At 40.2% G+C, this 119,186-nt stretch overlaps 1 protein-coding gene across 1 annotated transcript; it reads left to right on the top strand.

The window, feature by feature from the left end:
* Nucleotides 1-10,212: 10,212 nt before the first annotated feature.
* Nucleotides 10,213-107,728, top strand: LOC124261162 (octopamine receptor 1-like). Its single transcript, XM_046695492.1, has 2 exons — nucleotides 10,213-10,540; nucleotides 105,276-107,728. Exon 2 carries the CDS (start codon nucleotides 105,680-105,682, stop codon nucleotides 107,390-107,392), a length of 1,713 nt encoding a protein of 570 aa, XP_046551448.1. The 5' UTR covers nucleotides 10,213-10,540; nucleotides 105,276-105,679; the 3' UTR covers nucleotides 107,393-107,728.
* Nucleotides 107,729-119,186: the final 11,458 nt, after the last annotated feature.

The raw sequence follows: 119,186 nt of genomic DNA, 5'->3' as shown, positions 1-119,186 counted from the left end.
ATTATGTTAATTGTTGACAGAGGAGGATTTATAGGATCCGAGATAGCCCAAGTGAGCCCTCTCAATCCGATTGTGTTATCGGAATGTTTTAATTAACTGTTTAGTTTCACAGTCAGGCGAGTCTGGTCTCTGCTGGACTGAAATATAAACAGGAGGTTCACATAAATCACTGTCCGTTACCGATGACACTTGGTGTTCACGGGAGGTAAACTGGTCCTAGTCAGCTGGTCGTCATGATCATTGTCTGGTGGGAGTTAGCTTGACTTGGATCGAGCTCTATGTGAGACCACCGAATATATACTGGCTTCAAAACACCGACAAATCCTAAGGGTTTCTTAGACTATATTTTCGTGCATGTTATTTTCCATTCCACACTTTACACGAAACCTTGTATTGCCCCGATTGCCAGAGAGAACAAGAACAAGTTAACGTCATCTGATGAGACGAGGCAAGGGCATCTGAGTACAAACCTTTCACTCTTTTGCTAAACACTACAAAACCAGACAACAGGTAGGGTGGTTTTGGAAATATATCGGAAGACAATGAAATATTAGATACTTTGATAATGTAGCACATTCTCATATAATCAATGATTCAATGATTATTACGTGGTATTGTTGTTTAAATGACGTTAGGAATACCTTCAATGATCTGATTAGAACATTGTCCAAATGAAACTATCTCATATTGTTAATATGTATTAATATTAAAATGTAGGAGTATATGGACCGTTCTCATTTTATGCATTAAATGCATGTTTGAAGACACGAAGATTTTGTCAGGTGAAAGAGAAGGGAACACCTGCCATGCACGTGTGTTTCACTGACATGCAATCGTATGGAGGGGTGACTCGGAAACTTGTTAAAGCGTCATTGACCAATGAAATTAAAGCATTTCACATGAAGTTAACATAAGGTCCGTTCTCATTTCGGGAAAAGTGCATTAAATGCATATACGAAGACACGAAGATTTTGTCAGATGAAGGACAACGGAACACCTGACATGTACGTGTGTTTCACCTTCATGTAATCGTATATCGTGTGGTTATTTGGGTTGCTTGTCAATTAACGGAAATAAATAAATCTGAACCCAACACACCTTCCAAAACATTGTGACAATATTGATATAACAGTAGTTATTATTAATAAATTAGATAAGCACAATTCGACGCAGGGCTGTTTAAGTGGCTGTTGCCGAATCTGGAGATTCTGGAATTTTAATTTCTATTGCCTCGGTCTTTACCTCCGAGGTGTTGATTTAACCGACGTGTCATATAGACACAGCTGTGTTCGAATGATATCCCATGTGAGAATGTCAATAAACAGCTGTGTGCTCTATCCAGAAAATGTTCAACTCAATGAAAGCGTAATTTGAGAAACAGGGAACCAAATGAAAAGTGACCAGCTAGTGTAAGTTTCTTTTCAGTGCGCCCCCTGTCCGCTGTAATCACATAGACTCACATTAAGTCCCCGACATAGTATTATTTCATTTAAAATTATAAATCAATAAATGATATCCAGGAAAGAACACAGACCAATGTTTTACTTTCCGGAACTGAGGCAATTAGACTTGCCTGTCATTCTGGACTTTGGACTATCATTTGTTAATATATTTTCTGGGGTCTGTGAGACAGACAGGTACTCTCATGTCGCCATTGTGGTCGTTTTACAAAGGGGGATACCAAGAGTTGCTCACATATGACATCCATGTGTAGAGGCAAACCTCATAAGATAGCATGACGAGGATCCGTGAACAATTGGACATTAACAACCCGATGATTGCCGTAAGAGGCGACTAATGGCATCTGGTGGCAAGGCTTACTGATTTGGTTGATGCATGTCGTCGTATCCCTATTGTGTAGGTCGATGACATGACGCCACAGAACTCTGAACTTTGCTGAACAGACGCGGATGACCTCTTCAACCCGGGGGATCTGCAACGTCCGCGATGAAACTCGGAACAGCAGGGGCTGAAGGTTTGTTTGTGGGCCACTTTCATGATAAAGGCATTGACAAGTACACGTGGAGCGTGAAATCCACGTGCACTTCGTCACGCCTCAGCCCCTCGCGAGCTGAAGAGGGAAATGGATCCTACCGTCGGTGTCTGGTTTCCAAAAACAATGATGTCTTCAAGTCGATTTTATCTAAAGTTGGCTGATCGATAAGATCGAGATAATTGAAGCCGTGCATAACCAGAGGTAACTGTACTAACCAAGACGTTCCCCAGATCACACGTGGATTGCAGATAACACGTCTACCAATCCGTTAGGTAGTCAAAGTGGACTTAAAGGTCCGTTACTAACATCATTACGCTTCTGTATTGACCCAGGGGTGTAACCTGCCTCTCCTACAGACCCCAGAGTGTATAGTTTGAAACGTTTACCCCAGTTTCCCTCTCACCCCCTCCTTATCTCAAGCAGTTTACTCTCGTAATCCTCTTGTCCGTTCTTTGAGGATCGATAGATCTTTATATAAACATAGTACTTTCAGTTTAACCGTATTTGTCGTACATATCTTTAACACAGGTACTATATTTTGACATACCAAGCCAAATAAAATTTTGTATTCATCATATTTTGCCATGCTTTAGCTTGCTTGGTGTAAAGACCTTCAAAAGTCGGATTTTCATTAAGTCTCAAAAGTTAGAAATAGATTTCCCAACATATGTACGTGCGTCATGAAATTTACCCCTCACCCCCTCCTTAACTGAAGCAGCTCATTCTAATCCTCTTGTCCACTCTTGAGATTCGATGAAGCTTTATATAAATCCAGCACTTTCAGTTTAACCGTATATGTCATACATATCTTTTGCTCAGGTACTATATTTTGCTACACCTAGTTAAGTAACATTTTGTATTCATCATATTTTGTCATAATTGCTCGGTGTGAAGACGTTCAAACGTCGGATGTTACTTAAGGATAAAAGAATTTATCATGTCTCAAAAGTTAGAAATAGATTTCCCAACATATGCACGTGCGTCAAGAAATTTCGTCATTTTAAGGGTTTTTTAACATTTTTATAAGTTATGGAAAAACGATAGGTCATCTTGTTTGGTAAAATAGAAAGGTAAGAACTATCATTTCGGAACACAACTCTGCAAATATTGATTGAACCCCAAAACGAGTTCTAACCACTTTCAGCCACAGAACTACAATATGTTTTGGATCCGTCGAAAAGGGGCGTTGAAATGGGATCCTTAGATATCACAGAACTTGTATATTATGTAAATCGTCAGTTATTACAGAAGAATTCGATTGTTAAGTATTAAAAGAAGTCAGAAATGTCTGCATATCTATTAAGCACTTTTGTTGTCAAAGTATGCGTTCTTTTAAATGCCTGTTTGTGTATCCAATTTGAAAGAATTAAATCTTCAACTGAGGTCACAACCAATATATGCTAAAAAATAAGATCTACAAAATTATATCAATCCTGCCAAGCTGAGTATTGTCCCTTTCACGGTAAGCACCAGACGGGGAAACAACAAGAAGTCTCTATTGTTGTGTTTCGCTGACTGTACGACTTACCTTCCACTCTCAAGTCCAACTCTAGACCACCAGTGAATATTTCGGTGTTTAGAAAATCAGAGTTCGTCCATGCTAATGCTACTGAATTGATGGCGACTAAATTTCAATTGGAACCGAACGCGTAGCGTGAGGTTTCAATTGTAATATTTAGTCGCCATCAATCTCAGTAAAGCATGCTCTCTGATTTTCAAACACACTAGGGTTATCTCCATTCTACCATGACCCATTTAAAGCGAACTTCCTCAACTCTGGGGAAGACCTGCGTAATCCGGCATGGGACGAGAGGCGAATTGAACTCGTCTGTGAAGGGAGCGGTAGATGCCGTTCGTATTTTTTAACATTACCACATAACAATATTCTGTCCAAAGAAATCAAACTACTGTTTATTCAATGCAATTATGTAATACCTGGGATCTTGTGGGTTTTTCATCCCAACTCCACAAAACTAAAATCAGCCTATTGTTTTGTAATGTGAAACTTCGTACCCCCTGGCCTCACTATAATGGAATCGTCTGACCTACTTATTTTCTTCGAAGTGAGACAGTTACGCAACAGTTTGACATGGCGGACGAAGCCAGTGTTTACATTTTGCGAAAGGTTGAAATTTGAAGTGACAGTGGACAATACTTGACTGACTGTTGAATCTGAACCCTGCAGAATCGAACAAGAGATCCTTTCCCTGATCAACCTACGACCTGTAACTCATCAAAGACTGTTGATTTTATGACTGGCTGATAATGATTTCACTTACTGCTTCCACCCCGCCATGCGACAAAAGCGTGACAGTGCTGCTGCTTAGTATACATGCGACTAACTTGTGATTCCTTGGAACTTTGTTTTCATCGTTTGGGACTGGACTGTGTCCAAGCGTTTTTCAAAGTAGATGAACATGACAGTGACCACCTTTCGGGAAAGTTGGCAGACAACAGAATTATTTTGTGAACGATGCAACGGGATATGATGGAGTATGACTGTCGGAGTGGCATAAAGTGTGGTGTTTTGCCAGACCGTTAGATCTGTCTTGCAAATTTCCATTCTAATGGAATTAAATATACCATTTATTCATGGTAGAATTGGTCTTCAACAACTCATACTTGTCGAAAGAGGCTACAAATGAGATTGGGTTGTCAGGCTCGCTGACTTGGTTAACGCACGTCATCGTTACCCAATGCGTAGATCAATGCTAATACAGATGCTCACTGGATTGTCTGGTCCAGACACGATCATTAACAGACCGCCGCCATATACCTGGAATATTGCTGAGTGCAATGTTAAACAACAACAAACAAACAAACAATGCCTTTACTCGCCAACCTCACCCCTAACGCCTCACGGGTAGACTTGTTGTTGTTCCTCGCTGACTTATTTTTATACAGAGCAATTGATACATTTAAAAATGTTTTGTGTATTAACAAAACTGAAACCTGTTGAGAAAGTTTTCTCAAATTTCATTTTGTATACATTGATGTCAGGATTCTTCTTTTGTCCAAATGAAGGTTAATAAATGAGACAGTTTTCTTGAATATATAATTGTCTATAAGACATGAAGCAACTGTTTCCCAGGTGCTTCTTGCTGATCGATATGTTCAGGTGTCTGATAAATATTGTCTTAAAAACGTATGCGTAATATGAGTAAGTACATACTAATTGACTTCCCGTCAGCACGCCGATCGCAAGTTAAGTAGAACCATATGACCATAGAGAGGGTTTAGAAGCAGCATTCTTCCGTTGAAGATGCCGTGTTTCAGTGTGTGAAGTCTGGACAATATGTAATTAAATGAATGTTGAAGTGTCTATTATATCTGACAACTAACGCTCTTGTCTTTAAGATGACTTATCATCTCCTTCAAGGTGATCTCGTATTGCAACGCTCTTGCTCCTCCCATTTCTGGTGTCCCCCGCCGTGATGTTACTGGAATATTGCTAAAAGCGGCGTAAAACCAAACTTAGTCAGTCAGTCAGTCTTGCTCCTCCTGGAACATCGTACAGCTGCAATACTGCGGAAACAAATATATGCTCACGATATAGTCACAATTGTACAATCGACTCTGCTTTTAGCAGAGATTTCTTATGAATGTGGTAAGGGTTTTGTCGCTTTTAGAACAGTGCCAGACCATTGAGGTACCATGTTAACACAACTCTCTAAGCCTTTAAGCCGACCCGTCCTTGTTTAATTCCATTAATGCATGGCAGGGTTACAAGTTCACGTGTAATTTTCCAACGTACTTAATTTTGTTCTCATTTATTTTACTTTCTGTACTTATTATGAAACCTCGTATGTCTTCGAGCTAACCGCATTTGTTAATTCTCTTAATGACAGGCAGAGAAACAACAAGTAACATTTTGACATCGGGCAGTGAATTGAATACCGACTTTCTAAATTCCGCAAGGGTGCTTTCTCGCTGCAAAAAGAAAACGCTCATACACCACGGAGAAAATAAATCTATTTAATAATACGTTTATGAAATGTCTGAAGAACAACTTTATAAAGCTAAAGTTTCAATGTTTGTCAATTTAATATTAGTGTCATCAATATCGGCAGGCAATATCAATAATTGCAAATTTAGCATTTCAGTAAATTGGGCTACTTTCCTTCGGGAAATGAGAATTATTTTTGTGGATTTTGTTTTTTTAAATTGATTTATCGGTCAATGGATTCTATACACAATGGAATCTATAAAGTATCTCTCCCGAAGGCCCAATCCGACAGTACTGACGGACTGCACTTCACGTTTAACCATGCTTGACTATCACCCTAACTGTTAATATGAAAAAGAAATATATTGCAATGAAAAAATATCAGAGGCAAATAGTTAATGGCTTTGGAAGATGGTGCAATAACGGTAAAAATCTTCTGTTACCCTCGGGGGACTCCACAACACGATACAATCAACCTGTTGAGTGAACAATGAATCTCAATGCATTGCCGTTATTCTTCATCTGATGAATTACAAGACTTGGGGGCGTTTGGAATTCTTCAGGCCGAAATTAAGTCTTTTTTGTTTTCGATTTTAAAGGAATTAATGGGGGGTTTTTCCGCAGATATTTGGTAATGCAAATTTGTGTGAGGCACCGGTGAAAACGAGAGATGAAGCAAAGTAAATGGGGATACAACGAACAGGGTCGTGACGCTAACAGTGACAGATACAGCCGAAAATAGAAACAAGATGCTTGCACAAGGTGTTTTTAACAATGTAATAATCTGGTGTCGTTCATGTAAGCATGGTACCGTTTAACTGTCCGTTACATTATTCATGAGATTTCATTGAAGAAACCAAGTTCTCGCAACAGTACAATATCACGATGTCTTGTATAATTATGTATATATATCAAAGTCATGAAAACCTTACTTGAAGAAACGTTTTTGATTATAAAAACGTATTTTTTAATTATCATCAAATTGCTGACATAAAGTATTTACTGATTTTGAAAAAGAAGGGAACAAGGAGCGATACAGCAGAAGGACTGTAAATCTGAAATCGGACGGCATTGTTCTCAATCAGTTGTCACGTGTGAAAAGTGTCTGTATGATCGCGAGGTTTTACTTTATGTTGAATTATTCGCAGGGAACATACTCAGCTCACTCACTCACTCACCCACTCACTCACAAACATATCCACCCAACCTCCCACCCACCCACTCACTCACTCACTTGCTCACTCAAATGGTCATACACCATTGGAAAGACACTGTCCGACAATTAACAAAAGAACACCAATGAAAGAGAGTTAAAAATATAAGGCATTCCCAGAAGTCTGCTATAACATTTATATACATATGGACAAGTTTGAATTTCCCCAATAAACACATTCACCAAGACGTAATATCCCCAAAGTGTTTGACGTCACAATATACCTTTGAAATAATTATAAACAACCGCAGTTACATGAAGTAACCCACAAGTGCAGGCGCGCGTGCACCATGCACATTCATGGTGATTAATAGCCTTTTCATTTCATAACATCATGCCAAGGCTAACTCGCATCTCTACTCCCTCGGTTCATGAGGATTATGAAGTGCTTATCGCCAGCTGGTGTCTGCATTGAGCGTGGTGTTGGGAGTACCGTTATGGTCGGCACGTTTGATCTTGCTTTGATCTTCTCACCCAGTTGCCGACTTTACTTACCGATGCAGGTGTAAATGAATCTGCAGCTGTAGCAAATTACTGGGTTTACTTTAAAACGCAATATAATTTGTCTCCCGAGGCTCAAAGATTTTATTTTTTATCGTGCGCATGTGGTGTTAAAATATTCCTGGCATATCAAAATGGCTAGTAAATATGTTGTCTGGGCCAAGCCAGGCATACCAGTATTTCTAGATGCCATCTTTATCAACGTCCATCTATAAAAGTAGCAACTGTCTTTTGTGCCATGTTGATTCCCAGGCTACTCAAACTCAACTCAACTCAAATTGTCTAAACTAAAGTGTGTGCAAACAAACTGCAGTGCGCAGTTACCAACACAGCATAAATGGGCAAACGGTAATACCCAACTTGGGCATGAAGCCACTATTCACAAGCAGTACCTAAACGCAAATATAATATTCATTAATAATCTGTTGAAAAATGAAGGTACATTCTTTACATTCAGAGAAATTACAGAGGAATATACTTCTTTAGAATATGCAGGTGTATCAAATCTATAAATGAAACATATATGAAATTTAAATCTGATAGGAAATTGGAAGAATCATATATTCCATGTAATTTCAGAACTCTATATAGAGACTAATCTATGCCACTTTATAAACCGAATAGAAAATAAGGAATCAGTTAAATGGTAAATTATATTGATACAGAACTATCGGAATATATTGTAGGTCGTACAGCTCTTTGGCTTTTGGAAAACAAATAACGCAAAACTAAGACGGTTCCGATACCGTGGTATTCATAGAACTCAAAGACTTCACCAAATGTAAAATTGTTACTTCTTCACAATATTCTTTCTGCAATGCTGAAACTGAAAATATCCTCCATTTGTTATTTGATTAAATGTAGAATAAAAATGGTACTAAATTGAATGTAGATAAGAATCACAATCAAAAATGAAAAGCTAATGACGTCACGCATTTAAATTACAATGCAACAAAACGTTACGTGTATACAAAAAATGCTCAAACATCCTCCATAATACAACCGAACGAAAAACTACCCCCTAAATCTTTACCATACAGGAAATATAAATACGACAAATTACCCTCTGGGCCCTTATTCTCGAAACGTTCGTAGCCCTAAGAATTCTTGACTTTGATCGTAGCCAATATGTTAAGAATGGGCTTAAGAAGTTCGTAGGGCTACGAACGTTTCGAGAATAGCTAGCCTGGTCATTATGTCGCAGTCCTTCACATAATCATACTATGTTGTGCAGTGATGCATATCCCGCATGCATTTACTATGTATCACAATAGGTATACTTTAGATAATAGATACTGTCCGGCAAAATGTAATATATGATTGCAATAACATATCCAAACTATACCCAAGAAAAAGAGAAATTACATGATAAAAAACATTAACTAAGGTTACAAATTAGTACAAATCACTCCAAAGGTTTTACAGTGGCAGTGCATAATAGAGTGCTAGTACAAACACAAAGTTGGTATATTACAAAAACAGTGATTATAGCAATGTAGAAAGAGATGGTAATATATACCTCACTGGTCAAGTTTCTAAAATAGGCCGAGTATTCAGGATAGGAGTGATGACCTCGAAATGCTGACCTTCTTGTAACTTTAGATGTAATGTGAGATGTGAGGCGGGAGTTAGCTCCCCTTATCAACCTAAGATAAAGAAGATTCACCACCTCCCTGGGTCATAAAGGCCCATAGGGATCTAGTACTTCGTGAGGTGAGGTGAGGTGAGGTGAGGTGAAATTGGGTTTAACGTCGTGCTTGAGAATATGTCGCTCATATGACAACATGCATGCGTGTGTATGTGCGGCTGCTTGTACTAGCCCAGACTTAAGCTGGTTTTATAGTGCTAGCCCACTCAGATACCATGCAGCAGTTAAGCATGAATACCCCACTCAGACACATTATACTGACTCCGAGCCGACCAGTCGTTGTACCCATTAATGCCGAGCGCCAGGCAGGGACCAACAAGTACCATATTTTAACGTCTTTTGGTATGACGCGGTCTGGGATCGAACCCGCGACCCCAGCTCTCCGGGCGAACGCTCTAACCACTACACCACGGAGGCGGTCGAGTACTTTGTAGTACCTTCCAGAATTATGTTTATTTATAGCACAAGTCTAAAGATAGCACAAGACTGCCCTTACTGATTATCCACATATACATCGCACGATACACACGAATAACAACGCCACGTATCACTATACATAGCCCATTCTGTTTCAAATTACTTCCAGGTTTATGCAAATGCATCAGATGTTATGGTGAGATTTTCTGCATCAAGTAGGATCATTTAGTTGGATTGCGTGAGTGGGTTTATCGCCTTCTTGAACACTATGCAGTAAAATGATTGCACGTCAGCTTAATGTGGGAGGAATGCTAGAAGTGATGCGAGTCTCGGATGTTTACAAAGAAATCAAAACCAACTTGCAAGGGTATGACGCTCGCAGATGTTGAATCATGATTGGGTCAACCTTGATTCGAACAACGAATACGTATATGATACGAAAAGGAACGCAACTGTGCAAAGGTATTATGGCGCCACCATGCCCTCGGCCTCCCGAGTGTGTCTTGAGGTATGTAAGTGCTGCATTGTGAAGAACACTGTCCGTGCAATTGTGTTCATAATTTTTCGCCGATGGTAAACTGGAACCTCAAGACTGGAAGCTCAGACATCCTTGAAGTGTCTCCTTTGGCCTTTCGCTGAAGAGGAAGATACCTGATACATATTGATTGTATCAAGTCAGTACCATGAGAAATTCATTCCATCCTCTGTAACGGCAAAATGGTTAAGAAAACAACAACAAAAACCAAAACAGAAAAGATACAGAACTATCCTTCGAATTCAGGTCTCAGTGAATGACTAAGCGTCAGGAATCTCCGAATGGTAAGTCCAAAAAATCTTTTAATGTTGTATGGTCTTGGTATTTATGTGTCTTAAAAGGGAAACATAACGATCCGCTTGACCGCCTGTGCGCTGTTGGCAAGAACAGATGCCGCATTGAAGTTATGTGTTAGCTTTGCGATAAATTACTGGGAATGTTACACATCTGATTGACGATGTGATATTTGGGAAAAGAGAGGTCACACCGTCACAGCATATCAGAATGAACATCTGGGTTGATTTAAATAGCAACGTACCTTTGATGTGAATTATGATGATTATGGTAGTGGTAATAATGATGAGTATGTGAATGAGTATTGTTGTAGCACGGGACACCAGAAATGGACCCCCACGTTGTATCCGTGTCGGAAATCGAACCCAACCCTTCAGCGTGACGAGCGAACGCTTGGTCCAATTGGTTTTCCAACAGGTCAGATGAGATACTTTTGTGCATGAAGATCCATGCCGAAACATCTCATCATAATACAATAAAGAAGTTGCCATCCATAACAGTAAATTTGCATCTATCAGATTTATGATGAGTGAGTGAGTGAGTGAGTGAGTGAGTGAGTGAGTGAGTGTGGTTTTACGCCGCTTTTAGCAATATTCCAGCAATATCACGTCGGGGGACACCAGAAATGGGCTTCACACATTGTACCCATGCAGGGCATCGAACCCGGATCTTCGGCGTGACAAGCGAACGCTTTATCCACTAGGCTACCCCATCGCCCCCGGATGATGATGATGATGATGATGATGATGACGACGACGACGACGACGACGACGACGACGGTGCTGCTGCTGACGACGACGAAGATGATGATAACGACGACGAAGAGTGCATTAGTCGGTCTCGACCGTATTTAACTACACCACGGCGTCCACTATTTTGAGTGTAATGCAATCTCTGTTACAATCAGACTACTTTCCGTCGCTTTCCGTAGAGACGTAAGGGCATACCTGTCAGCTACACGATTTAATTACGCCTAAATAAGCCCTTTGGATTTAGAATCAGTCCTACGTGTATCACAAATACTTTAAGGAATGACTCATCACTTCACTAGTCGTTTTACTCGATGCATTATTTTCAGCGTCTGAAAGCCCTGAACTAGGCGATACTTGACCCGTCAAACGATTACATTGTAACCTTTATTACACATGAAAACATGATGATAAGCTTGTGAAAGCGTGAAAGTTAATCATCTCCGAGACATGTAACACATGTCCGCATTAGCAAGTGTCCTTAGTAATTACGGTTGTTATTTATAATGGAAGATGATTCTTGTTGCGTCTCAAATAAGTTGGTTCGGCGAGCTCGAGACGTAAGATTAGCGATGGGATTTAAATTGTAAGATATTTGCTGGTATCAAGTACGGTAGTTTAATGTAAGTCTATTCTGAGATTGGGATAACTGATAGTTTGCCGTTTTTGACATGTACCAGAAGCTGTAGGCGTTGAGAATCGCCTCCGCAGAGTGATGTAATACTTTAATGAGGATATTCGATTACATGTGTGAATAGTAGGCTGAAAATTAAAAATCATTTGTCAGACTGTCAAAAAAGATTTCAAATATATGATAAGAAGAACCTGAAATATTTCATTTCATTTGGTGACTCACACCCAAACACATATCTGTGTATCACAAGTGTGTCTGCCGTTTCGTAACGTCCCTCAAACATGCATTCACACACACACACACACACACACACACACACACACACACACACACACACACACACACACACACACACACACACACACACACACACACACACACACACATACATACATACATACATACATCCAACATACGTACGTACATACATACATACATACATACATACATATTGTTATACATACGTACGTGTACATTACATACATACATACATACATCCATTAATGACATACATACGTACATACATGGGTACGTACGTACATACATACATACATAACCTGTAAATATTACGAATATATACCAGACACTATCTTAAAACAGATTCTCGATGTATACAGTAGAAGTAAAATTGTGGTCTCTCGGCAGGCTTCAAATACTGTCTCGACTATGCCAACGATTTTCAGTCTTTGAAGATCGGTAGTGGCGAATAACGAACGGATGTGATTTATATTCTCATGTCGTAAATAGATCTGATTGTTATGCCTTTTTGACATTTGGTATACTTTAGTGTCCATTAATGACAAATGGCAAATGTTGCATGTTGACGAGTCGGAGATGCTTAACATGCGTCTGTCTCTGAATCCAAGATCACTCCTCATCCATCACCTACACAAAGGCAGATATGGGTTGGATATATCTTTGTATACTGGTAGCGCCTGTCTAAGTTTGCTCACTGAAGTCTCAAAACATATATGTTTATACACATTATTATATTCATATATATTTATGTATATGCGTGTGTGTGTCAGTTCCCCTTTCTTAATATATATTTCTTCTTGCCAAAACTCCTTTATCTGCACAAGATCTTTCGCCGTTCAACGGCCATTCAGTTGTACAAAGAAAACTAAGTGCCGTCATAGGCGACGCATAACGAGTGAGTGAGTGAGTTTAGTTTTACGCCGCACTCAGCAATATTCCAGCTATATGACGGCGGTCTGTAAATAATCGAGTCTGGACCAGATAATCCAGTGATCAACAGCATGAGCATCGATCTGCGCAATTGGGAACCGATGACATATGCCAACCAAGTCAGCGAGCCTGACCACCCGATCCCGTTAGTCGCCTCTTACGACAAGCATGGGTTACTGTAGGTTCATTCTAACCAGGACCTTCACGGGTGCGACGCATAACGGTATGACGGCATACGTATGACGTTACAGATAGGTATCAAGAATGGAAACCTGTACACCCACTCACTCATAGGAGCTGGCAATAGAATCTGGGTCTGTTTTTCGGGTCTGTTCGTGTCGGTCTTCCTTTTGCGTACCCAATGAGATACGGTATCCAACAAACTCATTTGAACATATTTTAACGAGTATATCCCCAAAGTGAACATGAGCATGACAAATGGACATCTGACACAAACATGTGTATTAATTCTGAGTTACATATGGACTTGAGGATGAAAATACCACTTAACTTCAAATTTTCAAGTTGGGGTCTCCTTCCGGAAGGGGTAGGGTGGAATGTCCTCTTGGATGGCTGCTCCTACGATCGCTGCTCATACTGTTAGCCTTTGGGACCGAGGGGTAGAAAACGGTTAATTAAGCGGTCACTGTTACGCTGAAGACCCGGGTTGGATTCCCTACATGGGTACAGTGTGATACCGATTTCTGGTGTCCCCGCTGTGATATTGCTGAAATATCGCTAAACTACACTCACTCGATTATTTACATATACTGACACGATAATAGTGCCCTTGATGTGAAAAAAACAAAAAGTGAAAATACAATAAATATCAAAACGTTAACTTCCTATTCGTAACAAACTGCATAAGACTCAATCCTCAAGCTTGATATACCTGTTTGCAACGCGACCTGGCCCACATACCAATTAAATTATAAACCAGCAAGAACTTGCAAGAGCCTGGTGCAGCCTGGTTGAGTCAGGCGCTGTAATTCATTTTGCAGAGCTTACTTCCCTTAAGCGCATCAGAGGGCCGTGGGGTAGCCTAGTGGTTAAAGCGTTCTCTCGTCTCGCCGAAGATGCGGGTTCGATTCCCCACATGGGTACTGGTACCATCGGTGAAGCCCACTTCTGATGTACCCCACCGTGATATTGCTGGAACAATGCTAAAAGCGTCGTAAAACTAACTCACGCACCTGAAATGTATGATTGAGGCTTCGAATCACGGTTCGCTGTGATTATGTTTCTCATCTAAGAGGCGACTAACGGGATCGGGTGGTCAGGCTCGCTGACTTGGTTGACACATGTCATCGGTTCCCATTTACACTCATAGATGCTCATGCTGTTGATCACTGGATTGTCTGGTCCAGACTCGATTATTTACAGACCGCCACCATATAGCAGGAATATTGCTGAGTGCGGCGTAAAACTAAACTCACTGACTCACTAATCTGCAAGCTCCATGCCTGTGGCATTTCGTTGTCAACGTCTGAGACGGCATCACTTGGGAATGGAAAAACTGTTCAAAACGGCGTTAAATTCAACTCACTAACTCGTAACCAGTTACACTTTTACTTGTCATGATCCAGATTAGAGCTGATCATCAGCAACCCATACTTGCAGTAAACGGTGACTAACGGGACATGGACTTGGTTTGACACGTGTGACGGCTCAAATCGATTCTCATCACTGGATTGTCTGGTGCCGACTCGATTTATTACGACTGATATGACTGAAAGAGTGCTGAGTGCGGCGTTAAACAACAACAGCAACAACAAACAAACAAACTTTTCATTCACCAGCAAGTTTTACACACCAACAAGTGTAAACTCAAAATATCTGCAACCGTTTGCAAACCCAATACATGTGTTCAATCGGAGTTGACAGGTCCTCAACTTTCTTATCCCTATATATTAGGTTGGGTTGCTGTTCCACCGTGTACAACTTCCGCGTTCACAACATGTCAGGGAAACATCGATTCCGCCATATGAGTGAGTGAATTTAGTTTTCCGCCGCTTTTAGCAATGTTCCAGCAATATCACGGCGGGGGGAGACCAGAAATAGGCTTCACACGGGAATCGAACCCGGGTCTTCGGCGTGACGAGCGAACGCCTTAACCACTAGGTTAACCCACCGCCCCGTCATATGAAATATTATACCTTTGAAAATATGTTAGTAAGCAAATCTGACGTGATTCATGTTTTATTAATGTGATATTTTCTGAATATAATCCGTTATCGGGATTCTCCATTGCGTTAATTCCTGCATATATGTTCCGTTGAGTGTTTTCACTGTACGGTGCCGGTCGATGGCTCTACTTACAGTGCTATGTTGATAGCATGGGATTATTTTCGTGTATGCTTCCAGATCCAGATGTCTCACTCCAGCTACACATAATACTCTATATTCGCCATAGTCTCAAACCCTTTTAATGCGGAAACCCCTATATTCCGGATTGCTGGATTCTGAAAGTATACCAAAATACATCACATTGCAAAATAGTTCGTTAATACTGAATAAGTATAATCTCCCTGTACCACAGATACAGCTTCAACAAATGATTTATGTCTTTAAATTGTTATTGAAAATTCATATGTTCCTGATCGATTTACCAGAGAAACGCTTACACGTGTTGCGCTCTTGGCTTGTATTGTGCACGAATATGCATGATGGAAGTTAAGTCTTCTTCTTCTTTTTCTGATAATGATGAAGAAGAAGAAAATGATGATGATGATCTTGACGGTTGGTGTTGTTGGTTATGACGAGATTTCATTGTACATTCTCAATTTATTAGCTCCATTTTCTAAAATCATAGAAAAACAGTAAAAAATCTTTATTTTATTAACAGATACTTGCAAATGACGTGTTTTTATGATTGCTCGAAAACAAAAATACATTGAGATACATTTCCGATTCTCAGCTGTTAACATAATTACTGTCCCCCACACACGCTCATTTAGCCTTGTGAAACCTTTTCATCACTGCCTAAACATGTTCTGATTTTTTCATTTACCTGCCGTTCGGTCTGTACCGTCTGATAGCATTAACAGTGATGGAACTGTGCGGTGTCGCCCCGAGATCGATAAAAGCTTGTATATCGCTTAACTACATACACACGCTGTGAAAAAAACTAGCGAAGTGGAGTTGATTTAGTTTTCCAATCATTGCCTTAATTGATGGCAGCGAGGATGTGCAGCGCCGTTTGTGTGCCGAATATGATCATTAATACACTATTATATATAGTGTATAACATATGGTCACAGGCCTATTGGCTGGGCATTCTTGGCTGAACATGTCGAAAACTCGTTATGTTTTTTATGGTGAATTTGAACAGAATGTGTCCCAGCGCCTCGTGATGCTGAAGCGCTGTATGTACATTATTGTGGATTTCATGCATACGGAATATCCAATGCCACACAAACAGACCCGTCAATACAAAGTTATTATAAAAATGATTTCTACAGAAACAACAGTGTTTCCAAAATAATGTTATTGAGTATTATGAACGCCCAAGCGATAAATATAAAACATCGCATTCAGCTTGATTTTCAATGGTAAATTCAAAATCAAACACACTACTGATGCTTCTATGAGTACCCAGACTGCTGGATATTAACAACAGACGCAACAAATTATACAAGGGCACCCAACCGAAAAGATAGCGATTGTCTACAATCATTTCCTCATCACCACTTAACCCCAACGGTGACAGAAAAACACTTTGAAAATGACCAACTCACTGTTTCAGCTATAAACCAAGCATATGGAGTTACAACCCAAGCAAGAAACCCTGGAAGTAATTAAACTTACAATCAGCCGAGCACCTGCTCCAAGTAAGCTTTGCCTCCGCGAGGTGTAGACCGACGGGCGAGGCACCTTTAACTCCTGGCGCACTGACCAGCGTCAGAGAGAGTTTCTGCTCTGCCTCGGTAGACGTTCAGCGATCTGGCTGCAGAAGACCATTGATCTGAATACGTGACACACGGACGTACATCTGAGTCCTGGCAAGTCTGGAGACGTTGAATTTCCTGCTTTTCATCATGGAAAGGATGTGATCGCTGTGTGAATTAGGTAGGTACATCTTCAATCCTTGTTGGTTCATACCGGTGCTGGGTTTTGAAGAGGCTTTGATCCTTGAGGAGTAAGTTTTAATGCTGTTACTTCTTGAATTGTATTTAGGTTAGTATGTGTGATGTATTTGGATCATGGAAGTCATTTAATGTGATTTGATTTTTTCATAAGTTATATTCCTTATGTAATTGATTCATTCGCGATGACAATGATTGATCCATGAAGGAATATATAATCGATATTTTGGGTTGTCATGTTTAAGATTTATGATGGGTCTTTGATTAAGGTCATACAGAATGTACTCTTTAAAATAATGATTGTGTTTACCATATTGCCAAGTGTATTACCAATGATATAGAACTATTTGAACATAATATATCGCTGTGTTTGTAACCTTAATCACGATGATATTTTAGACCACAACAAAAGCAAATGACTTTTATTTCGACTTTGGCTAACTCGAACACGTTTATATCGAATTCTCAAAGAAGTGAAACAAGTAATATACGTTAACCTTTTAGCAACCGACTATTTTTTTTCAAAGTAAAGAGTGCTTCGCTTTATAGTATGGGGTATATATTAGGTGGTATTGGATATAAATACTTGCAGGAACATGTTATGTAACACCGGGTGTCGTGATTGTAACGGTACACAGATTCGTGATTGTAGGTCGTTTTGTAGTGCAAACACGCACGCCTGCCCCCCCCCCTTCTGGATCCGCCTATGAGCCCCCTTCAGCATTCTAAAAATTGAGTGATTAGCTGGAACAAAGGTCAGACATGCTACTTTTACATTAATATATGGAAAGTATATACGTTTTTGTGACATACTGACATCTACCTGACGTACCAGGTGTTGACAAAATTCAATCTGAATCAATCTGTTACAAATTCCCATATTTGCAGAAGCGTGAAACTCATCCATCCTACTAACATATATAGAGAGTTTTGTCACGTCTGTTGTTTATTATTAATAGGTCTACATAAATCTGATATTTGAAATTATAACAATTAATCGGTAACGGTATTGACAGTATCGGTCTCGTCAGCATAGGCGCATGATCCAAATGAATGTTCTTGCTTTCAATCATAGGGAGAGGTTATGGATGTTGGGGCAATGCTAAAGTTTCGATTAATTGGTGGATGAGGTACGTGATTTATTGTTTTGTTTGTTGTTTAACGCCGTATTCACCAACGTCTAAGCTATGTGACTGTGGCCCGTGAAGATCCGGGTTGGAATTGATCTTCATCAACCCATGTTTGTCGTAAGAGGAGACTAACGGGATCAGGTCGTCAGACTCTCTGACTTGGTTGACACATGTCATCGTATCCCAATTGCGAAGGACGATGCTCATGATATTGATCACTGGATTGTCTGGACCAGGCTCGATTATTTACGGACCGATCCCGTTATTTACCACTTAAGACAAGCATGGGTTACTGAAGATCAATTCTAACACGGCCACAATATAGGGTAACACATTTAGAATATTCACTAAGTTCACCAACTGTATATGAAATTAAAACGAAGGCTAAATATGGTTTCATTGTTTTCAACAGGGTGTAATAACTGTATAGCAAATTGAAGTAAATAACCCTAAAGCAATCTGAAGAGGACATGTCTTTTCAACAATATTGCAAGTTCCTGTTTCCATTATTACGTTAGAAATATGCACTTTTGTATGGTAGCATGACATATTCTTGACGTACGATATTTTCTAGAAAGGTTTACTGTTTAACAATCCGTTAGATTTTCCATTATTTAAAGTACTGGGTATGTGTAAAAGTTTAACTTTAACATCTGCTGAATATATCAACAGACTGTGATGTGTGTTAATACATGTACATCAATCTATACTCATGCCAATAATGGTTGTCACCCCCTTCAATTATTTTAATTGGAGAGGGGTGTGGGGTGAGGTGTGAGGTGTGTGGGGTTGGGGTTGGGAGGGGGTGACAACCATTATTGGCATGAGTATATTATTGGACAATATAACAATTGGACAAGCGGCACATCTATTTTCAAAAAGAAGAGAAATAATGAAGTATTTAAATAAAAAAAATATGCCGTTGTTTGATAGTATCTATTTACCTTGGAGCATTGAATTTAATATGAAAAGGCATGTATTTGTATAAATGTACAACAAAGCGTCTGTCACTTGTACTTTGCATACCTAAACGATAAATAATGTATATTTAACGTGGTAATCTATTCTTCATGAGACGCTTTGGAATACATATATAGTTTAATAGATTTTGCTATGCAGTATGTTACTACCTATTGAAATGTGGAAATGCTGTTTGTTTGTTGTTTAACGCTGTACTGAGCAATATAGCAGCCTTGTTACGGAGGTTTGTAATGATTGAACCTTGAAGGGGACATCAGGTGATTGACAATGGTGCCGATGGTGGATACCTATTTCTGGAAACACAACATTGATATACATGTCGCATATACATGATAATGCTGTTTACTGGAACAGTCAACAGTCCTAGTGAGTGAGTGAGTGAGTGAGTGGATGAGTGAGTGATTGAGTGAGGTTCCACGCCCCTTTTAGCATTACTCCAGTAATAATACGTCGGTGGACACCAGAAATGGTCTTCACACATTGTACCCATGTGGGGAATCGAACTCTTTAACCACTAGGCTACCCCACCGCCCCGCAACAGTTCCAGAGAACAGCATCATTTTCAGATCGGAACCATGTGCTCTCTGGGCAGATTGCTCAGACATTGTCATTGTGCATCATGTTCAATAAACCGACAAATGGTCTCACATAACCCCAATCCTCCAGAGTCTGCCGATTGAAGCCAGAATTCAGTTTAAGATCCTCACTCTTGTTTTCCGCTGCAGACACGGCCTAGCTCCTCCATACCTCTCTGAGATGTTGTCAACATATATGCCTGCCCGTTCTCACCGCTCCCAGAATCATATTCTTCTCTCAGTTCCCCAAATTCATCTCAAACACTTTGGCGATAGATCATTCAGAGTTGCAGCACCAACCCTGTGGAACAATCTTCCTTCTCCCATCAAAAATGTTTCATCCTTAGAAGCATTCAAATCGGGACTCAAAACCTTCCTCTTCAAAACATTCTACAACCTATAACTGCCAAATATTCTGGTGGTCATTTTTGACGAACGGTCTTATTTTCCTCATAAATTCTAGTGACTCTTTTATATGTAGTGCTTTGAGCATGATCTGGATGGACTATGGCGCACAAGAAATATCCATTTATTATTATTATTAATCCGAAAATATCCTTCAGTAAAGGTGGCGTAGGGATGTGCTAGCGTTCACAATGTCTATGAATATTTTGTTTTCCTGTTTGTTTATTCAACAGAGAAAGAACTGCCGAATAAGAAAATTAAAATGGCATAATGCTCTTACTATACTTTGTATTGAATGGCAGTGAGGTAGCCTACTGGCTAAACCGTTCAGTCACGCAGAGGAGCCGGGTTCGATTCCTCAAAAGTGATCAGTTTGTGAAACTACCTTATGATGTCCCCAGCGGTCATATTGCTGGGATGTTGTTGAAAGCGATATACATCAGATTCATTTACCCACTATATTACCTTCAGGTTAATAAATAGTTCTGACATGTTTCAAAGTGATCTGTATTGTACAGTACCTGGAATCTTTATTCTTGTGTGAGCAAATACAACCATGCAATGAAAACTCTTGGTGTAGAAAATGTATAAGATTCGTTACAATAACACAGTAAATACACATTTATGTACCCGATTCTTTAAAATAACACTGTTTGTAGGCATCCATGTACCTCAGTGAGTTAATGAATTAAGTTTTACGCCGCACTCAGCAATATTCCAGCTATGTGACGGTGATCTGTAAGTATTCCAATCTGGATCAGACAATCCAGTGATCAACAGCATGAGCATCGATCTACGCAGTTGGGATACAATGTTATGTAGTAGCCTCTGATTTATCTCGGCTTTCTTGGCCAAAGGTTTTGGTGTGTCAAAATACTGTAGTTTCGAGACATTTGCTTTCTAAAGCTTGGTCATACATGAGTTATTACCAGGAATAATAGTTTCATGATTTCGACCTAAATGCCCAGGTAGGACATGTTCAAGACACGGCCTTGACATTGGCAATGGTCTTGCAGGGCAGGACATGTCAATGCGCTTTTGTGGTGATTCTTGTTGATTTTTCAGTATTCAGTTGGACATTTTATTTTTTAATAATTATTATTGTATTACTCATTATTTGCTGATGCATTGGAGCAAACACACAATACGAGTCTTTATTTTCTAATTTAGCAGTAATATATCCACTCTGCATTAACGTATGGTTTCAGAGCTAATGGACTGACGCTTCCATAATTCATACTACAATAATATAGCCCGTTAGTCAGAGTCTAGTTATCCTAGTCCAACCGCCGAAAAATAATTACAAGGCTGCAACAGTTGCTGAACTGCATCTGTCGCCTAATCAACACCTTTGCTGAAGCACAGAACGTCACGTTGTCATTGTGTTTATACAATATGTGGGTGACCTACTTACGTATTAACCCAGATTGATTCAGGATCTGACTATTCATACTGCGCGGTAACCCTAACATTATAACAGTAAATTACATTGCGGTGAAATTCTTTTCACTAATTCCCTCGGGCCCTTATTATTTTTGCTTTATCTTAATTGACCAGTCCGTCCCCAATGTTCCATAGTGTTCAGTGTTTGCGAAGAAGCACATAGCGCGGTGACGTCATATGGTGCATTGTCGCCATAATTGAAGATGACATCATTCATTGTTGTTGGCTGCACAAAGGACTGCTATGGAACACTGAACTGATCTGTCAAATTTAGATTAGAAAACATCACAATGCTAGGAGCTTTCAAATGAAAAAAATACGAATTGATAAAGATTGTTCTCTGAATACTCAACAACATTTGAAGGAATGATCCCTCATCTTTATACCATGGCCCTTATCTACAAAGCGTGTGTAGTTCTACGACAATCGTAGGTAAAGACAGATCTTAAAGATGCGACAGGTCGTAACACGGCAAACGCCCTGCGTCCCATTTCACACACCAGTTTTAGTGCTACAGATGTCTCAAGTCTAACAAATGGGCGTGAATATTATCTTAATGCTAAGATCATTTTGTAGAAATGGGATCTTGGTGCCGTTGTACAAAACAACCTTAGCGCTACGACAGTGGTAAGTCTATGGGAGTTACGATCACCTCAGCCCTAATTATAAGATCGTGTTGTGCCACTTTCCAAAACAATCGCTTCAACTGTCGTCAGTCTGTTTTAAGGAATGGGATCTAAGATCACCTTAATGCTAAGATCGCTTTGTGCAACTACACCCAGGACGCTATCAGGTCCTCCCGGAAAGGCCATACACCTCCCTTACCAGAATTTCAGTGACATTACAGCCGATTGTACACTAGTTAACAAATCGTAAATTTGGGAATCGAACTTGAGTCTTCAGAGTAATGAACGAACGCGTAACCGGTGAGCCTCTTGCAATATATTATAGAGAGACAAGGTTCAGGCAAATGGACCGTTCTAGCAAGTTTGATATCCTTCAGTCTGGAGTCTTGCCTCCTTTTATTCAAATTGTACGACGTATATCCATTATTAATTACATTAATGATATATAAGATAGACGATATTGATCACAACGTCCAGTTAATTATTGGAAATGGGCATTCTCGGGTTGATCACAGTTCTACTGGTCAGGTCATCAGATAAAAGTATTTTTAATTCTTATAAAGATACTTTAGATTTTCATCATACGAAAGTATTTTATATTCTCATCATATAAAGCATTATAAATTTTCATCATATAATGTATTTTAAATCACGTAAAAGTATTGTTATATGGGGTGTATTTTATGTCGGAACAAAAACACAAACGTGTCTGCTTGATTTATAGCTTTAAATGTACACAAATTCTTTCATCATCGTCGTCATCATCATCATTACATGTACTCAAGTGTTTTCTTCATCATCATCATCGTCGTCGTCATTAAATGTACACAAATCTTTTCATCATCATTGTCATTGTCATCATTGTAACACCAAAGAATGTTATTTAAAGCTACCCAGATGTTGAAATGGCATAACCTCACTTTCTCATAATGGTCACCTCCGCAATCAGCTGTGTAACATTCAGTGAGAACTACTCTGATTCTGAATATATTACCAACATATCAATAGTCTTATTATCATTGTCATTATCGTTATCATAACAACAATTATAATAGGTCGAGCTGAATGGCCATTTGGTTCCTACTGACTTAAGTCTACCAAACAGCTCTTGGTTCATTCCTATCGGACATCGCTCTGTCTGAATGGTTACATATATCCACATTACATTCTCAGGCACTGATCAAGCTGTTTCATAGAATATAGTTGTATAGAACGCCCGATGGTCTCTGAATTGACTTGATTGCTGGCCTGACAGCCTGAAAGGTGGTACTTGGTCTTGTCTGGCTGATTCCCTGTGGTAACCATAAGTTGAGACGGTCGACCCCATTATGACAGTCAGCATACATGTAAAACATATGTTTACTCATGATTATACGTGTTGACAACCGGCAATATGGCCATGAACAAACCGGTCTTTTAACCTTTCCTGGCGTTAACATTTGTCGTGTTAATACTTAGTATGATACATTACAGATCGTCACCGAAGCCTCTGCATATACTTAGCACAAGAAGTTAAGGAACACCCGATTGTTTTGTATTACTGTGGTAAATCTGTCAGGTCATGACAGAATGATTATTTTGTTTTGTTTATTTTTTGTGCTTAACACCACACTCAGCAATATCTCAGCTATGTGACGGCGGTATGTATATAATCGAGACTGAAACAGACAATCCAATGATTGACATCATAAGCATCGACCTGCGCATTTTGAAACAACATGCTTCAATTAAGTCAGCGAGCCGGATCACCCGATCCCGTTAGTCGAATCTTACGATGCTAAGGATGCTGACCAATTCTAACCGGGATATACTGAACACAGAAAGTAACTTATCATGGATATTTCCCCCCGAGATTCATCATAAACGTATATTATATTAAGGTATGCTGAGTCAAGTATATAAGAAATGTTTGGTCAAAGCGGTCGTAACCCTAAGATGACCGTAACTCCCATACTCTAACGAAGACTTACGACAGTCGTAGCCGATGATCGTAACTCCCATACTTTAATGAAGTGACTTTGTGGAATGAGGTCCCTGGAAGGAGGATTTCCGGTTTGTCGATCCCTTGGTGATCAGGTTTGCATACCATCAGTACTGTTGTGCGGTCTCATGCAAAACATTCTTTCATTTTCAAGATAAAAATTCATGGCGGGTGCAACCGATAAGACAAGACATGTTTACCTCTTTCGTAAAGCTGGTGACATCACATATTTTCAGTGATCCATCCTTAATTCACAGTTATTTTTTGCATTTACACCAAACGGTGTTTGTTTTTGGTGATATGTTCCCCGCCGTGATATTGCTGGAACATTGCTAAAATGACGTAAAACAGATTGGTAAGCTGTTTCCCTGACGTTCTACATTTAGATGTGTACGGCATTTAAACCTGTTTCATTATCCTCGGCTTCATTTTTAACGGACGAAAGAAGCGGTACTCCTTAACTTCTTTTAAGTATATTCCGAATATTCATTTCCCATCACAAAATATCATCATTGGCACTGATATCGATTTTTATCCCACCGATATATGATTCCTGTGTCCAAGAACACAGGTGGCTGAAAGGTCGGTCGAATTACATTGTCCAAAGAAGCGTACTAAACAACGCTAAAGCACATCAAAAAATATCTTTTTCGATGTAATTCAATATGAGTGTATCAATTTGTGAGCAAAACAAAGTATTTGTAATCAGACACTGATGTAGAATATTATTTGTTTTAATGAAAATACGTATTAAGAGGTTCTTAATGTAATGGGCTTTTTTATATTTGTAAAGATGTATATACTATAAATGGAGTGCTTTAACCTATATCTGATATTGGCCGTGTTTTAGCATGTGGTGTTCTCAATACGGGTGAGGCGGTTAGGTCGGGTTAGATGAGGTGGCGGGTTCATGGGTAATTTGATGTAAGGTGAGATTAGGTGAGGTGAGGTTTAAGATCGTGTTTATGATTATTGCGCTTATACATGGGACCGCCTCCGTGGTGTAGTCGTTAGAGCGTCCGCCCGGAGAGCGGAAGGTCGCGGGTTCGATCCCCGACCGCGTCATACCAAAAGCGTTAAAATATAGTACTTGTTGGTCCCTGCCTGGCGCTGGCATTAATGGGTTCAACAAGGAGTAAGTATAATGTGTCTGAGTGGGGTATTCATGCTTAACTGTGGCATGCTCATCTCGTGTGCTCAGCTTAAAACCAGCTTTAGTCTAGTACGAGCAGCCACACATACACACGCATGCACGTCGTCATTGGAGCGAAATATTCTCAAGTACGACGTTAAACCCCATTTCACCTCACTCACTATACGTAGGCATGGCAACAACAATTACCATCATTTAAGCGCCATTTGATATAATGCCGCTGAGGATCAAATCAAACCACCCACTATCTGAACAAGGTGTAGACGCTCTGTCAACTACATCCTCCTGTACGGGATTACCCCAAGAAGATTTCAGTCCCAGGATTATAGATCAAACCACAAAGCGATTCCAGACTTCGGTAAATCTATTTCAGGGTGGAGAAATATTTGTATTCCATTATTAATATTGAAGATCAATAAACAGGAACCTGAATTCCTTTTTGAACATCTCTCCGTAAACATATATCGAAGAAAATGTTCATTATTCATGGTGCTGGCTTCAGGCTATAACCGCATTTAGCAGGAACATGTTCCAAAATTGAATAAATAGGATTATTGAAGAAATATTTTGAACAATACCTTATCAGATCGCTTTCGAAAACGATTTCTTCTCTTAAAGAAGACATGAAGATGCGTAACTAGGGATGTTTCGGTACAGAAGTTACGATCGCTCGTGGGATGGGGCCAGTATGTTCCGGTAACGTGGGCAGTATACGGGAAATGATTGATTGGCGCCACATGGCTTCTCTGGTAATGGACTAAACACCCGCGACTCACCTGTTACCACTATACCTTGACAGGGATTGCAGAACTGGTTGATTAATATACACTTATTCCTGGGATTCCTTGTCAGAACATGCTTGTCACAAGAGATGACGAATATAAGTTAGTTTCTTGGAGGATATGTGAAAGACATTTCAAAATTTGACCATCAGTTGCAATGAGTGAGTGAGTGAGTTGAGTTTTACGCCGCACTCAGCAATATTCAAGCAATATGACGGCGGTCTGTGAATAATCGAGTCTGGACCAGACAATCCAGTGATCAACAGCATGAGCATCGATCTGCACAAGTGGGAACCGATGACTTGTGGCAACCAAGTCAGCGAGCCTGACCACCCGATCCCGTTAGTCGCCTCTTACGACAAGCTTGGGTTACTGAAGGCTCATTCTAACCAGGACCTTCACGGGTACCATCAGTTACAAAGGTGATGCATGATGCAATTCCCAATTTTAAGGTGTTACATGGTTTAATGTGTTCATGTCCCTTTTTTGGCCGAGTTATTGACTTGCCTGTGTATGTGTTTGTGACGGATTAAACCGGTTCGACAGGCGTCTCTGACTTTTCCCAAAATATTTAGTGTCATTAGAAACTGATAGTGATTCATAAACACATGATCAGGGTATTATACAATGGATATTCTACAGAAATGGTTTTGCTACCTGTATTTACCATTGATAATACTACCTTTTGAGGGAATGATAAACTGTTTTAGTAATCCTGCTGACCCAAACTACAATGTCTCAGGTGGCCATACACAGTTTTTACCGATTGTACACTAAACGCCAAAAGAAACGTTACCCTCCTGCCTTAATGACGGAGGTACCTATCTTCAGCTGGCGTTGTGATGCGTGGACGTCCACTTCTTGGTCTGTCTACGGTGATCCCAGTCTGTCTGAAGCCCTGAATAAGTCACCGTGATACGGTGGCATCCGGTGGCAACAGCATTGTATGTCGACCCCATCCACACCATCCCAATGGATCTTTCTCTCTCTTCAGCTGTTAATCGTGGCCTATTTCTCGTCCTTGTGTATCATATCATGTATTCTAGACTCTCTTCATACCCTATAGAATCATTCTACATGTAAAATGTATGCAAATACTGCTTGAATATTGCTGCGTTTTGGCGATTGATATTGCTATGTGTAAACATAAATTGGAAAAATGTTACGTTGCAAGTAAAATGTTAACAAAGATAATTTTACATGTTCCTAAACATTTTTTCACAATATCAAAGACACATTTTACTTGTTTTCACTAATGCAAATCAGCAGAAAATGTTTCAAAAGACTGAAATCATAGGAATGATTATTCTACAATTTTACACACTCTACAACAATTTTTCTTGTTTTAATAGTTGCAAAATGGTGACTTTTAATGGTTTATCTTTGTCCCAAAGCAGAATTTTATTTCAACATTTCTTTTGGACATCTAAATCACTGTTATTGTTTTATTTCGACATGGACGAAAATAGGACAATTTAACTCTTCTGAAAAAGATGCATTTCACCTAAATATGATTGCATTTGAAAAATATTTTTCGTGATTTGCATAAAGCTGTGTTGTAAAGCTTCCTTGTAAACTAATACCTTCTAACATTTTTTTGATAGTTTATAAGTAATTCATAAAAGTAGGAGGGTAAAGTTTTTTTTGGCGTTTAGTGTATATTTGATATACCGCCGATTTGAACAACATTTCAAGTGTATCTGTCTTGGTGCGGGATAAAGTCCCGTGACGGTCAAATTCTTAGAGGTGAGGTGAGGTGAAATTGGGTTTTACGTCGTGCTTGAGAATATTTCACTCATATGACGACGTGCATGCGTGTGTATGTGTAAGTGCGGCTGCTTGTACTAGCCCAGACTGAAACTGGTTTTATAGTGCTAGCCCACTGAGATACCATGCCGCAGTGAAGCATGAATACCCCACTCAGACACATTATACTGACTCCGAGCCGACCAGTCCTTGTTGTACCCATTAATGCTGAGCGCCAGGCAGGGACCAACAAGTACCATATTTTAACGTCTTTTGGTATGACGCGGTCTGGGATCGAACCCGCGACCTTCCGCTCTCCGGGTGGACGCTCTAACCACTACACCACGGAGGCGGTCTCTAATTCTTAGACCAGGAGCAAGGGTATGATGCCAATGAACATAGACACATCAAACTAATCTAGGATTCGAACCCACAATCACCTGTATAAGGTTTGCAAGTATAAGAGATGTATCTCAACACATTAAATTAGACGACATGGTCATCCGTGCCCCCAACCACGTGATTCCAAAGTGTGGCGTGGACAATAGTACGGCATTGGATCTTATATGGACTGGGGGCGGTGGGGTAGCCTAGTGGTCAAAGAGTTCGCTCGTCTCGCTGAAAACCCGGGTTCGAATCCCCATATGGGTACTATGTGTGAAGCCCATCTCTGGTGTCCCCGACGTGATATTGCTGAAATATTGCTAAATACGGCGTAAAACTAAACTCACTCACTCCTTCGCGGCCATGTCGGGTACGCATTTTATCCCTTGCAGTTTTGGTATCAAATCCCTACTTTCAGGTGATTTAATTTCTCCATTTCTTCGTATCTTTTTACAGCAACAAAACTATCTATGACCTCAGGGATTACATAAAACACAATGGCAGACACTTACATCCGTAGAGAAATGCTGTAATCTGACAATTTCGAAATACGTCTCACAAAAAGGCGTGAATTGATTTGAAAAAGGTCTTTGTTTTAATACCAACCCTAACCTCGTATTTTATTCCTTCTCGTTGAACTCGAAACGGAGGCAATAAGTGCAGCCACGAGACAGGCTTGTCTACGAGATCTATTATTGCATGTGCCGGTTCCGTACAAATTGGTCGAATAGTATCCGGTGGGAAATTGGTACGCTTGTCTCCGGTTATGTCCAGATTAAACGAGATAATTCCGAGCTCATACACAGGGAGGCTATATGTAAAAACATCCACACCGTTTTGTTATATATTGGCCTTTAATACAACTTAAAGTTATTCGGTGCTAAAAAAAACAAAACATATTTTCATGTAAATCAGTGATCGAAAGGACATATGTCCTAGCTTCCTACACAAGTTGAAAAAATATTTTTGTAGCTTTGAAATAAAGGTATTGACATCTTTTTTTGTTAAATTAACTCCTGCACATATGTCGCCTTTGATGTTTTCGCTTTTCATCTGAACGCCTTCCCTCCCACAGAGATAGCTAATGATCTTTTCACAAAGAATATTTAAAACAAATATGAATTATTCCTTACATAGCCTCACAGATAAACGTTTGTAGATGATTTACGTCTGTTTTACCCAGATGAACTCATAACGACCCTTTCCCTCTCCTCGTAAAATGAATACAGTCTCATTCTTGTATTAATCTTTAGTAGTATGACATAAAGACATTAATCGGTGAAGATCCAAGATACAGAATACAGATTACATGCTTTATAAGGTATCCCTGTAATGCTAAAAATAATTAACCACCGTCATATATGATTTTTTTACCAGCACAAACAAGTGAAAGGGTGAACAATGGGCAAACACAGATATAAAAGTTATTGTCAAACTTGATGAACACTTTCAGGTTCAATAACTACCTCAGTGTAATTGCCAAAATCATCACATTTGCTCTCATACGATACCGTTTATGTATTTCTGTCCAAAGAGACAATAATGCGTCTATTACGGGGTCATTAAATTTGAAATTTCTTTCTTAATGTCCTCTAATAACAATCTAAATGTCAGTTAAGAGTGGTATGTGCTATTAAGAATCGATTTTAGCACCAGAAGAACTATAATTAGTTGGGAATATTTCCGAAACGATCTGTCTTGAAAACTCGATCCTTCGCTTAACTGACTTGCATCTCCGAGAGCAATACAGACACTCCTAGAGGTACTTTATTGTATCAGGGGTAACATTAGATAAGTGTTATTGTGAAAGGTCTTACCCGTGTTTGTTGTAAATGTCAAGGATTAATTAATTGTGCTGTGTTGGTCTTTTACTCCCTCCCTGACACGCCGTGACTCACTGACCCAATACCCACTCACTCGCCCTACGGTCAGTCACTCACCAAGTATCCATTTATATACCCGCTAGGCACTCACCCAGTGCCCAATCGCACACTAACTCACCCAATGCTCACTCAGTCGCCCAATATTCACTGACATACTCGCCCAATTCGCATTCCCTTACTCGCCCAATAGTCACTGACATACTCGCCCAATACGCATTCTCTTACTCGCTAAATATCAATTACATACTAGCCCAACATTCACTGACATACTCGCCCATACGCATTCACTTACTGGCCCAACAATCACTGACATACTCGCCCAATATGCATTCACTTACTCGCCCAATATTCACTGACATACACGCCCAATAGGCATGCACTGACATACACGCCCAATATTCACTGACATACACGCCGTATATTCACTGACATACACGCCCAATACTCATTCACCCAATACTCACTCAATCAGTACTCTGTCATTCACTCTCCCCCTCACCACCACACAAACACACTACCTCAATACACCCGTCGAATACTCATTCACATCCACCATACTCACCCCCTCACTCATCCAATACAATTCATCCACACACACGCACATTCATCACTCCTTCGCCCACCCAATCGCCACGCACTCACTCAACAACTACTCACTCAGTCGCAAGATATTCACCTACTCGCCCAATACTCATTTACTCACCCACCCAGTCAGTACTCAATATTCACTCAATACTCTGTCACGCACTCCTCCTACCCCTCAGGCAATACTCACTCACCCAACCAAAACTCACTCAAATAAAAATTCTCTCTCCCAGCAAGTCATCACTCACTCATCCACCCAATCATCACGCACTAATCAAACAACATCCTCTTAACCAACCCTCACTCATACACTCCCCTCCCAGCACTCACTCACTCACCCAACAATTCAATAATCACTCCAGGATTCACACACATTTATATTAATTTCAACGCATTTTTGTATTACGATGATCAGAAAGGTGGGAATAAATTCCTCCACCCCCACGCGACTCAGTGTACACAGCAAACTATTCCATTCCTCATACACCTTAGCCCATTTTTAGCTGCCCTTTCATTAATGTCCTGTTAATCAGTCTCTGATTAGCTCCACGCGCCCAATTGACTGGCAGTACATATGTCGCAAATTGCTGGTCGGTGGAGCTTTACCTATCCAGTAGATCGCCACCACCTCAATTAAAGCTATCGAGTTTATTGAGTCAAGAAACGAAAACGTGTTAGCGTCAATGTTTGTTTACTACACTGACGCTTAGCACACCAGTTGATCAGCGCCACCTGTTCCAACACCGTAGACGAACACGCTGTCACTGGCAACCCGTCGGATCAAAAGCTATTTCTGCTGTTCCTGCAAGCATTACCTTGAAAAATGGTCCAATAACGCCATTCACCTCTAAGTCACCCCGACCATCAAAACCAACGTTATCTTTGACCGTAAGGGGATATCACAGCCAAATATATAATGGACGGAGAAGGTCCATGATGTCTGATAAGACATTCTCTGAGGATTATACTAAAAGCAAACCATCACATTCCTTAATAGCATCACTGTTGCTGTTGGCATTTCTGGGCTAAGGAAACATAATCTTTAAGTACATTATAACGTACATCATATCAGCTATTTAACACTTATCTAAAAATCCCGCATCCGTGTTAAATATTACCTTCATCAGATATTCGTGTTGACGATTTCTACGGCTTATGTTCATTCTGATACCTTACGCAAATCATTTTACCAAATCGTTTGAAGATAAAATTCCTCGTGGCATCGCAAGCGGATCAGGTTCGTCTTAGATTTTATCAAATATGTCTGATCCTTCATCCAAACAAACTCACCTGTCTCTTTCAACTCTGTTTTCTGTTGCTATAAGCAGTAAGGTAGACCTTACATAGATGTCTCCATCCAACGCGGCTACGAGTATGCAGAAAACTGCGCTATATCTTGTCAAGACTCTTTCATCTCATTGACACAAGACAGCAAACCACTTCTCTATTCAGTTTGAAAAGAAGGAACCTTGTATCGGCCAGCCTCCATGATAGATTTTCTGACTGGATTTCTTTTGTTGCTGCGCACGCTCAAACCTCAGGTCGTCAGGAGTTTGCTCTTTGTACCAGAGAAAAAAGTCTGCCAGACGTTTTGGCAGCGATAAGCCTTTACTTTTATGGGACCTCACAACTATTGACGGTAGCTATAGGTCGCCCTACTTCTCTACATTACAATCCATAAACGTAATCAGATAAAACCACAACTGGTTCAGTTTCGTCAGTGGCTCTTCTTCACATTGTGTATGTTAGTACTAACGGGATATTTTTTGTTCCAAAGCTGTTCTCCTTGTCCACTAAGCAATGAAGGCTTTGGATATCGACAGTAAACAAGGTTAATGCTTTTGTTTGTCTTTGATGTAACAAATGGTATATTTTTAACAAATCCCCGTGACATATAGGCTCAGAAACCGATCATCTGATATTCTTTGGCTGTGAAAGGGAGGTCAGTGGCCTGAGATTAAAAAACCCTATATGTTCCAGAAAGAATATTTAATTCTATATATTAAACACAAAAACATATGTTTCTCTTTGAAATGAATGATTCTCTGCCCTGTCAAAAATATGCCGTGGAAAAGAAAAGAAATGACAGTTTGCGTGTGTTTGAGAGCATTGACCGGACAAAAATGATTGACAGATGAATACAGATAACCAAATTTAACGGCTCTTCCATTTCCAATTACATTAAAAACGGACTCGGAACACTTTTTACCCTTCAGTTTATATGCCGTTCCGATTTTGTTGGATTCTATATATATATACTCATGGAAAAGAATAAGGGAACACATGAAAGTACAAGTGTTCCTTTATTCTTTTCCAGGTTTCTTCACAAGGTATGTATATTGCACAGTGGGTGAAATTCTGGAAATAAATAAAGGAACCTGTGTGCTTGTATGTGTTCCCTTATTCGTTTCCATCAGTATATATAAGAAATATCTCCGATGCATGGCGCTTTATTGTACCTGATTGTTCTTTTTTTGCAATACATCAGTGACAGAGCGTATTGTCCATGGGTATACGAAGTACTTTGTTTATTATTTTAGTACAATGCCGATAGTCGGACACAAGAAATGGATTTTACTGTAACTATGACGTGATTCGAACCTTGGGTACACACTTCAAGGGAGTGAGTGAGTGAGTATGGTTTTACACCGTGTTTAGCAATATTCCAGCAATATTACGGGAGGGGACACCTGAAATGGGCTTCACGCATGTTACCCCTGTGGGGACTCAAACCTGAGTCTCAGCGTGACGAACGAACGCTTTTACCACTAGGCTACACCACTGCCCCTATAGACTTAAAGAGCGGACGCTAAATCAACTGTGCTGCCTCGCTGCCTCTTCATATGCATGGTGAAATGTAAACATCAAGTCATGTCTATGAGGCTCGATACTACATGAAAACGTCTCTTGGTGCGCAGAGTTGCGTCCCATGGGGACGCCAGAAACCTATGATCATGGATTTGACTCATGGCTTGCTCAGGTTATGGACCCTTGATTTTGAGTGAGTGAGTTGAGTTTTACGCCGAACTCAGCAATATTCCAGCTATATGGCGGCGGTCTGTAAATAATCGAGTCTGGACCAGACAATCTAGTGATTAACATCATAAGCATCGATCTGCACAATTGGGAACCGATGACATATGTCAACCAAGTCAGCGAGCCTGACAACCCGATCCTGTTACTCGCCTCTTACGACAAGCATGGGTTACTGAAGATCAATATTCTAACCCGGACCTTCAAGGGTACCCTTAATTGTGGGTTTCACCAAAGTGGTAAATGTCTCAGACATCCATCGAACATTTAACCAAATGAAATAAATGGAATACTCTTCAAAGCGGCGATGAACCCAACTCACTCACTCATACGTAATGGGGTGCTTAAATCGTTCGCTCGTCACGCCGAAGACGCGGGTTCGATTTCCCACTTGGATACAAAGTTTAAAGCCAATTTCTGGTAGTCCACGCCATGATATTGCTAGAATATTGCTAAAAGTGGCGTAAAACTCACTCACTCACTCATCCGTGTCATTATCAGATATGAATACAACTGGCATGCAGATAATGATCCTTCGTCTCCATCACAACTATGCACAAGGAATTCGACACGTTCACATCCGACGTCACTTTGCACATTCATCCATCGTCTTATCTGAGGCCATAACCACAACACATTAAAACCGACTCACTGAACAATCTATGAAGGTCCGGGTTAGAATTGGTGTCAGTAACCCACGCTTGTCGTAAGAGGCGACTAATGGGATTGGGTGGCCAGGCTCGCTGACTTGGTGGACACATGCCATTGTATTCCAATTGCTTAGATTGATGCTCATGCTGTTGATCACTGGATTGTCTAGTCCAGACTCGATTATTTACAGGAAGGTCCGTGGTTCTACCTCGGCCACGTCATACACAAATGCGTTAAAAGATGTTACGTTAAACTTGTTGTTACCCTGGCTCTGTAGCAGAGTTTAAGAAACGACTGGTCGGTTTGGGGTCAGTATACATTCTCTGAGAGGGGAGGGGTGTCAGTGTTAATCTGCGGCAAGGTATCTCAATGCCAAAACATTTACTACGAGGGGAGCAAAATTAGGGGCTTTGGGAAGCTCGAATAATCGTGATTTTTTCGATTCTGAGCCAAAATCCCTGCTTTCCGATTGTATGGTAATTTCAACGTATGCACAAACGGCACTTATTTAAACCATGCTAAACTGATGGTACCTGTCAGCGCGCTAATTGCTTTTCTTTCGCAGCCACTTACACCTAACCCATAATGAGTTTCCGTACATTAAGTCATCTCAAACAGGCCTGTGTCGTGCCCGTTCGCCATTGACGACATTGACCTTGACATGCCCCGCACTGACAAGAGCCAGCAATCTGATTGGCTATAAATAAAATATGTCCCATCAAATCGCTGGCTCCAAATGACCACAAATCAGATGACCACTAATTTAGTTCGTCAAAACATTTCGACTTAAATACAGAGAAAGTGACCGGGACCAAAACAACAGTTCGTTATATCCGTCAGTTCGTTTAAAGCGTGTTAGTTTTACACGACAGACAGAAAGTTTATTTAGGCCATGGGCAAAAAACAACGGTTACAAACATTATACTGGCACGGTCGAGGGTGGATGTACATAGTTTGATATACTATAATTTAACAGAGAAATGAGGAATGGTAACCCAAGAGTAATTAATTATAATATACACGCGTACGTTGTTTTATGTAGAAGAAATCGAAGTGCAAAAAACAAATCTTTATAAAAAAGGAAAGTCAACAAAACAAATGGCTTCATCAAACGAAATGTAAACATACTAGATTTACTTCACAAACAGAGCAGATGCAATCTGATAATGTCTTCAATCTTAGTTATTCAAATCATGGATAATATCCCACATTTCAGCCAAACATAAGGAACCGGTGAACCAATTTGCCCTGGGAGTCCTCAATAAGAAAGCAAATCACTCATTACCTGGACGGCAATATCATATATGACACTGCATAGATCAAAGAAACTGTTCATTTCGCCGTCCGTTGAGCGATACCCTCACACACAAGACGTTAACACACAGGCCTATGATTCTGAAGTGTCGGCGCTTTGAGGAACCATTCTGTCAGAAACTGATGACAGGGTTAACGATTCCTACACCCAAAGGCGTTACAAATCCTCTTTCTTCTCTCTCCTCACACGTAGCTCATAAAAACCAAAGGAATTGATGGCAACCGTTTTGAGTTGAGAGCGAACGACTAATTCATATTGATCGTTATCCGTTGCATATGAAATCAATCAAGCATTCATGAACTATTCTTTAATAACACTCATTTCGTCATGCGCTGGGTTGTGATTAAAGTGATTTTGTTTCGTCTAAAAACGTAAGGTATTTGTGTTGCCAAAACCGTAATGCTTCCATTTTACTTTAATTGATTTACTGCATTTTGGATGTCCATGTGTTTGTGACGGGGGCTACCCGGTGAGTAGGATACGTTGACTTGCCTTTGCGTGTGTTTATGACTCAATTTCTCGAACACGTCGCATCGTCGCTATTTGTGGGTGTTACATAAACACATCTTTATATTGGAATCATACAATGGGTTGTGCTTTAAGCATTTCTTGTGAATACTGACATGGTTTTGTAGCTTCTCTTATCACGTTTTATATATGGAAATAAACATATGAAGGGAAGAGGGTTGGGTTGATGCTGACAGTCGCTGTGGTTAGGTTCATCATCAGCTCAGATAACCTCGTCCCCTCTACACAAAGCAGACAAAGGTAATGGGACTCTCAGTATACCCTGCATTGCCGAACCCACCAACAACTTTTTGGATGATGTGTAACACCCACACCCACACCCACACCCACACCCCTCCACAAACATTAGAGCCTCCTGCATTATCCAGAGTGTCAGAAGGGTTGTGCTTTTGTCGGCAAACCAAGACCCTCTCCAAATTGGGACGTACCAAACTGGAAGCACCGAGGAAAATGGAGAGTCGGCCATTTTGTACTTAGAATGCTCGCATGACAGAGAATTCAATTATACAAATTATTTTATTGGATTTATGAAATACGACTAGGTCAGGTTTCTAGACCTTGGTAGGTTTCCTGAATGGACCCCTGAGTCAAAATCATAATCACTTTTTATTATGTTTTACAGATTAAAGATAATATGCAGCAGAGAGGGTTCGGGTGATCCTGGCACAGTCAGGCTGGTAAGGCTCATCATCAGCTCAGGGCCCTTGCCCCCTCTACACGCAGCCCAGACAGCGAATGGGACTTCTCCCAGGAAACGCTGCCTAGTCGAACCCACCAAGAACTTTCCGGAGAATATGAAGGCTCCCAACACTGCAGCCTTCTGCATTACCCAGAGTGTCAGAAGAGCTGTACTCCCGGTGGAGAACCCGGGCACTCTCCTGATCTGTGCCAAAAGATCAGGAGGTACCAAACCAAGGGCACCGAGAACAATGGGGAGCCTGACGACAGTGTACTTGGGATGCAAGCGAGACATTTCAAAGGCGAGGTCCGCATATTTATCATGCTTTTCCTTGATCTTGTCAATCACATTCCTGTCAAAAGGGACAGAAAATTCAATGATATATATAAATTCATTGGCTTTATCAAAAAGGACAAGATCAGGTTTGTTGGCAGGAATTCTTCTGAGGCTGTATATGGGCCTATTCCACAGAAGTTTGAAAGCATCATTTTCCATGACGCCCTGGACATGTTCAGGGTCGTACCATGGATGGACCTCGGAGTCAAAGCCACAGGCATGTCGGAGACGGTAGTAAAAGCAGCGAGCCATGCCATCATGTCGTTTAAGATATGCTGTTTGTGCCAAGGAAGGGCATCCACTGACAAGGTGTTGGACAGTCTCTGTGAATTCATTGCAAAGTCGACATTTCATGTTAATATTCTCTTTAAGAATCACATTTAGGCGATTACGAGTGGGAAGTGACTGGTCCTGAGCAGCAAAAAGGAAGCCCTCAGTTTCACATTTAAGACCAGCCGACTTCATCCAGGCGAAGGAGTCGGAGGGATTGCTATTCTGTTCCACACACTGCATGTACACACGATGCAATGGCTTCTCAGAAAGCTTCTCCACAAAAGACCGACTCTGGGCAGACTTGGTGAAGGACTTCACCTGGTTTACTCCCATCGCTGTACCGTCCAGCAGTACATCGCCATCAGCAAAGTCAACCTCAAATTTCAGATTCTGTCCAACAACCTTGGCACGCTTAAAATAGCTGTGGAATTCCTTGCTTTCATCATGAGTCTTCACATGCATCACCAGAGGATCATCCGATAAATAAATATGTGCAAAAGTACACAATAAAATTCTGTCATGAAGAGCCTCCACATTAATCAAACCCCGACCTCCAGAATTGATTGGCATATATACACGGTTAAGAGAGGAACGAGGGTGGTGGGCTCTGTTATCAGACATGATCCTTCTGGTCAGGCGGTCAAGACTCTGGATGTCTTGTTTCGTCCAATCAACTACTCCAAAGGAATAGGAGAGGACTGGCACAGCAAAAGTATTGGTGGCTTTGACCTTGTTTCGAGCATTTAGCTCTGAGCTCCAGATTTTCTTTAAACGAGATTTGTACTCGGCCCGAAGTTTGTCTTGAATCTGGGCATTCTGGAGCTTATCTCGAACTTGCATTCCAAGATAGGTGTAGGCCTGATCTTCCACAAGATGCTCAATAACTCCTCCCCCTTGTAACTTGACCGATCCATCATTAGTTACCTTGCCACGTTTCAAATGAAGAGTATTACATTTGTCGAGTCCAAATGTCATGCCAATATCATTCGAAAAGGACTCGACAAGGAGAACCTGCTCTTTCAAATTGGTATCTCCTTTGGCAAGGAGCTCGATATCATCCATGTAAAGGAGATGAGTAAGAGGTGTTGGGGATCTGTGCTGAGGAGGTCGGGATGGTAACCCTCCTCTTTATTGAGCAGAAAGCTCAAAGGATTTAAAGACAGACAAAAAAGCAAAGGACTAAAGGAATCCCCCTGAAATATTCCCCTTCTGATTGGAATAGATTCCGAAGTCTGCACCTGCCCCAGCGAGTACATCTCAAGTTGAGTCGACCAGCAACTCATTAAAGACTTGAGTAAATCAAGTAGTCGCTGAGGGAGGTCAATGCAATGAAGAGACTTCAGAATCCATTCGTGAGGGACAGAGTCATATGCTTTTTTGTAGTCAATCCAGCACATGGAGAGGTTGCGGTGATATGTTTTAGCCTCTTCCAAAATCATTTTCTGTACAAGAAGTTGATCCTTGCACCCCCAACATCCCTTTCTTGCTCCCTTCTGCTCTCTGTAAATTATATCATTGGAAGAGCAGTAAGATGACACGAGGTTTGTCAAACACCCTGTGAATATTTTGTATTGTGTATTCAAACATGTGATAGGGCGGAAGTTTTTGGGATCAGTCAAGTCTCCTTTTTTGGGGAGAAGTATTGTGCGACCTTTGCAGAACCATGGAGGAACATCACCTGTGTCCACAAGAGAATTGAAACAGTGTAGTAATGGTGTTTGGACACAGGGGAACAGTTTCCAATACCGATTTCGAATGCCATCAGGCCCTGGAGCTGTATTTGATTTGGACTTTTTTATAACACTTTTCAGGCAATCTGGTGAGATGTAACAGACAAACGACCTAGTTACCTTCTCATGCATTGCATGGTCATAATCACGGACCCATGGTGCCTCAAGGTTACAGTTGCCGGGTACAGACCACAACTGTTTCCAGAACCTTTCATTGGCATCCATGGGAGGCCGTTTGTCATGTTCACCATCACCCTTTGCTTTCAGTTGCCTGTAGAAGTGCTTTTCATTGTTTCTAAACAGTTTATTTTGTTTGATGAATTTATTTTTCTTTTCCCATTTTTTCTTTCTTTCAGTCCAAACCTTTATTTTTGCCTTTAGGGAATCGACAATTTGGAGAAGTATCTTTTCTTTCGTTGTTTTATATTTCAGTTTTAATTTTCTCCAAATTGCCTTTTGTCTTTTGACATTGGACTGCCTGATGATCTTAACTTCAGGCACAGCTCTATCCAGGAAATGTATTTTCTAGTTTCCGTTAGTTTTACTTGAAACCGGTTTTTCTTTGGTGTAGTCTTCTTAGTATTGGATGTGTTTTCTTTGGAAACTGTGTGAAGTTCCTCCAAGGTTCGAGCGGCAGCATAGACACAACAATTAACTTCATGTAATGAACAGTCCGATGAAAGTTTCATAGAAATAATATCATTTAATAAATTAATTTCATTTTTGGGAAAAGATTCATTTGTTTGTTTAATAGGCCTCCGATTTTCTAAAGGTATGCCAGATATTTCATCATAAATAGAATGAAACAAAATATACACAGGATTTTCAGAAAGATCTGCAACTGAGGAAGAGGAAGAGTGAGGGTCTGAAATTTCGGGGCCAATTGGCTCTATGCCGGAAGAGTTTCCATCAGCAAGAGGAAAGAGGTTGACACGGACGTCCATTCGAAGTTTTGGGTCTGCTGCCACTTGAGCATTCTGTTCATGCAAAGGTTCCTGACGGGCACCAGTTGTGGGTTGAACTGGCTCACGGGGCAAGAGATTTTTAAGCCGCCGGAATTGATCTCGGAGATTTTGCTCCGTCAGGTAAGCATACATGGGCATGGCATTGTCCCAATGCAGCTTCAGCGACTTGCCATTGATACGTGGATTTTCAGGCCATCCTGTCGCTCTCGCACACTCAAGTAGTGTGGTTTTAAGGTGGTTTGACCAAGATATTCTTGGTCGGGTTCTGTGCCTTCCCCTGGGGCAAGTCCCATCTCCAGTATGGTTGGTTTCACTACCGGAGGAAGGCTGACTGGGCTGCGGAAGTGAATCTAAACTTTCCTTTTGGCTGTCTGTAACCCAGTGAAAAACCAGCTTCGGGGGGTCAGCCCTAACTGGGTGATGCACGTTTGGTTCAGGGAATATAATTCCCCTATCTAGGCCCACCACGGAGAGGCGTACATCATCAGGCCCCCATTATTATTATTATTATTATTATTATTATCCATATACTTTGTATAACGACAAGGTTTGCTCTGAGCCTAAACTGAAATTCAAATTTGCAAAGCTACACTTGTCGTTTCACTTGAGACATTTTCCTATTTATTTTTTATTTATTTATTTTTTGTTTTGTTTGTTTGTTGTTGTTGGTTTTGGGGGTTTTTTTCGTGTTTTTTTTCTTTGATTTGTTTTGTTTGTATGGGGTTTTGCGGGGATGGGGTCGGGGTGGCTTTGGGATGGCCTGATGATCTGATGTTTAACGCTAACGTTCATGACGCTGAAGATCCGGGTTCGATTCACCCGTGGGTCCAATGTGTAAAAATCAATTCTTGTGTCCACCGCCTTGATAATGCTGGAATATTGCTAAAAGCGGCGTAAAACCATACTCACTCGCTCATTCCTGTTCTTGGTGGTTTGTAGCGCTAATCAGCAACATATGATGTCAACTTTTAAATAATCGATTCTAGCCAATCCAGTGATCGATATTACGAGTGACGATCCACGCCACTGTGTTACGGTGACTTAGTATCAACCAAGTTGCTGAGACGTACCGACCAATCCATCTGGTGGCCTCTTTCGGCCAGCTTAGGATTCTGAGGACCAATTCCTCTGGGATTCCCTCTAAAATTACCATGAGTAGAATGAGTTGTCCACTTACTACGGCGATCAATTCTCATTTCGCCTATATTCCAAATTACGCCTTGAAGTTGTTCACCAGAACTCTTGTCATTTAAAACCGTCGATATTGTAACGAGTTTGAACCCAATACGATAACCGAGTATTATAACTGCCTGCTTAAATATGTTAATCTGATCTGTGTCGGCAATATGACTATGTAAAGATTAATTTGATTAGTAGCATTCTTTGACCTTTTTTCTTTGCTGTTGTACATCGGCAAACTGATATCTAAGAAACACGACTTCATCAATCTTATATAACTCGTTAGTAATAAGTCAGTGTCTGAATGCACCGTTATAGAACACAGAGATATTTCAGAATGCAGTTGCACCTGAAGGACATTATGATCTTCATCAATCTTATATAACTACATTATGATCTTCTCCATTAATATGTGGGGGAAATATGACCAAAATTAGGATTTATTTCCTTACTGAAGTTGGCACACCTACTGATGTTTGAGTGTGCAGAGCTTGGTGGTGATGTTGGATTTTTGTGTAATGTTGGAAAAGCGAGAAAATATCAGAGACTTATTGCTATAATATACATCTGAATGCGTTAATTTATATGGCATATGACAAGGGAGGTATTTATGTCTTTTGCCTCATCATTAATCTGGTCTTAGAGACACATATGTACTATCAAATATTATACAATTTGTTGATTTTCAGCCTGTCTAACAACTAAAACAAACAATTTAAAAGTTCCTATATTATTACGAATGGCATGCATGTATACTGTACCAGTGTGCGAAATAGCCACTGGCCCGCTAGCCCGTGGCTAGTAAAAATTTGGAATCTATTTCGCACACTGTACTCTACAAATATGGAGACACGTGTTAACAATATTTTCAAGTATAAATTTTGACGCAAGGGTATCTATGTGTGTATTGGCAACTAAAGGTGGACGTGTACAAAAAGTTGAGGGATTTGCATGATGCTTAGACGAAGTCCCTATTGACGTAAAGATTGTTTAAAAGGGGTTACTACGCATGACTTATTCGTTATTTATGTACAGTTGGAATATATGATATACATTTGAGACAGAAACAGCAACAGTATCCTAAATTCTTTAGTGTCATTGCTACTGGAGGAGAAGCAATGGTAATGTAAACCTAAGCTCAAATGTATCACATTATCATTTTTTATAGACGTCTTGAAGATACCATGCCATGGGTTCGAGATCTCGTATAATTCTCCTCTGAGAAGAACTGAGCATATTGTTTGTTTCGGCAGTGTTTACTTGCATTGCAACAAGGCGTTTTCTTCACAACGACATTGTAAATCCTCGGATGATGGCTTGTGTTTGAGATTAAGTCTTCTGTTATAAGTAAATGATATATTGCAGCTGTTTATTTGATTAGCGAGAAAACAACGAATATTCCCAAACCCTACGAAAACCTGTATGGTACTAAATTTACTCCCATCTTCGAGCTGCAGGTAGACAGCAAGCGAAGCATAGCTTCTTCTTGGCAGATCTCGGGGAAATCCATGAAAATTGAGACCAGCAGTATTCTTTGTATTAATGAAAGGAACGAGATCATAGTGCCACATTGTGTATTCAAAACATAGGGCTTCACGTCAATTTCGAGAAAGAAAAAAACAAGAAAGATAAGCACAAGAACTAGACTATCACAGCTAAAGGTGGACCGCTAAAAAGAAAACTAAGCATACGAGTGGGCGGGGCAAAGCCATTTTGACCTTAATCATAATTACTACGAATTAATAACATGAATCGATTAAGTCAGATTTGACACAAATTTATGTTTGAATGGAATTATGTAACAAATTTCATAGACGAATTAAAAAACCTTGTAATGACACATCTCGGATCGATACTGAATTCTTGAGAACTCAGAACATAACCGTATTGCCCTGGCCGTCAAGGTTAGCGAATTTCAATCCATTTGACCATCTGTGGGATGAGCTAGACAGACGTCTACGTGAACGATTATCAGGCCAATAGAATCCGCAGGAATTATCGCAGGCTCTTAAGGAAGAAGATTCCTGGTTCCACTGGTAGGAAACTGCGCAGACCACAAGCCAGTTGTGCACATACACGACATTTGGATGTACAGGAAGTGACGTCACGGGCACATGCAAAGACTCCTCCCTTATCGCCTAATGCACCCTGTTTCACTTGGTAATATCTAAACATACGCATATCTGCTTATTCTATTTACAGCCATGCATAACTGTTGAAGAAAATCCTTTGCGATGACGACATTGGCATGAAAGGTTACAAGACTGTTGATACTGAATGCATGAAGGGAATAGCACTGAGTGTTCTTTCCGAATGAAAACACTCAGTCGTTTCACACATTTTCTAGGCATATGGTATTCACAAAAAAATCTTTAGTTACAAACTAGATCTATCGTTATTTACATTCATGTTTCACAATAAATGTATTTTGCAGCTCGTAGATTCTCTGAAACTACCGAATTGTAAATAAACCCAAATTAATCTTCAGTAATGTATGAGCAGGGCATAAATCCAGACGTTTCATATTTCGTAAAGCTAAATTTTCCGCGTAAACCAAAATAATCATTTACCGTTTTGATGTCACCGCGAGAAAAAGAAGAACTTCCGCTTACCTAAAGCGGAAATTGATTGATTTATTGCTTCACATAAAGAGAGCTTAATGGTAAATGTGGTGTGTACAGACCGCTGCCCGATGTTTGGGTTTATTGCGGTAGATAACAGCAGCATGAGAGGAATACTATCATCTCTTGCATGCTGTTCGCGACAGGGGATATCCGGTGCCCCTCTCACTCGATTGACCCAACAAGTCATGAACGGCACTGGAGCTTTTGATCATAAGATAAACATAGTACTACCTCATATGCCATTTTACACTTGATCTGTTTTGGTATTTGCACGGTAAGGTTATTTAGTCTGTTCATAGTTGTCCTGAAGAGTCTTCATTCATTCATTCATTCATTCATTTGGTTGTTCGTTCATACATTCATTTGTTTCGTTTCGTTTTTTTCGTTTTTAATTCATTCATTCATTCTGCTCTTTCCATTCATTCATTCTTTCTTTCTCTCTATTTTTTACATTCATTCATTCTAATATTGAATGTCTTGAAGCAAAAAACATTGAAGCCAAACAGATTTCGTTTTCATTCATTCATTCATTCATTCATTCATTCATTCATTCATTTAATACTATATCCATTTTAAATCAATAATCACTTACTATTTGGGTAATCTCTCAAAGCGTTTTGCAGTTTTTCGTTCCTCAGTATTTTATGTTCACTTGTCCTGGGTTTTTAACGACCATTCCTATTGCTTTAAAGCAGCAGTAAACGTCTGTGACTTGTGTGATATATGTGAAATTATATACCACTCTTTAAATATATCTAAAGCTGTGCAGCTTTCTTCGCTGATTTTAAGTGATCCATCGTTCCTTTGCCTTTTAAGTGCAATGGAAATTGTTTCTCTGGGGTTACATTGCACATTGTACATCTAACTCTACTAGACATGTCCGCTGAGAAAAGCCTCTTTTAACATTTGGCCCGTCTGTGCCACTAATGATAGACAAGCAATTAGCCTTAGATACCAACAGAACACTGGTAGCAGCTCTCTCATGTATCAATCCATCACTGTAGGGATGTAGACAACACACACAGAAACAATGCATGTTCATAACTCTTCATTACCCAACGAATACCCTACATCAACACGAAGTCAAGTAATTACCTACAGAAATACATATCTTCTACGAGATCATATCTCGTTTGCATGGACAATCCTGGAAAACGTATAAACGATCAAAACTTCGTTAACAGACTCCTAAAAATCGCTTATGGGGAGTGACTATCCATTAGCTATAATCTCCGATAGCTTTAGGGCTCTAAGGTGAAGTGCACGTAGGCACGTGCTTATCTCTTCATTCGACGTTTGCGCAGCTCGGCGAGGTTCGTATGTTTACGTTTCGGCCTGTGACCTTTGTTTGCAAGGTGCGCGAGGCCGTTAACGCTTATCAGCTGTTTGGGGGCTTTATACTGGCGCATGCGTACTCCTGATCTAATAACCGTTCCACTATTTACGCAGTAAAAGTAAATCTTTCACGAAGCTCGTTATCACCTCCTTGGTTCATAATAATAGCTAGAAAAAGTATTCAAGTACTTTCGAATGAAATTTAGTGTTTCTTATACGACGTGGTTGACTTTAAGTACAATCTATACCGCACAGTTTGTGAAATAAAACTTATGATTTAATATGTAATATTTTTTGGAAGTGATAATTGGGATTATGACCGAAGGCGTACTTACTATGCTGATGACCGCCTCCGTTGTGTAGTGGTTAGAGCGTCCGCCCGGACGTTAAAGTATGGTACTTGTTGGTCCCTGCCTGACACTCGGCTTTAATGGGTACAACAAGGACTGGTCAGCTCGGAGTCAGTATAATGTGTCTGAGTGGGGTATTCATGCTTCACTGCGGAATGGTATCTCAGTGAGCTAGCACTATAAAATTAGCTTCAGTCTGGGCTAGTACAAGCAGCCGCACATACACATACACACGCATGCATGCCGTCATATGAGCGAAATATTCTCAAGCACGACGTTAAACCCAATTTCACCTCACCTCACTATGCTGATCCGGTCGAAAATGTTGATGGATATCACGTGAATGCACTCAAAGACTTGAATAAGAACCATATTTATCCGACCAAAGACGTCAATAGGTATTACAAGAATGTGAAACCTGCCGAAAACTTGACTGTTTTCGTAAACAATAGGTCAAATGTACCCGTTGAGCTTTTTTCGTACAGAGCGTGTGAATTTAGTTTTACGCCGTTTATAGCAATATTCCAACAATATCACCAAAATGGGCTTCACGCATTCTACCTTTGTGGGGATTCGAACCCGGGGCTTCGATACGAAGAGCGAACCTTATAAGCGCTGGACTACTCCACCGCCCATTCTTTGTACAGAAATCACGTAAATAACACTATGTGAAAAACAGTACACCTAATCTTTGGTACCATCACTTTTCTCTGCTTTTAACTTTTGTCAGGCGGTACCTTATTTCATGGCCATTTGTTCGGAAGCCTTTATAATTCAGAAAGTAGACAAGCTGTCTGTCTGCACCGGAGTAGGTAAAAGGCATGAAAGTCAAAGTAATTTGAAATGACTATACCGATCATATACTCCGATAACAAAGGAGAACTTTACACCATACTGACAGTTCCTTTAGCTTTCATACGTGATTGAAACATGAAACAATACCAATAACATGATAAAACATTATGTTTTACTGATATTTATCAAATAGTCAGTATCGTAACAAATGGTATGTGTTGTGGTGTTTTTATTTTTGTCATTCATTCATTCATTTATTCATTCTTGCTTTCTTGATTGCTTTCATTCATTCATTCATTCATTCAGGCAAGTCACTCTTTAAGTCTTCTTAATATTGAGTGTCTTGATGTGGGGAAACATTGAAACCACACTCCTTTATTCAGTCCAGGAAAAAACTAAATTGGATAGAATATTTTTGTACATTTATATCCATTGTAAATGCTGGTGTTCATGAATATCTTTAGACATATAGACTTCAGATCTCGTCTTCGTAGGTTCTTTAGTATTTTGTGGAATTGAAAGGTTTTCCATTAGGCTTCTGTCCAACATGAGAATCTTTTCTTGTTAATGAATGCTTACATAATGATTGATGATATCGCACTTAGATAACGGAGGTTTTCTGTTCAGCTCTCTATTCGCATGGCTAACCCAATAACCATTATGCATAGGGTCGTTGTTACCATTCTGTATACACATGAAATAGTAGCGTTGATCAACAAAAAGTCCTTTGATATATGGCAAAATGTCTGACTATAGAAAAACTTCGTTTCAAGAATATTCATAAACTATCACTTTATATACGTCATTATGTGTTTGGACTTCTGTTGTGCCATTTGTAATTAAACAACCATTCCTGTGTGAAACAATGCTGTGAATTTGGAACAACCATTTAGTGTGTGCGATTGTGTGTTTGTGTGTGTATATGTGAGTGTGTGTGTATGGTAGTGGGAAGGCTTGGCAAAAGGACTGTTCCGTCGTGTCCTGTATGAAATAGCTGAGCTTTACTTACACTATTGCTATTAAATCATAGAATTGTTCGATTGCCCATTTCAGAGACAAATAAAGAATGTTGCTATGCAGTGGACGCAAAATAACATGTTTCTTACAACACACGCACCCCACAACCCAGCATTATACAGTCGTCCGCTTGTTAGGTCTTGAGGGCTTATTTACACTGTTTATTTTGTGCACTGGTCATATTCAACGAATCCTTATAGAATAATACATAGAAACTGTCCTGTAAACGCTCAACACGGACAGTTGACGGAATGACCAGTCCAAGAAATAACTGTGTGTAGTAATGGCCACATCATCACATTGTTGTGTACTTTGCGTTTTAATTCGACGATTGCCGTCAGTAGGGGCTGTGGGGTAGCCCCGGGCTAAAAGCGTTTGCTCGTCACGTCAAATGCCCGGGTTCGACTCCCCACATGGGTAAAATGTGTGAAGCCATTTCCGTGATTTTGCTGAAATATTGCTAACAGCCGCGTAAAACTAAACTCGCTCACTCACCTAAGCAGAAGTTCCTATATCAATGACATAATCCATCTACATCGATGTTTAATCCTTCTTAAAGTAGGGGATATTTGTCACAAATCTAACATAAAGTACCCCGTGGGCTTGTCGCTCGGAACTATTTCCATGATGAACTTTTCCTTATGTTTAAAAGAAACTAAATTGAATTTCTCTAAAATGACTTTTTTTAATATTTCGCTTTTGAAACCATGCTCATCAATGTTTCATGTTTTCATAGAACCTTCTCCAACATTTCTGTAGCTGTTCGTATTGAAAAGAGAACATTAATATAAAGTTGTCCATAACAAATTATGTACAGAACTCATCTTTTATAATTATATATGTTATGGAATAACAATAGTTTCAATCGATTACTCCTGGACTCGTGTTTCTAATTCTCCATTCCTTTAACTCATATGGCTCCCTGAAACATATTCGGAAGATTCCACTCAATCTGATAAACATGGTTTCAGTCGGGAAAAGACAGATATCGTCTCTACAATTGATGACTGTACAGTTGTCAGAGACAAGATACATCCAGTACCGCGGACAACCAGAAGTCTTGCAGCCAATTGACAGATCGTACAAAGATGACAATCACGCTTGCAGATTGTTTCTGTGAATGAACCAAATGTCAAGGCTATGGACTAATACATATTGGCTCCAAAACCCCCTTGGTAATATATTTATGTTGAAAAATACATTTGTCAAACAGAAATCACCCACGATTACGTTGGTTCGGGCAGCGCCGTTCACTTTACCAATCTTGTGTGGATTCTCTTTGAATATTATCATACCGAGACCGTGTTTCCATCACGCAGAGCCTTGTCTTGTATAACCTAGACGGAATGTTTACCAGCTATTTCAATCATGAAAGGAAATGCACACTTTAATATTTGAATCAATATTTTCAAAACCGTGCTCAAATTATTTGATTGAGGATCTGTATGTTTAGCTGCATGACATGATATGATTACTCTTACTAGACATCGCTAACGTTTGTCATCGTGTTCTACACTAAAATTCCGAATAACCAGTGTGAAAACTGGGAAATATCCGCGGTAGACTAATATTAATCCAGAAATAAAGTCCTCTCATTTTAATATATATTTATATATAATAATGTACAAAACAAATCCAAATGGAACCGGGAACAATCCTTTATTTGTGGAGCTGAGGCAATCTAGACTTGCCAAATCATTCTGGAATTGTGTAGGATTCCAGTTTAATATATTCTCCAGGGTCTTGGAGGCAGACTAAATAAGAGAATAATATGGATTTCATAGGATCTATTAAGCCGTTAGCGCATGGCGCGCCATAGTAATACTCTCAAATTGAACCGGGCAAATATCTGAATATATGATGCTGATCTATAAAGTAATCGCAGGTAAAGCTTGAAATACAAACATCTGTTTGTAAATAGCCATGCCTTGGCAATTGGTTTTGGTTTGGTCACTCACTCACTATTCTTTCACCGAACAGTTGCGAGAATATATAGACTGAGCCATGAACAATTCTCATGTACCAGAAAGCTACACCTACGTGAATTTGGACGTGTAAGGATATCCCTCACAGTTGTGCAGCAGAAATATGTGAATACGTTTCATGGAACCTTTTCAACAGTTTTACAAATCATGTATTCTATCTATTTTAACATTTTCTATGCAGTGTTGGTATGGACCTCTGTCGCTTCAAAATAAGAACACAATTAAAGAGGATTGTTAAAGTTGCAGGAAAAATTGCTTGCTGTAATTTTGATAGTTTAGACACCCTGTACATGTCATCAGTTTTAAATCTTTCTGTCAGAATCTTACAAGACCCAACACATGTTTTAAACCCTTGTTATACGCTTTTACCATCTGGCCGTAGGTATCTTTATCAAATGTAAAGTCAAAGAGAAGTAAACACTCTTTTATACCAGTTAGCATCCTTTTTAAACAAGTCTTAAACATTATTCTCTTAGTATATTTATTGTTAGGTGTTTCTCTCATAAATACTGTTGTTTACTATGCATTCAATGTCATTGTTGCTGCTCCTGTCTTAAATGTTGTTTTCTTATGTTCTTAACTCTGATGTACACAAAACTGCCATTCGGGCAATAAAGCATTATCTTATCTTATCTTAAGCATGTTATACTCTGTTACTGCCTTATCATAATGACTGCAAGCGCGCGTCAGTTTTCGTTTTGTACGTACCCTTCTCTTAGCTGTATTTCTGCATGTGAGTTGATTGATGGGCAAAGGTCGATACAGTCCCCACGGCCACACATCATACTTCCTTTAATACTCGTATTTTCTGACATATTCTCGCAAAAGTATGATATTTTTACACGTACGTTTTAATATAATACTCACGCTCAGAAGCATGTATCATATAGTATTCACTTCTTTATGATATCCAATATCACCAAAACAGAGGAGCGATATTAATTTTTTCTGGTTCAACGCAAAAAAACAACATTAGTCAAACCCTTAGAATGATTTCAAATTACATATTCCCTATAATATATATCTACATGTGGGTTGGTTGATGAACAAGGGTCGATACAATCCCCACGGCAACACATTATATTTTCATTAAATACTCGTATTTTCTGACATATTCTCGCTAAAGCATGTACTTTGTAATGCTCCTCACACGCGGAAGCATGTCTTATATGTATCCCCTACTTCATGACATCCAATATCACAAAAAGATTATTTATTTCAAGTCCAACGCAAAAAAAGAGCATCAGTCAACCCTAAGAATAATATCAAATAATATTTCCTATAATATCTGAAAAAATACTTTTCCAAAACTAAATTTACTGAGTGTGTCAACAAAAGGCGAAGCGCTGGGGTAATTGAGTACACGGGAGACGGAATGGCAGCCTGTTCTGGCAGAGTGTGTAAATACATGGTGCAACACGTCAACTGTGTAGCCACGCAGTACGTAATTGACAGGACGGCGTGGTTACGTGCAGACAAACTGTTGCATCCTGCACGTCGAGGCCTCCATCACGCGTCGCGACTACGATGTTTAGGTTAAAGAGCTGGTGGCTCGGTACAGCGTTCGCAAGGATGGGCTTCATTTAGTGGTGGTGGTGGAATTGGGTTTAACGTCGTGCTTGAGAATATTTCGCTCATATGACGACGTGCATGCGTGTGTATGTGTATGTGCGGCTGCTTGTACTAGCCCAGACTGAAGCTGGTTTTATAGTGCTAGCCCACTGAGATACCATGCCGCAGTGAAGCATGAATACCACACTCAGACACATTATACTGACTCCGAGCCGACCAGTTCTTGTTGTAACCATTAATGACGAGCGCCAGACAGGGACCAACAAGTACCATATTTTAACGTGTTTTGGTATGACGCGGTCTGGGATCGAACCCGCGACCTCCCGCTCTCCGGGCGGACGCTCTAACCACTACACCACGGAAGCGGTCTCATTTTGTACAAGATGGGCTTCATTTGGTGTGATGTAGAAGAAAACGCAAGATAAAAGCATTACTTAAGTTGTTAGCAGCTGACCTATGTTGTTAGCAGCAATAACGTTTGTTATCACAATTCCTTAATTTTGTTAACAATTTGTTAACAATTTTGCTCTGACAGAACCCGGGTGGTTGGGGTAGCCTAGTGGGTAAGCGCTCGCTCCTCACGCCTAAGGCCTTGTTAAAGGTTGTAAGGTTAAACTATGCAGTATTTCTGGTGTCCTTAGCAGTGATATTGCTGAGGTATGTCTGAGAATGGTGTAAAAAACTCATTTGGATAGGATCCGTTGTTTAAGAAATACAGTTCGCTCTACCACCATGTACAGTGTAATAAAGCACACTTTCGCCCTGGACTATTATAGTTAACGCACGAGGGCGCTTTAACTATAATAGTTCAGGGCGAAAGTGTGCTTTATTACACTACACATGGTGGTAGAGAGAACTGTATTTCTTTTTAAGAATACTTTCTAAGGATAATTACGATTAATCTAAGGCAGAAAACAAACCACGGTGTCGGTGACCTAAATTAAGAATCCTCGCACAGGGCTAACTGGTGCTCTGTTCTGTTGATGTGTCTGCCCCCCACGTTAAGACGAACGTTACCAGAAAAAAACAATTGATAACATTTGATGACGGTTTACGTTCGGATTAAATATCTTCTCTGAATTATTTTAATTACATCTGTCATTAACGTAAACCATATGGGGCAATATGAACGTCGCATTTCTACTACCAACGTAAGTTTAGATCAGTACATCCAGATGAAGCTGAGTAGTCAAGTGACATTCCACGATTGCATTGTGGGAATGTAAACATTGCGAACGTTACCGTGTCGTTGAAAACTTGTGAGTCGAATTGACACATTTTAACCGTCGTAAAACAGAAACGTAATGTTTCCACCAGTGATGTTAGCTGCGTGAAGCCACTGCAAACCAAGAAACGGGATGCAACGGTGTAGTTTACTGTAGGAAGGACGGGAATTCATTTGTAACCGACGGTGTCAGCCGGAGGTTTCAAATGAAATATTCCCGTGCTTCAAATACTCAATAACACCCGGAAATTGGCCAACACATGATGTTTATCGACATTGTAAACACAAAAGTAAACCAAAAGGTCCACACACGTTTTTCTGTCTGCACTCATTGACATCGAGTACGGGTACAGTAGTGAAATGTCATCAGCCGGCCGTTTCGGCTGTCTCTCATGGTGGCATTTGGAACTGCTCATTTGTTACGTCATTTGGACTTTACGTCACAATATGATTATAATGACGTCATCACAGCTGACGACGTAACAATACAATAGTGTGAGCGATGTTTGTATGTATTAATACGCAGCGAATTTCCGGGAATAGAATACCATTTGATCACGTTTTTCAACCAATCAGATTAAAGAACACAGTGACTTTTGGTTTACAATGTCTGATAATTTATTTTTTTTCGATTGTTCTAACCGCTAGGCATCTAAGAATCTTGGGTTCGAATCCAATATACACTCCGCAGTCGAACTGTCAGTTCTATGCTGTCATTCCTGTTTCACTAACGTTGTAACCTATGATTTCTATTCGATTTCTGTCCGTCTTGTGTGGTGGAGAGCGGAGTCGGTATTCCAATCTGTCATACAAAGATTCAAACTATGTTTCTTGTTGTTGCCCTGCCTGGCGCCCACCATCAGTTTATATAAAAGAAAATCGCAGATCAAGCAGCATACTGTATTCGAGTATCAATGTTAACCTGTGGCATGGTGCAACAGAGAGAGTGAGTTTTCGTTTTACGCCGCTTTTAGCAATATTCAGCAATATCACGGCGGGGGACACCTGATATGGGCTTTACACATTGTACCCATGTGGGGAATCGAACCCGGGTCTTCGGCGTCACGAGCGAACGCTTTAACCATTATGCCACCCCACCGCCCCCTGTTGTGTAGAATGTTAGGACTAAAATCGGCACAGTCAGGATGCAATACTTTCAAAAGATCCGTTAAACTTTAAACTTAAATTTCAACCCTCAAGCGGTCTTTTGCTTTAACGATTAGGAATATATTTAACAGCCCTCAGTACGTGTAGTCGCCTCTAAAGTGATAGACACACGGGTTTCTTCAACTGATTATGTTTCAGCATGTTCCTTCAGAACAGGTTCCAAATTACAATCACGTTTAGTTCGAAAAAAGTGTTAATGTCAAGTCGCCCGTTCGTAATGTTCATAATCGCATTCAAGATATTTTCAATACGTTCTCTGCATTCAAATGTTACCTCTATAGATGTGACCCAGACAGCTGATGCGATGTCATTGCAATAAGTTCCATGACAGTACTGATACAAATTCAATTTGTCAAAAGCAAATCCTTGGAATAAAACCAGATTGACATGTCAAGTCGACCCAGGAAAGCAGCCGTTGTGTTTCGCTGTGAACGAGCGTTTAACGATGAACATATGTCGGCCGTTCTTAACATCAAGGCTCACCTCGTTTGATGAGATAGACACATTCATTTGTTGACCCCAGAAACAATGATCAACGGGATCTCTTCGTTAGAGTTATTTACTGCAAATATTTGGGACGTTTGATCAACGGTGAATATCAGAAATGAAACCATTTCATAATCATAATTGCAAATGTACCGTTGACTGACCAAATGTTACCAATTTCACCAAAACATCTGCACCTGGGAGGGCATTGGGATCAGGGAGTGAGTACAGCTTTTAGCAACTTTCCAGCCATAAGCACGGTTCTGGCTTCACATGTAAGGAATGGAACCTGATCTAGAGCGTGACGAGCCAACGCTTTAACCACTAGGCTATCCCACTACCTTTCTAAAGTAAACAGATCACCATTACATACAAACATACATACATACATACATACATAGAAACATACGTACATACATACACACCTACACACATACACACACACACACACACATACACACACACATACACACATACACACATACACAGAAGAGTGAGTGAATGAGTTTAGTTTTACGCCAACATCATATATTGCAAATCACAAAGAACAAGAGTGAGTATGGTTTTGTGGGTATCGAACCCGGGTCTTCGGCGTGACGTGCGAACGCTTTAACCACTAGGCTACCCCGCCGCCCCTGTACAGCTAGGAAACATAACGACATGCAACATGGAATCTTTATTTAGACCTGATTACCCTAGCTTCTGTTTCGTCAGCTCAGTATTCCCCATGGTTTCCACAGTTCGCGTTCCAACGTCAAACAGAGCATCGCTAGTGAATAACAATTGCAGGAAACCTCAAGACGCCAATCCCGTACATAATGGCTTGACATTTTCCATTTTTGGTTTTATTGAAGTCTGATCTAGACTAATATACCATACATACACTTATTGGTTCCCGGTGGAAAAAACAGAACATTCTGACCTTCGAAAACGTCATTGGTATATGGTTCTCATTATACTTACATGGAAACCAAATTCCTCATGTGTGTTTTGCATACTTTAAATATAGGTCTGCCCGCTTCATATTAAGTGGGTGGTGGTAGTGTGGGGTGGGGTGGACCTTGGACGTTTGTGGAAATAATCAGTTGTCCCACGAAATGACTTCTCTAGGTGGCATCACTTGCTTTATAACGGAATACCACATCTTTGGCAAAAAGGTGTTATCATCCACACAACCCGTTCCACTGTGCGACTAAATGTTTTGAAATTACATGCTTCAGATATTTAAAATAGAAAACTATCTACCACATAAAACACTGTTTCAGCATGATACTTTAAAGAATAATTTAACTGAAAATTTAAATTTAAATTACCTAAGCACAGTGGATATAAACCATGAAACATCAATCTTTATAAGGTTAACATGTGATAAAGTTACCTTAGAAAAGACCGATCAAATCAGTACCCTTTGAGAAGAACATAGTAGTCCCAACTGATCGATAACAATGTCAGCTTGTCAAATATAACAGATCTACACTGTGATTTTTTTTGTAAATTGTTACATTATTCAATATTCTGCGTGAGGTGTTCTTGTAGTCGAAAGAGTAATCTGATGCAGCCTTGGAAAGGGTGATATTTACTCGAGGCAACGCTTATGTAATAGAATAGCTGCATAGACAGCGCAAAGTGGATTTGAAACTTAAGGAAAGAAACGTGAACGCTCTCGACAATTTTCGCGTACATATATCACAATGTATGTTGTTACCGGGTTTAGTCTTGTTTTATGTTTGCATTTTTCATTTGTAACTCTCAAGCGATCGTCAATTTATCTGTGATAATGTTTAAAGGTCTACTGTCAATACAGTACTGTTCGAAACAAACATCCCCTTGTTAGCATTGTAACAGGTAATTGCTATCATCTTACAATCGCCCTAGGTTCCTGATCTGGTTAGAGTTCGTGGTGTCGCCTAGCGATTAGTGCGTCCGCTCGTCAAGCCGAAGACCCGGCTTCGATTCGTCGAATTGGCATAATGTGTGAAGCCCATTGCTGGTGTCCATCGCCATGATATAGCTGACATATTGCTAAAAGCGGCGTAAAAATATATTCACCCACTGTTCTAGTTAAGCGGAGCAAGCTACAACAGATCGTTCCAGATCATATGCTTCAGATAATTATTTAGATTTCTATTCTTGAATTTGAAGTATTAAAATCGTAATTATAAAATTAAATTGAGAAATGCTTTCCAACTGAAGCAGAATACGCACGCATTCCAACTGAATTTGAAGTATTAAAATCGTAATTATAAAATTAAATTGAGAAATGCTTTCCAACTGACGCACACACGCACGCATTCACATAAATATTTAATTAATTTGACTGCACCTCTTCATCTATTAAATTATTGTAAATGTTTATTTTTTTTTCTATTCATTCATCCTGGTTCAGCTCTATGTGTTCACATGCCTCGGGGTTTTGAATATTGGAACTTTTAACTCAAACTTGTGACAAAGGGCAACTTATTTGATCGAGTGGTCAGGTCCACTGAACTTGTCACCTGATTATCAGGTCCAGACTCAGGTATTTACAGACCATGATCATGCAGCTAACATGTTGGTGAGAGCGCCGTTAAACCACAAACAGAATGCGATGTGTTAACACTGAATGTTTAAACCTTCTTCGCCAAACACGGATCATCCTTCAACGGCTGTCAGTGATAACGATTAATAAATTTTTAACCTTTCTACTTTCATTTTCAATTGGAAAATGTTCACGAATGAATAAAAAACATGCGTAACGTGAATTGATTTAGGCGACCAAGCAAATAAACCTCAAAATTTGGAAACCAATCATGTTGTAACAGGTGTCTTATCGATTTGATCCGATCAAAAACGTCGTAATGAAATCTCTGCGTGAAAAATACGTTTTAATCGTGTTGCGCTGTAATGTCTCAGTTCTGATGAAGATAGTTCATAAACGACATAATGGGGGTTGGGGGTGAATTTATGGAAGTCAACTTCAAAATGAGGAACACAACGCTTCTCAGTATGGTCTTACTCCTTCATCAGTTGTTGGCTGGGATCACATTATGAGCATGTGTTTGTTTGTCAAATCCACACTCGGCCATTTTACAGCTATATGACGGCGGTCGGTAAATACTCAGGTCTGGGCCAGACAATCCAGTGAGTGACTTCATGACGCAATATGACAGAGCATGGTATGGTACAAATGAAAATAGGGAATTGCATCGGGAATCATAATTTGTCATTCACGCATCTGCCATAAAGCATTTTGAAAGCTTTACTGAGGTCTTGAATGTAACAACCTTGATAACAAATAACATTTCAGCAAGACTCGGATGACGCTCTTTGGAATCGTGGTAAAGTCAGTGGAAAGGAATTGGCTATTTGATTTTATTTATGAAAGACTTTCATAAATATCGTAAACGTCCTTTTCAAAGCATGTGCTGATTCTCGGGTTTGTTTCCTTTCGACGGAAGCAATCAAATTCACCTGTGACTGCTCGTGACGTGGAGATTATTTACAGACCACTGCTCCCCTGACGACCCATTCGAACTAAATTTCAGTTTACTTCCAAATGACAGAGTTTAAGGTTCAAAAGGTCGTCGTTAATTGCCCTGGCGTTAATTGTAATCTGGTCGTACGATATTCTCAAAGAGACCTTCAGATTCGAGGGAGCTTTTAGCAACACTATTAGATCCGATGATCCCTTGGCGTGTCTAAAAGCTGTTTCTCCTTAAAACAAATGCTTTCAGCATACACCTATCGGTAGTATCCAGTTTGTGCGTGTAAGAGATAATGTTACTTGTTCTTGTAACGCTTTCTTCATGCCTTGTTTAAGAGGGATGTCGTATGTTTCTATGCTTAGAATATGTTCGTGCTTCCTGGGTTGAGAATGTTTTTAAGGATGAAGGTAAGAAATGTGTTTTAAGCAAACATTCCAGAAATGTACTGATCCCTGTGGAATGGACGTTTCTGTGTGTAAATGGTCTTGTAATAGATTCTTCTTCCATGGAAAACACCTTTTCGGATTGTGAGAATGCAGTACTTTCCGATGAGAGATGCTTCAAAGCATTTCGTACGGGTCATCAATGGATGTATGATATGATGGTTATTGTATAAACAAAGGTGGAAGAACATTAATGAAATAATCATATTCGTTATAGTAAATATTTTTTCTATTTATGTAACTGTACGTACTAGTGAGGAGTTCGAAATGGTCTTGTTCATATCGCGCAGTTAATGTTTTCACCGATTTTATTAGATTTTTTAGATGTCGAAAATGACAATATCTTCGGAAAAAGAAACCGACGGTCAAGTGTGAGGGGGTATGCATTTAGCGTGAAAGGTGAGTGAGTTTAGTTTTACGCCGCACTCAGCAATATTCCAGCTATATGGCGGTGGTCTGTAAATAATCGAGTCTGGACCAGACAATCCAGTGATGAACAGCATGAGCATCGATCTGAGCAATTGGGATACGGTGACATGTGTCAACCAAGTCAGCGAGCCTGACCACCCGATCCCGTTAATCGCCTCTTACGGCAAGCATGGGTTAATGAAGATAAATTCTAACCCGGACCTTCACGGGTTAGCTTGAAAGGGTCACGAGAAAGAGAGGGCGTTAGCTCTTAAATAACTAGGAAATATATTTCCATAAACGTATCAAACGTGAAGCGAATGTTTGATTTGTAAAGGATTCCATACGTTTAAGAAATATGAGACTTATCTTTAGTTTTTTATGTAAACATATGAGATTTCCATCTCGCTCCTAAACTGAACTGAACAGTGACCACAACGACATTCCATATGTTTGCTTAATTTAGATTGCAAGAGTATATACACACTATCAAAAACCTAGAGGGTTTTGTCCGACCCCAGTCTATGGTACAGAGTTTAATTTCACAGTGCAAAGTAATATAAACAGTAATACATACAGTGCTTATTCAGGGACGATGGCATATAGGAATATTCATATTCATATTTAATATTTCCACTTTTCACTGATTCCGAACAGGTGCATACAAAACTAGGATTCCTAAACGCTGCTTTTATACTTGAACATTTAAAACGTTCGTTAAATGAATATGGAAATAGTTATATTTATGGAATTAGAAATGTGTACAAAAAGTGCATGAGACAAACCCTTAAAGATCTGTACTCCCAGAAATGCATATATGTCTGTCTGTCTGTCCTTACACAAATGAAAATCAGGATTAGAATTGATCTTCAGCAAACTATGCTTGTCGTAAGAGGCCGATAACAAGATGGGGTGGTCAGGCTCTCTGACTTGGTTCACACATGCTATTGTATTCCAGTTGCCTAGATCGATGCTCATGCTGTTGATCACTGGATTGTCTGGTCCAGACTTGATTATTTACAGAGCGCCGCCATATAGCTGGAATATTGCTGAGTGCTATGACACCAGGTTTGTTTGTAGCTGGAATATAGGTGGAATATTGCTGAGTGTGGTTTAAACAACAAACAAACCAACATTCAGATCGGATATTTTACTTTGATCAGGTTGCTTGTCAAGTGAACCCTGATCGATTTTTTTCTACCCAATTTGAGAGAAGGCCTCCTTGTCCCTAACACAGAACACAGAAAATGCCATCGTTGGTACTCCCGTTTTGGAGCACATATAATAGCGTTCAGGCACAAGTTTCCTGCCGTTTTAGTTTGTTTCCGAGTGACAGAAATAAGACATTCTTGTTTGAATGCTTTGCCCTTCTCGTACCGAGAATATATGAGCCTTGACGCTGATTGACTGATTACAAAGTTCGCCTTGCACGACCTGCCAAGAAAGTGTCTTCAGATCTAAAGAGGTCACATAGCTGAGAATAAAATCAGACTTAAATTGGATTGCAAGGTTTCGAAAACCTAATCCAATAACATCTCAAAACAATTTATAGTTGTGTCGAACGAGCAATTGCATGCAATACGTATACACGTACCAATAAATCCCTCGGAAGGTTTAAGGAAGCGTTTTACGTAAATTAAATGTATTTTTAGCAGCAACGACCTTCTTGCACTTGACGGATTCTCATGCCTGAATCCATCTCTTATCAATAACGAGGACGCCTGAATCCACCTCTTATCAATAACGAGGACGCAATATATCGCAATTCCATCTTCATATTTTTCCCTTTAGAGTAATAAATGAAATTAGTTTTGACGCAACGACTCGGTGGAATAACTTGAGTAATCTCTAACACTGATACAGCCATACAAAAATATGGCGGAAGAATTTAAAGAGCAATTTTTCAGAGCAAATCGAGGTTGAGGAGATTCTGATGGTGAAACAGGAGTAAATACATTTATCACACTCCTTTCCGCCACATACTCATGAGATACATCCGAGGCATCACGGAATCTCTCCTGATGGCAACTGTCATATTTCTTGGCCGGACTGATAAATCTGTTCTTGACGAAACGGCGCCAATGACTTGGAGACATTGCTGAGGACACTTCAAGACGGTTGCTCAAAATTCATTAAGACTTAAGAGATTTTTTTATGGATGTAATAATACGAAGCTTGATGTTGACCAAATATGGACTGTTTCACTCTTTCTGCGTCTTCTACCACGCAGTGTGGTGTGGTGTGCGGGCTTCAGTATAAGATCCCTGAGTGTGACGTAGATTAACATTTAAAAGATCATTGATTACTGGTCACATAAGAGAGTTACAGAACAAATCCATCTTACACATTACGTTGTTGCTTGAGTTTTACCCAGACTGGAGTATCATATTAATAATGCGAAGAATCTGTAGAAAGGTGTAAGAGATGTAACGTGTGAGTGTGTGTGTGCGTGAGAGAGAGAGAGAGAGAGAGAGAGAGAGAGAGAGAGAGAGAGAGAGAGAGAGAGAGAGAGAGAGAGAGAGAGAGAGAGAGAGAGAGAGAGAGAGAGAGAGAGAGAGAGAGAGAGAGAGAGAGAGAGTTGTAGTACCTTTCCGTTGTGAAAGGTTCCTTCTGGTGGATGTGTACAAAGTCCTTCCCTGCAGAAATGACATCATCACCATTTACATATTTCTCTGCCAGACAGTTCTTTGAAGTTTTGGGAAGTGCAAATATGAATGTCCATATGGAGTAAATACAGAGGATCTTGAATTAATCAAAGCTACAATCATGCGGTTTCGATGGTGACATTGAACAGGCGTTTTCTTCCAAGATGTTGGATCGTTCCACTGTTTTGACTCTCTAGTCTCTAGACACATCCATGGATATAAAAATCGCTTAACGAAATCACCTGGATCTACTTAAAAGATGATGTAAATTCCCGCGAGAGAGACGATGAACCTGTTGCGTTTCACGAATGCTAAGATCATAGCTGACGGATCGGGAAACCTTGGTTATGCCCAGTTCATTCCTCAAAATAATCTAAACCCTTTCGTGAGCGACACCTATTCTATTGGCTATGTGACGAGCGGTAAGTTGTCAATCTCTCTAATCGGGTGTGGTTCTTAAACCTTGTCCATAGCGTTGGTATTTGAAAGATTTCCTGAGCTTGGGCCGTCTTCTAGGCTATCCCTTCTGCTTTGGAACTTCCCCTTTGTCAAAAGTTACACAATAACCATAAATGGTAGACCAAACCCAAAACTGGCACCATGTCCATGTTGAATCCAGAAAACTGATGGCAACTCTGTAGTCAATTCAATCTGATTTTATACATCAAGAATGCCTTATGATTTCTCAGAAATATACTTCCTCGTTGTGCAGCTGGTTCAAATGCAGCCTGTTTTCAGGGTGAGTGGTGTTCGTAATACCTGGAAACTGTCAATGGCGCTGTAAACATCCTGCTTAGTTTGGTTCAGAACCTCCCAGGTCCCTTGCCGACAACAGCAACGTGTGTTTGTGATGAGAGGCGACTAAAAGGGTCGGGTCTTGATCAGATTTGATGGCTTGCTTAATGAACGTCTTCATATCCGGGTTAGATATGGCTTCAGCAACCAATGCCTGGGGATTGGGTGGGCAGGCTCGCTGACTTGGTTGACACATGTCATGGTATCCCAATTCTGTAGATCGATGCTCATGCTCTTGATCATTGGATTGTCTTGTCCAGACTTGATTATTTACAACCGTCATAAAGCTGAACTATTGTTGAGTGCGGTGTTAAACAGAAAATAAACAAACAAACAAGCAGTTGTGGACAATTCAGGCGATCGATCAGTCCCTTTAACGCAATCTAGTTCAGTACGCTCACGAACACGTGGTTTCATATAACGATGAAACAGTTTGAATATGACTTTATTTAATGCGTGTGATTCGAGCACACAAGATGAATATGATTTAATAGTTTCACCAGTACCCACGCCCTCTCAGTTGCCTGAGACCCACGAATATATCAAGATTAAGAATAAATCCTTGCCTTTAGGCTGACAAACAAACACTTTAACCACAAGGCTATCAACCCGTCAAACATTTTCCCAGCTTGCACGTATTAACTGAATTGGATTTGAACAATGGATAAATGATTTCTTTGTAATTCAATCAAACTAACCTTATATTAACAATACCTTTCATTTTAAAAAAAAACCCGACGCTCTTAGGTGTAAGACGTTGCCTCATGGGTAGAGCGATATCCTCAAATACCATGAATAGAGTTAACAAAGCGCTAATGAAGCTTATTTGCTTTATCGAAGCAGCATCTGGCACCGTCGACTGCAGTTATATCCCCCATACGGCCCCGGTTTATTTGTCTACTCATTTAGTGTCATCATTATGTTCATTCCGGGGTTTCTTGACTTTCACAAAAACATTCCATTTTGCTCAGGATCTAATTATGTTTGAAAACTACCAAAAGATCCATCGATGCTTTGTTGATTTTTACGTTGGATGAATTTGTCGGCTCTCAGTAGCAACGTTTCAATTTAGATTTATGATAGAGAGATGTCCTTTCTTTTCAAAACTCCCTTTAAATCTGCCCCATTTATCTCTCGATGTTAAATGTCTAAACCCTCAAAGTCTTCAAGCTTGACGCAGAATGGGCCGTGTTCTCTTTGATGTTGTCGACGAGAAAATAGAATGAAACTGACACACGGTTAAGAGGACTCACGAGATTAGTCCGTGACATCGACTGAGCTTCTTTCCTGTTTCCTAGTGACAGGCTCTCATTTGGGGTATCTTCTTAAAGATGTTCACAAAATCCATGAATGGTTAATATTAATTGGATATCCGACTAAGTGCTTTTATGTAAGTTTTTAATGTTAATGAGATTTGATAGAGATTCCCACCAATTGGTTCTGTTTACGTAAACAGGAATCTTGTATATTTAATATATAAATGTGCCTATGATGATGATTATGATGATGCTTATGCTGCTGATGATAATGAAGAGTTATGTTAGGTTTATTGTCTAACGCCTCATTCAGATACATTGCGGCCAAACACAAAAAAAACAGTCAACGACAGAGAATCTAGAGATTGATGTCGTGAGCAACGATGCACTCAATTGGTAAACGATGACATCATCACTATAATCGTCACCTCTCGTTATTGGACTTCAGCAACACACGCTTGTCGTAAGAGGCTACTGCGCTATCGGGGTGGGTCAGGTTCGCTGACTTGGCTGACATATGTCATCGCATCCCAGTTGTGTAGATCGATGCTCATGCTCTTGATCACTGGGTTGTCTGGTCCAAACTCGAGTATTTACAGACCTCTGACAAATAGCTGTAATATTTCTGCGTGCGGCGTAAAACAACAACCCAACAAATGTATGTCATCGTATCCCCATTGAGTAGATCGATGCTCAATCACTGGACTGCGACCTACAAATCCTCAACACAAACAAATCTGGTGTCATAGCAGTCAAGTTTTACGCCACACTCAGCAATATTCCAGGTATATGGCGGTGGTCTGTAAGTAATCGAGTCTGAGACACTCCAGTGATCAACACCATGAGCATCGATCTACGCAATTGGAATACGACGACATGTGTCAACCAAGTCAGCGACTCTGACCACCCGATCCCGTTAGTCGCCTCTTACGACGAGCATGAGTTACTGAAGATAAATTCTAACCCGGATCTTCACGGGTCCCTATGAATTAGCGATAAGAAAATTACAAACAGTCCTCAAATGAAACACGGGGAAGATTTTACTTGCAATGGCCAATCGCTCTTTAATAGTCTCCTGTATAAATTGAAACGTCAAATTAAGTCTTATAAATTTTATATTCATTGACAACGCTTATAACCACAATAAACATATCTCAATAATTGAGACACAGTATATACGATATGCCATACACAATATCCATGATGCGTTTTCACATTAGCGTACAGGAGTGACGGGGTAACAGATATTAATGCTTGAATCAGATGAATAACTCATTACCCCTATAAAATGTTTACATTGCTAAAAACAATTGGCCAGGATTGGTAACACGTATTAATTTTCCTCACAGGGGACTATGAAAAAACGCACCTGCCATGTATCGTTGCGCCTGGGACTTCTCCGATGTGATGTGTATTGTGATGTTATAAACTAGTAATGTAATTTGGTCAAGTTAGGCTGGAATGACTTATGACACTTTCATAGATTTTATTTCGTTTTGAAACGGATGGTATCTATCACCCATTATTAATGTCCTTTGGGCAAAATCTAACTTAATTCCGTTGATAACACTTCACATTCTGTGCAGTTTTAGTTTTAAAAAAATCGTGTTACGTTTTCGTCAAGAATAAACTTATATTTATACGTTCATGTTGAAGCTTACCTGTGCGCGACTTGGTACGTTCCGTCTGTTGCAAGCCCTTTTACTTACTTCCCGTTGGAGGAAGCATCCATTGTATTCCTAAAGGGTACACAGGAGTAGGGACGGGGATGGTCAAAGGAGTTTCCTCAAAATCAATACTTTGTTGGCAGTAGTGAAAAAAAACTAATAGTATGTTCATTTTTTTATAATTTAGTATAATTTAATAACTGTATTTTCTTAAATCACATAATAAAATCGCTTCGTGGTTTAGCTGCTGCTATATGGACCACTATAAATACAAGGTATTTCTTTATACCAAAAACTTCAAAACAATGTGTAAATAATGAAAGTGACAAGCTCGGTTTATGGTGTACCATAAAGAAAACGTTTGCTGGATATAGCTGCAAAACGCTAAAACGGCTGTCTGTCCATCTGTTTTACCAAACTAACTAAAGGTTTTTAAGACTTTGACTTGCTCAATAATATCTCGCTTCGCTGCATGTTTGATATCTTCTCAGAGATACGGGTTAGAATTTGTCTTCACCAGACCAATCTTGTGCGATGCGACTAACGGTATCGGGTGGTCAAACTCGCTGCGTGGATCGATGCTCACGATATCAGTCACTGGATTGTCTGGTCCAGATTCGATTATTGCTGGATCGTCGCCATATGTCAGATATATTGCTGTGTAGAGCATTCAACAAAAAGTAAAGATGTTCTCAGAAAGCTATGTGTTTAGGAGTCTGAAATATTGTGTCTATTAGACAAGCAACGATGTTTTAATTTGAAACATGTCCGCGGTCTACCATAATGAAAATGTCCTTTTGTGCACAGTATCATGCCGATAGCATATGTAGCAATGTAACATTATGTTTTTTTTGTTTTTCTTTTTTCTTTGTTTTTAATGTATAAAGTATGTGGTATGGCCATAAACATATGCTGTTTTGCCTTCTGATGTTTGCTACACTTCTAGCCCGATACCTTCATGGTTCATTGATGGTTCGGGGCGTCGGGGTAGCCAAGTGGTTAAGTCGTTTACTCGTCACCCTGAAAACCTGGGTTCGATTCCCCACATGGGTACAATGTGTGAAGCCCATTTCTGGTATCCCCCGCCGTGATATTGCTGGAATATTGCCAAATGCGGCGTAAAACTAAACTCACTCACTCATTGTTGGTCCTGACAGGGATAACCTACAGCACGTCTACGTCTCCTATCCTTGTTTCTCCTGATGAACATTTGGCCTCTTTGGCCGGAACCTCCGTTGTCCAGTGGATAGAGCATCTGCGGGGTTTTGATCACCTGGCTGGACCAAACCAAAGAATGCTCCTTGTAACCCTGGCGCTCGCGGGATAAAACAAGGACGGGCCATCTTGGATGCATACTGTGTCGGACTGGGATATCAATGTTGCACGTCTACTGCATGGTAGCACTGTGACATCATTAATCCGGGCTGGTAGAAGCACACAAACAGGCAGGCAGACGGACAGACAGACAGACAGACATGCGCATGCACCTTGAAGTATGAGTAATCTTGAAGACAGCGTTGCACCTCACTTCACCTCAACCGCTTGGCCTATTCTATTTTTTCCCCATCCCCATGTTTATTCCAGAAAAAAAGCTACGGAGCCTCGTGGCTCTATTTTTCTGATGATGCTCCAGCGTATTTTTAAAAGTGGCTTTTTCTGGAAAAATCAACTAAAAAGCTGCGGTCGATAAAATCCTCCCGATAATCGTACTCCTGAAGTCAGCATCCCTATTAAATCTGACCTTGGTGAAGGTCATAGAAGATGCAGGCCACGGCTGATCTGCACCATTTGTAAAATACTCCATGATATGGAAACGATTTGGATAATTAGTGGGAACTGCTCAATCGTTCATTCGCCTGCTGACTTGGTCGTTCTTTGATCTTAAATATAGGCACAAACCAATGGTCATCGATAAAGATGGGTTAGTTACCTGACCCGATCCCGTACAAATTTTATGGAATTCCTGTTTTGGAACTTTATCACGTTAGGATATCATATGTCATAACCCCTGATCACCCTTTGCTCACATGTTGTGGCGACGTCATGCTTCTGTTGTGATGGTGGGGGCTGTGGGGTAGCCTAGTGGTTAAAGCGTTCGCTGGTCCGGGTTCCTGGGGTTCGAGTCCATATATGGGTACAATGTGTGAAGCACATTTCTGGTGTACCACGTCGTGTTATTGCTGGAATATTGCTAAAAGCGGCGTAAAACTAAATTCAGCCACTGTTGGGACGGTATCTACTATCATGTTTACTCTGATTATGTTGACATTCAGTATCCTAAAAGAAAAAAATATTTGTACTTTCGTCTGATCACTGTTTTGTAGCAAAGCCATGGACAAAACACAGAACACACGCTCTGAAACAGAGGTGGAGTAAGAACTCTGTATAATTTCAGGATCACGTTTTAAATACCATCATTTGCGAAAGGCACAGCCGATGCAGCGGCTGCGTATAGGAAACGCTAGATGAATGAAATAATCTCGAGAATGTTGTTGTAAATGTCAACCAACGATCAGTCCGACTGAGCAAGTTTCTGCCGTAGGCGTCGTTCCGTCCAATCCCAGACATGTCCTATGACCGAGCGGTCTGCAGATACAGCTGACCATGTCATGAAGAATGATGACAATTTTTTATGGATAAACAACTTCTTTTATTCTGTGAAAGGCGACGTTTCGACATAGATTCTAATGTCGTTGTCACTTGCTTGACAACGACATTAGAATCTATGTATACCCATAAAGAAATGTCATCATTCTTCATCAACTCAACTCCTAAAATGCCCATCAAAGAAGTCACCATGTCATCAGTTCAACTGAGCAAGTTTCTGCCGTAGGCGTCGTTCCGTCCAATCCCAGACATGTTCTATGACGGAGCGGTCAGCAGATACAGCTGACCATGTCATGACAGCTACATGTCAAGCTGAATCAAAATGTTTGTCACAACACGTGCAACATGTGGGCGGGCAATATCCTGGTACAACATGATGTTACGTCCCTGCCTTTACCCAAAGGTGGAATATGCTCTCGAACGTGTGCACATACACGTGCTAATTATGAATCACGACCTTAAGCGTTGTCTTCACAAACAGGTATTGAAGGGTGAATTATTTCATTTAAGAAAACCCCCCACATATTTTTATTGAACTTCATATAAAACACAATTACCTTTTCCTTTAAGGTATGATTATACGTCAAAATATCATATCATACTCGTTGTGTGAAAGGTTCTTGCACTGAGCGCGTTGTACATTTGGTACAATATCCGTGAAGATCCGGGCTAGAATTGATCTTCAGCAACCCATGCTTGTCTCAAGAGGCGACTAACGGGATCGGTGGTCAGGCTCGCTGATTGGTTGAAACATGTCATCGTATCCCAATTGCATAGATCGATGTTCATGGTGTTGATCTCGTCATTGTCTGGTCCAGACTCGATTATTTACAGACTGCCGCCATATAGCTGGAATATTGCTGAGTGCGGCGTAAAACAACAACCAAACCAAACCATTTGGTACAAGTTACATGATATGTACAATCGAGCTAACAGTCAACCTCCACCGCATTTGTCGAACTGGAGATGTCTCGAACTCACCGTACACGTAAGTGTGGGAGCTGGAATACTTTTTACTACCGTATCAGATGTCAATTGTGTTCTCGAATTTCAATTTCGTAGCACTCAGCGAACGTAACCCTATAGATTTGGTGAACTCTAGTTACGACTGCACAGTCAATTGGTGAAAAAGATCATTTTTTCAGGGTACAACAATCCTGTAAATCCCTTGAAATTCGGAATAATGATTTTATGACTCAATTTGAATCAAGTGCAATTATTTAAAAGGAGTAAGGTTAGATTTCTGTGTTATGGACTCTTATCATACTCACATCAGTTTTCTGTCATATTAACCCTTGTCATACACATGCCATTTTCCCGTCATACTCAAACCGGTTTTACTTCATATGGACTCTTGTCACACTCAAATCAATTTTCGTCATATGGACTCGTGTCATACTAAAATCTGTTTTCCTCATGTTAACTATTGTCATCCTCAAATCAGTTTTCCGTCATATGGACTCTTGTCATATTCAAATCAGTTTTCCGTCATATAAACTCGTGTCATACTCAAATCAGTTTTCCGTCATATGGCCACTTGTCTCACTCAAACCCGTTTTCCGTCATATGAACTCGTCTCATACACAAATCAGTTTTCCGTCATATGGACTCAATTCATACTAAAATCAGTTTTCCGTCATATGGACTCTTGTCACACTCAAATCAATTTTCCGTCATGTTAACTCTTGTCATACTCAAATCAATTTTCCGTCATATTGACTCCTGTCATACTCATATCAGATTCCCATCATATGGACTCTTGTCGTATTCAAATCAGTTTCCCGTCATATGGACTCTCGTCATACTCAAATTTCTCTCATTCTCATATCTGAATTACGTCTAAGCCGCCTCCATGGTCTAGCAGATAGGGCGTGTGCCTGTATAGCAGAAAAGGTACCTAGTTCGAATCCCAGCTACCATTGCAAATATTATATAAGATTTAAAGGGTCTCGGTCACTCCAAATATAAGTTTTTCCAAGTTTAAATGATTTTTTAACATATTTCGATTAACATATATAATGTTATTATCAAACTGGCAAAGATTTAAGATTTTTTTAAGCATTCAGATTTATTTAGCTTGGAAGGGAACCCTTTCAAATATCTTTCTAAATTGACCCAAAAGAAACGTGGCGCTAAGACACTAATGCTTTTTTCATTCCACGGGCTTATAGCAACATGCTACATTTTAGCCGATATCACGCATCCTTTTAATACAACTGCTTTACGTTTTGACTTCCCCTACTTTTCAAACGAAGCCCAGTTTTTGGAATCCTTAGGAGATGTAGATGCTATTTCGAGTTGCTCGAATGGAATTCTATTAATACCTTTCATTTGTTCCGAGAATTTGATAGACGTTTTTTGGATTTTTTATGCCGCTTTTAGCAGTACGTTTAACAAATGGTTCCATAAAAACAAAACAGCTAGTTTTTGGTCGACTTTGTATAAATCAGCTAACACAGGCAGACCGGCTATTATGACGTTCAACAATTACATTTAATAGGGATATTGTAAATTTCGCTACGTGCACAGAATTACAATGTATCTAAGACACCATCGAGATAAGATTGACTGAGGCTCTGTAGGGGGGTCCCCGGTGTCTAATGTTTCATCTTTTACAAATCAATGCACATGTCACTTGAGGTAAAATAAAAATACTTTTAAAGAACTTTTAAAATGCCTTTTCAAGAATTAGGTTTGTATCTAATATCCGAATATGTTGAATTGAAGCAAGAAGAGTTTTTTTAATTTGAAAAATGGATGCCAGTGGTTAAGAGCCCTGTGAGAGTTTGTCGCCCTGACGCGCCTGTTTGAAAGAATCCTTCGTTTTGAGATACTTGGAGATCTGTCCGCTCATCGTACAAGTACTTCGTTAATTCGCTTTGCTAGCCAATGGGGTGCTGAAGGAGATGAAGAAAGAATGTTCCGACACCAATCGATGCATTTCGAGTCGCGGTTGAAATAGCTATCACCTCGAAAGAGGAGAACTGATTTTGGTGGATCGAACCGCATTGTAAAGAAGTGACAAAATTAGGGGAATTTTAATTACCACCTTGAGTAATGGCCCTCCTTTCGTGTCGCTGAACTGTTTACAAAAATATGTTTGCTCTGAAAAGGTCAGGATAGTTGCACGAGCATCGTGCTTGAAAGTCTACTGGTCATTAAGAGCATATTCTGTTATTGGACTCAGCGACCCGGATGGGCAGACCTAAGTCCTCAGAATCAGACATCTATCATTTTGACACGTAAGGATTTGCTGGTATTGAATTGCGCATGACAGGATGCAGCACTTCATCATACCGCCATTGCCACTGTGGACATGTTAGAATCGTCCGCCATTTTGAAATCAACAACAGGTTTCGAGAGTAATTACCGATGTCAATCATAAAATTGATTGCATGTTTGATGGTAATTGCGAGATGTAGGTCCATTTCCTTACTTTCAATCGTTGAGTACAATAAGTTCATGAGAAACACACTGTCTTGTACTACCTCTGTATATGGTGCCTTTAATCCTACATTTAACACAGTGGGATTAAACAGATTATCGATGATTATACAGTAAATTACCGTTATTAAAATGGAGGTCAACATAATATATTTCAAAGCGCCCTGTATCTAACATCCGTGATGGAATTAGACGCATCTGAACATAAGCTGTAACCTTCATCCTTCAAAAATAGTTTAAGCCTTACATCATCCCCAGGATTTCCATCACCACCAACATTTAGAACTGGAGGCTGCGTGTTAAGGTTTTGTACGTGTATTTTGGAATCAAACCCAAGGCATGAATAACCATCTGGGGTTAGTCGCCATGATATATGACCCACTTACAAAAAAACTTCCAGTGAATTAAATCCTCTCAGCGATCAGAATGATTTTGCCGAGAAGCGAAAAACCTCGAACACAATGTACTTTCGTGTCAGTGAAATAAGGGATATAACTGTAAGTGAAATTCTTTTGCAGCATTTAGAGAGTCGATTTGGCCAGGCCTTCCTCATCATCGTACTTTAGCCTATTCTTCTTTTGCCATATTTTACGTTTAGATCAATACAATGTTTCTATTTCGTTTTAAGTTTAAGTATGCATATCGGGCTTGACGAGAAAATGATTATGTTGCTGCAACCACGGTTTGAAAGACCTCCGCAGCTTTTAGGCATCACTGAGTGTGTGTGCATAATTGTTAATGCGTCTATTTCATCTTTAGGAAGATAAAAGTCAAAATGTCAAAACCTATACGTATGCATGAAGACTGATGACGATGTAGTTATATACATCAGCAAAGCTTCATCCAGATGGTCATCCATCACACACATATCAAAGATGGGCAATCACAGTATATGGTGAGACACATCAAGACGATTAACACAGATCGCATCAGGTTAAAACTGCGTGATTTGTTAGTTGATTGTTTCGCAAATATTCCAGCTATCTCACGGCGGCTGGTACAGTCTGGAAGAAATAATCTCGTGATGGACTGACTGACTGACTGAGTTTGGTTTTACGCCGCTTTTAGCAATATTTCAGCTACATCACGGCGGGGGAACACCAGAAATGGGCTTCACACATTGTACCCGTGTGGGGATTCGAACCCGGGTCTTCGGCGTGAAGAGCCAACGCTTTAACCACTAGGCTACCCGACCGTCCCCTCGTGGTGGACAGCATGAGCATCGATCTGTGGAACTTGGATTCAATGAATGATTCACCACACGATACCGTCAGTTGCTTCTGACGACAAGCAAGAGTAGCTGTTCAAAAAGCATGTTTTGCCCTAGGTTTATATGTTAACTGTCGGTAACCTAAGAGTTTAAAGCTTTCTCTCGTCAGACAGAAGGGTCCGATGCTTCTCAAGGGTAAAATGTAGTTTCTGTATGTTTTACCGAGATATACTATTGCTGAAGCTGGGTAAAACCGCACACTGACTGAATCACTCACTCATTCATTAATGTGTGACTTCATGAAATTGTAAACGAAAAAAGTTTTCACGTGTTGAGATTACTGCATGGCAACAGCTTAATCTCTAAGGACTACCCAAGCTCCCCATTGAACCACATAAAATCAAACTTTGAAACTCACTTTGAATTTCAGTTTCAAGTTAATTTCGCGAGGTGCACGCATATACGTGTGTGTGCGCCCGCGGTTCTGTGTGTTTGCGTGTGTGTGTCTGTGTGCGTGCGCGCGTGTTCGTACGTGGCCTCTTGTATTAATACAGGCGTATATCGGTTTGACAATGCTTACGCATTGAAAATAATATTGTAAGCTCAATAACATACCATCCCTTGTTGTATCCCCTTTAACGTCGAACTCCAGGAAGGACATGCGCCATCTCTTAAAGTCTTTGGGGCGGTGGGGTAGCCTAGTGGTTAAAGCGTTCGCTCGTCACGCTATGAACCCGGGTTCGATTCCCCACATGGGTACAATGGGTGAAGCCCATTTCTGGTGTCCCCCACCGTGGAATATTGCTAAAAGCGGCGTAAAACTAAACTCACTCACTCTTAACGTCTTTGAATTGGATTACAGGCCAGCACGGTCGAACCACCGACCTTCGATCTCCTCGAAGAACCTCTATCCAATACACCAGACTGTTGAGAAACAATGGGTGGGCTCCAGAATCGCCTGGATTGGCAGTAAGACCAAGCGGTAGTGCTGAGACATTAGCAGTCTGAAGTTGAGGTAGACCACCTGTGTTCCTCCCATTATCACTGACTGAAACGGTAACCACAACCTGACAGTGCAGTGTTATTGTTATACACACGTATGTAATCTCCCAGACAGAACGCTTCATTGTATCCTGACATGGCAAAGGTTGGCAAGGATTTCATGCGGCAAAGAAAGATTCAGATATTGGTTGGTATGTTGTTTAACGCCACACTCAGCAATATTCCAACTATATGGCGGCGGTCTGTAAATAATCGAGTCTGGACCAGGCAATCCAGTGATCAACAGCATGAGCATCGATCTAAACAATTGGGATACGATGCCATGTGTCAACCAAGTCAGCGAGCTTGACTACCCGATCCCGTTAACAGAATCTTACAACAAGCATGGGTTGCTGAAGACCAATTCTAACCCGGATCTTCACGGGTCAGAATATGTCGATGGTCTTACGAATGTATGTCGCTGAAAGTCCACCTACTCATATATGCAATTACAAATTTTGTTCCTTAATTCAAACGATAACATTGCAGTAACTTAAAACTTGAAACACCAGCCTTAAAATTGGAGCAAAAACTGGCACAGGTATTAGAAACCGAGTATATATGGACAGGATAAAACAAACTTGACACATGTCATCGTATCCCAATCGCGTAGATCGATTCATCATGATGTTGAACACTAGATTGTCTGGTCCAAACGTGATAATTTACAGACCACCGCCAAATTGATGATTGCGGCGTAAAAGTAAACTCACTGGCAGAGGTTGAAATGTGCTTATCGTGTTATTCTGAATTGCGCAGAGGTGTTGGAAACAATAATGTCGTTTACTGTTCCTGATATACACAGGAGGCGGTTGGGTAGCTTAGTGGTTAAAGGATTCGTTTGTCGTGCCGAAGACCCAGCTTCGATTCCCACCCCTCATGAGTACAATCTGTGAAGCCCATTTCTGGTGTTCCCCGCCATGGTATTGCTGGAATATTGCTAAAAGGGGCGTATAACCATACTCACACACTCACTCACCTGATATACGTTCAGCCTTCTGTCTTTCTAAATTCTACTCACCGTCCGACCCGTGAAGGTCCGGTTTAGAATGAACCTTCAGTAACCCATGCTTGTCGGAAGAGGCGACTAACGGGATCGGGTGGTCAGGCTCGCTGACTTGGTTGACACAATGTCATGTCATCGTATCCCAATTGAGCAGATCGATGCTCATGCTGTTGATCACTGGATTGTCTGGTCCAGACTCGATTATTTACAGACCGCCGCCATATAGCTGGAATATTGCTGAGTGCGGCGTAAAACTAAACTCACTCATTCACTACTCACCGTCCACAGACATGCTACAAAGGACCCAAATTGAGTTTTAAGTAACGCATATTTAACACTCTAATAACAAACTGGGGCTTTTGTATCCCGGGTACTTGTTTCACATTTTAGTCGAAATACGCATAAAGAACTATAAATATATAGTTATATCGATCTAACATTTGTGATCCCTTTGCGTTCGCTATAATCGTAGCTTACATTATTACGAAATTACACAAGACGTTTCTAAATAAGATTTAATGATCACACACTTAACGTAACAATAATGCGTATATTCTGGGAGAATTTTCTTGGAGACTGGATAGTGAGTGAGTATGGTTTTAAGCAATATTTCAGCAATAGCGTGGGCTTCACAGTAACAATGCACCCATGTGGGGAATCGATCTTCGTCGCGACGAGCGGACGCTTTAACCACCAGGCTACCCCACCGCCCCGGAGTTTTGACAATTACGAGATGCGTTTGGGGAACCTTGTGCTTAAATTGTTCGATGATTATTTCGAATTCCAGGCTTTGATTCATTATATGGGTACGATGCATGAAGTAAAATATTTCGGATATGCTCAGTATTCGTTCTCACCTTACACCACAACCTGACCACAGATTGGCCACGGAAGGTATTGACACTCGGCTCTGCATCCCAGGGCGTATGAGCGATATGCAGCACCGTTCGTCATATTAGTCGTTTATCAACGATCATGCACTGGATTTACACAACACGCACGTTTCCTACATCACGACCACTCCATCTTTATCACAAACTGCCTTTCCAGATATTCAAAAATGCAATTAAAAATTCCATTTCCCTTTTCGAGCCGTCTTGGGCTGAAAAACCCACCGATAATTACTTCTTGCTTCGTGAAGATACTGAATATAGCGCTCCACAAGCCTTGTGTGATGTAATCAAAATCTTCTTATCGAACCTTGATACCTTGGATGTAACAGAGAACATCTGCATTCGCCGGACTTAGCCGAGGATTTTCTGAATGGGAAATGTGTGGTGAGCCCTAATTGCTGCCGACTCGATATAAGGTTGTGAATTTCTGTCAATATATTGAATGGTTATCAACCATAAGGGATGACATAAAAATCTTTAATCCTGCTGTTTTGAGTCGATACTGGAAGATGGGGAAATGGTGCTGTTTAGGTAGTTATGGACGCCTCTTAAAATCTCAATTGTGATCGTATTATTACTTCCTGCATAACGCTCGAGAGATTGAAAGGAATTCACTTCGCTTCTCCATCGAAAACGTCCTTGAGCAGCATCTGGAGACACTCATGTGCCTCTGTGCTTTCGATGAAGATGCTTTACAAACAAAATAGTTACTAAAAACACCATACGAAAAGTAGTTTCATATTTCTCAGACGCGGAAGGTGCAATTTTGATAAAGTGATACCGAAATAAGTTAAAAATGGAGATTTGAAACTAATCAAATATTTCGGAGTGTGAATACTTTTATAACAAATACAAAATTTAAGTAGTTGAGAAAGTTTGGTTTTACGGCATACACGTACGGCTGTTTAAGTTCTTGTCTTTCATTGCGGTGGGGTAGCCCAGTTGTTAAAGCACCTGTTCGTCACGCCGAAGACCCGGGTTCGATTCGCTACATGGGCACAGTGTGTGAAATCCTTTTCTGGTTTCGGGTGTTGGGGTAGCCAAGTGGCTAAAGCGTTCTCTCGTCCCACTGAAGAACCGGATTCGATTCCCCACATGGGTACAATGTGTGAAACCCATTTCTGGTGTCTCCTCCATTGCTGGAATATTGCTTAAAAGCGGTGTTAAACCAAGCTCACCAAGTTAAACCATGTGGTATGACTGTCATACTTGTCTGGCAAATCTATAATCTCATCACACCTAAATGAAGGCTCACAGTGAACAGTAACACACAAAATTGAATAAGCATGGAGTAAACAATATAACACAAGATGAAAGTGTACAAACAGCACTGCTGTCATCACTTTTTCATATTGTTTCATGAACACGTATTCATGATACAGCCGTACTTTTTTTAAATCGACTCTGCATATTTTTTATGAATATGAAAATATTAAAAGGGTTTCTGGAAGCAGCGACATGATTTCATACTTGAGCGTTACTCGCTATTGAAATGCTCACGCTTTTGATCACTGGATTGTCTGGTCCAGACTCGATTATTCAATTATTGCTGAGTGCGGCGTTATACAACCAACCGACAGAAATGAATGCTGTTTTGAGGATGCCCTTTCCCTAACGTCATCCAAACGGCATCAAGCACTGCGCTGGATAACACGTTGCCGTTAACGACGCGTTCTATCAAATGTAATTGTCACCTCAACTCATGGGTTTCACATCGAACCACGTCAGAGTAATCTGAAGGCCAAACACCTTCTCACAGCCATGTTTTCAAGTAAAACCACCATGAACATCCCCATGCAGCCAGAGTGACAGACATCGTGAGAAGCACCCCAACGGCCGTCCACGTTGCGCTGACGGTATAAATTTCCCCCAGACCTTACACGTTTCCAAGGATCAGCCATAATTGGCTTTGACGTTCTATCGATAGCGGGCTTTCCCGACGAAAGGTTACAGTTGACAATTTGTCGAACACTGAGGACTGCCGTTTATGATGATTTGTGGTCAGGTTATCGACTGGACTCACGTCCAGGGAGTTGGGATAACTTTGAAATTAACAAAGTAATGATATTAGTAATAACACTATCAATATTTTCTTGATAAAATGTCATTTAAGGGGCTTGTCATTATGCAATAGCGTCATTTAACTGACAGACCATGTGAGAACAGAACGTGAATTGGCTGCGAGAACAGCACTTAGGCTTGTCAAACATACTTTGTTACACATTAAGTGCGCATTACCGGTTAATGCTGTTTAAAAAAGTTTGGAATCACGTGAGCAATCTCGGGCGCTTTTGTTGCGTTTTTTACAGTTTGATCCAATTTAACTTTGCGTTTGAAATATTAACTGAAATTTAATAACTTACGTGGTACCATAAAACTAACACGCGTTTAATGAAAGGCGTGATGTAAAAGTAGTCCAGGATTTAGATGTCCGTTTTTATTGCTCATAAGATAATGTGTGTGTTAGCTGGATTTACTCGGATGTGAGCAATATTCCAGCGTTATTGTACAGGAAAAGGTTCCATCGGGAATGGAACCGGCTCCTCGAGTTGACGAACGAATGCTTTATCAACACAGCCCTACAAGGGATTAACGTTTCATTCTGAAAGTTGCATGTTCTAGTAAGGGCGGGACAATATTAAGAAACGACACCTCGCTTTACATACCCAGCTACTACTGCTGCTGCGGCTACTACTACTACTACTACTACTTCTACCGACTAACGGGATCGGGTGGTCAGGCTCGCTGACTTGGTTGACACAATGTCATCGGTTCCCAATTGCGCAGATCGATGCTCATGCTGTTGATCACTGGATTGTCTGCTCCAGACTCGCTTATTTACAGACCGCCGCCATATAGCTGGAATATTGCTGAGAGCGGCGTAAAACTAAACTCACTCACTACTTCTGCTACTAATACTACCACTACCACTACTACTACTACTAGGGGGCGGTAGGGTAGCCTAATGGTTAAAGTGTTCGCTTGGCATGCTTGACACCAGGGTTCGATTCCCTTAAATATGTGAAGCCCATTGTCGGTGTCTCCCGCCATGATATTGCTGAAATATTGCTAAAAGCGGCGTAAAACCATACTCACGCAATCACTCACATAGGCGGATCCAGGAATTTTCAAAGGGGGGGGTCGGGGGGTTGAACCCCAAACCCCACCTTTGCTCCATCAATGAAAACATTAACGTCAATGGGGTCTTAAGTCTTTTTCAAAAGGGGGGGTTCGAACCCCCTGAACCCCTCTCTGGATCCGCTATTGACTCACTCTACTATTATTACTCCTACTGCTACCAGCACCAGCACCAGCACCACCACCACAACTACTACTACTACTACTTCTACTCCGACTACCACCACTACTGCTCTTACTATGTGTATGTACTACTGACAACAATAATGCTAATTATGATAATAATATTTGCATAATGGCATAGAAAATCTATCAGTTACACTTTGAGGGAGTGGTTTGATTAACATGGAGGTTCTTCATGACAGGTTGTTATTTTGCACTTTTTCACTTATGCATTTGTCGGATCCCCTTGTGAAGCATGTCAAAATGCATGGTGAAAATTAGGCATCCCATCAAGTTTCTGTGCTGTAGGATCCCTCTGGCGTATTCTAATATCCCAAACTTGCTTTAAGGGATTGAGATCTGGACTCCCGACAGGCCTACCACTGGAACCTTCCGTATGACATCAAACTCCAGTGACGCCGACCTTGACATCAAACTAGGCGTGCTGCTTTGTGCTCTGGCGGTAAGAACGGACGTCTGATAGGTCGCCTGGCTCGAAACCCGACCGAGTATAGGCGACTTTGGTCCGTTCTGTTGGACAAACGACGATGTGCAAGTCACTTGACAGTCTTGTGATTCCGTCATCGACCTGAACGCCGACGGTCCCTAATGTCACTAGTTTCCGGATGTTTTCTGGTCCTTCTGCTGATAGTTGATGGATGACAACAACCATCTCTTGCAATAGCCATCAACGACATGTCAGCATTGCTCACACCAATAACTCACCGTCTTTGGGCAGTTGTCAGTTGAGGAGGTCCGATATTTGCGGATCAACAACGAAATGAATTGATTTTCCAAGTTATGGAACTGTGAGAACGGTTGACTAAAAGTTGATATTTGCTTAATGACGGGTACAATCCTAGCATGTGATGCTCGCCTTTGATAGTAGCACGAAAATCAATGTATAGTCCCACTGAAGGGTCACAATGATCATAAAAACAAACATAATTATGATAAGAATATATATAGCTACATGCTGGGTAAATATTTTAGGTGTTGCGAAACTTGTTCCCATGAGTATATGTCAAAGAGGTTAATTTCTTTCAAGGAGCGGCTTTCAGAACGACAACTCTATAGCATTTGCGTACATTGTGTTGGAAAGAACCATGCACACTGAATAGCTCTTCGTTGGATGAAGTCGACAGGCCTGAAAAGCGAAACAGGAGGTTTCCCCGTGCTGTTCAGGACCAGACACTGCCCACACGGAACAGTCAATCTGTCACATTGATTTTCCATCAAAATATAATTTAAATATGACTTGCAGATTATGCAATACATTTTAACGAGACTATCTGACGCATTGACAGTTGGCGCAGTGCATTGACAGATGATGGCGTGGGTAGAACCTTTCATTATCTGCTGCATTCTTGTGGTTTTGAGCTTCCTCCATGGTAGAACATGTGCGTCTTGGAAATGATAATTATGAAATTCTTTGGAATAGCCCCATAGAGCCTCAGTTGTATCCAGGTTAGCAAGGCCTACCTTGTTGTGGGTGGTAAATATAAGAAAATGACTTGTGCCATTGATTTGGCTGTCTCTTTTTTGACACAAGCGTGATGGACACGATGCAGGCAAAATAACAAGCATGCCAACCTCGCAAACGAAGTGTCATGTAGGTATCGTAAGTAGGAATTTTCGACTTCGCATTGTTTTCCTACCTTAAGCGTGGTAAACAATCTCCTGACTGACTTTGGAGGTACGTAGGTTTGCTGCCGGGAACAGAGCCCATCTGACACTCTGGGTGCACAGAAGGCTGCAATGTTGGGTCATTCCTGGGGAGGACTTCTCCTGGGCTGTGTGTGAAGAGCGCAGGGACCCAGAGCTGATGATGAACCTAAACAGCCCGACTGTGCCAGGATCACCTGGCCCCGATTCCTCGAAACAAACTGCGATGTTTGAGTTTTGACTTAAGTCAGAGTTTTTACTCAAATTTGAGAAAACGCAGGAAAATGCATTTCCCAGAATAAACTGAAATCAATATTAAACTACAACTTAGTAAACAATTTGAGTTTGTTTGATAGATTACTTAAGTTGTTTGGGCTTTTTTTTTGTTTAAAAAAGGCAGCTGAGTAAAAAATTCAGCTGTTTCAAATTGTCAAACTCAGTGTGAAATTTGAGTAAAAACTTAAGTTTGTTTCGAGAAATCGGGTCCTGAACTCTCTTCGCTACATGCTTGCCTATGCTAGGCGGAGTATACATATGCTGCTTCCAGTATTGCAGAATAAGGGCGGTGGGGTAGCCTAGTGGTTAAAGCGTTCGCTTGTCACGCCGAAGACCCGGGGTCGATCTCCACAAGAGTATAATGTGTGAAGCCCATTTCTGGTGTCCCCTGCCGTGACATTGTTGGAATATTGCTAAAAGTGACGTAAAACGAAGGTCACTTACTCACTCACTATTGCAGAGTACTGGCACATACAATAACTGCAAGCAATCATACTTCACTACTTCAAAACGCCGATGCTGTAGTGCATGTATGTCCTTTGAGGTTTTATCGTGTATGTAGGATAGCCTGATATCGATTTAGATTTACTTGAAAAAAGAAATGGAATGCTAACAAGCAGCACGTTGCACAAATCCGACATTTTCAAATTGCATTTGTGACATTCTTATCACTGAAAAAATCGGATGTACTTTAAGCTAGAAAAGAACGTGTGTAACCTCCATTCCACTCAGATATTAACCTGATGTGTTTGTTAATAATTTACGTAATACAAAAAGACTGAAAGTCTTCTCATACTTGCAACCCTTTGCTAAAAGACAAAACAACTCAGAATTCTAATGCATAATCTCTTTTTAAGAATTTGACAAAAAATATTTCCACAATTAGGTGCTAAATATGCGCATTTGAGATAAAAGTAACTCCATCAGCCCATGGCAAAGTGCATGTTTTGATGTCTATAAAAAGACCAAATACATGCCTACATGATGTTTTTCACGCTTTTCACGTCGGAATCCCATCAACGAATACCTTTCCAAGATCAGACGTACGTTAACGTGCCCAGACGCTCATTCATCGCCCTGTATGTTCTGAAACAAACTGATTGAATTCTTGTAGTGGAGCCCGACGGACAAGCTAACAGTATTTGCATGGTCACTGGTACATGCAAAAAGCAGACTTTGACACGTGGGTAGTGTCTCTGAATTTGTGGGTCTCAAGTTTAGTCAGCGTGGCACGAATACGTGATGGCTTTCCTACCGGGACAAATTGAACCAATACAAACCCTTAGCCATGCGAGACAATGTCACCCCTGACAACGTTAACACGTCGGGAGTGTGTGGATTATTAATAACGGACTGCCAGTCCCATTCTTCAGGGTTAAAAGCCAATCCTTGTAACTTCACGACTGAATCGTATGGATTTGACGAGAATAGAAGAGCTCTTTGCTCGCTACTAACTCTTCTTAATATCCATTTAAACTGACACTAACATGGTCGTGGCGGACATTTCTTTCTAATATTTCGACTCCCCTGAGAGATGTACCTGGTTGGGTAAAATAGAAAAAAATACATAATAAAAGTAATACATTCCTTTCTTGCTGTCGTTATACAAACAACTATGTTAAATATTTTTCATTCACCTGATGAAGGAGTAAGAATATATTCCTAAACGTCGTGTCCATCACAATCAAGAAGTTGACATCCATCAACTTCTTGCCTTCATGTGTATGACTTCTAAATGCCACTCAATAGTTTTCTTGCTTTTTTATATCTGTGATGGGTTTAAGTTTGTGTTCGATGATGAACTGTTTCATAAACGCTCAACGTGATCATGCCATGACGGTTGCCCTAATGATGTGTAATTGAAATGATAACATTCTGGTGGAAATCAATGTTTCACAGTCTTGGTGGTTAGTGGGTTTATCCTTGGTAACGGAAGTGTTGTTTTCAATAACACCCGCATACCACGAAGATTGCTACAGCGATTGGGATTCGGTGTTATTTCCTTGTCAGCGCTTTCTCCGTTTCCCCATTGATGTTTTACGAAATACTAAAATAGAACATTATTACATGGTTCTATGAAGCAATCAGTACCCAGTAGTACTTTAGTGCTTAATGTGCCCACATATGCTGACATACTGTCGCTTCATATCGATTTGACCAGAACAGAAGGTCAAGAAGATATTATGACTTGTGGCCTATTCTACAGTTTGGAATAATTGTTTTAATAAAGTCCGTACGGAAACGGAATGTATTCTTATAATTAATCCTACTTTTTGAATTACACTGTTCGAATATAATAAGTTTTTGAAATGGATTCCCTTCGTATAATCAAATACTGTTGATAATGAAAATATTAGTTTTGAAACGGAACTAATACTATCTTCAATCAAAATGTAGAGTTTCGAGAGACCATGTGTAATTAAATTCAGTTTTGAAACAGAATACCACCATATAATTGAATGCTGAATCATCAGAATAAATAAAATTTGTGGAATGTAGTTCCATAGTTAGGTATACTGTTGGAGAATTGAATTATATTTAAAAACCCAGTATATTTTGAACAGAATAACGTCTTATTTCGACTTTTGAAATAACAGTCTGTTGTACATGGATATCCCTGTAACCAGAAAGGGGCGGTGGATAACGCGTTCGTTCATCACGCGGAATATCCGAGTTTGCTTCCCACATGGGTGCAGTGTGTGGTGTCCCGTGTGTCTACTGGAATATTTCTGAAAGGTCACTCACGTAAACTGCAAAATATCTTCGACAAGACTTCCTGTGTCGAACTTAGGCTTGTCCTGAAGTAAAAGCTTGGTCGCTGCGTTTGTTCTTCTGTAGTGTTCATTTTCTGGTTGTGCTGAACATCGGATAACTCGAACTATGTACACAGATCCCTTTAACTTCGACACACCGGTTTTGATTGTACTGGCATTATCCGACCATTAATATCTCGCCCGGTCAGAACCTACCTCATCAAATGATCTGAAGACTACCCCTGTGGTAACGTCTATGGGTGTGTTGTTGCCAGTCGGTAATGCTCCAGCTGTAAGTGGGTGAGTGAGGTTAGTTTTACACCGCTTTTAGTAATACTCCAGCAATAACACGATAGGGACACCAGAATTGGGCTTCACACATTGTACCCATTTGGAGAATTGAACCCGGATCTTCGGCGTTACGAGCGAACGCCTTAACCACAAGGCTCCCCCACCGCCCGTCCAGCTCTAAGGCTGTAAGCAACAATTTGCGCCAACGGTGTAGAAAGAAGGCCAGTAAAGCGGTCCATTTTGTTTTTCTTCCAAAAAATATAAATTGTTTGGGACATAACCTCACGTGGAATCACCACTAAACGTGACTATTGGACTCCAGCTTGTAGATTGTGACGTGACGCTAAGGTCGCTTTGTAGATCAGATTTCCGTCCCACAAGGCGGCCACATCTACCGGATCTCATGTACTTTCAAACTGATTGATTTGTGGATCTTATTACCGCGCTGTGTCAAAGAAAAACACGGATTACTTTGTGGTCCTCACTTAAGTTTACTTTAAAGTTATGGCAGGGCTCGCGTTGTGGACCGCACGTACGATTATTTTGCAGTAGTAATATAGATTGCGTTGTGGACCACACGTACGTTTATTTTACAGTAGTAACATAGATTGCGTTGTGGACCACACGTATGTTTATTTTACAGTAGTAACATAGATTGAGATGTGGACCACACGTACGTATATTTTACAGTAGTAATATAGATTGCGTTGTGGGCCACACGTATGTTTATTTTACAATTGTAATATATATTGCATTGTGGACCACACGTGTGTTTATTAAGTGATAACAGATAGCTGTATTGGCCTTACCTAAGTTTTCGTTAAAGTCACAACATATGTTATTTTGTGGACCTTGACCAACTGACCAATCCACTCCCCAATCCCTCCTTCCCACCCTCACGTACATTCAATATCTATATATACAAGTAGTATGTACTTCTCAGGATCGGGACGTAAGACCCCACTTACTTCTTTTTTCATCACTAAATAATGTTTTCGCTCCATTTCTATATTGTTACCGGATGTTCTATACAAGAGACTCCGTGCAAAATGTGCCGTTGCGTTTTCATTGCTGTTGAGTATATGTGTTACATTAAGCTGGAAATGGATACCATGGACATGCTCCAGTTTAGTTGACATTTCCTGCTAATCTGAATGCCCACTGGCTGTGGAAGGTATGCAATTTCAAACCTTAAATATACTTATAGACACATTTACATGTCTTCATTACAGTCATATGTATAACATCACAGTTAAACACTCGCAGGGATACTGTGTCTGTCTGCGAGATCATGTTCAATTGCCTGAGTAATAGATAGGCAATGGTGAGCAAATGTTTTTTTCTTTCCTATGACAGAATCATCTTACACGCAGTAATAACACTGAAATGATGGTAGACACGTGGCTATCAGATGTCTATTTACATTGTACGTCAACACGAAGCTCGCCTCGTTCAGTTCCTAGTGCCTCGGTAAATATTAATAAAAGCCCCAATGACTACACACAATTAGGGTCAATCTAACGGTACAATCTGGAATTCGGATTTCAGTGTGGCTCTTACTATATTGACTAGGATATGCTCACTTTTATGCAAACGCCTGGTGTAATTGGTGATTCATTCCTGTCTTGGTAGCCTAAAGGTAGGCTGGGCATTAAAGCGTTCGCTCCTCACGCCTAAAACCCGGATTCGATTCTCCACATGGGTGCAATATGTGAGGCCCATTTCTGGTGTCCCCAGCCATGATATCATCACTGATTCATTCATGTAAGTTCCATCGCTGTTTTCCTTTCAGACTGAATAATGGGGCGGTGGTGTAGCCTTGTGGTTAAAGCTTTCGCTCGTGTTGCCAAAGACCTGGATTCGATTCACCTCACGGGTATAATATGTGAGGCCCCGCCGTGATAGTGCTGGGATTTTGCTGAAACCAGCGTAAACCTAAACTCACTCATTCAGAATGAATATACTCTTGACATTTTGTATTTGTTTATTATGTTTAATAATTAACTGAAAGGACATCACAGTCTTCCATCACGCATGTGCCTTCTACTGTGCTTAAAACCTGACAGACCCAATTAGCCAATTATCGAGATGCGAAGTTATAGTCATAACTACTGCGTTAACAGCTCTTAACACCTCACGGTTTAAAGTGAGAGGTTTGATATCTGCCTACTTTGGCTCATTCACGGATTTAATCATAGTAATCTGATTTCAAGCCTATTATATTTTGCAAACATTATTCTTTTCTTCTCTTTGTAGCTACGGCAACTTATAATGTGCTTCCTATTGCTATCGACTACACTTCTAGTGAGGAAACGAATCAATATGACTTCATTTCCTAATGGTAACACTGTAAAGGTATCTTTTCACATGAACTATCACGTGATTTTTTCTGTGTGATTATTCAGTTATTTAGAAGTTTCATAGTAAATGTGAAACACCATAGAATAATCAGGCTTAATTACCTGCAGAAATAAATTTTTAGGGGACATCGAGGCAAACTACTGGTGAAAATTATTGAAAGTATCACTAAAATCGGTGCAGACACCAGGTGTTCGAAAAAGGGCAAAGAAACCTTCCCTGACCACCAGCATCCGTCACCCATACAATTTCTAAAACTTCACCCAGCAGAAAATGGGTACCCGGTGGGATAAGTCATGTAACCATTAACCTTCTTGAGCGTCACAGGCAGCTTGGGTTTTTCCACGGTAATAATCATCTTGTGCGCTTTGGTCATGCTTAGGCATGGATATATGCACGGTATGCATATTCTATTATCATTATTATTTTTATAATTGCTTATTTGTTGTCGGACGTCACAACAGTACTCCTGCCTTACCACAGCAGAATGTGAACATTCGGGGGATCTTGACCAGACAATGGTGTTTTGGTAACACGTGCACATCGTCTGTAAATAACTATAAAAACATTTTCAAAATATTTATTTTTAACATAATGCTAACACACCAAGTATGTACTTTAATTTGTACCTAGGTTTGTCAATGACCTATAACAAACCTTGTCATAATATAAAGGTATCCATCGTGTATTGATTCAAATCGCTGCTTAATGCCCTTTAATGCTACACACGAGTCCTTAGTGGATGTAATAAGTCCGGTGTATTGTGGAGTAAGGGAAGTCCATGATCTCGTGTTGCTAAAATATCTTCCAGATTTGGGGGATGGCTTCTTTCGCATAAAGAACTCTTCCTATAATCATACGAATTTTTTTTAAAGCAGTGTACACTGTACGATTTCGACTATATGTTGAGTGAGTGAGTATGGCTTACCCCATTTTTAGCAATGCTCAAGCAATATCACGGCGGGGGGCACCAGAAATGGGCTTCACACATTGTACCCATGATGGGAATCGAACCCGGGCCTACGGCGTGACGAGCGAACGTTTAACCATTAGGCTACACCACCACCCTGACTGTACGATGAACATCTGGTCTTAGATCACTAACAGACAGTTATGATACAAAGGTATCCAACGGTGGCTCCATCATAAAGACATGCAGTGGCAAGTCAACTGTTCATCTGAGAAACATATGCTACTTCTGAACATAGGGACTTGCATAGTACATCATTTTTTGTCACCGACGCGTCAAATGCTGAAATGAAGAACTCTGCCATAAAATTAAGAAAACTTTACTAAGATTTTAATATCATAACCAAAATATAGTTTAAGGTTTCTATCTACGATTTCCCTTTAAAGATTTTCACGATGATGAAATTTCATACTTGGTTTCCACACATTCCTTAATCAAGGGTTCCATTCTCCTGATTTAGTGTATGTTCTACTTCCATATTAAGTTGAAATTACACATTTTGGTGTAAATCTCATCTCCTTCACACACAACAAAGAGACCATTGTCGGTACCATCATCCAAATCCTTTGTAGAGTTCCAGGAACCCTCAGACATGCAACGCCCATTGTACTTTATCAATCTGGGAAAATGCGTCGGTTTCTTGAGAGTATTCGACTTCAATTTCATTTTGTCCTCGTGACCCGTTTTACTTTGAAGTTTGCAAGAGAGCTGAGCATATACCCAGGTCACGTCCAAAATGACTTTTTGTTGTAGATTTCAACTCAATAACATTACTTATTCCCAATGGGATTGTGATAGTTTACGGACTCGCTCCGGCACATGCTTCATAGGGACTTGTTGAGAAGAAGAGAGATCTTAACAAACAAGAGTTTCAGCTCATAACTCGATTTTCCATCAAGATGTGCTTGGAGATTAGAATGAGAAGTCGGTTTTATACTCAAGCTTATTCCTGTTTCATTGCTTGAGAAATGGAAAGTGCGTTTTGCGTCCATCTTTTCTGCATTGATACGTGACGTCGTCAAACTCGGGCTGTGCAATTGTATTTATTCCGAGGTTTAATTTATGAATTATGCTTGCTGTTATAATATTTGACATAAATTAGTTTTCATGTTCATTTTAATCAATTCACCTTTTCTCAATGGCATCTTTTGCATTCAAGAGGCAAGTGGATTTAATATGTTATTGCATAATCATGGCAAAATAGTCTGAATAACATCATTCTGATGGCAAATTAAAGATATACATAAAATATTTTAATGTTGAAAAAAGGATTATTCAAATTTGTTAGGGATGTGTTGAGAACTGACCAATCAGTTTTAATTAATACCTCAGAGTATGTGATTATGATTTTGCGCCACTTTTCGCAATATTCCATCAATATTACGACACGGGATACCAGAATGGGCTTCATAAATTGTAATTTACCCATAATAATTCAAACCACGGGCATCGGCGCTAGAAACGAACGCTCTGACAAAGCTTATACGTCAACTACATCTTCAAGCAGTTACCATAGATGTCAGTGAATGTTTTAATAATCACACATGGAAGTGTGTGGTAATGGCCGCATTCAGCACTACTCAAGCCGTATGGCGGCAGTCTGTAAATAATAGAATCTGGACAAGGCAATCAAGTGATTGACATCATGAGCATCGATTTAGGAATACGAAAACGATGCATCATGCAAGTCAGCGAACCTGACCACCCGATAACCTTGGTCGCCTCTTTACGTCAACCATGGGTTGGTGAAGATCATTTCTAAACAGGATCTGAAGATCTCTGTAAAACATACTCAAGATGGTTCAGCATAATGTTTCACGAATTACTTAGCTCTTAGCGAAGCTGTTTACGCTTTTGTGAAGTGTAGGTCCAACGGTAATCGGAAGTTCAATACTAACTTTGTGTGTGAGTGTATTTTACGTCGTATTTAGCAACATGTTTCAGGGCGGTTAGTAACATGGCCTCCATATCTGTGCCAAATTATTATTAGGGTCTTCGGTAGAGCGAACACATTCTTCGGGTCTGCACGTTCCATTTCCCACATAGGTACAATATATGAAGTCTATTTCTTGTGAGACTCGTGAAGACCCGGGTTAGAATTGATCTTCAGTAGCCCATGCTTGTCGTAAGAGGCGACTAACGTGATCGGTTGGTCAAACTCGACTTAATTGACACTTGTCATCGTATCCCAATTGCAGAGATGAATGCTCATGCTGATGATCACTGGATTGGCTCTTCCAGACTCGATTATTTACAGACCGCAGCTTTATATCTGGAATATTGTGTGGCGTTAGACATCAACAAACCAAACCAAACCAAACGATTTCTTGTGACCTTCGCCATTATATTGCAGGAATATTAGTGATACTAAAAGCGGTGTAAAACCATATTAACTCAGGCTACACCTGCATGTTGTTGATCATATTGTCAACCCGGTCGAAATATATTAACATACTTTACTTAAAGTACATGTCAACGTATGATATAATAACTATATATAGCGAGTCTCCTGGCAACGGACGAGGGTGAGTTTGGGTCACCGCGGGTCAGAGGTGTATTGTCCTGCATCTTCTCATACCAGGTTGTGTCACTTCGGTGAGCAAGAAGCCCATGCTTGTTGGTTCGAATCCGAGACTCGAACTGATTATGCTCACCTCACTTGCTCAAATGAACAAATCAAAGAACTCACTCACTCAAGTAAACAACCCTTCTCGGTCATTTAAGTGAACAAACCAACCCACTTACTCACTCGCTCACGTAAGTGAACAAGCCACTTCACTCACTCAAGTGATCAGTCAACCTCACTCACTACAGTGAACAAGCCACCTCACTCACTTAAGTGAACAAACCAACTCATTCACTCCCTCACTCAGTCATGAACAAACCAGCTAGCTAACTCACTCACGTGAAGAAACCAACTCATTCACTCGTGTGAACAAAAACAGCTCATTCAAGTGCGTGAGTGAGTTGAGTTTTACGCCGCTTTTAGCAATATTCCAGCAATCTCACCAGAAAAAGGCTTCACACATTGTACCCATGGGGGGGGAATTGAACCGGGTCTTCGGCGTGACGAGCGAACTCTTTAACCCCTAGGCTACCCAACCGCCCTCATTCAAGTGAATGGGTTTATTTCAAACCTATTCACTCATGTGAACAAACAAACCCACTAACTCAAGTGAACAAACCAAACTCACTCACTCCCTCACTCACTCATGAACAAACCAGCTAGCTACTTCACTAACGTGCGAGGACTTCCGTCTAAAACTCCTGACACTGATAAATCGATTTTAACCGTCAGTGGTTGTGAAAAGATTTTTCTACCCAAAACACAAACAGGACACGTAAGTATACGTTAAGTAGATCATCAGAAATGCCTGTGTCTAGACGGTGTAAACGTAGACTACCCCTCTTGTTAAGATAACACCAGCGAAGAAAAGGACTCCATCCCTATCAAAGCATAAAGCATTCGAGTGAAATCTACATCACATCCTGTCAATACTACCAGTAATAGACACTGACGAGTAGCACTGGGGTGCTGACGATGAGGTATATTGACATCAGGACTATTGAAATTGCTACCTCAATTGTGATAGGTGTCTCTGCCATTGTGATGAAAACTACATTAGTTCCAATATCAGATTATTTAGAGTAGGTTATCGGAAACCCATCGCCTATTCGGACTAGTTATTATCTTATCGTAACAAAATATTGGACAGATTGAAGTGCTAAGATTTACCCATGATGTGAACTGAGATCATTCAATGGACAAATCGATAGCGAAGAGATTTTGAATATGATGTATTCCACCATGACTAAGTTGATAAATAATCATAAAACTATCAGATGGGCATGAGTATTCATTTCTTCATTTCATTATCTGTATGCATGGTACCACTTATCTTCGGTGCTGAGTGCAGGCCAACTGTGCTCTTGGTGATCAATATTTCGACAGTCTCGTCATTAGAACCAGTCGGTGAATAGACAGATAGGTATGTAATGGACGTGACCTTTGTACGATCTACACCACGGAGACGCACATTAGCCACCAGGCTATCGTCAGTTATCACCTTTATCTTGTGTTCCCTTTGCTGGAAATAAAACCCTTGTTAACACTTGTTAACGCTAGACAATCCACGAACTATGGTATATACCTCGTGCCATGTCCTTATAAACAGAACCAGACAACTAGTTTCACTAACAAATATAACATACAATGTATACCTATACCCTTACTGGAAATAAAACCCATGTTAAAACTTGTTAACGCTGGAATATCCAAGAACTATGGTATTTAAATGTACCTCGTGCAATGTTCTTTAACATTGAACCAGACAGCTAGCTTAACCAACAAATACGACATATTCCTATTGTTCCCTTGCTGGCACTAAAACCAATGTTAAAACTTGTTAACGCTAGAATATCCAAGAACTATGGTATATACATGTTCCTCGTGCAATGTTCTTTTACATTGAACCAGACAGCTAGCTTAACCAAGAAATACGACATATCCCTAATTGTTCCCTTGCGAGAAATAAAACCCTTCTTGACACTTGTTAACGCTAGACAATCCACGAACTATGATATATATCTCGTGCAATGTTCTTTTACATTGAACCAGAACACTAGTTCCACCATCCAATACGACATATTCCTAGTGGTCCCTTGCTGGAAGTAAAACCCTTGTTGACACTTGTTAACACTGGAATATCCAAGAACTATGGTGTGTACTTGTTCCTCGTGCAAAGTTCTTTTACGTTGAACTAGCTTAAAAAAAAAATATGACATATTTCTAGTGTTCCCTTGCTGGAAGTAAAACCCTTGTTGACACTTGTTAACGCCAGACAGTCCACGAGCTATGGTATATACGTCTTGTAATGTTCTTTTACTCAGAACCAGAGAATACTTAGTAGTAATACCAACACCTATACCATATGCCAAGTGTACACATGCTAGAATGAACATCTGGCGTTAGGGTAGCCTATCCGTTAAAGCGTCCGCTCGTCACGCCGAAGACCCGGGTTCGATTCCCCACATGGGTACAATGTGTGCAGCCTATTTCTGGTGTCCCCCGCCGTGATACTGCTAGAATATTGCTAAAAGCGGCGTTAAGCTCACTCACTCACTCACATATTTGGTGTAGCCATCTACGAAATAGAACCATAGAACACGCTTCAACCACAGTAGCAACGAACATACTCCTGACTGTGCGTATATTCGGTCCCGAGTTTGAATTAAACCACTTTGTATGAGATTGAAACCCAGTTTTTGGCCTTTCGACCAACCCCTTATATAGTAGGCGACCTAATAAACCACGGTTTTCAATTGTACTATTGGGACTTAAAACTTTGATTTGACGAAATTAAACTTTAGCGAGGAACGAAAAACATAATCAATCCAGCATGCATGACGTAAATTACATTCCCCGTTTAAGAATATAACCTAATGAACAGAATTGTAGGGTTCATAAAAGGAATAAAGAACACGCTATTGCGTCATGACCATTCCACGCCGAGAGCATCCTAACCGTTTCCTACGCAGGTTCTTGCTCATTTCAGCCAAGCGATATAACATGTTATCACACAATACATCTGATATAAAAGACATTTTCTGGACAGTAGAAAAGCTGTAAGATTAGCGCGATTCAATCAAGGCAAAACAGATTCAGTTTTTGTTATTTCCCATGCGTCCAATAGATCAGTGAATTATTTTCCTGCCGTTGTATCTCGCTGCTGAAACGACTATTACCTTGGTGTCAAGTTAACTAGGGACTACCGTGTTATTTCCCTTCGTCAAGACTGAAAAGTCGGACACAAGCGTTTTATGACCTTTGACATGTATTATAACTGGTCGACGTGGGCGATGAACAATGGCGGGGCTGTCTCGTCATTGAAATATACTTGTTGTAAGAAGAAGGTGATCTGGTAAAGGACACTAAGTCATTCTTCTCCGGGTGAAATATGATATTGTTCGTTGGATTGTTGTTTGACATCGAACTCAGCAATATTCCATCTATATTGACAGGAACGTCGATTATAACTGCACGTAATCACTGGATTGACTGGTCGAGACTCGATTATTTACAGACCGCCGTCATATAGCTGAGATATTGCTGAGTGCGGCGTTAAACAACAAACAAACAAACAATCAATCAAAACAGATATATCTCGAATGTTTATCAAACATCTGGTCCATTTCGGTCGCTCGTACATCGTTACTGCGGGTAGTTCCGGCATAGTCTCTACATATCATACCTTTGAGAATCAAACCCCAACTTTAGGCGTGACAGGCGTACACTTCAGCAGTCAGGACCTACGCCGGAATTAGGAACAGTAGATTTAGCACTGAGTGGTAATATTACTTTAATGCATTTCCTTGGTCATTTAATAATTTACGTTAGAGTTACGTCCCTTGGGTGAAGAATACGAGATCATGTTTAGTGGTTTACAGTTGTCGGTATCTATTTTTATATTTTAACTATGGCATGGTCCCATAAAGTTCAGATGGTTAACGACGAGTAACGATCACGTTGCGTTCCATTAATAATACAAAGTTCGAGCTACCAAAAACTTTATTGACACGTTCATATTTGTACAAGGGTAAATAACCTATACATGATTGCCCCTTTGCGAGCCTGGTACCAATTTCAAAATTAAGTTTTTGTGTTGTTATCATGACCCCGTCCGAAATTGACACGCTATATGTTTCAGTTAGTGTAACTAGTTATTGACATGCTATATGTTTCAGTTAGTGTAACTAGTTATTGCTAGATTACTATGTTCTGAGACCGATCTCGCGATTAGAAAGTTAAACTTTTTTGTTAATTACGCATGAAGGATTCCCAGCGCGTAACACCTGGATCAGTCGATCGTGTTCGAATCCCAGATACGATCCGATGGTGTCCTCCCATTTGTGAGAACTCCCAGTTGTGAGACACATTAATTAATGGTTCAGTGCACATAGGTGGTGTTACCACATCCCTACAATGAAAGTGGGATCAGCCCAGTTATTGAAGAGTACCCACAGTAGGCATAGTTCATTAATGAGTTGATTAATGAAATAGATTATCAAAGATTATATTTACACAGAAGAAATAGTTCATTAAATATTTTATTTATTCAGAAGAATATGTAATTATGATAACACATTTTTATTGACTATTATGAAGTTTGAAAGTCATTTTTGTTTAAACATATTTTATTATTTATGAAAATAAATTGGGATTGGTGAACAAGCATTACTGCTTATGTTAACACCGCTCCCATACAACATAAAATACAAAATGAAATGGAGGATGTGACGTCATCGATATTTACTTTTGCATAAATATATCTTTAAGTACATATAAATAAAGTAAGTTTCATTTAGTTACCTCCACAAGATTCATTTACATCGCAAATCAGTAATTAGCTAGGGTTAATCCATTCTATCAGACAGGGGAGTAAGGTGTGTTTTCTTTGTTAATTACCTACTCCCCTGTCTCATAACTGGGAGTCTCACAATTGGGAGTTCTCACAAATGGGAGTAGACCGATCCGATTATGATCACTGGTTTGTCGTCACTTGTGTGAACATAACTTCAAAAGTCAATAAAATATAATCATTTTGAACGAAAATTTACTTATTCTATCCCAGGTTTCTCACACTTACAATATCTTATCTTCACCAAGCCATGCTGGTCGCAAAGCAGGACAAACGTGTCAGGTGGGCAGGGTTTCTGATTATATTGTTTCACGTAATCCCATTCCATTTGTGATGTCAATCACTAGACTGTCTGGGCCAGATGTGATTATTTACGTATACATTATTCATGGAAATGGAATATTGCTGAGGGTAGCGTAAACAAACAATGAAACAAAACAGAACCCTGTATGAACATTGAGTTGATTCACTATTGGAAATAACGACATTGTGGGATGAGGTTTCATGTGATGGTGTTAGTCATGTCACGACGTGTTGGGAAATAGCATTAGTCAAACCTGAAAGCCTAATTTAGCCCTTACAAATATATGTAGTGTGGCGGATGTATTAAATGATTTCCTTTATAATCCCGGGCAGGGAAGTTCCAAGCATTTCAAGCATCTAAAAATATACCATGACCTGGTTAATTGGTGTCATTGTGCCTCGACAGCCAGGATCGAATTTGTCTGTAGGGTGCCCCATAGGTCGGTGTGTTATGTATTTGTTTCGTTTTTATCCCCTAGTCGTTTGTTCGAATCCCATATTTGTATATAGTGACCAGTACAAACATACATACTCATGTTGTAACCAGGGTTACAACATACCTACATAAATAAGTGATCCGGGTTGGACTTGATCTTAAGTAACCCATGCTTGTCGAAAGCGGCGACTATCGGGGTCCGGTAGTCAGGCTCGCTGACTTGGTTGACACGTGTCATCGTATCATCGTGCTGTCGAGCACTCGATTGTGCGGTCCAGACTCGATTATTTACAGGCCGCCGCCATATAGCTGGAATATTGCTGAGTGCGGTGTAAAACTGAACTCACTCACTTATTGATGTATCGGGTGGTCAGGCTTGGTAATTTGGTTTATTGTATGTCATCGTACCCCAATTGCATGGAGAATCATGCTCATAATGTCAATCACTGGATTATCTCGCCCAGATCCGAGTCTTCGTAATGCCCGAATATTGTAGGGGCGGTGGGGTAGCCTAGTGGTTAAAGCGTTCGCTCGTCACGCCGAAGACCCGGGTTCGATTCCCCACATGGGTGCAATGTGTGAAGCCCATTTCTGGTGTCCCCCGCCGTGATATTGCTGGAATAGTGCTAAAAGCGGCGTAAAAGCAAACTCACTCACTCACTCACTCGAATATTTTTGCGTTAAACAACTAACAAAAGTCATAATCAGTCAATATTTGAAGTTTTTGAAGGATATGAATAACATTTGACTATTCCATTGTCTTTAGCAGATTTTTAACATCTGAAAAGTTGTCATGCTTGTTGGGTCGGTCCGTCGTGCAGGTGATCGATATCATGAGCTACATACCACCCCGTGGAAATATTAATAACCCGCCATCAATCAAATCCGATATCGTATACACAACGTATGTTTGGCTGATCAATAAATCAATATGTACGGTGACCGCAATATGAACCTCAGATCTCATCACATCTATATAAAAATACAGAGGGGCGATTATTGCAAAGATATACACAAAGCAATCAGACTCAAGGCAAAGCACGTAATTTGATACAAGTGATTACATGAAAGTAGTCTAAGACACTTTTCAAGGTATTCATGAAGAATTCATGCAGTTCGCCTGCCCATGATTCTCAGTGGAACAATTTAAGCATGTCACTGATATGCAAGAAAACATGTTCCGGCGATACAATTATTGATAACAGAATTTAATAACAAAAAGGCACATGTTTTCCCCAAACCGATATGAATATTTCATGCCTAAGGGTATCATAGGGAGTGAATAAAAGCCATGTGTGATGAACGCTAATTTATTACAAAGAACGCATCGCGTGAAACCCAACAGAAACCTTTTTGATGAGTACGTCAACAAAAAGTTTCATATAATCTATTGAGATTAAAAGGACGTTTCTGCATTTTCACACTCTGTCTCCAGAGCAAGCTCGGTCAAGCGTTTCTGAAATCACATCAGTCAATTCCTTCCAGGACTTCGACGTTAGAATTTCCCTTTTCAGGAAACACGTCGACTTCAGGAACATCGCTTTCCTGTGGGTTTTTTTCGAATGAAATCAGCTGGCAAAAACACAACTTCATTCAATTACATTCACTTACACAATTAAACTGAAATAACCGCCGTCAAATACCATCGAAATTACAGAAACAATAAGGTTAACGTCTTTTCAACATTGATTCTAAATGTAACTGACAATTTAAAACCCGGAAATTCATTTTTTGTAACACTAGAAGAAAAACCCTGATTCTCGCCACTCGTAAACTCTTTGGAAAGCAGATGGTAGGGGCCCGTCCGGAAGCGTTGGTCATTAATTATTAACGGTGTTCCGTTAGGAAACTGTGATTTCTATGCCTAGTCGCCTTTCCAGCATTATGCTTCGTGGCAAATACACCTCAAAGAAAAGAAAATTGTTCCTTTAATGGATCGCTTCCGTTGTTTGAAAAGAAGTGTGCAAGTATAACGAGTGTGTTGGTTTCTTATCTGGCGGCAGTAAATATGTAAATATGCCTTCATATTGTTTCTTTCCAGCCCGTACACTGAAATGTTAGCATTGAGTTACTTCTTGGAAGAGTCTGTGTAGATTAATAAGGATGCTCCATCAGAGGAGTGATGTGTGTACAGCCAGTCATCTATTTATGTTAAAAGGCACAATAGACATTCAAATCGTTTCTGTTGCCAGACAAATTAACGTTTAAATTTGGAAACCATTTAGCTTTGTTATTTATGGTGTGATTATGATGTCATATCCACCTTAGGATAAATAGCATCATGCCCGCTGCTTCTTGCAACTTTTGTATGAGAAAATACCACTGGCAACAATACATCTGCATAGGAGAAAAATGTGAGTGGCACGTACTCGCAATTTAAAACATAACACATTTTCATCTTCGCATAGAGGTTTTTCTTTTCAGGTTCTCAGAACATACCTAAAATAACAATATATCTCATTACAAACTAACCGAAAAGAAATGTAACCCATGCCAATATGTCAAGGCCTAACGTACTAAAGCTCTGTTTATCTAAGAGCACTTAGCACTGAAGTCCATGGAGGTATAACAATTCTCTCCAAATAGCCGACATTGTTTTTCCAGTGTTTCTTTTTGACCCGTGAAGATCTGGGTTAGAATTGGTCTTCAGTAACCCATGTTTGTCGTAAGAGGCGACTAACCAGATCGGTTGGTCAGGCTCGCTGACTTGGTTGACACATGTCATCGTATCCCAATTGTGATGATCGATGCTCATGCTTTTGATCACTGGATTGTCTGGTCAAAACTCGGTTATTTACAGACCGCACAATTCATGTATGGTGATGGGTTCATTTCACTTCCATGGTGGCCTTTATTTTAGCCTGGTAGTTAAAGCGTTCATTCGTCACGCCGAAGACCCGGGTTCGATTCTTCACATGGGTACAACGTGTGAAGCCCATTTCCGTTGTCACCCCGCCGCGATATTGCTGGAATATTGCTAAAAGCGGCGTAAAACTAAACTTACTGACTCGATCACCCTTTTTTTATTACCCCCTATAAACACACGCTATTAGGATCGAATATATTCACGGACGATGAAAGAAATTTCGCAGGCAAATACCCTAAGTGCCTTAATCAACACAGAAGACTGCTTCTTTAGATTAAGAAGAAATCGAGAATCCATATTCGAACATGTAATACCCCAATGCTACATGAACGTGTCCTACGTCTACATTCTTCGTCTATCGCTTGTCGATTGATAAGATAGTGCTTGTTACTGCCAAAGGATAATGGCACTGGCATTAGTTCCACGACATAATAGGCCAGAGCTTGTCACTCGCGCGGAAATGGTGACGAATCAATTTCATGATATACAGGAACATAGCGGAGTTACGTTGACCCTATGAATGGCATTTACATATTAATGTCTTCAAGACGGAACAGAACCTACGACGAGTTTGTGAGGTTTGCCATTGTCTTCATCTCATTGTTTCCTTGACCGTCGCCTTGAAAGAATAGTTTGTTTGTTTGTTGTTTGATGTCACGCTCCGCAATGTTCCAGCTTTATGGCGGTCTTTAAATAATTGACTCTGGACCAACCAATCAAGTGATTGACAAATGCACATCGATCTACGCAATTTGGATGAGGACATGCATCAATTCACAAGACAAAAAACGTAATTTACAAAAATTTACAATGTGTAAACTTCAGATTTACAAACATTACAAACCTTGTAATTATGATATTTACAAAGCTTGTAATTATTTTGTTAATCTCATATTTCAAATTTGTAAATGTATCGTAAAATATATCTTTACAAAATTATATATATCTTGTAAATCTCATCATTTCAAGACATTTACAAGCTTGTAAATGTAGACTATTTTTGCAGTGCAACGAAGTCACCAATCCTGACCAGCCGATCGCGTCAGTGGCATAATAAATCACGCTCCCAGGTGTTTTTTGTGTTGAAAATCTATCCATGATACAAATGTAACAAATGACAGTCGCCGATTAAAAATGACAGGTCATGTCGTGTTTAATTGCGGCTTCTAACCAATTAACTGGCACTGCTCGCTATTATGCACAGTGCAAGGTTGAAATACTGAATACAATAGTAGCAGAATGCCTAGATAATTGCTGGATGATTAATTCCATGATAAATGTTTTGACGTTTTCTGTTTGATAATTCCAATTTGCAATATTTCTGCTTGTTTGGCCTAGCACCACGTGGAAACAGACGACGCACGCAAAGGCCAATCATGTTTGTTTTTTGTAATGGCACCCAATATTCGCACCACTCAAAATGTAAAACCAGTCAATAAAATATGACCCACTTTTTGCTGACGTCATCATTTAAAACAGGCAATCAGTCAAATCTTGAACAACTAATTCCCTTCAGCATATGTTCCCTTATTTCACTCATTCAGTATATTTTTCGAATGGAATGAAATCCTGAACGGAAAATGCACTTTTCATAAGTTTTTTATTCAAAATACATCGAATTCATCACAATATTCAGATTTAAATCTCTCTAACTCCAGGCGTTAAAGCATGATGCGATTAAACGCTCGAAGGGTTTTAGTGGTTATCGTGTTTCTAATGCAGACATTGACATTTGTAATCTCGCCATATAGTAATGGTGTATCGATATTCCGTGGTCGGCAGTTGTCATCAGAGTAATAATATCACAGCTTTCCTCCAATCCAATCAGATCGATACGAGAATTATCGATCTCTTTATTGACCTATATCAACAAAATACTTGGGAACAGGGCCACGAGGGACGAGACATGAGCCAATAAACGACAAGATACGCAACAGGATAATAAACGTATCACTTTTTGCAGTGATCTATGTCGATTGCCGTGACCTTCAACATAACAAGGTCATACGTTACGTCTCGTCAAATAGTCTGACTGCCAGGGATGGTTTAAATGAGTACACCGGGCTCTTGTAAGGCGTTACAACGTCTATGAAATTCTGAATATTAGGATATGGTCGAAATACAATTTAGGGTTTGCACTCGTTTTAAAAATATAACGTTTTATAAAATAAGCTTAAGGTTATTGCATCAGTAGTTTCTGTGCTTTATTGAGGCATTTGATTTTATTAGCATCTATTTGGTGATCAAATTGACAATTACGTTAACGATACATTAGTCTGTTTCTTAGGATGCGTGAAGTTTGAAAAAAGATATTCATTTATTCACAATACAATTTTAAAGGGACTCACCAGTTCACAAGAAATATTTCTTTTCTTTAGCAATGGTGTTTATGATACAGGTAGAGTCTTTGCCGTTTAAATGGATTGAGGGGTTGAGTGAATATGGTATTACGCCGTTTTTGGCAATACGAAACCAAATCAAGACTAAATTGCCCACACATTGTTACCTAGTAGGGAAAGGAACACGGGCCTACGGCTTCCACACGAGGCTACTCTGCCACCTTAACTCAGAAGAATGATAAAGTCAGTCGTTTAAAAAGAAATCAACATTTTTTAAAAATAAAGTTTTTGTTTTTCAGTTTTGTTCGGAGATAAATTGAACATTTGAAATCTCAGTTCAATTTAGCGCCTAAACTCTGCAGACAAAATTGCTGCGGGTGGAAAACATGGCATGTTTAGCTCCAAATAATGCACTAAATGCAACAATACAACTACCTGGAAACTTCCCCTTTAAATTCATTCTCGAAACAGGGTTCAACTACGAGGAACTATATATAATTCGAAACAGCGTTCAACTACGGGGAACTATATATAATCCGTTCCATCAGTTTGAAATCATACACATTAGGTAGCATCTGCCATTCAAATTGACGTAGTTGAAAAGGATTTAGCGCATAACGTGCTAACAACCTTGATTGAGACGTAATGTCAAGGACACGGTCAAGTGACTGGTTCGTACAGTCTCGAGGTCTGCTTGGGAGGATAGCATACAAGGTTAACTATATTGCAATACCGTTTTATTTGTTAGTATTCTATTGCAGCCATAGTCATTACGGTTCAAAACTCCTTCTCAACGAGGCGGCGAAGGTCAAGGTCAACGCCAGCCCTGAATTGATGTAGTGCCGGTTTAATGGGCTTTCCAGTCAATTCACTATGTACTTGGCACATTAAGTCATCTAAAGACATGACCTAGTGTAATGCTCATGGTTATCAATACGCGATCACGCCCACAACCATGTATCCTAAGTATTAATTCACGAGAGTATCCTTTCACGCTATCGACGTAATGGTCTTTGCACTGTACACAATTACGTTACGCCAATGGGTTTTTAACAAAGAACATATTCTGACAGAAAGATCACCACCGGAAACCCCTACATTTGCAAGCATCTCTGAGTAGATGCATCATGGACACAACCTCATCTTGGTAAATGGCTTTAAAGAAACGTCATTCCGTTGTCAGGATGTCGTGGTCTCCATAATGAAGGTCTGCTCGAATAGATTTTGTTTCAGGCTGACGAGGACCGGTAGGGTTTTGTTTTTGTAGGTAAAGCGTTCGCTCGTCACGCTGAGGACTCGGGTCCGATTCCCTACATGGGTACAATATGTGAAGCCCATTTCTGGTGTCCCTTGCCCTGATAGTGCTGGAATATTGCTAAAAGCGGCGTAAAGCCAAACTCACTCACTCACGTAAAGTTGGAATCTTGCCAACGACAACAACACACCCATAGACGTTACCACAGTGGTAGCAACGACATCATTTAAAGAGCGAGGTTCTGTGCTGGGGAGACATTAATAGCTGGATAATGCCAGTGCAGTCAAAGACAGTTGTATCGAAGTTCATGTACTCACTCGTCATCATCGTCGTCGTCGTCGTCGTCGTCGTCGTCATCATCATCATCATCATCATCATCATCATCATCATCGTCATCGTCATTGTCTCTGATGGCCACATACCTACCATAGATCGTGTTAAAACCTTTACTGAGACATTGCATGTTATAACCTCGATCGCCCACCGTATGAGCATGAGTGAAATCGTGATAAATAGAGTCTGTCCGATAGTACCTAATAACTTGTGAAATGTAAACCCCCAAAGGCTGAAGTTATTGGAATATTGCTCGACATGAAGGAAACACATTATGGAAACATGAAGAAAACCTTCATTAAATATGATCTCCGTGTATACGTTCTCCCAGACTCGCTACAATGATCACAATCGTAGTAACGTACAAATACCATTAACTGATTGCCTTCACAACTGTCTATAACAATCCACTGTGTACAAACACCCTTCCCTAACTCACCCTCCCATTCTAACCATCCTTTCCCTCCACGCAATGCCACAGCCTTCTCCACGCAATGCAACAACCTTTCCTACTTAACTGTACCTGACTGGATATAGTTATGCTGTGAAAAGGCTCAACTTGAATCACAGCGGACATTAATCCTAAACGGTTTAGATACGCTCCGATATGTATTGATGATGAAGTAGAAAGAGCCAAATTGCTATTTCAATTTGTTTGGGTTAACAAAGGCACACTTATGTCTCGTTCACATGATGCTGAGGAAAGGTGTGAGTGAAATTATGTATCTCCAAAAAGCAGTACAGACGTTGTTGTCACTTCCTCAGTGCGAGATCATAACATACAAAACTAGTTACAACAAAGTATCACACGAGTACATGATTCAGGGAAGAAATACATGATTACGTGCCACAACACCGTAAAACTAAGTCCAAGCGAGTAAAATCTGATGCGACATATTATTAGCAAGATCACGTTGTTCTCATTTCCTCTGGGCGAGATCATATACTCCTCTCAAAAAATTAAGCAACAAGTATTTTTTAAGTGTAATATCTTTATGAATCTCGGCATGTTACTGACAGGTAAATATTCAAAGAACACATAGCCTATAGTGACTGTCATATTGATTTATCTGATAACATTGATAACATCCCCCGAACACAACCACCCTCAGAAACAACATGCAAAATGTGTGGCATGAATGTGCTCCACTCTTCACACATGCACCCTAATCGGTGTAAACCTATTTGTAATCATTCCTCTGGTACAGCAAGGGTGTCCTAACTTCATTTGTATGGATGATAATGGTCGTCCATGGATCATAATGCCCGAGAAAGAGTTGTTAATGATGTTGTTTAGATCAACAACATCACACATATCGACTGGCCTGCAAGGTCACCTGATCTTAATCCCACTGAACATGCTTGGGACATTATTGGAAGTAGTGTTTACGGTCTCCATCTTCACCCCCAGACTCTGGATGAACTTGAACAGGCGTTACAGAGAGAATGGCAGAACATTCCACAACAGCAACTTTAAAGGCTCATTTGGTCAATGCAAAGACGTGTAGAAGCTTGCATTCGTGCTCATGATGGTCACACGCGTTACTGGACACAGCTTCACTGTCCCAAACTGACTTGAACTTTAATTTTAACATTTTGCTCCATCAATGCAGCACATTTTGCACGACTGTTTCACGGGTACATGCTTTTGATGATTTGTAAGTCTGCTATTACTCATTACCATTTCATTTTGTTAATCTTGTGTACATATGGTTCACCTTTTTATTGCATCATGCCATGAAATTTCAATAAATGAAAATGTAATGGGACTAAACATTTGTGTTGCTTAACATTTTGTGAGGAGTATATAATGAAAAGTTTGCCTTCAGAGGTGTTCTAAAACATAGATTAAGGAGGAACATTTTCTCTTATATTTGAAGGAAGTGTTAAGTCCTACTGTGATTGATATTTGATGGTGAGATTCAATTACAACATGTGTTAGCTACCGTTTTATTGGTTGTAGCTTAGTCCTTTGGTGGGGGCTCAGGTCGCTGTAAAGAGTTGCGGCCCTTGGGCACATAAGAACCCTATAATTGTGGGTTCTAATTCCGATTCTCCCTGACTTTGTTCCTAGGTTTGCAGCATCATACCAGTGCATGGTACGTAAAGTTTAGATTGGACCTAACAAACCCTTATGAAGCAGGTAAAGCATATGCACAGATTCGAACATGGTACGACATCATGGTACAACAGGGACAACATGTTACAACACAGATAATATGATGCATCGCAGACAGCATGACAACATGGTAAATATGGACAACATGCTACAACATGGACAACATCTTGCATCACAGACACTATGATACAACATGGACAACATCTTGCATCACAGACACTATGATACAATATGGACAACATGTTGCATCACGGGCAACATGCTACAATATGGACAACATATTGCATCACAGACGACATGATAGAATACGGACAACATGGTACAACACAGCCAACATGTAGCATCATAGACAACGCGGACAACATGTGACATCACAGACAACATAGTACAGCACAGAAACAACGTGTATCACGGACAACATGGTAAAACATGGGCAATATGGTACATCACAGACAACATGGTACAGCATGGGACAACAAGGTACAGTATGGGACAACATGGTACAACACAGATAACATCGTGCGTCACAGCCAACACGGTACAACACAGACAGACAACATGTATTCATGACACAGCAAACATAGCCCAACATGGCACAACACAAAAAGTGTGATATAAAACAGACACCATAGCAACCACAGCAAAACATAGTAAAAAATATAAACATGCATGATACAACAAACATGGTTCATCACAGATACACACGATTCAATACAGTAAAGAACGTTTAACATGAAAACAGAACAACACGAGACATGATACAAGTAATACATGATTACCCAGTAAAACATGCCACAACAAGGTAAAACTAAGTGCAAGTGCGCAAAATATGATACCTCGTAAAAATACAGGATTCCCCAGATCACCCGATAAAACATGAAACAAACACTCAACACTGGAACAAGGCTCTAGTTCTTCCTTGAATCCTTTGAATTTCACCCTCACGTAAAACACACCGCAACGCAAGAATATTCAAAGTATCAATTTTGCAAACGTAATTAAAAACATAAATTGGTTCATACTTTTTTACGGCGTAAGCAATCTCCCGATGACTATTTCCGTTCAAAATTACCAAAAATGATGACCCACGTCCTTTAGACATTCTAGAACATTATCGTGTAATGCAAAACTTTTACCATTGAATCTCCATGCTCGTTGCCCAGTGCCTCGCCTTCCTTCATGTCCTTTCTTCGCTCTGTATTGATCTTGGACGAATGAGGCACTCATGGGCAGCTGACACCGCTTGCTCGCAGCTCTGTAGTACAGAGTAGCCTCGTCTTGCTAGCTATTGGATCGGTTGGTGCCGTTAGGAAACAAGTGTCGCACTTTACTTATTACTTTCAAACGCGATGGAGGTTGGTTTCCACTTTTTGTTTTCCTTGCTGCTGTTAATGTCAGGAGTCAGGTTGTTGAATGTGGAGATGAACGTTTGTCCAAATGTCGACTGAATGTTTGTAAATATATCACATTCCCTTTTTCGCATATAAATGTTGATTGTTGAACTTTCGATTTCAGCCACGTGTGATTGGATTCATTTGTTGTTTATCATCTTGTATAAAGGTTAACATGTATGTTTTATCCCCTTCCAGAAGCTGCTGCTGAAAACACAGAAGAAGACAGGAATTAGTGCTTGAGGAGACGTCTAACCCTACAGTGGTTTGGATGTAAATACATATATCATGGCTAACGTGAAGAGAAAGGGAAAGTTCAGAAAGGATGTCACAGGGACAGGCCTGTACGCCACCTAAATTACCAAAGGCTGCCTGAGGATAATCCCACTCTATTGTGCTATTAAAGGATTTGTGGTCAGAATATGACGAGACTGAACGGTCCCATGAACATTGCATTTACACGACCAGACAGTCTTTATTACCATGTCGTAAGGTGATGTACGGAGTATGACAGCAACACCTTGTGAAGTGCATATTGAACTTCATTGTCAAGACACTTACATCATATACCTGGAAGGGGAACTACTCATCTCGGGATTCTGATGGAGGGGTTTTCGTATCTGTCAATCGAAGAGGAAAACAGGGACAATGTGGCCTTTCCCCCTGGGGACAACAAGACTGATAGATGCATTAACATCACCGTATCTCTCCCGATCCCCCCTTTAGACGCCGGATTAGTGTTCTCAAGTTTATTACTTGGCGTTATTATATTTATGGTGATATTTGGAAATTGCTTGGTCGTAGCAGCAGTGTTAACAACGCGAAAACTGCGGACTGTTACCAATATCTTCATAGTCAATTTGGCTTGTGCAGACCTGCTCCTTGGGGTGTTTGTGTTGCCGTTTTCAGCAGCCTTAGAGGTCCTTGATGTTTGGGTGTTTGGGGTAGCATGGTGTCACATATGGCTAGCCATTGATGTTTGGTTATGCACAGCATCTATTCTAAATCTTTGCTGCATCAGCTTTGACCGTTACCTCGCCATAACGCGGCCTATGAAATACCCAGGTTTAATGTCATCGAAAAGAGGGAAACTTCTCGTAGCATTCATTTGGGCTGTCTCGTTCTTGATTTGTTTTCCTCCTCTTATCGGGTGGAACGAAGGAGGGGAAGTTCCTTTTGAACCTCCACCTGATTTTGACAGCAATGTGTCGTATATTGACTTGGATGAGGATTCAAATGGTACGTTTTTCATTGGAACACAATTCACTATTTGGAATATTACTCCAACTGCGGAAAGCACAGAAGATTCATGTGTTGTGGAGCCATATGAGTGTGAACTCACCAATGCTCAAGGATACAGAATTTACGCTTCCATGGGTTCGTTCTACGTACCTATGTTGGTTATGGTGTTTTTCTATATCAGGATTTACCGTGCTGCTGTGAAAACCATTTCAGCGTATGAAAAAGGAGTGCTTACAACCAAAACATCGAAGGAAACGAATAGTTTAAGTAGGGAAAACGCCGTGACCTTGCGTGTTCATCGTGGAGGTAGTTGTGCTGCAAGCAAACCATCTGTTTCCAAGTCAGCAAGTTCGGAGATGTCCCCAACAAAATCGAACGAATACTCATCCTTAAAGAGGGAGAGATCATTCCAAAGTGAGCCCTACACTCACCATTCGCCAGTAACGAAACCCAAATACCACCGCCGCTTCCGAAAGTATCAAAATTATTCCCAAAATGGAAATGCAAACGGTCAGAAACGAACAGAGAGATGCAGTGATCGCGGCTCTCTGTCAGTTGAAAGTAACGGTGTGGACGCCAAGAAAGCTGAGAAAGAAAGGCGGAAAGATTTGAACGGAACGCGTATTCGCTTCATGGTGAATGGCCAGTCGATGAGCGCCTTGAATAGACGCACGGCTGCGATTCAACAAAAACAGGGTAAAAATCTAAAAAATCATATGAGGAAGTTCAACCGCGAGAAGAAAGCAGCCAAGACGTTAGCAATTATTGTTGGAGCTTTCATTTTGTGTTGGCTTCCCTTCTTTACAATCTACCTGGTCGGTGCTTTTTGTGAGGAATGTATTCCTGCATTGCTCTTCTCTGTGTTCTTCTGGCTTGGTTATTGCAACTCTGCCATCAATCCATGTGTTTATGCTCTCTTTTCAAGAGACTTTCGTTTCGCCTTCCGAAAACTCTTAACAATCCGTCGCTCGAAAAAACTTTTGAACAAGTCAAATTCTGAGCCAATTTCAATGCAAGTGCATCAGATCCAAGCAACAGCGTGTAACTATAGTGAAAGTTTGTCAGAGAGCTGACAACCCATTGGACGTTTCTGTTCCAGACCAATTTGCAAACCGTATATGGAGAGAAATTCTGATTGATACTGTCCGCTGGAAGTCCGGATAGAGACAATCAAATTAAAATGTCTCACCAGCTATTACGACTGACAGTCGGTGGTTACGTGTTATTAAGAAAGCCGGTGAATTCTACACGTGTTTGGCCTTAAGTCTCACAGGTCGAACAGAAACGTTTTGCTAACTTTCAATATATTCTGCCAATGAACGATATTACTTGTATGTGTTATGCACTCATGTTGACTATGACCTCGACTGCTGTGTGATGTCAGTGGTATGAAATAATAAATTTTAAAAAGGAAATAGTGTTAATTGGACGTAATGATTGATAACTTTATTGGGCTATCAGAATCAATGTTTCAGTCAGTACACTGATCAAGTTGCATTCGGTAACTCCAGATAGCTCAGTATTATCTTGTCAAATGACCTTTATGCCTGACATAAAATACTTCCAATTTCGACTGAAATTCATATGCCAGTCCGAAATTATTTTATAGCCACCTTGTTGACGATGTAGGCCAAACCCAGATTCTTCTTGATACAAAATGTTTGAGAAAAATGCACAAAAAATAGAAGTGTGATCTGAAATTGTGTAAATTGGATTTTTTTTTATAATTTAATTGTTTCTAAAGGACGTTGCGACATTTCGTTGCTACAACAGATAGAAAAGAAACAAACAAGGAACAGATATTACCATGTATCTTTACAGTTCATAGGCATGACAAACCCTTAACGAAGCTTTGAGCATATGCGCTTTCCTTGTTTTCGAATCTGATCCGTTCTAGTATTATTGTCTTTGAATATTCTTTCAGTCAGAATTGTACAAAAAATTAAAATGAAAGCGATCAAAACGTGCATGTCTTTTAAACTTTATCAGACAATCGCTTTTCAATTCATTGTCAAATGCAATGAAGCAGGGCAGACCTCCGTGACTAAAAAAGCTGACATCAGTAAGATCTTTTGCTCGTAATTTGATCCCAGCTTCTTCTGACTCTCTCAATCTCTATTATGCATGGATAATAACACATACGTTTTTCAATCTCGATATGACATTAACATTTAAATCAAACAGGTCGATTGCACTATGACGGTCTTAGTTAAGGATCACGCAAGCTAACACGACGTGGTTCTTGTTATGTATGCATCAATGAGGTAGCCGAGAAAGGATCAAAAGCTTATATTTCCCAGTGACCTGTTTCATAACAGTCATCAGTCATGCATTTAGGATCATCGAGTTCTGCATGGGTTCTACGTTCACTAATGGACTGTATTCATGAAGCTACGCTCCCTACTCCATTGTGTATGCAGACAACTGCGTGCCTTAATTGACAATAAGGAACAAGGATGAAGTTGCTGTAAGACGTTACATATGTGAAAACCATGCATATTTTCCTGTTTATTTAGGTTTCCCCACAAATGTTGCAAGTATCATATCAACATAACTCTACTTCAATTGAATCTATTTATACATTATTATCAAAACATTTACTATAAGTGGTACGGTAGTGTATGGGTATTCACAAAACACAAAGTGCCTTTATGTAAACTTCATAACTAATGAATAATGTGACTATAAATTTGCCAACTAAATAATGTAGGTAATGCGAAAATGTTTCCCAGTCTTTTTCCAATCCGGGGTCATAGATAATGCTGAAATGGAAGTAAAAAGTGCAAACTTTTGTTTCAAGTACGTCTACTGTTGCGGCTTTATCGAACCTCCAATAACAATGACATCTGCATGAGTCGTTATGTTGCACTTCAAGCTGTTCAGTGTTGCTTTGCCAGTTGACAGACGTAAAGTCAAATATGCCTGTGGACGTCAATAATAGTTTTTATCAACTTTAACATTTTACGAAGATCTTAAAATTTGATGTAAATAATTAAAGGGTAATTAAATTGTTTTACCTTTGAGGACATTACTCGGATTAATTACTAGATGTTTGTGGCGTTTTTGTGTTTCAGAAAAGTAAAAGGTCATACACATATATATATATATATTAGTCTGCAACGGGAAAATGTCATATTGTAGTCGTTGAAAAGACCACTGTTTAATATTTGCAGATTTATCCAACTTTTATATGTTTTGCTTTGATGTTCTACGTTTAGATATATTTTGCAAAGTTTTTAATATTGACTGAGACAGTAACATTATCAAACGATGCTCATAAAAGCGTTGTTACTTTCTTGTCATAATATACTGTACATATATGTTATAGAGTTAATGGAGCATGAGAGGAAGTCTCTTTAAATGATTTTCTGAAATATGTTTAAAACACGTGCTGATGTCGTTTCGACAAACGACACTCTGGCTGTCTTGGTAACCTTTACGTGAACATCTGATAGTTGCGCGACTGTTACGAAATAGAAATGTTATCCAAGGTCAATATATGTCACAATATGGTTTCATCGAATTAATCACTTGTTGACCGTCTCCTCGTATCAGCTACCTAAATTTAAAAGAGTTTTCATGCAGTTACAAGGGCGGTGGGCTAGCCTTAGTGGTTAAAGCGTTCGCTCGTCACGCCGAAGCACGGGTTCGATTCCCCACATGGGTACAATGTGTGAAGCCCATTTCTGGTGTCCCCTGCCCTATTATTGCTGGAATATTGCTAAGTCCAGCGTAAAACCAACTCACTCATAAAGGATGCAAATATCTCACGGGTAGATAGAGGCTCTTACACATTTCTGCAAATAAAGTAGTCACATTTTAGATAAAATAATGTGAATATTCATTGTTATTGATTCAAATTATACTTTCAGTCGCAAGCAACATGAATAGAGCAAACAACAAATATGTTTACTTTTAGGACGAAGTTACCTTCATAAGTAATTATCTATGAAGACTAAGAAATGAATCATATGTTAATGTCTGACTTTGTCTGTTGGTTAACACACCTAAATGAAACAAATGATCTCTTTACATGAGTTGCTATGTGCTTAACAAAGAACAAAATGTTTGTTGACGACAGAGTTTGCCCGACAGACCTTTCCAGGAATCCTCACAAGTCGTATGCGTGATTTGGATAAACGAAATATAAGACAGTTCTCTTGTGAAACAAAGTGGATTACGATACATCAGTACTCTTCTTTTAGATACGCTCACATTTTCGTGAACACTTCTTGTCATCGCTGATGTGTCAAGTTATTTATAAGCACGTGCATATGTTATGATCGGAATAGCACAGCTGACTTTGTCTTTGCAAGCGATTGTTTAATAATTACTTGGCTTTTTCCGTTTTTGTTATGAAAAACACAGGATGGTTACTGCCCATAAAACAGCTGATACTACAATGTATTTTCTTAGACTGAAACGTTTGCGGTGTACACAGCCCGTGAAGGTCAGGGTTAGAATTGATCTTCAGTAACCCATGCTTGTCGTAAGAGGCGATTAACGGGATCAGGTGGTGAGGCTTGCTGATTTGGTTGACACATGTCATGGTATCCCAATTGTGTAGATAGATGTTCATGCTGTCGATCCCTGGATTGTCTGGTTCAGATTCGATTATTTACAGACCGTCGCCATATAGCTGGAATATTGTTGAGTGCGGCGTAAAACTAAACTCACTCACTCATTCGCGGTCTACACATTTTGTGTAAGATTATGGTAATCGTAACAACCCTCTATCTTCCTACTGAATGTATCGAATCCGCTAGTGACGTTTTCATTTGACGTCATGGTAGAAAACTGACGTGACAAATATGGATGTATTGGTATACTCATCAACCGAAGGGTTCGGCTTCTGAAATGCCATGGAACTGATGAAATCAATGGATATATGTATCTCAGTAAAAGGTAAACGTAGAATTACTGTCCATCAGCCAACGGAGCAAAGCAATATGACACACACGGATATCTCCTGTAAAAGTCAGTATTACTCCTTAGTACTATTTGCACCATGTGGCAAATTCCGCAGCAGGATCGATAGATAACATCAAACCCGAGCTGTGATATGTTCACCGTAAATTTGAATGTATAAACAGAGCAATATTAACTGTGAAAGAGATTAAGATCCTTCAGATATGTGTGAAATCCTGCCTGGATCATATTTTCAGACATATGAAGTGTGATCGTTTTTGCAAAGGAATTGTAAAACAACTTGACAAAACCATTGCATTTGATTTACCAAAGTGATAGTATGAAACGGTTTAGACTAATAAAGTCCATTATTGATATTTCGACTGTACCCATGATGTTTACCGTTTGGCGCGATTGAGAAGCTCTCCATGCGACTGTATGACAAAAGGGATGATTTGAATTTTCCAATAGTCAACTCTCCCACTATTTCGGGTAACAGCGGACCAGTACCTGCATGTGATGTTTACGTTTCACCAGTTGTATCTTCGGGAGTATAAATTTCACCTAGTATCATCACTATTTATTATTGATCATCACATCGTTATTTAGTGATGCTGATAGTGTAGGCGGACAATCGAGATTTCTTATAAAATGGAATGGGTTTTTCTCAATTGTTTTTAGTTGAGATATCACAGAATATAAAAATGTTGATGGGTTGGAAAAGCCATTGCTTCGGTGGGGAGTGGTAGGTGGTTGGATGGTAGTAGCAGTAGCAGTAGAAGTAGCAGCAGTAGCAGTGTTGAAGGAGTACGTGGTGATCTCAATTTTTTATTGTTCCGCACTCAGCAATATTCGGCGGCGGTCTGTAAATAGTCGAGTCTGGACGCAAACGGTGGTTTAACTAGTTGCTAAGGTGATTGTAGTAGTAGTAGTAGTAGTAGTAGTAGTAGTAGTAGTAGTAGTAGTAGTAGTAGTAGTTCGGCGGCGGTCTGTAAATAGTCGAGTCTGGACCAAACGGTGGTTTAACTAGTTGCTAAGGTGATTGTAGTAGTAGTAGTAGTAGTAGTAGTAGTAGTAGTACTAGTAGTAGTAGTAGTAGTAGTAGTAGTAGTAGTAGTAGTAATAGGGCGTGGTCGGCGAGCTGTTTAAGGCGCCAGGCTAGTAATCCAGCGAGCTTGAGATGCCGGGATCGAGCCCACCTGTGACCGGGTGTGAAAAACCTTGGAGTCAACTTTGTGTGCACTTAAAAGAACCCACGAATCCGTTGGTATATGACCAGATGGTGGCCACATGAATACGTGCAAACACGTAGTTGAAGGTACAGCAACGTGCATTTAACTTGGACAAAGTACTGTGACTGTGTCCCAGTCCACCCAGCTGTGAATGGGTACCTCGTAAGGATGGGAAAGCCACAATAACTCGGTGCTACAAGAGTTGTATGATCCCCAGGGAGTTGAGATTGATAATACGAAGTGCCGTTGAGACTGACATCCTGTGATGTAGTAGTAGTAGTAGAAGTAGTAGTAGTAGTAGTAGTAGTAGTAGAGGCAGCATTAGTAGTGGTAGAAGCAGCAGCGGTAATTACGGTCGAACTTGGGGTATGGGAAGACCTCGCTTACGAAGGCCTTATCCAGACCGATTATCAAGCCCATATCTTGAACAACGATTTTGAATTAACTGTAACTTTTCCCTGCACACTACATGAAACTGGTTCTCGAGCCTCGTTGGGTGATTCCTAACAGCTCCTAATCTGTAACAGGGATCATAATGACATGTCTGACAGACCTAACCTTATTCAAGAACCATTCGTTCCCGTCACTGATATTAATCAACAGTCTAATTCATTTGTGAAAATCTATCGTAGACAAATTTTCCTTTTACGCTATAACAACTCTACATACAGAACCGCGTCTTATTTCAAATATTCCAATACCGTCTGTGGAGGTAGTCGATCCATCGTGATGTTATGGTTTCATTAAATCTCACTCCTCAAAGACTAATTAAGACAAATCCTCGTAGGATGTGAGTATGGGTCAGTTTTAAGAATCAACTGCCATCGGACACTGTCTGTTTAAACAGTGACCACTTCCTCCCCAGAGGCGCCAGACTGGACCGGTCAGCCCGGACCGTCCTTATTATATGCCATAGAGTGCTGGATTGTATGAAGATGGACAATGGCTTGAGGCATGGTCAGATATCGACGTTGGTCTTCTCAGAGAAGAAAATAGTTTTCGTTCATGTTATCAATCTTCCAGTGACCAAAAGACGTCATTTTGAAGGAATGCCGCATGTTATCAATCAAGTATATTGATTCTTGTTGGGGCTGAATCTGTATAGCGTCATCTGATGTATCGATGTATTTACGAATACATGTATGGCAATGGTTCAGATTATACAGTATACAGGAATACGTTCTGATAATGTTTCCAATACATGTATTTCGATCGGCGGGATTCCAGTCCTATGTCATTAAGTATAAACAAGAATATGCAAACGTCTAAAAGGGTAGTCCTTGTTCATCTTATCATATAGTATAATTATAATCTTAACATATTTGCTGCAGTTTATAACCAGGTTTGAAAGGTTTGCTGAAATCACAGATTTAGCAAATTATGTGGCCATTAAATAGCTCTTATCATAGTATCGCTTCCTTTGCTCGGGGTAAAGGTATCGCTTGATTATATACATGCAGTTACTGAACTTGTATCGAATAACGCAAAGAGCACACAAATTCCACAAAAGTTCCAACAAATTATGTAACATTCTTAAGTGTCATATTTACGATTTTAGGTACGAAACAGTAATACGGCACTTACTTAATTCTTTCTCAGGGTAACAACATTAAACCTTCGGAGTAAAACTTTATTAATGGTTATGTGGTAGACATCGGATGGTATTTTCAAGTATGACGCTAAAGACACAAGAATTATGTCCCATGTTATTCACTTTGTGACTTTTGCGACATGTACCCGTGTTGTTTTTTTTGGTGAATAGTTGATTTGCCCTGGCATGTGTTTGTGTCAGTTGCCGATGGTGAAGCTGGATACGCCCACATTTTGCTTACATCGGGCATTACAACTCGATAGTTACCCATCAACACTTGTTAAAGATTTATTCAGAATCGCACATTGGACTCTTTTAGTAGAGCTTTATTACGATTATAGGCACGGTTTTGTCGCTTTCATTTTCAGCATTTTAACATGTGCAGGCAGTGTGCAAAATAGTTTACAAATTTAACTTAGTTTGCCAGTCTGGCTAGCTATGCATGCAAGTTGCTAGCCCACACAATAATTCACTAGCCCGAAATCTGAATGTAGAAACTAAGGAAAAGATTTTAAAAAGTTAAAATACCATCATTTATCAGGTCATAATCTCCCATGATTTAAAAGTGCATTATAACTTAACAAGTCGGAGAGAGTGATATATTTAAAAGTTACATGAAAGTTCACTAGCCAGTCGGGCCAGTGACTTGGAGATTTACTTGCCCGACTGGATTTTCACTAGCCACGGGATAGCGGGCCAATGGCTATTTCATGCACTGTGTGCAGGACGGAACACACCAACACCAACAGATTTACTGGCAGATCCCGCTATGAAATAGTTCTTCCGACAAACCTGAAAAAATAGATCAGTTCCTGTACTCCTCGATGGTCGTCGACGAAAAGCAATTACAATTATTTATAACGACAACTTTTCCTCCTGTTGATGATGCCAGCATACTCCATTTCCTCGTATTTATATACGAATCCCACCAATAAACCCCGGAGGTTTATAACCTTCATTTGTTAATCGGAACGTACGTTACATCCCAAGGGCCGATATACTCTTTACGTCATACAACGTCAGAACTTCAGAACGTCGTCATCAAACTACATCTTCGGCTGAAAAGCAAACTGTATCCGAATCATGGAATTGGCAGTGCGTGTTCAATGGGTAATTGGTTACGACTACTGGATCCATAAGCAAGGATTACCGTATTCCAGTGATCCCTTGCGTCGCCGCTGTGAAGTGATACATGATGGCAACCATATTTTCTGGTATTAGTGTTGCTGCCTGTCATATGTACATCTGATGTAGTGTGACTTTCTTGCTGTTCCCGGTAGTGGAATCGATACTTGTGTTTTGGTAAAACGGTTGTACGTTCATAATCCTGCTAGTGCCCATATTGGTCTATGCGTCAACTTGGTATTATTGTTTGTTGGATATATGACGCGGATATATGTAGTGTTGGAAGCACTCACTCACTCACTCACTTTACTCACTTCAACCACCCACACACTCGCTCACTCACTCACTCACTCACTCAATCAGCTTTACGAATACAGGTGTTATCACAGTGTAGATGCTTGACGCCTTGCGTCGACGGTGGACATCTTGCGTCATCCTTGGGAATATATTGTTTACAAACACCAGTATATCTCTTAATTTAGCTATATGTACATGTTGGAGTGTTTCACGAGTGCCATGTGTCAACTGTATTACTAACTCCTTACGTCATCATTGTATGATGCTTGTTTGTGAATGTGAACGTTTTGTGTCGAATGTATTACCACATTGTGTCATCATTGTGTTTATCCCGACTGTTTAACGAATGCCTTGTGTCAGATGTTACTAACTCATGTTGAGGCTATTACGCAAACCGTTGTGCCATCACTAAGTTCATTCATGACGAATACCTTGAGTCAGCCGCCTTCCATCAAACTGTGTAACACTTATCGACTGTGAACATCACGGGTACTGTTTGACTGAGAGGTGGGGATCGCTAGCGAAGACTCAGGTTCGAATCCCTACATGGGTACAATTTGTTAATACCATCTCTGGTGTCTTCATCCTGATATTTACTTGGCTGTATTTGATAAAAGAGACGTAAAACCTTATTCTCTTACTCACTCGGCTGTTTTGTGCCAGTCGTCACACTACCACCTGGCACCATCGCCGAGTAATGGTTGTCGACTGTGCACATCTTCTGTCTAATGTTTCACTACAACCTTGCACCATCGCCGAGTAATGGTTGTTGGCTGTGCACATCTTCTGTCAACTGTTTCACTACCACCCTGCACCATCACTGAGTAATGGTTGTCGGCTGTGTACATCTTCTGTCAACTGTTTCACTACTACCTTGCACCATCACCGAGTAATGGTTGTCGGCTGTGCACATCTTCTGTCTACTGTTTCACTACCACCTTGCACCATCGCCGAGTAATGGTTGTCGGCTGTGCACATCTTCTGTCAACTGTTTCACTACCACCTTCCACTGTTTCATCACCGAGTGATGGTTGTCGGCTGTGCACATCTTCTGTCAACTGTTTCACTACCACCTTGCACCATCACCGAATGGTTGTCGGCTGTGCACATCTTCTTGTCAACAGTTTCACTACCACAGTTTGCACCATCGCCGAGTAATGGTTGTCGGCTGTGCACATCTTCTGTCAACTGTTTCACCTACCGAGTAACCTGCACATCTTCTGTCAACAGTTTCACTACTACCTTGCACCATCACCGAGTGAGTGATGGTTGTCACTGTCACTACTACCTTGCACCATCACCACTATGGTTGTTGCACCAGTAATGGTTGTCGGCTGTGCACATCTTCTGTCAACTGTTTCACTACCACCTTGCACCATCACCGAGTGATGTTTGTCGGCTGTGCACATCTTCTGTCTACTGTTTCACTACAACCTTGCACCATCACCGAGTAATGGTTGTCGGCTGTGCACATCTTCTGTCAACAGTTTCACTACCACACCTTTGCACCATCGCCGAGTAATGGTTGTCGGCTGTGCACATCTTCTGTCAACTGTTTCACTACAACCTTGCACCATCACCGAGTAATGGTTGTCGGCTGTGCACATTTTCTGTCTACAGTTTCACTACCACCTTGCACCATCACCGAGTAATGATTGTCGGCTGTGCACATCTTCTGTCAACAGTTTCACTACTACCTTGCACCATCACTGAGTGATGGTTGTCGGCTGTGCACATATTCTGTCTACGGTTTCACTACCACCTTGCTCAATCACCGAGTAATGGTTGTTGGCTGTGCACATCTTCTGTCTACAGTTTCACTACCACCTTGCACCATCGCCGAGTAATGGTTGTCGGCTGTGCATATCTTCTGTCTACTGTTTCACTACAACCTTGCACCATCGCCGAGTAATGGTTGTCGGCTGTGCAAATCTTCTGTCAACTGTTTCACTACCACCTTGCACCATCACGAGTTCGACTATTTTACAAACACTTGTTTAGCGTTTAATGTCTATCTACTTGTACGACATTCTCCCCGATGCTGCATTATCAGTGTGTGTATCAATTCGTATGTCATCATGTGCCACCAGTGTATGTTCGTTGCTTACCAAATGTTCTTTTCTATTGTCTAGCATGCTGGTGCTTTAAGAACAATCGATATCATTTATGGCGTCATTGACTGTTTCGGAATACTCTGTTAACAGTCATGGCACATCTACACATTTACATTGATGTTTAATGTGTGGAATGTCACGGTGCAGGCAACGTTTGTTTAACTCTTTAGGTTGATGGTGTATACAAATGGTTTAAGCGTTCGTTCGTCACGCCGGGGATCCAGGTTCGATTCCCCACATGTGTACAATGTGTGAAGCCATTTTGTGTGTCTTCGCTTGTGATATTGCTGGAATATTGTGGCTTAAGACTATACTCAATCCGTGCTTAAGCTATTATTTGGTTTTTGTTCAGTTTTTTAGAGACGGAATGTAAATTGATATTGTGTACACAAGAAGAGACCACACACAACAAAATACGTGAAACATCAGTGACTGTAACATGTGATACACATTAGTCTGATGATACTGCTCAGTAGTATATGCATGAAATGTCATTTAAATATACTAGGGTCTGCTTGCATACGCAGCCTTTGTTAATAGTCCTATAATATTGCAAATTGAAAAGGGCAATGTACCAATTATCCCGATTAAGTGTAAAATATATATCCAATAATATCGCTCCCAATTTTACGCATTTTTACGTACAGAACTGAAGAGCAAGTTTGTTAGTTAGAACTAGTTTTATTAAATAGTGTAATTGTTCTATACATTTGAACATCTATGAATACTCAAATTGTGTCCTTAACCGGTGCAGCAAATTTAAACCTACTACTATTTTTAATCTTGGTATATGTGTTACTTTAATCTATGGCTAGATTTATCTACATTGCTAACGGCTGAAGGGATGGTGTAAATCCAGCTAGGGTCCGTGCAGGTAGCAAGAGTACTGTAAGTCCCCATGGTCCCTGGCATGGTGATCTAACTTCAGTTGTTGGTAATTTATAGCCTGTTTTTATATTGTGTTGTCCTCTATAGTTAAAGTATTTTAGTGTTAATTACTAGTTTTAGATTGAAATGTGTGATATACTAGTTGTTTTACTGTCCTTTGCTGACAGGATTTTATAATTTACCTTTATTCATTGTAAAAATTATAACTTGTTTGTAGTCACGATATGGCTGAAATATTGCCGATGTGACTTAAAATCTTAACTCACTCACTCACTCACCTTAACTGGTAACCAATGTAGCCAATGTAAGCATAGAATGATATTTACAACTTACATAATTCAATGAAATAATATTTTTTTGACTATTAGAATGTTAGCATTGTGTGACTATTGTAAAAAGATTTCATATATGTGTCCAAATAATAGTTATATTGCCACTAGGTACTGGGCTAACATAAAAGCAAAAAGTCCTTTCCATTCTACACACTATGCAGACAACACGAAAGCATTTGTACAGACTGGTTTATGCAAGGATTTTCAATTCTGGAAGCTTTTAACGTAGTCTGGGGGTACTAACTGAACAAAATTTGCATTATCAAGAAAAATCACCAGCGTGAGGTCCCAGCCGTGATACTAAATATTCTCCTGGGTATTCACTCCAGGCAACATTGCGCTCCCCTCATCCCCATCCTCATCCAATGACATATGACGCG

Source organism: Haliotis rubra, unplaced genomic scaffold (assembly GCF_003918875.1).
Source record: "Haliotis rubra isolate DU_JTF1 unplaced genomic scaffold, ASM391887v1 Scf79, whole genome shotgun sequence".
In the NCBI taxonomy this organism is placed as follows: Eukaryota; Metazoa; Mollusca; class Gastropoda; order Lepetellida; family Haliotidae; genus Haliotis; species Haliotis rubra.
The sequence above is the reverse complement of the archived record's forward strand: the minus strand, read 5'-3'. Positions and strand labels throughout refer to the sequence as shown.

What these genes read in the sequence shown, in the direction of transcription:
- LOC124261162 (XM_046695492.1), top strand. Translation starts at nt 105,680, where the DNA reads ATGGAGGGGTTTTCGTATCTGTCAATCGAAGAGGAAAACAGGGACAAT.